The sequence below is a fragment of the Pinus tabuliformis genome, chromosome 6 (genome assembly GCF_031772625.1).
Source record: "Pinus tabuliformis cultivar Carrire ecotype Pingquan chromosome 6, CPIR1, whole genome shotgun sequence".
Taxonomy (NCBI): domain Eukaryota; kingdom Viridiplantae; phylum Streptophyta; class Pinopsida; order Pinales; family Pinaceae; genus Pinus; species Pinus tabuliformis.
In genome coordinates, this window is record NC_142292.1 from 751,163,544 (window position 1) to 751,307,722 (window position 144,179).

Genomic DNA, 144,179 nt, shown 5'->3' on the forward strand with positions numbered 1-144,179 from the left:
TAGACTCTAAAGAGAACATAAAAATGAATTGACCATGACTAACATAAAAGCTTTGGAACCATACCAGTTTTCCAAAATTTTAGAACTTTTTACAGTGATAACATAATCCATAATGAATTAATTAATTATTATTCAAACAACTGGTGAGACTAAATTCAAATTTTAATTCACAATTCTAATTCATGGACAAATCAAAATTGGAATATTTTGAATGCTATTTTTATCATTTCTTGTTGCTATTTTCAACACTCCCTCTCAGCAAGAAAGGAATTGAACTCGATCTCGATCCCGAACCTTTGGAATTCTCTGCATGAAACACTTCTCTCTAGTGTTGTTGCTCCAGCAACTCCAGAAACAAAAAAAAATATCCAAGCTAAATCAGAATGATGCCTTTGTCATCAAAGTCTCTGATTGCATCAATCCCACAGATTCCTCCTCTCATAATGTTGCATCGTGTTGCCCAGTATTGCACTACAACTTAGCTACTTAGAAGTAAGTAACTGATCTCCCAATTGACCTCCCTGTTGGCCTAGAAACACCCTCTAATGTTGAAGCTCCCTCTATCACTGACAAGTGCTCCCTCTTTGACCTCTACCTACTGCAACACTCCATGCATCTCGCACAGTTTCACACCTCTCTGTGCCATCCTGCACTGGTGCAACACTCCTGTGCCTCTCACATTGTTGAAACCTGCTAGCTTTGTGTTGTTTAGGGATTCCTGCACTGTAGCTCTCTCTGCCACTCCATCCGCATCTGTCTCTACCCACTCATCTAGTCTTGCTACTCCTCGTCGGGGCTCTCATAGCAAGGTCTAATCCAAGAGGCTGGGTACCTCAAGGATCCTACCCCTATTTCAGCCTTCTTGGGACTGTCACTTCACATCGCCCCACCTCACACCTGGAGGTATGGATGCATGTGATCCCTCTGCCCACTTGGCTCAAAATTTCCCCTACTGGAGGTCTCTAGATGAATGGGTACCTCCACTCAGTATCCTCTCAGAATCTCCAATTGTGGCTCCTCCACAGTTGTTTGACACTTCTTCTAGGATGCATGTTGAGTGGTAATTTACTCTCCCACTCAACCACCAAGTCTCTAATAGTTTCCTTGCTCCTCAACGCTTTGTATGCATCTTGAACCTCAAGAGCATACAAGTTCTTGACTTGTGAACCGATCTGCTTCACCTATCTCATGGTGATGTGTCTAAGGAAAACTTTTCCCTTACTGAAGACAACATCATAGCATTCGTCCTCCAACATCGTGATCGATACCAAGTTCTTCTTCATTCCTGGCACATACTTCACATCTATCAAGGTGATGCGAGCTCCATGCTCCCTCTGAAAAGCAACCGTGCCCACTCCTAAAACACTATACTTTTCATCATTACCCATCTCTATGCGCATCTGGAGGTCTTTCTCCTCCAAGGTACTAAACAAACTCTTATCGCTGGTCATGTGGAATGAGGCTCCACTGTCAAGAAACCAACCACAACCCATCATCGCTGAACCATGCAGGCAATGAGGGTAAAATCCAATTCGAAATGAGAGGCCAATGCCTCACTTTCATATCCTTTCGAGGATCCCTTCTTGGATTTCTTCAATGGGAAATTAGTTGCATAATGACCCACCTCATGACAATTAAAGCATCTCACTTTAGATTTGTCAAACTTCTTCCCACCATGAGAAGAACTCGATTTGGAATGAGAATCCTTGTCCTTCCCTTTCCTTGCCTTACTGGCTAAGGATAGATTTTATTCATTATCAGGATTAGATGAAGAACCATCTCTGGTGCTCCTCCTGATCTCCTCCTGTAGCAGATCTGACCACAGTCATTCCCAATCTGGCAGTTTCTCTCTTCCATTCACTGAGTCCTGGTAGCTATTCTAGATCTTTGGAAGACCGAGGAGAGCAAGGCTCACCGTATCGTCATCGGTTGTCATGATTCCTACACTACCAATCTCATCCCTGCAGGTGGTGAGCTTGTTCAGATATGTAGAAATGCTTTCGCCCTTTTCCATTTTGATTTTTCGAAGCTTGTCCTTTAGTGACAGCTTCCTCTGGTCACTACTATTCTGATATAGGTCTTTCAATGTCTTCCACATTGAATACAGAGTCTCCTTCCCATGTAGACTCGAGACAATATGGTCTCAAACTCCCTCCAGAAGAATCCTCCTTGCTCTCACCACAAATATCTTCCATTCCGCCAATTCTTGGGCATTAGCTGCTAGTGTCTTGGGTACTTCTTGATCAATGAAGTCCTTCAAACCATTTTCCTCTATTACCACTTCCATGTGATCCTTCCAAGCTATGTAATTCGAGTTGCCATCCAGGGCATACTCGAGTCTCAAGCAATTGAACGCCATTGGTGAATTTTGAGATATGATAAGAAATCAATTTTGTACCTGTAATCAAGAACTTCAAGTTTCTCCCTTCTCAATATGTTGTTCACAGCTTTGATCACCTTTGCTCTGATACCATGTAGAAATTCTCACAGTAGATTAAGCTGATTATGCAATGTACTAAAGAAAAATACTTAATCTACTTCTACAATCAAACTTGCGGAAGCTTAATCGATTTGAGCAAGATCAAATAGAACACATATAACAGAGAAGAAGATTCAATCATACATGAACATAGAAGAATACTCTGGGGAAAGCCTCAGCTAAAAACCCCGCTATATGTATTATCATTGTTGGGCCGCCAAATTAACATCAATTTTCACTCCATTTTCACCTTTATCCTCATTTTGTCACCTCATTTCATCATATTATCATTACATAACCCTATATTTCCATTACCATATGAGTTTATATTTTCATTTTCCAAAGTTATTAATTTCATGTATTTAGAGTGAATTTATGATTAAAAGTTAGAGAAATAACATGTATTTGCTTATACCTAAAAGTGGCTTGAGTTTTATGACATGTGTAGATCATTTGGAAGTTTCCAAGGCACCCTTATGTGGCCTCCCAAGATCAAATTCGAATTTCAACTCAAGAGGTGGACCATATTCCAAGGAGAAAGATCATGGAGATTTTGATGTGTCATGGGATTTGTATCTAGTATTTAGGGATAAGTTGAGACAAGTATGGGTTTAGTAGATATTTAAGGGATCTACATTTATTGAGTATATATCCCTAATTCATGTATAAATAAGAAGAGCATCCTTCAAAGGAAAGGAAGGAGGGAGAGAAAAAAATTATCAGTTATTCATTAGCATTAGATTTATGTTCATTCAACATGAATAATACCACTTTCTCCAAATCATGAGTTATGAGTGTTGTTTGATTCTTAAGGTGTGATAGTTGTTCATGTGTGCTCATTGAGGAATGGAAGGATCCCCATACTGAGATAAGTACACTTTGTTGTAAAGTAATGTTGTGAATATACTAATTTTAATTATGATGTTCATATTATTTCTTTGTTGTAAATACTTGTAGATAATTTCAGTACGAATTCATGTTGTGGCCATGTTTTGTTGTGTGAAGGTTGTTCTCCTTTCAGTAGCTAGTTTTGATGTGAGAAGGACAACCAGGAACTCCTAAGTTAGGAGTCTCTTCTCCATGAGCTAGATTAAATTGAAATAAGATTTACTTTCTCATATGATTTCTTAGATTACATTTATGTGAATATTGATTCCCTTTCATTATATAGTTTTTATGTGAGAAGGGCAATCAAGTCCTCCCAAGTTAGGAGACTCTTCTCCATGAGCTAAGAATTGAACTGAAAACAATATTTACTTGCTTTCATTTATATGCTTTCTTTCTTGCTTTCTTAGGTGTTTGGTAATGTTATTATAGGAAGATTGTAGAAGGACAATCAAGACTCTTGAACAAGAGACTCTTCTCTATCTTCTAAAGTAAAATAATTCCATTGATCAAACCTTTTTTATGCTTTCATAAAATATATCTGATAGTTTAGATTTGTAATATGCATTTCCATTCTAAACAAACTTCCTACACCTGTTTCATCTGAGGTCCCATATATTTTGGTTTGCTTCTAAGTTTACGATACCCCGGATTGATAAATTAAATGATAGGGATTTAGCAGACAACTAAATCGCCCAACATTTTGGCGCTGTTGCCGGGGAAGCAAACTTAGATGTAAGCTAGTTAAGAAGATTGTTTAGGAAGAATTTGTATTTAGGATCATTTAGGGTTAGTTGCATTTAGGAATTTTCATTTAAGTTTATTCTCATATAGAAAACATAGAAATAGAACGCAAATAAAAAAACCCCCATTCACTAAAAAAAAAACAAAAAAAAAACACAATAAAAACAATGAGTATAAGTTTGGAACAACTCGCTCAGATCCTAGCAAGTGTCAGGATCTCCTCTTCTTGCGAAGAAGAGATCTTGACAACAGCCAAAAGCTTAACTACTCCTCTAGAAGAAAACAATGAATTAACATTTGAAGAATCATCCTGTATATCTAATGATGAACAATTATTTGAACAGGAGAATGAGGAGGACGAAGAGAAGTTGCAGCATGATCTGAATCAGAGTGGAAATCACGCCTATGAAAGCCTTATCGACAAGTGGTTTCGATGGTTTCAAACAAGTACGAGGTTAGATCGATTTTGTTTTTATTTCATTAAATCACATTCACAAAAACTAGATTCGATCATCCTTGTATATTTTCATTTTAAATTAGCAAAATTGAAAATGAATATATTTTTACTACTATTGCGTGAATGGTTACACTGGAAATTTAATTACACGTAATAGTTTGTAATTTTCAATTAGCATAGAGTAGGTAGGATCATATTTTATGTTTTGAATAAGTATGCTCTCCTCCTGCGTTTTCACACGATCTCGAGGATCAGAAAGTAGAATGTTTATAAATGTTTTCAGGGTAGCAATATACTTGTCTCCATTTGCTAAAAAATCATCCTAGATCAATAAAAAATCTTAGGTCTTTTTAGGATTAGAATAAAATTTAAATTCTTTTTCAAAAATATTTTGATTTAAAAAAAGAATCAGAATAATTTTTTTTTTTATTAGAATAAAATTCAAGTTAAAAAAATAAAAAAAATTTTAGGAATGAAATTCAATTCAATTTATTTTGTTACAACATAAAAAAAATTAAAAATAGAATTTATTTATTTTTTTAATTTTAGTTTAAAAAAAACATAAATAAAACAAAACAATAAAACAACGAATAAAACAAAACACATTAAAAAAATTTAAAACAAACGTAAACCAAACAAACACAATATATATATATATATATATATATATATATTTAAAAACTAAAAAAACATAAAATAACAAAACAATAAAAAATCACATAAAAACAAAACATATAAAAAATTTAAAATAAAACAAACATACGTTAACGCTTGGAAAATAAATAAAACATTGTAAATAAAAAAATAAAACGAACATACGTTAACGCTTAGAAAATAAATAAAACATTGTAAATAAAAAAACTTTGACCATTTACAAAAACTCCATTGACCTGTTGCATATCTCCCGAAGCAAGTTGACCATTCTCTTTTGTGAAGATCCAGGAGATATCATAATGCTCACAGTGGGATCAACACACGGGAAGCTTTGTATACTGGCGAGAGAATAATAATCTAAGGCTGCAAGGTGCAATCACGTAGGGATCAGAGTGCCAAAAAGCCGAAATCCAACAACGTCAGAGTCATACAATGGCCCGAAAACGATCACAAACCAATCCATTAATTGTTAGAAGTCACTATGAAGCTGATGAGTCGTATATATTGCCGCAATGGGAACATTAGAGGTCGTGGTTCAATCAGAGTTGAAGGGCTGATAGGCCATATTTTGTGCGTAGCGCCAGACAGTTGTGGCTCACCAGAATTCCAAGGACAACCAATCAAGGGAAGAATATTTGTCAACCGGTCATTCCCTGTGCGCACCACCTGGAGCCCAAGGAGTGAGATCATTCAGCTGTTCGTTTTGACAACAAGGACAAGGAACGAAGAATGCTTTTGATGAAGGAAACGAGGCAGAGATTGTCACTTCGTGAGGGAGAAAGTCAGCTGCTGCGTTTGAAAAAGATAAGAGTTGGGGCGTTGGAGAAAGATAAGAGATGCTGCCTTGGAGAAAAGTGGCAAGATGACAACGAATCCCAAAAATAATGGACGTCGAAAATCCATGAGGAAAATTAGGTTTCAGTTCATAAAATATGGAAGAGATCGCGCCAATTCCTCATGTAAATTGTAGAAGATATCCTTTGAGCTAAACTTTTGAAATCCGAAGATTAGTTGAGCACTTCACTGGCTGAGATCCTAAAATTAGGTGAGCGCTTCATTGTTGAGTGCTTTGCTAGAAGAGGAAGTTGTGGTTGTGGAAATCCACTCAATCTGTTGTTATATGATCAAAGAGGTGCAGAGTTATAGAGACGCATTCCAAAGTCATTTAATTTGCATATATGCGGGCTGTCTGGAATTTGCCAGATGGTTTTCCAAAGTCAATGATATCACTGTATGACCATACACAAACACAGGTGCATTGAAGAATGGAAATATAATAAATATCTTAACTTAGCATTGCAACGATGCTTAGAATGCATTGCATCAGCCAAAGGAGGACGCTGATGTAGAGCCCTTACATCGGATCGTGGAGCTAATCTTTACGGTAAAAGGTTTTGTAGGGTTTCTGTTTATTCCTCATCGTTCCATAAGGGTTTTGAACATTGGATGCACATGGAACACTTGTCTGTGGTCTACCTGTGGCCCAAATGAGGGCGCTATAATGAAGAAAAGGGTTTTGGCCTCGAGTACATCTACGACAATTATTTCGAGCTCCTTGAGGCAAATGAAAATGTTGAATTTTGAATTCGAACTGAACATAATCACTAAAGACTTGGAAACAACACATCATTTGAGAATCCTTTCCACTCTTCGTTCATGTTCATGTTCATGTGCGGCTATTGTGCATGAATGATGGCGTTCTATTTGTCCGCATTCACCCACGTGGATGTGTATGCTTGGTGTACATTTGTGGTTTTGTTGTGATACCATGCGCAAAGGAGAGAAGGTCATGGTAAATTCTTATGATCTAAGCCAAGGACTTGTTCGTCAACTCTCAACTACTTTTCTTGGAAAAGCCATTGAAGGAATTTGCTAAGCAAGAGATGTATGATTAATGGATTCCAAATATGCCGAAAAGGATGTCGAGAATTCAGTTTTGCAGGAGTTGATGGAGAAGGCCGACGAGCTCACTCCATCAAAGCAATCGAGGAGTTGTAGATCGAGGTATCACAAGTTTGTTCGCCAGACATACGACAGAGATCAAGACACCTTTCGACATCATTTTCTGGCACTTCTGATAAATCCCAAGTTCTCCAATTGTTTGACGTAGCCGAGCAACGTTTGGGCCTCTCCACATCGTGGTGAACAACGCAAGAATTTTGAACCTTTTCCACCATCGCACAGATCTCCGACGAAAACTGGGAGCACACGTGTAAATAATGACGAGGATTCTAGCGCAGGAGTTGAGGGGCACCCACATCACTGCAAATTGTGTGTCCCCGGGAGCTGTTGCCAATGATATGTTCTTTTCTGGAAGGAGCGAGGCAGCGACCAATTGGAGTACGTTTAAGCGATTGAGGAAGGTGGATGATGTGGCTTCCATGGTTGCATTCTTTGCCAGCGACGAAGGAGCATGGGTTGATTCTGTTGATTGTGTCAATAGAGGTGTGGTTGATGGATAGTGTTGATTGCACTTGGTTTTCAGAAAAGTTAATCAATTTGATTTAATTATGTTTTATTTATTTCTAGTTTTTTTAATAACCATACAAAATAAATATTACTTTTAAAGTTTTTAATTCAAAAAACCAAAACAATAAAAAAATTAAAACAATTCAAAATAAAAATAAAATAAAAAAATCAAAACAATGCAAAACATTTTTTTTTAAGATTTGATTTAATTATGTTTTATTTATTTCTAGTTTTTTAATAACCATACAAAATAATATTAGTTTTAAAGTTTTTATTTAAAAAAAAAACCAAAACAATAAAAAAATTAAAACAATTAAAAAAAGAAAATCAAAACAATGCAAAACATTTTTTTATTTTTATTTATTTTTAATAACAATCCAAAACAAATTTTAATTTAAAAAAAAAAAAATCAAAACAATTCAAAAACAAATATAAAAAATCAAAACAATTCAAAAAAAATATCAAAACAATTCAAAAAAAATGAAAAATAAAAAACCAATTAAAAAAAAAATAAAACAAATTGCAAATGGACATTTCATAACAGCTGAAAATATTTTATGCTAACTTGTCTTGTTGGAGTTAGGAACTAGCGCGCAAAGGCAATAAGTAAAAAATTCATTTCATTTTATTTTGGTTGCTAAGCATTCATACTCATTCTTGCATTTTATATCTTTCAAAGAGCTCTTAAATTTTTCATGCAGGATTTGTACTAAGCTTTTACAGGCGCGCGAAGATCCACGTTCACGCAGATGTGATCTCGAGAAATCACATTCATCATTGAGAGCTTGAAGGAGTTAATTAAATATGTCATGACATTTGTCGCTACACATAAATCTTTTGCATCATGATATGTTTACCCACACTTCTCCTTCAAATCATCATCAGTCATTCATGTTAAAGTCCATTGATTCATTGGCTTATCCATCATGACTTCATACATGTCTACTTTTCTAAGTCGCATAAATTTTTGACTACCTTTCAGTTCATCTTTTTGTCTCATGAATAAACCATCCATCTCTCTACATTGCCTTGCTTTCCTTGCCATAAAAACTGTTTGGCCATAACATCTTGTATCTATAGTCCTACCAATCATTTTGTATGAACTCGCGTTCACTGATGTGGGATTCCTTAAGGCCCACCTTTCAACAAGTCTTGACCCATCGACCTCAACACCTTATCTGGGATAAAGACTAGAGTCATTATTAGTACCTTGAGGCTTGCATGCCTTAATGGCAAGTCTTCTCGCCAACGAACAATGGGAATACATTAATGTCCCTTGTTTGTTGTATCTTGCAAGTGGCTCGACATCAGCTCATTTATTCGCTTCGCAAGATGTACTTGGGTACCTTGGCACTCATTGACATTAATGGTGAGTTTGCCTCGCATTGGTTAACGACATTCATCAATGGTCGATAATCCAATGACTTCTTTCCATGTTCGACATCGACACATTCATTCACATGGAAAGAATTGTGCCACGATATGGGACGAGATGAAGACTATATGATTCAGGAGTAGATTCAACAGATTCAGTAGTAGTAATAAAGGATCCACATTCGCGACTTCATCCATCATATATGCAACCAAGACACAGATCACATTCTTGTATTCTTCATTCCATGATTCAACAACAGAAGCTACACTTTTCTACATATACACAGTTTGTCCACTCAGGTAAGTAAAGGTATGTTCTTTTCTAACTTTTTATCATACAATTCCTTTAATACTAAAATTATAATTTTTGGAAAATGTTTCACCATGTTCATATTCACATTCATACTCCATTATCACCTTCCATATGTCATATATGTCCTTTCTACACATATCATCCTAACCAACATACTTTTTCCAAACAACTACTATTGCATTATGATTCAAATGTTACATGTTTTGCAAATAATGATCAAAGAAAGAATGGTTGATTAAATGTTTTCAAAGTCTTTTGATGCAACACAAAAACAATGAAAGTATTGTTACACAAGAACCAATACTAAACAAATTTTGGTTGTCACACAAGAACCAACCAAAATAATATGTTGCAATCAAATGTTTTTAAGAGAGAAGACTTTGCAAAAAGGAACAAAGTTGTCAAAAAGAAAATTATGTGAAGTTAAAAAATCGATATCAGCCAAAGTTCATGTAAAAGAAAGACAATTCAAAAGATCAAATCATGATCAATGTAATAGATTGCATGAGGACATGCAATAACTTAAGTTGGGGGTATGTTGGGCCGCCAAATTAACATCAATTTTCACTCCATTTTCACCTTTATCCTCATTTTGTCACCTCATTTCATCATATTATCATTACATAACCCTATATTTCCATTACCATATGAGTTTATATTTTCATTTTCCAAAGTTATTAATTTCATGTATTTAGAGTGAATTTATGATTAAAAGTTAGAGAAATAACATGTATTTGCTTATACCTAAAAGTGGCTTGAGTTTGATGACATGTGTAGATCATTTGGAAGTTTCCAAGGCACCCTTATGTGGCCTCCCAAGATCAAATTCGAATTTCAACTCAAGAGGTGGACCATATTCCAAGGAGAAAGATCATGGAGATTTTGATGTGTCATGGGATTTGTATCTAGTATTTAGGGATAAGTTGAGACAAGTATGGGTCTAGTAGATATTTAAGGGATCTACATTTATTGAGTAGATATCCCTAATTCATGTATAAATAAGAAGAGCATCCTTCAAAGGAAAGGAAGGAGAGAGAGAAAACAATTATAAGTTATTCATTAGCATTAGATTTATGTTCATTCAACATGAATAATACCACTTTCTCCAAATCATGAGTTATGATTGTTGTTTGATTCTTAAGGTGTAATAGTTGTTCATGTGTGCTCATTGAGGAATGGAAGGATCCCCATACTGAGATAAGTACACTTTGTTGTAAAGTAATGTTGTGAATATACTAATTTTAATTATGATGTTCATCTTATTTCTTTGTTGTAAATACTTGTAGATAATTTCAGTATGAATTCATGTTGTGGCCATGTTTTGTTGTGTGAAGGTTGATCTCCTTTCAGTAGCTAGTTTTGATGTGAGAAGGACAACCAGGAACTCCTAAGTTAGGAGTCTCTTCTCCATGAGCTAGATTAAATTGAAATAAGATTTACTTTCTCATATGCTTTCTTAGATTACATTTATGTGAATATTGATTCCCTTTCATTATATAATTTTTATGTGAGAAGGGCAATCAAGTCCTCCTAAGTTAGGAGACTCTTCTCCATGAGCTAAGAATTGAACTGAAAACAATATTTACTTGCTTTCATTTATATGCTTTCTTTCTTGCTTTCTTAGGTGTTTGGTAATGTTATTATAGGAAGATTGTAGAAGGACAATCAGGACTCTTGAACAAGAGACTCTTCTCTATCTTTTAAAGTAAAATAATTCCATTGATCAAACATTTTTTATGCTTTCATAAAATAGATCCGATAGTTTAGATTTGTAATATGCATTTCCATTTTAAACAAACTTCCTACACCTGTTTCATCTGAGGTCCCATATATTTTGGTTTGGTTCTAAGTTTACGATACCCCAGATTGATAAATTAAATGACAGGGATTTAGCAGACAACTAAATCGCCCAACAATCATACAATGGAAATATCTCATAGATTACACACATCTTTAGCTCTCACACAATTATCCAACTCTCAGTACAATCCCTCACTGCTCATAGACAGACCAGACAAACCATATGCCTTTCCCTCTGTCCTCCAAGCCTCCTATTTCCTTGCGAAGTTTTCCCTCGGTGCTCCTGCTGTAACCTTGTGTGACACTGCTCTCACACACTGCTCCAACACACTGTTAGAACTACGCAGTCCTGAAGGAATGAATTCATTCTGTATGGATGAGTTTCCTTTATAGGAAAATTCCTCCAACTAATAGTACACTGTCCTTGCCTTTAATCTCAACTGGGTCTTTGTCTGAATTGACATGCATGAGTTATTCATGAGAGAATATTCAGTTATCTGGAGAACACTAGTTACATGCATGCATGCATTAATTGACTGAAATCACAATTAGTTCCTCAAACTGTTTGTAACTAATGTAACTGGACTTAACTTAGTTAGCAGAGCTAACTAATAACAAATCAAATACAACTCATCCTTATCTCCTTAATTAAGGGATAACTTCCTTAATTTAAGGGATAACTATTGCATGTCTTCACAAAGACTTCTAGCTTGAATTTCTCCAACTAATTAATCCATAATGAATTAATTAATTATTATTCAAATAGCTGGTGAGACTAAATTCAAATTTTAATTTACAATTCTAATTCAAGGACAAAACAAAATTGAAATATTCTGAATGTTATTTTTAGCATTTCTTGTTGCTATTTTCAACAGTGTAATCATTGCTAACTCAAGATCATGTGTCGGGTAGTTCTGCTTGTGCTCGTTTAGTTTCCAGGACTCATAACATACCACCTATCCATCCCGCATAAGGACTCCACCAAGCCCTCTCTTGCAAGCATGTATGCATACCTTAAACTCTTTGTCCGAATCTGCATTCATTAGTACTAGTGCATGCGTCAACAACTTCTTAAGTTTCTCAAAGCTAGCTTCACACTCTTTTGTCCATTTGAACTTCTCACCTTTCTTTTGCAATGATGTAATGGGATAAGAAATCTGTGAGAAGTTCCTGATGAACCTCCTATAATATCCTGCTAGACCCATGAAATATCTCACCTCATCCACATTCTTAGGAACTACCCACTCCATGATCACCCTTATCTTCTCTGGATCTACTGCAATTCCCTCCTTGGAGACCACATGCCCCAAGTAGTGTAGCTTTGTCTAAAAGAAACTACACTTGTTGAGATTAGCATACAATTGATGCTCTCTCAACAACCTCAATAATGTTGTTAAGTGCTCAACATGTTCTTCCTCATTTTTAGAATATACCAGTATTGTAACATCCTCAGGGGTAAATTTTCTTATAAAAAACATAATAGGAACAGAAATACAATAAACATATCAGCCATAAAAATCCATATATAATCAGTACACTTTCACATGAAAATCAAGGGAATGAATTTTTCATTAACAAATGCAATGAACCAACTGGTGATGGGACTACCACATTCCACTCGACCATAGATTGGCTAAGCCAAGTTTCTCTTCAGCCAATCACCACCGTGCCATATTCCAAGCATGAATGTGGGACCACTCATAGAACACATCAAAAACACCAATAAATGTGGATGCCACCGAAGTTCTCCGCCTACACCGTGAGTAATTTGAGTGCCTCTTAGTCTCTCAGGCTTTACGGTGCATCCACAGACTGATCCATGGATCACTAGGCCCTACACCAAGACATACTCTCTAGGCTTTACCGTGCATTCCATCCCGGAATCACTAGGCCCAATGGAGAGAAAATCATCCTCTTGGCTTTACTGTATATCCCGCCAATAATCGGTAATAATTCCTAGGCCCACCGATGCACACAATATGGCTTTATCGCAACCCACATTCTAGTTCAGGGGTTACTAGGCCAATGGCTTCGTGCATCCTCAGTCTGGTTCAAGGACCATTACCACCATGCGTTTGTCAATTCAGATATCCAACCCACTTAGCTTCGAATCCAATTCAACCATCCCCCACAAAATGCATAAGATAACCCATCTCATCAAAGCTATCAGGATATGGAAAGGCTAGGCTGAAAATACTATCACACCTGGAAAAACCCATGCCATGGTAGAAAAGAAACACATGCAATCCCATGCATGCCAAATCTAGCAAGGAAAATACACATGCAATCCCATGCATGCCAAATCTAGCAAGGAAAAGACACATGCAAGTTGATACCTGCAATGATGCCTATTGTATCTTCTTGATCCTGCCTTTCCCTTCTTGATCTTTGCTTCCTCTTGCCTTCTTTTTCTTTCTTCTCCAATGCCAAAGTGCTCCAAGAAAACTATAAGTGTCCAAGAGTATGAGAGAGAGAGAATAATGAGAGAGCTCCAAAGCTAAGCTGACCAAGTCTTGCCCATTGATCCTCAAAAGCCTTTTTATTAATGAGGCCTCTATTTTCTTCATTTTCCATTATTTTCCTTTAATTTCCTCCTCACATCCAACATGTGACCTTTCACCTTCCTTTTCTCCTAATTTCCATTCTTTTCATAAATAAATGTGCCAAAATGCATTTTTGCCTCTTTAATGCCTTAGCCATTGCCATTGCCAATTTCCTTAGCCATAAAAAACCAAATGAACACCCCCTAGGATGTCTTTCCCACCATTCAGCTTGGAATACATGTCCCATTATTCGTGGTATTTATATATTTTTACATGGAATTTTCACCTGGGTTGTTACAAAACCCTCCCCCTCGGGGGAACACCATCCTCGGTGTTCAATGACACCTATAACCAAAAGACTTTTGAAAACAAAACATACTTCCCATGGAGCTTTATAACAAAACTCGTTGCATTATTTGCAATGAAATATCTTCTCAAAATCAAAACATCATGACAACATGAAAACATACCACATAATGGAGCTTTATATCACAACTCAATATGGTATTTACAATAACCACATATACACATATTCACATATGCACATTTTCTCAACCAGAAAATAAAATAATACAATGCTTGCATCCGCAACAAGGGAATCTAGAGGCTCACACCTCCACCCTCAAAGTAATACCAGGATCCACCTCCTTCCTAGGAAGTCTAGAATCCATTGCAAATTCCAATTTGCATCTAATGTCCAGTGTTATAATCCTGCACCACTTGTCCTCTTGACGAACTGTTACCGAATCATTTTTTTAGGGTGCACTCCCAATCTGCATCTGATTCCATTTGGCAATGCTAATGACCAAAACAAATCCATCTGTGACCTTCCCTTCTCTGCTACACAATCCCTCGGGAATCCGGTCACCTCTTCCTGTAGTCACTCCCCTTCCAAGTTCCGCTGGCACCCCCATCCCGGGCAGTCCATTCCTTGGCAAGGCTTCCTCGCATCAAAAGATTCAAAGACCAAGGCATATATGTACCTCAAAACTACCATACCATCAATGGACAATATTGGGTACTAGTGTCCCATAATGGCCCTGCTCCTGAAGTGCTTTACCAGCATACTACTGCATGTTCCAATTTATTTCGTTGTTGCCACTAATTCTTGTAGTCGATTTCAACCACCCAACTGGGCATGTTCATTATTCCTGTACCAAGAACATAACTTCCATTAGATTTAAAATAAATTGAAATAAATTCACATCATACCTCATTGATAGCTCGTCAATAAGGTACATTTGCAATCTTGTCCACTTCCTGTCACAACAAGTCAAACTAGCATATTTGACCAAATCAACATATATAAAGATATCACACTAGGTTATCTCAAACACAACTATCATAGATCAAAATCATAAATCAACCAAAATCATAGATCCTATATAATCATCATATACCATAGTCATAAATCACATGCATAATAAAATTGAAATAAAATGTTGATACTTATCCTTTCATCAATCCTTAGCTTCTGCCTTCGCCTATATCCCGTACACACTCTGGCTCAGTTTCTACACTTGAAAAACACCCAGTGCCTTCTCCTCAACCATGTGCATAGACAAATAGTGTGCATCACACACATACAACCACACGACATACCACACCATGCAATACATGCATCTACACCTACAACACATACACCTACAACTAGTGTACAACATAATGCATCCATCTATACCCGATGTGCAATATCACCCAATACATATACCTACATAGAATACAACACAACGAGTACGCACGCTGCAATACCATGACTACATGATGCACATAGATAATACCACATGCCCATAACACAACATCGATGAGTACCATATATACAACATGTACATAGTACCACCTATACACTGCACCACCTGCACAACATGTTCACAACATCACATGTACACGACGCCACCCGCACAACGTGTACACAACGCCACATGTACACTACACCACTATACAACATGTACACAATACCACATGTACACAGTACTACACGCATGATGTGTACACGACACCATATGTACATAGAATCACATGCACGACATGTACACAACACTGCATGCTCATAGCACCCTATGTACAACATGTACACGACACCACTTTCTCATAGCACGACTTGTACAATCATGCACACAACACCATATGTACAACATGCACACAACACTAGATATACATAGCACTGCATATCCAACATGTACATAGAATCATTCGTACATAGCACTGCATATCCAACATGCACAGAGCACCATATGCACACGCCACATATACATCATGAAGACAATACAATATGTATACAACACCCGATATGCAATATTCACACAACCGTATTTGTACCATCCTGTACATAACATTGCATAAATAACATGTACACATGCTATGTATACACAACACCACAAGTGCACATATCATACATGCAACATGTACAACATATACAACATATGCATAAAAGTAGTACCACTCATCCAGAACCACATTGACTCTACCAAGAAACCCTACTTCCGGTATCTCATCCATGCTTATCCTAGCATGCCGCAGACCACACTACTTTCACTTTGCTGATGTATCCTTCAACATTACCTGTCATAACATAAACATAGGCATAATACAACTATACAATATCAATTCATATCCACATGATACTGACCTCGTATATTTGTCGTGACTACTCTTCCCAATTGATTCCTCGTAAGAACATGAACCTCTTCATGTCATTCTCCTGCATAAGAAATCATTCCTGCACAAGAATTATCCCTGACAACCCTATCAGATAGTAACATAGATACATGGATACATACATACACATATAAACATTAGCATAAAACAATCATGATCCTTTCAAACAATGACATACTTACATAGATCATAAAATAATTACCAGATATCAAGGTCAAGGTTAAGAGAACTTCCTTTATTCATGCATGACATGCCCAATATTGAGAACAACAGTTCCCAACATATCCAAGGCATCTGACACCTCAGGTCCATTTACTCTACCTTTTTTAGTTACCTTTCTCATGTCTTTACTACCATGGTACATTTATCACAATGAACCCAACCAGTCCAAATGATTCTCATAGCCTTACCTTCCATTGCGCTTACTCATGCACCGAGCTTCATCTAAAGATTACATTACCTTTTGGGTACCACACAGGTCTCCTTGAGCTCTATCAACTTTCCTCTTTCCCAACCAATTCCCCATATTCAAAACGTAAAACGAAAGAACGAAAACAACAATAACAACAAGAAAACCATGAAAACCAATAACAACACGACTCCGAAAACAAAGTGGCATAGCTATGCACCAGACACAATCAAACTTGCAAATCAAGTGCAACAATCGAAAAAGACAAAAATCAAAAGACTAGCAACAAACACCATGACTCGATCCCCATGGTTCCCAGGGAAACTCAACTAGAGCCTTCTTCAAGATTTCATGGAAACCTCTCTTGCTAACTCCATGCATCATGCTCACACATGTCAACCACATGTTCCAAATATCAAGACAATCATATTTATCAATTTGAAATCAACTTTTACAAACAATCATGTCATAATCCATAGTCATTAGACATAATGCTACAACTATCAACTACATTCAAGTACATATCAACTGTCTGAACACATACATGTTAGTACAATCATCTTAAAACAAAATCATTTGAACACATACTCGTATTAATAAATTCATCAATCATTCAACCACTTGCAAACAAACCATGTTAGATAATTCAACTAGGCGACATAATAGACACCAAACACTCAAACACCAAACAGACGACATAATCAACTATGAAACACCAAGTATAATACATAAGAAAACTCATACCTTAGTGTATCTCAGGGGAGGTGACCTTGTCTACACAATCAATCTAGTTAGCATGATAGAACTTTACAACACATCAACTCAAGCACTCATAATATCATGATATCCATAACAATATCTAACTAACATGTTCACATCGTAAAAACATACACATATGCAAAGTCAATCTAGATTAGTATGATGCCATCTCACAAATATGTCGGTTTATACCTGAATATCGCAACCATAACCATCGACATAGGTCAAACCAGGTTAACATAATACATATAACATCAAGATCTTCAAGGCAATGAACATAACCATCACACATATGACCAATCCAAATTATAACATCAATATCTCAATGAAATTACCCTAATCATCAAGTTAATAGAATATAACAACAATAAGCTATATATCATGCTCATCAACATGATACAACATAATCATCAGGTTATCTAATATAAAACAACAATAACAATGCATACAACTAAAAGTTACTATCATTATTGACTATCTGACACATGTGCATATAACCACACTAATCATCTAACATCTATCATGAATGTAACCATAACATCGAATACATGTTCATAAACATAATGTATATAACCCTAATGCATATAATAATCCTTAACTTACACACCTGCATGTCAAACATACACTACCTATATGACGATCTACTCTTATCACAAGGTCTAATGTTGTAACCTCATTATGATGATCTGCATCTCCTGCTCTATCTCAACCAACATATTAGCATCATAACATCCAATAGCACTATGATGACCTAAATTGCATACAATGACTTCACAAGGCATATTTGACCTACTATACATGCATAATCATAACCAAGACCATACAAGCATAACAAAAGCATATACACACATAAAAAATGAGTACCAAACCATATACACACCATTCTAGCTAGAGTCTAGTCATCAATGCACGACCATATAAAATACACAAATCATGACCTCATGCATGACAACAACCATTACTCCATTGTACACATTGCCACATGCAACCAACAGTATGCATAAGCAATTCCAAATCAACTACACCTATAGATAAACACATGTAGTCGAACATAAGCTATCAATTCTTGTAATCAACCCACAAGACTGATACATGTAACCAAAATATTAAAAATGTAACTTAACATACAAGGATGTAAGTAGGTATCATGAAATCAACATGTAAGCAATATATAATTCATATACAGTCAGTCACATGTTCCAAAAATGAAGACATCGTGTCTATTAATTTGAAGTCAACATTCACCAATACTAACAAGCTATAAGCATACCCCCTTACTATCCATGGTCCACACTAAGCTAGAAGGAAGAAGCTACTAATGGCCCGATCTCCAATGTCCAATTATGGAAATGGGATCTCCAAAGATCCACTAAATTTAACCACACTTGAAAAGAAATTGAATTTATTTCTCATACATTTTGTATGAGACTAAGTCAAAAACATTGCACTTATTCCACTTGTAACATAATAACTAAAAACATGCCAATTTTCCATTTCCTTACATGCAACTTTTCAAATTCCTTGCATGCGACCTTTCAAATTCCCTACATGCAACTTTTCAAATTATTTTCATGAAAATAGGCATAGATCCGCTACATGTATATTATCATACTACAATACTATCTCATCTAAAAAATAACATTTTCTTGAAACAATTACCATACTTCTACATTTTCTTCAAACTACTATACTATTACATTTGCATGCAATCATTTCTTCAAACACTTTACATGCAAACTAATATAGCAAACTATTTTCATACAAGTAAGCATATATCAACTACAGCGATACTATTACACATCAATACTATCCCCAACCACAAATAACATACTCACTGAGGCATTTTATCAAATAGTTTGTATGAAATTAATCATTGAACCATTTAAGCATTTCATCAAACACTTTGCACGCAAACTAATATAGTGAATGATTCAATGCATATATCCTAAACTGTAGTAGTACAAGTAATGGAAACTGAACCATATGATCAGTGGTATTTTCCCTCACTATGGTTCAGGTTTCAACTTATGAGATTTCATAGATGAAAATTTATGACAAAAATACCAATACAATCATATTTGGTGCCCAATTTTAGGAGTATCCAGAAAGCTCGACTTCCACTGATCATATCTCCTAAATGTTGAAAAATGGCAACAAGAAATTTTAAAAATAGAAGTGCTAAAAATAACACTGCTAAAAATAGTAGTTTGAGTACCAGTGCTGGATTGGGAAACAGGGAATGAAAAATGGAAGTGCTAAAAATAGAAGTTCTATTTTTAGCAGTTCAGGATGGATTCCTATTTTAGTCAGTCCCTGGACTAAAAATAGGAAGTAAAATTCGAATTTGATATTAACAACAGTTTGTAAATTAATTAATTAATTCATCTTGAGTTAATTAGCTAAGGAAAAACAAACTTGAAGTCTATGTGAGGACATGCAACAATTTATCTATTAATTGATGAATTTATCCATCAGTTAAAGAGATACGGATGAGTTCTAATTTGAGTTGTAATTAGTTGGCTATGTTAACTGAGTCAACTCTAGTTAGATTGATTTAAACAGTTTGTTTAAATTAATGTGAGTTTAGTTAGTTAATGCATGCTTGCATGTAACTGCTGCACTTCAGATAACTGAATATTCTCTCATAAATAACTCATGCATGTCAGTTCAGAGAAAGACCCAGTTGAGATCAGAGGAGGGACAATGTACTATTAGTTGGATGGATTTTTCCTATAAAGGAAAATCATCCAAGAAGAAGGATCAAGGTTCCTTGAGGATTGTGCAGTTTTACAGGGTATGAGATCAGTGTGAGAGATCTATGTTACACTTGGTAACAGGAGGATCACCCAGGAAAAACTGCGCAAGGAAATAGGAGGCTTGGAGGGCAGAGGAGAAGGCTTAGGAGAATTCTTGATTGCCTGTGAGCATCTAGGAGGATCGCACTGAGAGTTGGCTAGCTGTGATAGCTAAGTCTTTGTGTAATCCTGATTTATTTCCACCTTCATCTGTGAGGATTGTACTGAGAGCTGGCTAGCTGTGTGAGAGCTAAGGCTTTGTATAAATCCTATGTATGATAATACAGAGAGTGGGGTTTTAGGTTGAGGCTTTCCCCAGGTTATATCTTCTGTGTTATGTGTGATTGATTTCTCCATATCAGTTATATGTGTTCTTATTGATGTTGCTCATGTTCGATTAAGCTTCTGCTAAATTGTTTGTAGAAGTAGATCAAGTGTTTTGCTTTAGTACATTGCATTACTAGGTGATCTACAGGTGGGAAATTTCTACACTAAAATATAACGAATGAATGTATTAACTTTTTATCACAATAACAGTGGGATTTCCCCTCATTGTGGAAAACATTTCAGCTCCCGAGAGTGCCCAGAATAAAAGTTATAACAAAATTGTCAGCGTGACCGATTTGAGGCTTGATTTTAGGAGCATTCAGAAGGCTTGAACCCCTCTGCTCATATCTCATAAAATATTGCAACCCAATATACGAAATTTCTACCACCTAATCATTGGTATGTCTGCTCAATGTGGAAAAAATTTCAGCTTCTGAAAGCCTACAACAGATGAGTTATTGCAGAACTTCCAACATGACCTGTTTACAGGTGCATTCAGGAAAGTCATCTTCCTTAGATCATAATTCCTAAAGTATTGTGAACCTATATCTGAAATTTTTACCACATCATCAGTGGGATTTACCTTCAATATGGACAAATTTTCAACTTCTAATATGCCAAAGAAGAAACGTTATAACAAATATGATAGAAAGGTCTAAAATTTAATCTTTGTTCTTCATTTCACCTATGATAGAGCCCATTCAGTCCAAGTGTTTGAATCTAGATGCTTTGATACCACTCTGTAACACCCTCTAGGGTAAATGTGCATATAAACAACATAATAGGAACAAAAATAAAATAAACATATGGCTCCATGAAAATCCATATGTTATGAAACCAGCTCACAAAAAGATAGAAAAGAGAGATCCACGCCTTTAGAATTCAGCCTCTTCGAGGGGGCAACCTCCTTTACATTACATAAATGAACAATTCTTGGATGATACAAATGAAAATACCTCCTTTCTATATATAGGAGTCTAAGTGGTCCCAATACAATCAAAGCCTACATAACAATAATATTGTAGGGCACAACAATAACAATAGTGGGCTTCTATGTGGCACAATAGTAACAATATGGGCACTACATGGGTACATTAATATAAATAAGGGGTATAACTTCAATAGTAATGGGGTAATCACTAGTATTATAGGGACCCAACATGCCCCTCTCCTTCAAAAAAGTGTTGTCCTCAACGCTTGAGTAGTTCAGGATACTTCTGCATAAAATTCTCGTCCTCCCATGTGGAATCTTCAGCGGATAAGTTCTTCCACTTGATAAGGTACTCTGAAATTGATCGATTTCGTAGCTGTCGAGTTCTTGTTTCTATAATTTCTTCCGGTTCCAATATAATTTTTCCTTCTTCGTCAAGTTCTGGCAATATTGTTTGAACTGGGAGCTTGTCGCCTATAACCTTCTTTAAGCATGAAACATGGAAAACTGGGTGCAATCGAGAAGCTGCAGGAAGCTCCAATTTGTATGCCATAGTACCAATCTTTTGCAACACCTTGTACGGACCATAATACTTTGGTGATAATTTATTATCCTTCTTAGCTTGCTTGAGGGACATTTGCTTATATGGTTGTAGCCGTAGGAATACCCAATCACCTACATCAAAACTTCTTTCACTGCGATGCTGATCTGCCTGTTGTTTCATTCTATTCTGTGCCAACACAAGGTTATCCTTTAAGAGTTGGAGGACTTGTTGTTGATGTTCGATGTGATGTTCCACTGCCTGAACCTTAGAATTTTCTCTTAAATATGATGTGATGGATGGTGGTTGATACCCATAAAGTGCCATAAATGGGGTCATTTTTGTTGCTGTATGAAAGGAAGTGTTATACCACCATTCAGCCAGAGGCAACCATTTGACCCATTGTGTCTGTTTATCAGATACAAAGCAACGAAGGTATCCTTCCAAACATTTGTTTACTATCTCAGTTTGCCCATCAGATTGAGGATGATAAGATGAGCTATGAGCTAACTGAGTACCAAGACAAGAAAATAATTCTGTCCAAAAATTTCCAGTGAAAATGGGATCTTTGTCACTTACAATAATCTTTGGGTTTCCATGTAGCTTTTGAACTGTTTCCATAAATGCAGTAGAAACTGTACTGGCTTTAAATGGATGTGATAATGCACAAAAGTGTGCATACTTCGTAAGTCTGTCAACTACCACCATGATGACACTCTTTCCCTCAGACTTGGGTAAACCTGTGATAAAATCCATTGAAACCTCCTCCCAACGTTGGCTTGGAATGGATAAAGGTTGTAATAGACCCGGTGTCTTAATTGTTTCAACTTTATTTTGTTGGCAAACCAAACATTCTGCCACAAACTTTTGAATATCTGATTTAAGGCCATCCCAAAAAAATTCCTTCTTAACCCTGTGGTAAGTTTTTAAAAATCCTGAGTGCCCTCCTAAGGGAGAAGTGTGCAATTCCATAAGAATCTTTTGTTTTAGCTGGGAATTCTTACAGAGGTATAAGCGATCTTTGTACCATAGCAAATCATTTTTCCAGCTAAATGTATCAGAAGTACTGGAATCTTGTTGTAGCTTTTGAATAAGTGCCCACACTTCTTCGTCGTTCTTCCATTCCTCCCTTGCTTCGTTTATCCAATCTGGTTGGATAATAGAAATGGCACACAACAATGCTTCCACATCCTCATCCTTTCTTGAGAGTGCATCTGCCACCACATTTTGCTTCCCTTTTTTGTAGATGATTTCAAAGTCATAACCCAACATCTTTGTGACCCACTTTTGTTGCTCTTCAGAGGATAATCTTTGTTCTAAAAAGTATTTAAGGCTATCATGATCCGTTTTTACCTTGAAGTGTCTTCCCATTAGGTAGGGTCGCCATTTCTTAAGTGCATGGAGTATTGCCAACATTTCCTTCTCATAAATAGCTTTTCTTAAAAACTTTCCCTTGATTGGACGACTTTCAAAAGCAATGGGTCTTTCATCTTGCATTAGAACAGCACCAATTCCATTTCCTGAAGCATCACATTCCACAATAAAGGTTTTTGTGAAGTCCGGCGTAGCTAAGACCGGTGCTTGGCACATTGCCTCTTTAAGATGTTCAAAGGCCTTTGTTGCTTCCGAATTCCATGAAAATGAATCTTTCTTCAATAATGTTGTTAGAGGTGCTGCTATTCTCCCATAATTCTTAACAAACTTGCGATAATACCCTGTCAACCCAAGAAATCCTCGCAGATGCTTTATGGATGTGGGGATTTTCCATTCCTTAATGGCTTTAATTTTGCTAGGGTCTACCTTAACTCCTTCATGAGATACAATATGACCCAAGTATTCCACCTCCTGGACTCCAAAGAAACATTTGGATCTTTTTGCATATAATTGTTTCTCCTCCAATAGTTGTAACACCCTGTCAACATGTTCAACATGATCCTTCCAAGACTTGCTGTAGATTAGTATATCATCAAAAAATACTAACACAAATTTTCTAAGGAATGGTTTGAAAATTGAATTCATCAAACCTTGAAATGTTGAAGGTGCATTGGTAAGGCCAAAAGGCATGACCAAAAATTCATAATGACCCTCATGAGTTCTAAATGCTGTTTTCGGAATGTCTTCAATCTTCATTCTGATTTGATGATATCCCGAACGAAGATCCAACTTGGTGAAGTAAATTGATCCATGCAATTCATCCAGTAATTCATCAATAACAGGAATGGGGAACTTATCTTTAATAGTGAGCTTGTTGAGCTCCCTATAATCTGGACACATGCGCCATGATCCATCCTTCTTGTGCACCAATACTACTGGAGCTGAGAAAGAACTTTGACTCGGTTGAATTATACCAGCCTCTAGCATTTCTGCAACCATACGTTCAATTTCACTTTTTTGGACATATGGATATCTGTACGGCCTGATGTTTGGAGGAACACTTCCTGGAATCAGATGAATAGCATGATCATGATCACGCATAGGTGGGAGACCTTTGGGAGTCTCAAATACCTTGGAATGATTGTCCAGGACTTTTTGGAGATCTGGAGAAATAGATGATTCCAATGTGGAAACATCTAGTGAACATAATTGTGCAATTACACCTCTTTGCTCCTTTTTTAGAAGCTTTGTCATTCCATTAGAGCTGATTATCTTTCCTGGTTTCCCTGCAATACCCCTTAATTCAACTTCCTTTCCTTCCACAGAAAATTTCATGAAAAGTTCTTGAAAATTAAAAGCTATTGTACCCAAGGATTGTAGCCATTGGACTCCTAGTACAACATCAGCACCTCCCATTGGAATGGAAAGCATTGGGCTAGTCAATACATATTCTCCCATGGATAGCTTGATATTATGGCACTTTCCAGAACAATTTATTGTTCCTCCATTTGCAATCATCACTTGACACTCTGTGCTGGATATAGGAAGCAATTCAATTCTTTTGCTACCCTACAATGAATAAAATTGTGGGTGCTTCCTGAATCAATCAACACTATTACCTTTTTCTTCTTGATTTGTCCTTCTATCTTGATGGTTTGAGGAGTGGTAATTCCCGCCAATGCATTACAAGATATGGTCGGATTTATTTGTTCTTCATCTAGGCTTTGTTCCTGGAATATATCCTCTTCTTTTGACCTTTCTTGCTCCTTTTCTTCTTCCTCTTCACAATCTATGTAGAATAATTTCTTCTCAGCACATTTATGACCTTTTGTGTATTTGCTATCACAATTGTAACAAAGCCCTTTTGCTCTTTTTTCTTCCAATTTTTGTGGTGTCAACCTTGTAGGTTGTGGAAGACTATGGGCAACAACACTTCCTTCTTTATAGTTGTGAATGGTATGCTTCCTAGTTGCCATAATTTTGCTTTCCATTTTTCTTGCTAACCTGAATGCCTTCTCTAATGAATCAGGTTCCCAAAGGTGCACATCATGTTGGATATTATCCTTTAAAGACCCTATGAACACATCAATCCTATGATCTTCTGGAATATCTTTTACCCTTATGTTCAATTTTTGGAACTCCTCAATGTGCTCCATTATTGAACCCTTTTGTTTGAGACTTATCAATTGGCTAAAAAAAGTGTTGCTTTTTGTATCCTCATAATGTGCTATTAATTCTTCCGTAAAAATGGCCCAAGTGATAAATGGTTTACGAGAACAAAGCCATTGATACCATACAAACTGATTTGGTTCCAAATATAAAGTTGCCATACGTACCTTTTGTGTGTTTTGCACATTATTGAGATCGAAGAATTGCTCCATCTGTAATATCCATGTGGCGGGATCCTTGCCATCAAACTTCCTCATATCGATTTTTGGAACATGGTGAGTCTTTGATCCAACATTAGAGTCTATGGAATCATGATTAACATTTCTTTTGTTCTCATCATGAGTTTCCTTTACTACCTTTTCACCATTAGTGACCCTTTCTTGTAGCAACTTCTTCAATTCTTCCATGTTTGTATTCAAATCTATCTTCAAATTTGCCATCGAATCCTCCATCTTAGCTTCCATGCCCTTTATCTTAGATTCCACGCCATTTACCTTAGATTCCATGCCACTTATCTTAGCTTCTGTTAGCTTTTGTGAGCGTGACATTTGTTGCACTTGTTCTTGTAATTTTGATATATCATGTAGCATTTCTTCCTCTTCTTCATGAGTCTTGCTAGAGCTATCAGGTTCCTTACTAGGTGTTTGCATTTTCTTTCCTCGGGGCATCAGTTACCGATAATAATGCTTTACTATGCCCTTTGAATTCCGTTAAACCAAGCTTACACAAAAATTAAAAAAAAACTACACACCTTTTTTCACTTTATAGAAGCCTGATATTGAACCTGATGTATCTCTGTAATTTCGGATCATCCAATTCTGAAATTGCTACCTGTAGTAGCCTTCTGCGTCCTCTTTCCAATGCCACAAGTCTGAGCCAAATTGGATTCTCCAAGGAAGAGTTATGTGAAATCTCCCACGGTGACTTGCTTTTAGACTGGTTCAGTAGAGCGAAGTTTTACGACGTGCCACGAGTCACTGTTTCGACCTTTGGATATGAAAAACACCCACAAGAAACTACAATCCGTCCTCTTTCTGTACCTGCTTACGAAACTTCAATCCGATGCTCAGAAAGAAAGTTATGACGATTTTCCCCAGGTCACCTGTTTTGAGTGTAATTCAGGAGTCATCAAAAAGACCAACTTCCTGAGATCATATCTCCGAAAATATCGCGCGAAAAGCTCTGAAATTCGGACCCAAGGTTCAGCACGATGTCTTCTCAAATGGGTTTTTTTTTGCGACTTCTGAAACGTCACAGAAAAAAAGTTATAGCGAAAATGCCACGATGACCTGTTTGGAGCAGCGAAACCCTAGAATCCAAAGCTCTGATACCAAATGTTATGAAACCAGCTCACAAAAAGATAGAAAAGAGAGATCCACGCCTTAGAATTCAGCCTCTTCGAGGGGGAAACCTCCTTTACATTACATAAATGAACAATTCTTGGATGATACAAATGAAAATACCTCCTTTCTATATATAGGAGTCTAAGTGGTCCCAATACAATCAAAGCCTACATAACAATAATATTGTAGGGCACAACAATAACAATAGTGGGCTTCTATGTGGCACAATAGTAACAATATGGGCACTACATGGGTACATTAATATAAATAAGGGGTATAACTTCAATAGTAATGGGGTAATCACTAGTATTATAGGGACCCAACACCATATATATATATTAGTACATTTTCACATGAAAATCAAGGGAATGAATTTTTCATTAATAAATGCAATGAACCAACCGGTGATGGGACTACCACATTCCACCCGACCATAGATTAGTTGAGCCAAGTTTCTCTTCAGCCAATCACCCCCATTTCATATTCCAAGCATGAATGTGGGACTCATAGAACACATCAAAAACACCAATCAATGTGGATGCCACTGGAGCTCTCCGCCTACACCATGAGGAATTTGAGTGCCTCCTAGACTCTCAGGCTTTACCGTGCATCTGTAGTCTAATCCAAGGATCAATAGTCCCTACACCGAGACATACTCTCTAAGATTTACCGTGCATTCCATCCCGGAATCACTAGGCCCAACGAAGAGAAAATCTACCTCTTGGCTTTACCATATTTCTTGCCATTCACCAGCAAGGATTCCTAGGCCCATCGAGACACACAATCTGGCTTTACTGCAATCCACAGTCCAGTTTAGGGGTTACTAGGCTAGTGGCTTCATGCATCCTCAGTCTGGTTCAGGGACCACTACCACCATGCATTTGTCAATTCGGAGATCCACTCCACTCAGCTTCGAATCCAATCCGTCCATCCCCCACAAAACGCATGAGAGAACCAATCTCATCAAAGCTATCAAGAAATGGCAAGGCTAGGCTGAAAATACATCACACTTGGAAAACCCCATGCCATGGTAGAAAAGAAACACATGCAATCCCATGCATGCCAAATCTAGCAAGGAAAATACACATGCAATCCCATGCATGCCAAATCTAGCAAGGAAAATACACATGCAATCCCATGCATGCAAAATATAGCAAGGAAAATACACATGCAAGTCGATGCCTGCAATGAATCCTGTTGTATCTTTTTGATCCTACCTTTCCCTACTTGATCTTTGCTTCCTCTTGCCTTCTTTTCCTTTCTTGCTCCAATGCCAAAGTGCTCCAAGAAAACTCTAAGTGTCCAAGAGTATGAGAGAGAGAGAGAGTAATGAGAGAGCTCCAAAGCTAAGTTGACCAAGTCTTTCCCATTGATCCTCAAAAGTCTTTTTATTAATGAGGCCTCTATTTTCTTCATTTTCCATTATTTTCCTTCAATTTCCTCCTCACATGCAACATGTGACCTTTCACCTTCCTTTTCTCCTAATTTCCATTCTTTTCATAATAAATGTGACAAAATGCCTTTTTGCCTCTTTAATGCCTTAGCCATCGCCTTTGCCAATTTCCTTAGCCATAAACAACCAAATGAACACCCCTTAGGATGTCTTGCCCACCATTCAGCTTGGAATACATGTCCCATCATCCATGGTATTTATATATTTTTACATGGAATTTTCACCAGGGTTGTTACAATTATATCATCAATGAACACAATAAAAAAATTATCCAAATATGGATGCAACACACTATTCATCAAACACATGAATGTAGCTGGAGCATTATTTAATCCAAATGGAACAACAACAAAATCATAATGCCCATACCTGGTCTTGAACACAGTCTTGTAAATTTCCTCCTCTTTGATGCGTACCTGATGGTATCGAGATCTCAATTCAATCTTCGAGAACACTACTCCTCCCTTCATCTGTTTGAATACGTCATAAATCCTTGGTAAAGGATATTTGTTCTTGATAGTCACTTTGTTCAACTACATGTAATCAATGCATAATCTGAGGGTACCATATTTCTTCCTCGCAAACAAGACTGGTGCACCCCAAGGTGATACACTTGGCCTAATGTATCCCTTGTCCAACATTTCCTTCAGCTGCAATTTTAACTCAAGCAATTCAGGTGTGCTCATCCTATAAGGTGCTTTTGACGCTAGAGCTTCCCTTGACACTAACTCAATAAAAAACTCTACCTCCCTGTGAGGTGGCAACTCTATAATGTCTCAGGGAATACATCCTAAAACAACTGCAACATTGGATATCTATTCAACACATTTTCATCCTCAACCTCCTTGCCCTTATCACTAGAAATGTGTACTGCAAACAACTTTCACACTTTCATGCGGCTATGATTTTCTTGCATAGTTTTCACCATCCTAACTAATGTGGCTTTCTTCTTACCTTGCAAGGCTCTTGGTTCTCCATTGTCATCAACACACTCAATAGCTTTGTCATAGCAGTCAACCTTGGTTCTATGTAGATACAACTAATCCATGCGCAACAACATAATGTATGATCCCAACAGTAACACATTCAAATGTGTTGTTGTAGGCATACCATTTAAATCAAATTTGAAAACTCTTACCCAATGATGACCTCGCTTCTTTGTGCCTGTAGCCAACTACACTAACCAAGAATTTTCATGAAACTCCTTATTAAAACCACACTTATCCACCAAGTCAGGACTAACATAGCTATAATTAGATCTAGGGTCAATCCAAATAAAAATAACTTGACCACAGATCTTACCGTCCATCTCAATGATAGATGCTTTGTGTTCTGCTTTCCCATTTTCCATTGCTGCATAGATACGTGGAATACTCTGGCCAACATCCCCAATAGTATGCGCCTCTTATTTATAGTATATCTTAGGCCTTCTACCATGATGTTGCAGAAAATCTCTCCTAAGGTGTTCCTCACCACATGTCCAACACTCCAACCGACCAGTGCCCTCACCTCTAGGCTACTGTTGTGACCCATGTCCCTGTCTAGCAGCATTAAATTTCTTTTGCAGAGCCACATTTTCTTTCCCATATGCATGTTGACGCCTTATCCTCTTAGGCTTCCATTCACCTCTACCTTTATCTTTCCCTTCCATGCATGCTGAGATTCATTCTTGCACTTTGATTGCTCATAGAAATGCTTTAGTTTCCCAATAAATTCCTCAAGTGACCGAGGCTCATCATACTAAATCCGATCTCTAAATACTAATGGAAACCCACTAATAGATATTTGAACTTTAGCCTTCTCATTAGTATGATATGGTACATACCTCAGTAGTTCTAGAAACTTAGTCATCTACTCTTCGTCTATCATTGATCCCATCTTTAACTCATATAATTATTTAGCCTTAGTCTCATAGTACCTTTCTGATAAGTACTTCTTCCTGAAAATCCTCTTGAATTCCCGCCAACTCAAGTCTTTTGTCCTGATGTCTCTAACCCTATTAACATCTTCCCACCAGATGTCTGCTTTACCTTTCAAGTTGAAGATAGCTATTCTAGCCTTCATGTTATATGTATAATCATGCAACTCAAATAATTTTTTCATCCCAAGTATCCAAGCCTTTGTATCTTCTGGCTTTTTCACATCTCCATCAAAATTAGGTGGTTTTTATTTATTGAATTCATGAGGTAAGTATCTCCTATCATTCCTCCTGCAAGGACGATAGCAATGACAATCATAATGTTTATCAGAACCAGAAATAGAATAATACCTGTACTCATCAGCCCTCCTTTCTAGAGTGTCCAACAACCTACCATCTCTCATTGTCTTAGATCTATTTTACCTGTGTCTACCAAGATATCTACTTCCATATGCTCCATTAGTCCCATCCTCATGCCCATGGCTAATTCGAACTGGACCTTCTTGTTGCAGTTATCACAAACTCTGAAGAAGTATAGCATTGACCTCTAATTTCTTCTCTTGTGCCCGTATGATCCGATCATCTTTTTCCATGCAAATCCTTATCTCTTCCTTCAAGCTTCTCAATGTATCAACCAAATCAGAAGTATGCCCCACACCATGCTTCTCATCTGATGCATAGGGAGATTCTATGTAATCTACCACCTTGCTAGCCATTTGATCTTTCTCTTCCTGCAATGCATAATATGTTAGATAAACCAAATCAAAATAAACCAACATACCTCAGTATATCTTGGAGAGGATACCTTGTCTACAAGATCACCAAATCAGTGTGATACATGTATAACCTAATCATAACAACATATCGACATATGCAAGTAAATGTATCAACTCATAAACACCACTCTAACTAGGATCCAGTCATCAATGCAAGGCCATATCAACAATGTATGCTATTGCCTCACGCATGACAACAACCATTACTCCATTATACACCTTGCTACATGCAACTGACAATATTCATAATCAATGCCTAGCCAACTACAAATACGAATAAATGCATGTAGTCGAACATAATCGATCAGTTCTTGCAATCAAACTACAAGACTGATACATGTAATAAAAATATTCAAAATGTAACCTAGCATACAAGGATGTAAGTATGTGACATAAAATCAACATGTAAGCAAAAAATAACCATATACAGTCAGTCACATACTCATGTCAAATACTCTTCAAGAAATTAACATCAAATTCTCCATCATAACCATACTACAACCCTAATCCAACATCAAGCAATTGCAACAAGCACATGAAATGGAAGTGTAAGAGACACACATGCAACTGACATGCATGCATGACTAACACATTCAACCCATCCAGTATGAGATTTGAACCATGCTCTGATACAACTTTGTAACACCCTCCTCCAACATCCACCCTAGTAACCATGCCAACCGGGGTAAACATGAGATGAGAGGATACTATGATCAGATTTGACCTCCTAGGTAACCTATTGACGATTCTGGATCTACCAACATGTCAGGGGATCTCCCTGGTAAGAAGTACCAATTAGACCTCAGACCGTTTGGTGTAGGAGCCCCAGTAGTGGGTCATATGGTAATTTCTTGACTGCGATTTCGCACAGAAGCAAGTAAGATGTCCCTGTTGGTAGCAAGGGTGTGACAGCTGCAGTAAGTCAAGGAAGGTGCATGAGAGGTTCTAACACACGGAGAGTGAGGTGAGTGGACCCCTTGGAAACCTATAATAGTACACGGCTTGGAAGGGAACAAACGAGCGAAGATGCATCAGAAGCTTGAAAGCAAGTTAGCAAGCAATCCAAAGTGATGGTTAAATCAACAACACATTTTGAAAATATTCATACATACGTATACGAGATAGTCCATACATGCATGCGTAAGCAAACAAATACATATATTATTTATAGTAAACAAGATAGCTAGAATATAATACAACATATCCATGAAACGTGTTGACTCTATTATATTAATAAGTGTAAGTTCCAATCATAAAATACATCCATGTCCAACCACTAGTTCCGATAGCAAAACGTTACAACCACAACCGCCTACTCCTCCAAAGAATATACTAGCTCTACGTAGTTGAGAAGCCAAGGCCCATTACAATATTGTCCAAGCTTTCTATAAGATACTCCTATCGAAGCTTGGCAGACCAAAAGCCTTTACAATGAGTTATGAGGGTCTATTTATAACAAAGGGTGGGGTGGCCCTTGACATTCCCCTTTGTGACAGTTCATCTACCCTCATGACTCTTCATCTACTCTATGACTGTTACATCCAACTATCGACACATGAAATTACACTTGACAAGACGTTACATTACAATGCACATGTACCCATGTGAGACAAAATGAGCAAGCCATGGCATACATCACTATGACTCAGACAACCCTAGGAAGTCCAACTCTTCGACATCCTCGCGATGATCGACAATATCGAATTGATTCCAAGATCAATAGTTCGCGATGGTGTCCGTGTACTCCAAGGTGACATCTTTTTGGAATCTCACTCTTGCCTCCATAGCATTCGGGTACACTTCTCGGGCTCCTCTATCCAACTCATCAGATAACATGCGCATCATTGTCTTCAGTGCGGTCAGACCAGCAACATACTTATGCATGGTATCTACACTGATTAACAAGTCTGGGCTGGTGGCTATGCGCATCAACTCGTCAAAGTATGAGTCAAGCTCTAGTGGGACATGTTCCTTTGTCTTTGCTTGGGTGAGATTCCCAATAGATGGGATTGCATGTGCGCACACCACAACATCCATACTCTTGAATACACATGCATGGGAAGCCTGTAGACTAGTGATGAGCTATGGGATCTCTTTATAGTTCTGAATCTGACTTCGGATGTGTGCCTTCAGCTCGACCGCTCTGGGATTCATCATCTTAGGGAAGTGAAGTGGGGCTCCCTTGTCTCTCATCGTCCATGTTTGCATGTAATCAACAACAACATGCACATTCGAGAAGATACGTGCTCTTCTAGCACATCGCTACTTCCATCCGTTGAGATGGATGACTGCCTTATGCACGATACCAAACTTGGAATACAACGCCTGCATGACTGTGTCAAGGGACAATACTTCATCTAGTATTTCCTTCAATTCTTCTCAGGTGGATGTTGTAACCAATTATCCTCCCTGCTTGGCCATCTGTAGCTCCTTCGCCATTCGCTCGTTCTCAATTATTAGAAAGCGAACACTCGATCTAGTGGCTTCGGCATATGTTCTGGTAGCATCTGCCAATGTTGCTAGATGTTTGCGCACGTCAGACATGATCACTCGTTCCTCAAACTGCGTGGGGGATGTTTGATCATTCAGAGTCGATACTCTGTGAGATTGCACAACTCTATGTTGCGAATATTTGAATGATATGTTGTGCATCTCTCCTTCTGGCTGATCTCCAAGGATCTCAGTGTCTCCTTGGTCGCTTGAGACTTGTTTAGCTTTTATATGCGGTGAAGCTGGTGGATCGAACTCTTGGTGGTGAGGCATGAGGTCGATGTCTTGCTCTGACTCCTATCGCTCCATATCCATATCCATTTGTTCAAGTGCTCGCTCTATCTCTTGAGAGAATTCCTGCTCCTGCGATGGTTCACCCTGTTTTCCTGATGCCAGTTGTTCTGACGACTCCACTACCTATACAAGTGTTGTTTCATCTAACTGCACAAGTTGCGCCCCCTGCTGTACCTATTCTTGCTGTGCTTCCTTCTCCTTTCTACGCATCTCCTGTTCCTTTTGGAGTTGCTCCTTCAACTCATGCAACTCCTTCTCTGTTTCCTCCATTCTCCATTTCTCTCTCTGCCTTTGTGTGTTTAGCTTGTTGCGTTGTTGCCTCTTTCCCTTTATAGCCATAGCTTATTTTTCCACAAGTGGATCTCCTCGGACTTGCAACTTTTCTCTCGCTCCATTCGGTCGATAATCTTCCTCTTGCCCTTGTTGCGTGTTGATATGTTTACCTTTGCTGCTGTTGTTGCTTCCGGTGCTCTCTGCGATGATTCTTGACGCTTCTTTGCTATCCATTCCATAGCGAGGCCAACTGGTTCATTGATTTTGGAGGAGTTGTAAGAATATCTCCTTGGGTCCTCCTCCGCCCAATGACATGCCCCGTGGATCCAGTTGAACTGTACTCTCACGCAGTGATATTTCACAAGAAAATGCGGGTTATATAGATTGTAACTTTGGAGCTCGAATGGATACTTCTTCATCTGCTCTGCTCTGACATCGGCATGTTTGAAACTCTGTATCTTGTATAACCCGATCCGCAATGGAAGAGCGGGGTAAGGTGCCTTCTTCTTCCGGTGCATCCTAGCTATCAATCTTGATGAGATGTGATATGCTACTTCCTGCATGACGAGTATGTCCAAGGAAAACTTCGGTAGAACATGCGGAGGCTTCTCCGCACTGTACATTTGTATGAAGGTGCTAGACGATGAGGCATACCAATCAACTATGTCTATTAGTGCCTCCATTGCTACCTTCGGCATGCAGGGTGGATCCTATTCAAATATCATCTTGTAGACTAGGGTGAAGAAATAATCAGACAGTTGTGTGATAACTCCTCTGAAGCTCCATTCAGACAACATCTTACAATAAGTGTTCACAGTAGTCTTCTCCAGTGTCCATGCCCACTTCAAGCCCAGGAACTCTTGTCGGGCACAAATTGCATCCAAGATGTAGGTAGACATGTAGATCTCTGCTTGCATGCCTTTGGGTGGTTGTCAAGCCCTTGTTACCTATTCATTTAGCTGACGAGCCAACATGTCGGATCAGTTACATGCTTTTTCTTCTCTAGCTAGTTGGTCCAACGTGATTACCCAACTCTGTGGGAAGGTTTCCGTGATTTCTTGGCAATACAATCGACATGCAAATATGACCAAGTATTGATACGCATTCTGTCGTATCTTCGTCTTGTAGATCTGGTTGGGTGTCATCCTAAATTTAGCTGGCTCCTTTACCCAGTTCTTCAAAATGTCTCTGGAGTTGGCATTATTGTTGGGTATGCTGAAGGGAGTCTCCATGATGGTCATGGGCTCCGACATCTGATACATTTCATCATAATCCTATCCCCTGAAGGTAGCAATCTCCGTCCCGATGACACTGCTCAATGTCATCATCTCAGGATCAGTGTACGAGATGATCTAATGTATCATGTCCACACATGGGAGCACAGGATACCTACATGCAATCTAGTACAAGTCGGACTTGTGAATGTTCACATAGACTTGGTGGTCTTCGAGGTCTTCCCCAAATGTTCTTGCAAATTCATCATTGACCTCTTGCCATTTCAACTTGATGTCCTTGTCTACAACCAGTTTGGTATCTTCATAGATCGAGAGACTTACAGACACTCGCTCAACTGCTGCTCCAATTGCACTTCTGTTAGTGTCCTTTGATCTTGCTTTCTTGGAGGTCATTGATCCTGAACTGCTAAGAGGCAGATGAACACCTGCTAGATCTGGAGACAAAGTGACATGCATGGCAAGAAATCTCTTAGCGAAAACCAAAGCAAAATTGAGGAAAGACATGCAACATAATTGGGGATTGACTGGCAAGGATTGCACAATTTCTTCTAGGAGGCAGGCTGATTGGCTGCCAAAAATACGAAAAAGGCAGTCTGGGCTGTATGGGGAGTCTAGTTGGCTACTGTATTTGCGCAATGCGCAATCCAGGCTGGTCTGTTAGCTGCTAGAATTGTGCAATGCACCATTTCATCTGGGAGTGGTTGCAAGCCCAGTGATTGCATTACACAATTTTCTGGGCCAATAGTCACTGTCCCTTAGAATTGTGCAATGCAATACTAGAGGACAAATACTGGGCAAAAATGCAAATTTCCTGAGGGAAGACAAAGCCTTCTCTCTCAAGATTGTGCAATGTTGTCTTAGTGAGGCAGACTTCAGGCCAAGGCTGCCCAGACTCGTTGACGACCAACTGAAAGAAAATGTGATGGTGAATGCATGGCGATATTGAGTGTAAGAAGGAGTAAATGATCGTGCATGCAAACAATGAATGAAAGATCCAGGAAAACGAAACAACATGCATGTGGGTGAAGCGAGTCATTGAATCGGCAACCGTTTGTGCAAAATAGTTTCATGCATGTGACAGCAGTGAGATGCTAATGAAAACTGAAATGTTGCTAGTACAAGCTAGTATGCATGTAAACTACAACAAGAATTCTACAGAAATCAAGCAAACAACACTCACACAAGCGAAAACACAAAAAGTGACAGAAATGCAGCAAAAGACAAGTTAAGACCACTTACCCATGAATCGATGAGTTGGATGTGTCGAAGAGTCCTGGATGTGCTATGGGATGTCAGAGCTCCAAGATTGGTGTGAAGAAATGAGCTCTGATGCATCGAATAAATAAGTTTGATTCTCATGACATGCATGCCACAAATTTAGGATAAAGAAACCCTTGGAGGAAAGATTCTAAAATGATCTTTGCATGTAATCTCCAGCTGCTAAAAATAGCTCCCTAAAATCTAGGGATGCTTTTTTCATGTTTCTTTTTCTATTCCGGGAAAAATCAACCCATGTTTCCTTGGTACTGGGTGGAATCGGTCAACTCAACTACACATGCAATAGTTTGCTTAGCTGGGAGGAAAAAATGCGCATTTCTGGGAGGGAGTTGGGCTGGATACCCAAAAGATTTGCTCAATTTCTGGGAAAAGTAGCTGATTGCTACCCAAGATTGTGCAATTCCTGGGCTGAGTAGCCCTACTAGGGGGAATTGCGCAATTTTCTCAATGAAGCTTGACTAGTAGATTTACGCAATTCTGGAGCCCAACAGGCTTATGGATAGAATTTCACAATTCTGGAGCCTAGCAGGCTTCTAGACAGGATTGCACAATTTCTAGAGGGAAGGCTGGTTGCCATCTAGAATTGTACAATTTCTTGAGGGAGCTTCTCAACCTGCAGCTGGACCAAGTTCAGAGAAACAACCTATGAGGGGGATGCACCAAGCTTTGATGGATAAGCTTTCATTCTGCAAGAAAATCACTGAAGCTTGTGTACTTGACGAAGCAAGTCATGCTGCTGTGAAAGGTTGGTAAGGAGGCTCCAAAACGAAGCTAAGGAAAAATTTTGGAGGGTGGTTGTATCCACTACAACACTTGGTGACACACTGGTACTACTCCAACTCTCTGAATGGACCTTGTTCATGAAAAGCAAGTCTAACACTTCCGGAAGTATTGTTCAGTTCTCAGTTCGTCTTGGTTTCCACACTTGCCTGATTGTAAGATGTAGCATCTGCCAAGATCTTGGTAAGTTGAAACACATTCCAAGCCAAGGAAAAAAAGTTGTTCCAATTGGAGTTGAGGGGTATATTGGTGCACAAGCAGTATAGTCGTGAGAGTCTTAATTTCATCTTTGGTGTTGCTCTGCTGCCAGCAGGCCTGGACAGTACCACAACAAAGTCATGCAGGAACACAAGCATCTCTCTACTCCCAGTGAGCCTAGTCAGTAACCCATCAGAATTACTTGCATCACCTCTCTGCGTAGGAATCCTTTATCTTCTTTCGCCTTATTCATTTTTCATTTTTAAAATTTTTTCACTATTCATTTTTTCATAACTGTGCATAACACTTTTTTATTTCAGAGGTGAAAGAGGGATCCCGACTTATTGAGAGCAGAAGAGGTTTTTCCTTCAGAGAATTAGTTTATTATATACCTCTGATGTGCTTGTTAAGGTTTTCCCCCTCACCTTACTCTACTTGACTGAGCTGACAAGGGTTAACCCAAAACAACCGACTAGAGTAGGTGACACTAGTTAGCGCACAAGCGTTGTGCTTTCACCAAGGTTCACTTTGAACAATACGTATTTTCCATTGATGTATCATGGACTAAAAGTAATCATTTCTTCATACAGAGGCAGGATGACAGATAACCAAGTAGTGATAGTTGCACAAGGCCTCTTGTACTTTATCCGACTTATTTCAAGAGTCAAACAAGGTTTCATGCGAAACTAACCTACAAACAAAACAAGAAAACAAACAACAAAGCAAAGCAGAAGCATAATCAAATGTGAAAGAAAATTGAGTAAGAAAACAAGAAAGCAAAAAAACGAACATGCAAAGAAAGAAAGCAAACAAGCATGCAAGCAAACAAACTGAAAGAAAACACTACTCCTACCCCTAAGCTAATGGTGCATGGGTCTGATCACATGAAGTGATATTTCCAATGCATCCACCGACGCATTGGTTGACCCAGGTTGGTGAATGCTTGGTCCACGAGCAACCCGGTTGAGTGAACCAACAAACAAGAAAGATATAACAATGAAGACAAACACAGTTCGTGTTCAAAAGTGTCCACAGGACAGAAGTGAGTGCAAGTGCATGACATGTGGTCTGTGGACTTGTCACGGTGTTGTGCGACATTGCGTGCAGCTTTGAAGCATAGGCATACTCTTAACTGTGACATGCAAGCAATGAAAGAAACAAAGACAACTTGCGTTGTGCATGTGTGCTTGTAATGTAAGATTCCTCCAAGGCATGAGCGATGGGATCGTGCAGTTTGAGTGGAGGAAGCATGATCTGTGTGTGAGATTGATCTTCAATGCATACAAATGAGTAATGAGGAGCCTTAGGTGATTGAATAGTTTCCTTATTGTAAATGAAACCAACCTCGGGACAATGAGGGCCTGACATAACCATTAGCTTGGGCTGAAGTTCCTCAACAGTCTGGGGGGTTTCGATTTCATCGTTAGATAGACCATCATAAACAGATGGCTTCGAAAAATCAATTGCAATAGAATCATGATCGTGATCGAATATGGGAGTAAATTGATCACGATAGCCATGATCATAAAAATCAATGGTTTCATCGACATCCTCATGATCTGATGAATCAAACAGAGGGGTAGATGAGAAGTAAACAAATTCATCCTCTAAGTTTCTGGAAAAGGCAGATGAAAGGTCAAGTGGATTTTCAATGAATAACTTATCCTCTCCATTGTTGAATGTTGGGTTGACATCCGGTGTGTCCTGTGAGTGATCAACAATGGGTGCATTCATAGATGAGGATACACATGCGAAATCATGGATAGTAGGTTCACCAAAGATGTCAGGAAAGAACGAAGGGGGCTCGAATAGAAGGGAGTCATCCCTCGCCAAGCGTTGATGCTCAAGCTCCCAATCATACTCTTCATGAACGAAAGCACATGTCGGTTGTGCAACACCAACTCCGCCAATTGCTTGATCCTCATTCACAACAAGTGTAGAGTCTATAATGGAAGAACACAAGACAGTATCATCTGGAGGAACAATCAAGTACAAAGACGGAGGTTGTGGTACAAAATTCAGATGACAACTCAATGGATTTTTTGAAAATAGCAACAAGAAATGCTAAAAATAGCATTCAGAATATTCCAATTTTGATTTGTCCTTGAATTAGAATTGAGAATTAAAATTCGAATTTAGTCTCACCAGCTTCTTGAAAAATAATTAATTAATTCATCTTGGATTAATTAGTTGGAGAAATTCAAGCTAGAAGTCTTGGTGAAGACATGCAACAGTTATCCCTTAAATTAAGGAAGTTATCCCCTAGTTAAGGAGATAAGGATGAGTTATAATTGAGTTGTAATTAGTTAGCTCAGTTAACTAAGTTAAGTCCAATAAAACTAGTTCCAAACAGTTTGAGGAACTAATTGTGAGTTCAATGAGTTAATGCATGCATGCATGCAACTAGTGTTCTCCAGATAACTGAATATTCTCTCATAAATAACTCATGCATGTCAGTTCAGACAAAGACTCAGTTGAGATTAAAGACAGGGAAAATGTACTATCAGTTGGAGGAATTTTCCTATAAAGGAAACTCATCCATGCAGAAGGAACAAGGTTCCTTGAGGATTGCGTAGTTCTGACAGCGTGTTGGAGCAGTGTGTGAGATCAATGTTACACTGGGTAACAGCTGGATCACCCAGGGAAAAAACTGTGCAAGGAAACAAGAGGCTTGGAGGGCAGAGGAGAAGGCTTAGGAGAAGTCTTGATTGCCTGTGAGCATCCAGGAGGATTGTACTGAGAGCTGGCTAGCTGTGAGAGCTAAGGCTTTGTGTAATCCTAATGTATTTCCACCTTCATCTAGAGGGATTGTACTGAGAGCTCGATAGTTGTGTGAGAGCTAAAGCTGTGTGTAATCTCTGAGATATTTCCATTGTATGGTAATACAATGTTAACACTCAGATTTTCCTTGAATTTGTTAGAAGAAGGAAAGGGGTCCGAGGTAACCACAAACCAACTTTTAAGTACAGAATCTAGCCAATCTGTACTCAGAGAGGGCTCTTTCTTTATGATATAGTTTTGTTTATGGGATTTTAGGCTAGTTATGAAAGGTTGGGGGGTTTTGATTTTGTTTGGTGGTGGAATTTAGGAGCAGATGGATAGAACAAGGTATTTCAGGCCATTGGGCTATGGAGTCAACTGATAATGGCTTAACTGGATTAGGTTGATTTCACAAAGGAGGGTTTCACAGGGCAAGATAGTTAAACAAAAGACAAATCATAGCTTAAAAGGGTGAAATGGTCTTGAAAGGGAGGAAGGGCAACTAAGAATCCTTCAACAAAGATCAAGATGAGGGAAAGTGGGTGCTCATTAACAAAAAGAAATTAAGAATTCTTTGTTAAATGGTCACAATGATAAACTATGAAGCAGGGAGAAATTAAGAATTCCCTACCTATAATAGCTTGGAAGAAAACATTAAGAAAATAAACGATTTTAAAGACAGAATGCAGTAAAGCTCTTTCTGAAATATAATTTTTCATTTATCATTCAGATATGAAACACATGTGAATATTTAAACCAGAAAACTGTAAAAACATAAGATATAGAGTACTTACTTGTTTCTTGTTTGACATAGGTATCCTGTAAAAGTCCTTTGCTTTATTACTTTGTCCAACCAGCCATACAATAGTTGTTCAACAACACTTCTATTCCAAAATAAGGTGTCTACAGAAATGTCTAAGAATCCACCCTCAGTACTTTGAATGAGTAAGTACTTATACAAAATTTACATCAAAATATTTCCTAACTGAGAGAGATATATTCTAGGAAAACTAAATATCTTTTACATGAATGTAGAGACAAATGGTCTCGAAAGTAGAAACTGAATGTGAACTGCTTATTTACTGTCCCTGTTTTTGTTGAAGGAGCTGGAGGCAAGTCCTATGAATATGCATCTTGCTGTCTTGCTTGTAATTCTGTGATGGTTGATTGATTTTATCTTTTCGCTGATACTCTTTTACTTGTGACTGATACTCTTTACCTATTTTATCATCATTCATCCTTATTCTAGGAAAACTAAATATATTTTACATGAATGTAGAGACAGATGGTCTTGAAAGTAGAAACTGAATGTGAACTACTTATTTGCTATCCCTGTTTTTGTTGAAGGAGCTGGAGGCAGGTCCTATGAATATGCATCTTGTTGTCTTGCTCATAATTCTGTGCTGGCTGATTGATTTTAGCTTTTCACTGATACTCTTTTACTTGTGACTGATACTCTTTACCTGTTTTACCATCATTCATCCTTTTTTACCAAAATTGACTATGGTAAATACTTCAATTTACTTCACTTTTTACCATGGTAAATCATAAGATGTCTATCATGTTGGTCCACCAATCATCTCTCGGTATTCTTGTCCTTGTCAGTTTTCTGAATATTTCATCTACTTCTGTGTATTTTACAAAATTTGGTTGTACTGGAAACAAGTGCCTCACTTCATGCTCAATATAAAAAAGGTTCTCCAAACTATCATAGAGAACTCTCCCTGTGGGCAATGCCTTGGGTGCAGATGAATTGGCAGATGAACTAGCTTGACTGTTAGCTTGCTGATATAATTTGTTGACATAATCATCCTGCCTCATTAGCTTGTCATTGATGACTAAAGGACTTGGAAGTCCTTTACTTTGTAAGATGCCAAATTTCCCCATAAATTCATCTATGTCTTCCTGCATATTTTGACATTTGCGTTCTAGGCCTTGCATTAGACTCCTTTTGGTCAATACTTTCTTTATTTCGAGGATGGTACTAGTTCTATCCTCAATGTTTAGCTATTCCAACTGATACTTGTTTCTGCTGTTTAGAAATTTTATTAATATGATAGCTTCTTCAGGCTTCCCTCCTAGTTCTTATTTAGTTTTTTCAATCTCTTGAAGAGCAACTTTCACTAAGTCAATTTGTTCAAAAATGGTTTGAATTGATGACCGAGTATTATTTATTGATTCAATGATATTGGTCCATAATATCTTTCTAATATCAGTCAAAGGCTTTTCAAATGTAAGATCTTTTTCCAGTGTTTTAACCTGTTGAGTCAAGCCTTTGTTTTTTCTCACCTCTTCGGCAAAATTGAATTTTGACACATCATACTTTTGCTCTAAAGTAATGAATTTCTCTTTTACCTTTTGTAGTTTAGAGACTTGGAGCTTCATTTCCTCCATGGACTTGATCAACTCCTCTATGCTCTGATTTGAGGTTCCTACCTATGATGTACCTGTACCTGTTACTTCTATAGTATCAGTTGTTGCCAAAGAGACATTTGGTGCTAGAGCAGTTGCCAATGTAGAAGGGACTGTTGTAGAAACCACTGGCACTACATTTTGAGGCTGGGTGGTCGACTCACTCTGCCTGCTTTGTAGTGTTTTCTCTAATTCTTGCTCTGTCTCTTTTAGTTGCTCATTTAGCTTGAGGACCAAGTCCATAAGCTCTTCTTCATTCTTCTTCTCAATCACTTCAGCAGTCTGTGGGTGCATGAGTGGTGGCAATTTCAACTGCTTTCTCAGTGCAGCTATATCTTCATTCTTTTTCTTTATTAGGCTCTCTACAGCTTTGATATCCTTTGGGTTATGGCCCAACTCAATAATCAAATCCTCCAATGTTTTAATTCTGTTGTCCTTTGCCTGTGAGGAGGCCTTTTCTAGTTGTAATTGGGCAGTAGTGTTGTTTAGTGAATTCTCCAACCTATGTGCCATCATGGCCTTGCTTGTCAGTGTAGAATAAACCATTTCCCTTGTTTGCTTATGCAGTTCTATCTGATCTATGGGGTGGATATCTTTGGCTAAGACCTCAAAATCAGCCTTGAGGTAGTCTGTGATTGACTTGGGCTGCTGTACTGTAGGCTTTAGAAAACTCATCTGCATTTTACCTTCTTTGATGTCATAAGCTGACATCAATCTGGTTTGATGTATGGGGGCCATCTTCAAGTATTGAGTATAGGCTTGGGCCTTTAGCTGCTAATTCTTGGCCTTTATCTCCTTGAATTTTCCTTTTATGTCTATGAACTTCTCAGATTAAGATCTGAAAGATGAAACTTTGGCACTCTGCTGTCTTTCAAGCTCTTTTATTTGTGAACTGGAAGGTGTCCCACTTGTTGGGAATGTATGTAATCTGTCTCCACCTTCTTTCCTCAAAATCCTTGTTGTTTCCTAAAATAATTCTTCCTCTGAATATGGATTTAGCCTATGCCTCTTAGCACCAGGCTGGTCTGAAGGACCATTGCCAGGGGTAGCTACTTCCCTACCTCCTTTCAAGTTCTTTTCCTCATTCAGAGGAGTATGCAAAACGGGGGGATTTCCCACATTAACCTGAGCTGGATGAGGTTGTGGTGGAGCCTGTTCTTCAGAGATTTTAGGCTGTTGTGACATCTCTGGTTGTTCTGATGCTGGAGTACTTGTTCCCTGATCTTGTTCCTGTGGTGGTTCTGCTGGGGGTGCACTAGTTTCCTGTGTGTGCCTTTGAGAAGTCTCTGCTATAGAGGCACTAGGCTCTGGTGTTGGCTTTTGAGTAGTTTCAACTGGTACTTATTCACAAGAGTCTAGGTCAAGTATCTTTTCTAAGTCTTTCATTACATTCTATACATCAACTTGATCACTATCCATTTCAACTAGAGTTCCTTCCCTCCATTCATCCATATTTGCATACTGCTCTATTTTAGGGATTTTGTGATGGATATATGGTGATAGCTTATGTTTCATTCTCCTATCACAAATGAAACCTTGTGGATCATATCTCCAAGCAAAGCTTTTCTTTAATCTCATTTTTTCTAGGATTTCTTTTGCTCTTTTGCCTGCTTCTCTATTGTTGCAGACAAATGGGCCTACGTGATTTTTAATCCTCAATTGTGCTTTATTCTTTACCTTGGTGAAATGAGTTTGATCAGAGTTTAACATTTGCCTATAATATTCCAAGGCAAACAACCTCATAGGAACATACTTTGGTAGTTTGAACGGAGGAAGTTCACAACCATAAATTCTGATCTCTATGTGATTCTGGTACAAGTACCAGTCACCTATCCTGCATTGCTTAGAGAGCCGACAGATTCTTTTGATTTCATCACTAATCCTAGGAGGAGGACTCCTTGTCAGCATGGTGGTCACTGGGTGGACAAACTGGTCAATGAATTCATTGTATGAATAAGGACAAGTATGTGAATAGTGGAAGATGGAAGTCCAAAAAATGACTGATTTGGGATTACCCTTTGTATCAAGTTTATTTACAGAGAATGGGAACTTGTCAGACTGATAGTAAAGGAAAAGGTGATATCTGACTGTAGAATACTTGAACACCTTTTCATTTTCTAGCCTCATGAACTGGTCGTGGATTTTCTCAGCAATGAAAGTAGCATAATTATATTTGACAGCAGGAGGCTGATCAGGGGTAAAATTGGACATTAAAACTAGGGTCAATTCATCCACATACTCACTAGTATTGAAACCCATGACTGCAGCTATCATATTGACTATATTTTTGCTTATCTGTGTGAAGAAAGATGACAAATAGGGAGGAGGATCTTTGGGTTGATGTTGTTTATCCATAAAAGTCTGGCAAAGGCGACTGAGTTCAGACTTAGACAATTTAGATGATTTCTCTTGTAATTCTCCAAGGGAAATGGGGGTGAGATCTTAACTGGGCTGAAACTGTAGCATTTCATTGATTGAAACTGTAGTAATTGTGAAAAGAACAGTTTGATTGGGGGACATTATTGCTTTGAGGGTGGGATCATAATTGGCATGACATTGATGGATAGTGTCAGGGAAAATGCACAGAGAGGGGAGCATGTACCTTGGGATATTTGATTCCCAAAGTCCTATGGGATCAGAGCCATTCAGGTAATTGTCCCGACATTGACAAAATACTTTCAAGGGGTTTTCTTCAGTTACAAGGTATTTTATTTGAAAATCTTTATCTGCTAAGGGCAGATAATCCAAATCTCTATGGGGGTAGTGATAGGAGCTATATTGAGGGCCATGGGGGTTTCCATTTCTGGTTCTTGTGGATTCATATAGGAAAATGGGGTTTTCAAGTAGAGCTGGTGAAAACAGAGGGTTCTGGGAGTCTTCAATTCTAAATTCTGCAACTGAATTATAATGAATTTTGGGGTTTTCAAAGTAATTACAGAGGAAATCAAGTATCTATAGGGTTTATGGAAGGAAACTGACGGGCAATGGAGAGCAGGTACACTGGGTGCAAATGGTGGACTGGAGCGGCGTCGAACAACAAGTTTCAGGGTGGCTGACGGTTGGCGTTCGAGCTGGTCGACTTGAACATTCAGGTTGCATGCATGCGTTTTCAGAATAAGGACGAAAAATTGTTTAACTTTGTTTTTATGCAAAGTCAAAGCTTTTGGCGGGTTCGGGATATGGACAGGTGGCGTCAGCGGGGAGGTGACTTGACATTTTGTCTGTAGCGGGAGGCGGTAAGCGGGTTTCATCGCACCGCTAGTGGAGGGTAAGTGGTATTTGGGTGAGATCGCACGATTCCATACGATGTTTGACACATAGCAATGGTACTATTCATGAAACCGCTCACCATCGCGTGCTAAAGATCGGCCGCAGAGGTTCGTTCGATATGCACGATGACCGTCGGATCTTGGGGATCCAATTAGATGGTTGTCGTGGAGCTAAAGTGACTGGAAGATATGGAGGGTGGGCTTGATATAATTTAAGGAGATTAATCATATCGGTGGTGATTCGATTGGTTATTGAGTTATTAATTAGTCCAAATGACGTAACTAATCCTCATTAAACGGTGGTAGGGTTGGGTTCCTAATTAACTATGTATTAGTTAATTAATCCCGTTTATTTATTTGTTTTATGGTTATATTTAACCGAGGGGTGAGATATATAAAAATTTTGGGTTTTTTGTATAATATAATAATACGGGCGAGGGTAATGTCGTTTTATAGGGGAATTATATAATAATATGAATTAGTGGTTAATATGACTTTATGGAATGTGAAATGCGCGCTAAGTTTAAAACATTTTCATCATACACATTTAAAACTTAGGTTAAGTGAATATGAAGGTTTATATGGAGAATGTTTTATTTTCCCTAAGTAAAATAGAATTTTACTTAGGAAAAGCTTTATTAGGGAAATGAATAACTTATGAAGGGGGGTGAATATTGATGAAGGGGCTTTAGCACTTAGGCATTATAAATTATTGGGTCGAGGGTTCGGTCCCTCCAAAAGTCAGAGAAATGCTCTGAGCCCCTCTAACTTTGGTAATTACCTTTAGTACTTAGGGAATTAGTGAAGATTTAGGGGAAATGAGTAGGGAAGTTAATTATTTTTGACTTTGCTTGCTTGATGTGCCTTCCATGTGATTTGTGCTTTGTCCAAGTGATGAAAGTAAAGGATTTAAACATTTAAATTTATCATCCACCACATATTTATTCTACAACCATCATCTACTTACCCTACCTACTTTACCCTAGAATTTTCACTTCTTTATTAGGGTGCACTTAGACTAGCAAACCCTTTTCAAACTTTCTTTTCTTTTACATAATGATACCTATCTAAATCTACACTTATTACATCCAAGGGCTCATATTAAACTGTTGAACTCCTTTTATTCACTCTACCTATCTACTTATCTGCCAAGATTAAACTGTTTGGTCAAATATTTATTCTCTATTTCTACAACATGAAATTGAAAATATGAATTAGTCAAGCTTAAACTATTTGACTATTCATGAATTGTGGCATAGGTGACAAGCTACACACAATTTTTATTCTACAAATGTAAAAAAGTAGTGGCATTTAAACTTGCACACTTTCCTAGCCTTTTATTTCTGTCGGGGTTCATTTTCTTTCATTTTTTTGACCTCTTTTTATTCTTTTCACCCTTTGATTTTTCTTTTAGGGTATACCCTCTTTACATTTTTTAATTTTTTGATTCTTTACAAATGTGGAAAACCTTTGCAACAAGCAAAGGCATGAACATATTTCATAGCTAAACCAAGTTAATCATGATATATGACACCTATTGGTATAGGGGCATAACAGTGGCTCCACTTGGGGATGGCTTTTCCTGGTGGAAAGTCAATAACAGTAGATCAGTGGCCTCTAAATGACTTTGACTGTGCTTTGCATTCTTCCTCTTGCCTTTCTGCTTTATGTATATGTATGACAATAATACTTCTGAAGCTTAGGGCCTTCTCTTCGGGCTTCAACTCCAAAATCTTATTTTCCAATAAACACTATGACATTACAAAAGATATAATATGTACTGTGAAGAACATGGTAACATTAGTAAACATGATCAAAGTAATGTTTCAACATCCGACCATTGATTGGTCCTTCTTCTACTTCTTTACCATCTAACTCTTTAAGAAAATAAGCATTGTTTCCTTTGAAAGCATAGATGATGTATGGTCCTTTCCACAAGAAGTCAAACTTCCCATGTTTCCCCTTGTCCTCTCTTCTTGAATCCCATCTTAACAATTTATCTCCAAGGTAGAAATCTTCTGCCTTGGTTCTTCTGTCAAATATCTTCTTAAGTTTCTCCTGCAACACTTGGGATCTTTGGTACACCTCCTCCCTGGTTTGCTGCAAATTGATAGTCTGGTTTAACCTTCTTTGTATATCATTAGATTCCACTTGAGCTTCTTGGAGTATTTTCATGATAGGAACTCCTAATGATGAAGGAAAAATAGCCTCCATGCCATATACTAATTCATAGGGACTGGTTCCAATGGAGTTTTTGGTTGTAAGCCTGTCTGCCCACAAAGCATTAATCATTTTTTTGTTCCAAGTTTTCTTATTTTCTTCCAACAGTTTTTTGATGATATTAATTAGACTCTTGTGGGAAGATTCTACCAGTCCATTCCCTTGAGGGTATTAGGCTGTGGAATGGCCCATTGTAATGTGATACTTGTTACAGAAATTAATTAGTTTTTTTGGCTTGAAGGTTGCAGCATCATCAGTAATGATTTTAGTGGGGCAACCAAATCTAGACAAAATGTTGGTTTCTAGGAAACCTATAATCACAGTGTCAGTGGCTTGTCGGGAGGGAATGGCCTCTATCCATTTAGTAAAATAGTCAGTGGCAGTGAGTATCCATTTGTGTTGGCCAGAAGATGGTGGATGAATTTCTCCAATGAATTCAAGACCCCATTGTTGAAAAGGTTTCTCAGTGGAAATGGGTTTTAAGGGTAAAGGTAACAACTTTCTTTTGCCTTCAAATATTTGACATTTATGGCAAGAATTTACAAATCTCTTCACATCTGTAAACAAGGTTAGCCAATAGAATCTAGCCCTTAGGATCTTATCTGCAGTTGACTTCCAATAGAGATGTCCACCACAGTCTCCTGCATGAAATTCTTGGAGAGCCTTGTCAGCTTCATCTTTTAATAAACAATTTAACAAAATTCCTTCATGATTTTTCCATAAAAGAGTATTATCTGAGATGCAAAACTTTGAAGCTTTCATTTTCAAAAACCTATTCTTGGTTCTGGATAACCCTGGAGGAGCATGCAGTTTTTGTAAAACATAAATTATATCAGCATACCAAGGGTAATCTGAGAAGGCCTGGCTGATTTGTGGAGTCGCCATCTCCTGCTCGTTATCTAGTTCATTTATGTCTAGGGCTTGACAATTAGTTTCTGCCATGAGTTTGGCCAATCCCTAACCTTTTATTAGCTTGGTAGGTTTTATCTCTATATCATACTCTAATATGGTAGCTATCCATTTTCCTCTTTTACCATCAATTCCATCCTGAGTTAGGATGTCTTTGACTACTGCATTAGGAACATAAGCTATCACATGAGAGTATAATATGTAGACTCTGAAATCTTTAATTGCTTTTACTAGTGCAAAAGCTTGTTTCTCCATTATTTTGTATTTTAATGATGCATCTCTGAGTGCTTTACTAAAAAAGGCTATAGGTTTTTCACATCCCTGATCATCCTTTTGTAATAAAACTGCAGCTATGGTGTGTTCTGATGCAAAAGAAAAAATGATGAAGTCTCTATCAAATTGTGGACTTGTGAGGACTGGTGTTCTGGTTAAGGCCATTTTGATTTCTTCAAATGATTGCTTGGCCTCTACTGTCCATTTTATACTTGAATTCTTTTTTAGCATGTTATTTAGAAATCTAATGAGTTCAACGAAGTTAGAAATAAATCGTCTTAGAAAGTTTATCTTCCCTAGGAAAGCCTGAAGTTCTTTAATACTTATTGGATGAGGTATTTGTAGAATAGCTTTGATCTTGGACGGGTCAATTCGAATGCCATCTTTGGAAATAATGTGACCTAGAAGTTTACCCTCCTCCAGACCGAAGAAGGACTTCTTTGGATTCAAAGAAATGCCATATTTTCTACATTTTAGAAAGACTTGCCTAAGATGGTCCAAGTGTTGTTGACCTGATTTAGAAAAAACAGTTAGATCATCTAGATACATAACAAGAAAATCGTGAATTTCTTTGGCAAAGGCAATGTCCATTGCTCTTTGGAAGGTTTCTCCTATGTTTTTTAGTCGAAATGGCATTTTGATGTATATGAAAGTACCCCACGGTGTTGTAAAAGTAGTTTTCTCTTGGTCATCAGGATGAACCAATATTTGGTTATACCCTGAAAATCCATCTTACAGTGAAATTCTAGAAGAACCCACCACCCTTTGCAAAATATGATCCATTTTGGGTAAAGGATAGTTATCTTTAAGAGAGACCTTATTTACATTTCTTAGATCAACACATAACCTTATTTCCCCAGTTTTCTTCCTAGTAGGTACCAAGTTAGACACCCACTCTGAAAATCTAATAGGGGCAATAATCCCTGCTTCATACATGCGTTTGATTTCTTTTTCAATTAGTGGTAATAGCATAGGGTTAATTCTTCTGAGTTTTTGTTTAAAGGGCTTTTGATTTTCTTTGAGAGGTATAGTGTGCTGAATAATAGAGGTGTCATAGGATTTCAAATCTTTGTAACTCTAGGCAAAGACATCCTGGAATTCCCTCATAAGTTCAACATATTTTAGCTTCTGATCAGGAGGTAAACATTTTGACAATTTTATCATTTTTGGTTTGTCCTATGTTCCTAAGTTGTACTCTTCGATATCTGCTTTTAATGGCCCCATTTTAGGGTTATTGGGAATGTCATTGGAGTCAAACAGATCTTCTGGAGGAGCCAATCCTTTGGGTAAATGATTGTCTTTTAGGTTGATAACCTATGTTTCTTCTTCAATTATCTCATCTAGGTCCATTTGTTTCAGGTCTTGAATTTCTTTTTGTGTGAATTTTGTGAGATGAAGTATATTTATTGAATTTTCTTCTGAGATGTTAATTTTTACCTCATTTATTTGATTAGAACTAATGATTGTATCAACATATATGTTAATGTTAGAAAACTCTTCATCTAAAGTTAAAAAATTATTGATCTGCTCATCACTATCAAAAACCTGCCAGTTCTTCAGATTATCAGGGATGGCTGGTATGTGCCTAATCTCAGCAGTATACTGATGATTAGGTTGAAAAGGTAATTTGCAGGTGCTGGCAAACATGGCCAGGCTGTGGGCTTGCATGTTGTGTTTTCTAGGGATAGTTGCAAGCTGGGTTTCCAAAAAAGTGTTGAGAATTTCTATGACTGTTCCTCTATAATATCCTAGTCTAGGATACCTAGTTGAGTAAGTTCCTTTGATCTGTTTGATTATTAACTCTAAATCTCCTATGACAGACACCCTGATTTCTCCTAATCTTTTAACAAGTCTAAGACCCAACAAGAGAGCCTCATATTCTGCCATATTATTGGTGCATCTAAAATTTAATCTATAGGCATGGCCTTCAGCATGATCATTTTCTAAATTGTACACCCAAAATCGGTAGGCATCATGTTAAAGCCAATTCAGATAATGGGACAGAAATTTTTATCTTACCTACTTCTGTTTCCAGATTAAAGGGTTTTTCTATTTGGGCCTTTGGATTTCGAACAACAGTGTTCTCTCTGTTTTCACTGTTTTCTATGTTTTTCTCCTTTTCAGGAGTAGAATCATGATTTGCTGATTCTCCTAGATCAACCTCTGGAGGTTCTTCCACAGTTCCCTTGGAAGGAAGGGAAGTGGAGGGATATTTATTGCTTGGTTGATTATCAGAGACATCTTCAATTATGGGGTTAGAAGGATTAGTATCTAATCTAGAAAGAATATGTACAGGTGTGGTTACTGTCTTACCTCTTTTGGGCTGATTTGGAACCTTTTGCTTGTTCGTTTTAGGGACATCAATTCTCCTACTTCTTGTTGGAAATAATACTGAGAGGGGGGGGGTGAATCAGTATTATCAAATTATTTTCAATATATCTTCCAGATTTATACTTTAATATATTCTTTAGATATTGATCATTAGGTTGTATGTCAGTACCATATAATAATGAGTAAGAACAGGAAAAACAGATAATCACACCAAAGAACACTAGATATAAGGTGGAAACCCAATGTGGGTGAAAACCACCTACTGCAATATGTCTCTATCTTCTTTCAATTAGAAACTTCTTTTACAATGATTTTGTACTGGTGCAGTCCTTTACCAGTACGCAGGCTACAACCTGCAGAGAGATACAACCCTCTCTCGTTTTCCAGTCTCTCCTGGAAGGGAGCTACAACCCCCTACTTCTTTTAAGGACCACGTTTCATTAATTTTCAGACTGGATCCAAGAAGATCAAATAATCATCAAGTACATGTGAATCACCCAATCTCCTTATACAATCAACCAATGAATCACCCAACTTCTCAGAATGCTATAAACAGAAAAGTAATACCAGAAATCTAAACCCAGAACTCTGCAGCAATAGATAAAATGCAGTCAATAATTATTTCAAAAGGAGACCGCAACTTCACCAATATCAGCCTGCGGATATCTGCAGCTCTTCTGTGCCTTGACTGCGTAGATCCGCACCTTATCCTCTTGTGCTCTGCGTACCTCCGCACTTATCCTTCTGCTTCCCTGCGTACTTCTGCTCAGATCCGCAGCTATATTGTCTGCCTGACAGCGTACCTCCGCACTGTTCTTTCTTCTCCCCTGCGTACCTCCGCACTGTGCCTTCTTGTGCACAGTGTACCTCGCACTGCGCCTTCTGCTGAGCTGCGTATCCCCACACTGCGCCTTCTGCTGTGCTGCAGACCCCCGCACCTACACTGTGGATCGCCTGCGGACCTTCGAATAGAGCCAAATTAACAGTCCTCCAATGTGCCACAGACAGTCAGATCCAGAGATCTGATCATGCACCCGAGAGATCATGACCTATCGATAGATTCACCTTTAAATTTCACCTTGATTTAGATCTAGCATTTTAAAAAAACGATCACCCAAAATATCACCCAAAATTTCAGATCTTAAGATATTCAAATTTCACAAGTAACTAGCCAAGTGATCTCCTTTCCTTTTTATAGGCAAGCCCTTATCCACACCATGGGGCAAAACCATCGAAAAAAAATACAAGGGATCCAAACCAGGGTTCAATACTTTTAGATCCTATACCACGAACCAAAACCATAGGATCAAGATCGACGGGCTAAATACCAAGGGCCAAACATAAGAAACCCCATGTGAGTGCGCTTTTCTGCATTGGAGTGAGTTAACCTAGGGTCCGCACCTTCTGAACAGAGCACCTGCGGGTATGTCCGCACTTCTTGGTCGGCGTACCTACGGGTCTGCACCTTTTGAACGCTGCACCTGCGAACCCCTTATTTTCCATCATTTTGAGAGCCTGAACAGAGTTTTGCCACTTGAGTGGGTTTCCATCAAGTACAACACCTGTGCCATAACACCAAACCTGAATCATAATGCCAACACTTCTTAGATTGTATTGCTTGTGCACCTCAAAGATGGTTGTGTCATATCATTCTCTAAAGTCGAATGATTCCCTTGATTGGGTTTGGAACTGTTTAAGTATGTGTGCTTCTTGATCATCTTGGGTTAAGAAAACTTCTCTGTCATCATCAAGCCCCATTAAATTAATTTGAGTATCTCCTTCTGGACCTTCAGAGTGGGAAGCTTCTGCATAGTTCTCCTGGAAAGGGGGTATAATGTTTTGGTTAGGACCATTCTTTCCAGTGTTCAGGTTTTGATTTTTCCTGAAATTAGGATTTCTCCCTGTATTGGTTTGCTGGTTATCCCAAGGAGGTTTCCTTTCAATTGTCTCCACTCCGTCTCCTAGTCTATCCATTCCTAGTCTATCCTCCTTTCACTCCTGGCCTTGGCTCTTTTAGATAGCAGGTTGGCTTCAACACTGACTGATATGCTTTGCATATCTTCCAAAGTAGGGGGGTTTCGTTCTCTCAACTGGAAAGCCATATCAGAATCAAATCCATCTGGGAATTTGATTAAGGCTAAACCAGGTGGGGGTCTAAGATCTAGCGGGATGGCATTATACACACTATTGAATCTAGTGCAATAGTCCTGCACAGTTTCTTGTGATCGTCTTCTTAGGTTTTCGTATTAAGATAGAATCTGCAACCATCATCTACTTACCCTACCTACTTTACCCTAGCACTTTCACTTCTTTATTAGGGTGCACTTAGACTAGCAAACCGTTTTCAAACATTTTTTTATTTTACATAATGATAACTATCTAAATCTACACTTATTACATCCAAGGGCTCAGATTAAACTGTTGAGCTCCTTTTATTCACTCTACTTATCTACTTATCTGCCAAGATTAAACTGTTTGGTCAGATCTTTATTCTCTATTTCTACAACATGAAATTGAAAATATGAATTAGTCAAACTTAAACTATTTGACTATTCATGAATTGTGGCATAGGTGACAAGATTCACACAAATTTTATTATACAAAAGTAAAAAAGTAGTGGCATTTAGACTTTCACACTTTCCTGGCCTTTTATTTCTATTGGGGTTCATTTTCTTTCATTTTTTTTGACCTCTTTTTATTCTTTTCACCCTCTGATTTTTCTTTTAGGGTATATCCTCTTTACATTTTTTAACTTTTTAATTTTTTGATTTTTTACAAATGTGGAAAACCTTTACAACAAGCAAAGGTATGAACATATTTCAGAGCTAAACAAAGTCAATCATGATATATGACACCTATTGGTATAGGGGCATAACATACAAATAATGGTGTTTTTAGTTGAGGCTTTCCGCAGAGTTTTTTTTTTTTTTCATGTGTATTGATTCTGCTTCTCAGTTATATGTGTTCTGTTTGATCTTGCTCAAATCGATTAAGCTTCCACAAGTTTGATTGTAGAAGTAGATTAAGTATTTTTCTTTAGTACATTGCATAATCAGATTAATCTACAATGATAATTTCTACATGGTATCAGAGAAAAGGTGATCAAAGATGTGAATAGTATAGGGAGAAGAGAATTTGAAGAAAAAAAAAATGTCCTCTTAGTTCGAGATGGACTTCACCCTCATCTCATGCATGGTGTCTTCGATAATGGGTTGTGGTTGGTTTCTTGACGGTGGATCCTCATTCTACATGACCAACAATAAAAGTTTATTCAGTACCTTGGAGGAGAAAGACCTCAAGATACTCATAGAGATGGGTGACGATGAAAGGTATAGTGTTTCAGGAGTGGGCACGGTTACTTTTCAGAGGGAGCATGGAGCTTATATCACTTTGACAGATGTGACATATGTGCCTGGACTGAATAAGAACTTGGTATTGATCACGATATTGGAGGACAAAGGCTATGATGTTGTATTCAGTAAGGGAAAGGTTTTCCTTAGACACATCACCATGGGTCAGGTGAAACAGATCAGTTCAAGGGTACAAAACCTATATTCTCTTGAGGTTCAAGATGCATGCAAAGCCTCAAGGAGCAAGGAAACATTTAGTGACTTGGTGGTTGAGAGGGAGAGTAAATTTCCTCTCAACATGCAGTGAAAGAAGAAGTCTCAAATAATTGTGGAGGAGCCACAATTGGAGAAGTAGCTTCAGGAAGTTGTGGAGCAGCTACAACTAAAGAAGCCAAGAGGAGACTGAGTGTAGGCATCCACTCATGTAGAGACCTCTAGTAGGAGGAAATTTCGGGCCAAGCAAGCAGAGGGATCACATGCAAAGATACCTCCAGGTGTGAGGTGGGGCGATGTGAAGTGATAGTCCCAAGAAGGCTGAAATAAGGGCAGGATCCTCGAGGTACACAGACTCTTGGATTAGACCTTGCTACGGGAGCCCCAATGAGGAGTAGTATGACTGGCTGAGTCGGTAGAGACAGATGTAGATGGAGCGACAGAGAGAGCTACAATGCAGGAGTCCCAAGACAGCACAGAGCTAGCAGGCTATAGCAATGTGAGAGGCATAGGAGTGTTGCACCAGTGCAGGATGGAACAGAGAGGTGTGCAACGGTGCGAGATGCAGGGAGTTGTTGCAGTAGCGCAGAGGTCAGAGAGGGAGCACTTGTCAGCGAAAGAGGGAGCTTCAACATCAGAGGGTGTTTCTAGCCCAACAAAGAGGTCAGTTACTTACTTCTTAGTAACTGAGTTGCAGTGCAACAGTGGGAAGCACGATGCAACATGATGATAGGAGGAATCAATGGTATTGATGCAGTGAGAGATCAAAGCGACAAAGGCTAGAGCAGTTATATACTGAAGAGTGCAGAGGCGCAGAGTTTTCAGTCGACAGAGGCAATAATAGTCAGAGACTTTGATGACAGAGGCATCATTCTGATTCAGGTTGGATGCTTTTTTTTTTTTGTTTCTGGAGTTGCTGGAGCAACAACACTAGGGACAAGTGTTGCCTGCAGAACATTCCAAAGGTTTAGGATTGGGATCTAGTTGAATTCCTTTCTTGTTGAGAGGGAGTGTTGAAAATAGCAACAAGAAATGCTAAAAATAGCATTCAGAATATTCCAATTATGATTTTTCCTTGAATTAGAATTGAGAATTAAAATTCGAAATTAGTCTCACCAGTTGCTTGAAAAATAATTAAATAATTCATCTTGGATTAATTAGTTGGAGAAATTCAAGCTAGAAGTCTTGGTGAAGACATGCAACAATTATCCCTTAAATTAAGGAAGTTATCCCTTAGTTAAGGAGATAAGGATGAGTTATAACTGAGTTGTAATTAGTTAGCTCAGTTAACTGAGTTAAGTCTAGTTAAATTAGTTCCAAACAGTTTGAGGAACTAATTGTGAGTTCAGTCAGTTAATGCATGCATGCATGTAACCAGTGTTCTCTAGATAACTGAATATTCTCTCACAAATAACTCATGCATGTCAGTTCAGACAAAGACCCAGTTGAGATTAAAGACAGGGACAGTGTACTATCATTTGGAGGAATTTTCCTATAAAGGAAACTCATCCATGCAGAAGGAACAAGGTTCCTTAAGGATTGCGTAGTTCTGAAAGTGTGTTGGAGCAGTGTGTGAGATCAGTGTTACACTGGGTAACAGCTGGATCACCCAGGGAAAAAACTACATAAGGAAATAGGAGGCTTGGAGGGCAGAGGAGAAGGCTTAGGAGAAGTCTTGATTTCCTGTGAGCATCCAGGAGTATTGTACTGAGAGCTGAATCGCTGTGAGAGCTAAGGCTTTATGTAATCCTGATGTATTTCCATCTTCCTCTGGAGGGATTGTATTGAGAGCTCGATAGCTGTGTGAGAACTAAAGCTGTGTGTAATCTCTGAGATATTTCCATTGTATGATAATACAGATAGTGGGGTTTTTAGCTGAGGCTTTCCCTAGAGCTTTTTTCTGTGTTTCATGTGTATTGATTCTACTTCTCAGTTATATGTGTTCTGTTTGATCTTTCTCAAATCGATTAAGCTTTCACAAATTTGATTGTAGAAGTATATTAAATATTTTGCTTTAGTACGTTGCATAATTAGATTAATCTATAGTGATAATTTCTAGAGGACTCACAACCAAATATGCGCGAAATGTAAGCATAATGATGTTGGGAGGATGTGACAGCTAAATAGATGTGTGAGCATGATCTCCGACATCCCTCTGCAATGGTGGAGCTATTTGATGAGGCGACGGTAGACAGTCACTTGTGACAGTGACCACATCCATCTGTGATCGCACAACTCCATCAGTGAAGAATATTGAGTGAGGCTTGAGTTCAAACTTATTCTTGGGATGGGCATATTTATTAAGGAAATACTTGAATCTATCCCAAAGATAGAAAAATTTCATTTGGCTCTTCGGAGCATGAAACTGCAAATCATGGAAGCGCTGCCAAAAATCCATTGGTAATTCATGCAGAGCCTTCCGTTGTCGTAACAATTTTTGGTCAAGATGTTTTGGATCAAAATGATAGAAAGTGTCTTCAGTGAGATCACATAAGTGCTCAAGTGAGTGCATGTTGTCAGCCGATAGGCTGCACAACCACCAGTGTGGAGATTCGCGAAGTGTGTATGCAAGAAAAAAATAGACATGTTCGTCAAAACATCCATCATCCTCATGAAGAAAGGCAAGGAAGTTATGTAAGAAATCAAGCCACGCCACTTCGCCTTCGCCATCATACGTGTATGTGGACAAGAGATTGAAAAACTCCCTCGTGATGGTAACAAATTTGGCATGCGAAAAACATCGTGGAGGGAGGAGAGTGTAAGACTTCATGATCAATATGAAAATTTCAAAACATGATGAGAGGACACAACTTGTCATCTAGCCCTCCTTCTAGCACCAGAAATGTTGATGGTGCTGGACCCGCCAACATGTCAAGGGATCTCCCCGGTAAGAAGTCCCAATTAGACCTTAGACCATTTGGTGTAGGAGTCCCAACAGTGGGTCATACATTAATGCCTTTGATTCGGATTTAAACAATAACGAAACAAATTATAGATATAACCATACATACAGAGATGCATCATAAATAATACTTCATTTCATTACTATAAAATACTGAAATATTCTTACAAACAGAAATTGAAATAAACTAGCTAGCGATGGTAGCTTATCTCTGAGAAGAGATGTGGCAGCTACATGCCTCTAAGCTGTGTTACAATGATGCTTGAAGGCCTATTTATTGTTGAGAAACAATAGAGAATCTAAACATCCAAAAACCTAACCCTAGGAGATGAAACGCCAAAATGTGGGCCTCTTTTAGTTAAATTGGTACATCAACTTCCCGGGGTCGTAACTTTGGCATACGATCTCTGTTTGACACACATAATACCTCGTTAGAAAGATCTATCCAAGGACTACAATTTTGGGAAGAATAACATCAATCCATCGAACCATGTTTCTTTCAGTTTTCCCAAAAAACATCGTTTAGGGCCTCAAAATGGCTCAAGAAGTTCAGGGCCCGAAAAACTACTAAAAATAGTAAACTTTGCTACAATTAAGGAAACTGAAAAACTGAAAGAAACAATGGTGGGGGTCCAAGTGGAATTGGTAGGTGGCCACCAATATCCACCTAGATCATTCCTCCCCCCTCAGGAAGTAATGGTCCCCATTGCATTGAGTTCCTCCATGAGATGAGGAAACTTTTGCTGAACTTGGTCCCTAGTGAGCCACTTGCCCTAGTGAAGGAGTTGGCCTGCTTTGACAACTCGATAGAGTGGGATCTTCTACTCGTGAGTGTTCTTAATCTGTTTGTCCATGATCCGATTAGTTGCAGCTTGTTCCATGCAATCTGGATTTAACTCTGTGGGTGTGAGATGTTTTGCAATGTCGGATGTGTCTAGCAATCGTGGAAAGTATGGCCGAAGGCGGTCCACATTGAACATTGGGTGCAGGCCAAGGAATGGCAGAATGCTGAGCTCAAATGCATTGTTTCCCAAAGCGTTGGTAATGGTGTAAGGTACATATCAGAGTGGTCTGAGTTTCCGATAGGCTCTGGTAAGGCGTTCCTTTTGCAAATGCAACCATACTTTATTGCCCACCTGAAACTTGTGTGGCACCTGATGTTGATCATGTCGCTGCTTGTACTTGGCATTTGATTTCTCCAGAATGTCATGGACTTGCTGGCGAATATGTTGGATGTGCTCAATGAAGTTGTTTACCTTATCTATTTCAGACTGAACATGAGCCGAATCTGCCTGAGTAGCTGCAAATGGAATGGCCACATCAATGGGACATAGTGGATGGAATCCCAAGCCCACTTGAAAAGGGTTGTGGCCATTCGAGCTGTGGAAAGCCCGGTTATAGCTGTGCTAAACATAGTGGAGGCTCTCATCCCGTGTGTGTGGATGCTTTGAGTTGTACATGCGCAAAATGTGTACGATCATCCTGTTGACAACCTCTGTCTGGCCATCAGTTTAGGGATGGAAGGCTATGAACTTAGTGAGTTTGGTGTCGAGCATCGACCAGAGACTGGACCAGAAAGTACTGAGGAACTTGCTGTCTCAATCCGAGATGATAGACTGTGGGATCCCAAAGTGTATCCACACTCGTTCAAAGAAGAGTTTAGCAGTGGCTTCTGCTATGATATTCTTCTTGCAGTCTGCCATAATGGCCATCTTCGAGAACCTGTCGACGACTACAAAAAGACAATTGTTTCCATGCTTAGTAGAAGGAAGGCCTGATATGTAATCCATGGAGATGGATTCCCAAGGTCGACTAGGGGTAGGTAGCGGGGTATAGAGGGCTTGCTTCTTGATGGTCAATTTGGCAATGGCGCAGGCAGTGCATGATTTGATGTACTTCCCGACATCTTGTCGAAGATTCAGCCAATAGAAATACTTCTACAGTACTGCCACCGTTTTCTCGACCCCGAAATGCCCAGCAGGCCAACTATAGTGTGCTTCCCAAGTCAACTTGGCACGCTTGCTTGAAGGAACACAAAGGTGACCCAGGTGGCATAACAGGGTATCCTAGAGGTGAAAATCTAGAACATGCTGACCCTCTAACAGTGTTTAGTATGTGTGGCCGAATTCTGGGTCGTTTTTTTAGAGAAGTGACCAATTAGAAGTCTCGTGCCCACAAGAGTTGAGCATGGTGGTTAATGCCATGATCGGTGGTCGACTGAGGAAATCTGCAACATTATTGGTGTTGCCCTTCTTATACTTGATATTCAAATGGAATTGTTGTAGGTATGTGGACCACTTATGATGACGATCATTCTGCAATTTCCCTTGGGTCTGTATGAACTGCAGGGGCCGGTGGTATGTTTGGATGACCAGTTCCTTCCCAAAAATGTAATGCTTCCATTATCGGTAGGCCTGCACAATGGAATACATCTCTTTGTCATAAGTGGGATACTTTTGAACTATGTCTGAAAGTGTCTCATTGTGAGATGCCACTGGATGCCCGTGTTGTGTAAGGACTGCCCCAATAGCATAGTCAGAGGCATCTGTCTCGACCTAAAATAGTTGTTGCAAGTCTGGTAATGTGAGCACTAGTGCTAAGCAGATGCGATGTTTCAACTCTGTGAATGCCTTCTGTTGAGATTCAGACCAAAAGAATTTTTCTTTTGCTCCTCCCTTGGTGACTTGACTCAAGGGCCAAGTGATATGAGAAAATCCCAACACGAACCTGCGGTAGAAGTTGGCAAGACGCAGAAAGTGGCGGAGCTCTGTCAGAGTGGTTGGAGATGGCCAATCTTGAATGACTTGGATCTTGGCTGGATCCACATGCACCCCCCGTTCATCAATAATGTATCCTAGACACTAAACTTGGGTCATGCCAAAAGTGCATTTCTCCAAATTGGCACATAACTTGTGTTGCCGTAGTGTTTGGAGAACATGTCGGATGTGGTGGAGGTGCTCTTCCCAACTCAGGTTGAAGATCAGGATGTCATCCAAGTATACCACTATAAATGAGTTCGTGAATGGCCACAAGATGTCATCCATTAGCCTCATGAAGGTTGTAGGAGCATTCGTCAACCCAAAAGGCATAATTAACCATTCGAAAAGGCCCTCCTTGGCTTTGAAGGTAGTCTTCCACACATCGGAGGGTTCGATTGGTACCTGGTGATATCCTGAATTCAAATCGATCTTGCTGAAATATTTTTCCCCCTTCAGTTGGTCCAGGAGGTCATCAATCTGTGGGATCGGGTACCTATTACGGACAGTGATCTTGTTCAGCACCTGATAGTCAATACATAGTCTCCAAGTCCCATCCTTCTTATATACCAACATGATCGTGCTCCCATAGACAAATGAAATCGGATGGATGTGACCTTTCTACAGCAGCTCCTGGATCTGCCTCTTGATTTTATTGTTTTCCAGAATGGAGCACTGATAGATTGGTCCATTAGGCAACGGAGCACCTGGGGTCAGATCGATAGAGTGCTTAACCTGACAGTGTAGAGAAACCCCTGCGGGGGAGGAGAAGATGTCCTCGTACTCCTCCACGACCCTGTCCATTTGTAGTTGTCATGTGGAGGGGCCCTGTTTGGAGGTCATGGCCACCATCTTCTTCTTTCCTTAAGGGTGTATCATCAGGAAAACAAATTTCCCGATTTTGGAAATGAGCTTACTGCATTGTTTTGCAGTAACCAAAGAGATGATGGTAGGCGGTGCTACCTCTGGTATCTTGTACAACTTATTCCCCAAAGTAACAATAACAACACGAGACCTTGATTCATACAAAGTATGGTTGGCCTAATAATACATCACAAACATCAAGCGGAGAAATGTCACACAATACCTCATCCATGAAGGGATTGATGTTGTATGGAAGGCGACACTGCTAGCCCACGCGAAGATCCCCTCCTTGGTGAATCCACCCAATGGTGTATGGTTGCGGATGTGTTGTGGTCAGTAAGCTGAGCCGCTTCACGACCTTTGTGAAAATGAGGTTCTTTTGGCTTCCGCTGTCAACAATGAACTGTAGCAGGGAGCCCTTTACCCACATTTGGGAGTGGAAGAGGCACTCCTCCTCCTCTAGATCTTCGGGTTCCTCCTTCTAGATCTTCGTGGTGGCAATGGTGGCATTGGGCTCCGCATCGATAATTTGCTTCCCTTTGTCATTCTCCTTATCGGGTTTTGACTCAGAGTCGAAACATGCATCTAATTCTGAAACCTGTAGCTTGGCCACCAGTGACTGCTTGGCCTGACACTCACTTATGTTGTGAGTGGAGCTCTTATGGAACTCACACCACTTTCCCATGTCCTTTTTCGACTTCACGACCCTGTTCTTTGCTTGCAGCTTTTGCGGGTTGTCTTGGGCCACCCCGCCTTGGCTTTGTCCTTTGTTCTACGGTTTGGGGGCACCTTCCCTTGCTTCGGATTCGCAGATCCAAAGTCTCGCTTCTTCTGTTTAAACTTTTTCTCGGTCTTGACGGCATATCATTATGTCGTGCAGAGCGAGGAGATGTTCAAGAATTCTATTTCATTTTGGATGTACCTGTGTAGGTAGCCGTGGTATTTGAGTACCAATTTCCACTTCGAATCCTTGATACCCAACTTTGTGCAAAGGGTATGGAAAATATAGGTAAACTATGGCCTGTCTTGGTCCCTTCCTAGACGCAACGTGGTCCATTTTATGTATTGATCCTCATAGATTCCGACAGGGTAGTACTGCTCCTTGATGGTAGCCCGGAATGAATTCCAAGTGGCAGTGGCTGAAAACAATGAGGTCGTACTTTCATCCTTCTACTCGCAATAGGTTTCCCACCAGTCCTTGACGCGGGGGGCGGTTTTGAGAAGAGCAAAAGTAATCTTTTCTCAACCTAAAAAATCATGAACATAAAAATACCCTTCTAGCAGATTTAACCATTTATCTACGATGTCTGCATCTATCTAACTCTCAAATATGGGAATTTCAAAGTTAACTTGTACCTTAAAGGGTGTGGCGCTTCCAGAGTAGCTACTGCAAGTAGATGTGTTTCCCCTAGGTAGCCACTGAAGGATCTAGGCAAAGTTGTCCATCATCGCATTCCTTTGTCGCTCGAGAGCATTTTCGAGCAAGATTTTGATAGGATCTCCTGCCCCCTCATCTTTCTTTTCATTTGCCATGGGAGGCCGTCAGGATTTGCGAGGTTGGTCTTGCAAAGGTTCGACCAGTTCAAGCCCTAACTCCTTATGTCCCGACCTCGTTGGGGACATGCAAAGAAAGACAAAGAAAGAGCAGACCGCTATGATACCACTGATCCAGATTTAAATAGAAACACAAAAAATTACAGATATAACCATAGATACAGAGATGTAGAATAAATAATACTTCATTTCATTACTGTAAGATACTGAAATATGCTTACAAACAGAAATGGAAATAAACTAGCTAGGGCGATGGTATCTTATTTCTGAGAAGAGATGTGGTGGCCACATGCCTCTAAACTGTGTTACAATGAGGCTCGAAGGCCTATTTATTGTTGAGAAATAATAGAAAACCTAAACATCCAAAAACCTAACCCTAGGAGATGAAACACCAAATTGTGGGCTCCGTTTGGGTAAATTGGTACATCAACTTCCCAGGGTTGTAACTTTGGCATACGATCTTCGTTTGATGTGCAAAATACCTTGTTAGAAATATCTATCCAAGGAATACAACTTTGGGAAGAGAAACATCGGTCCATGGACCCATGTTGCTCCCATTTTTCCCAAAAAACGTCGTTTAGGGCCTCAAAACGGCTCCGGAAGTTCAGGACCCGAAAAACTGCTAAAAATAGTAAACTCTGCTACAATTAAGGAAACTGAAAAACTGAAAAATGGTGGGGGTCCAAGTGGAATTGGCGGGTGGCCACCAATATCCACCTGGATCAGCCTTGACCACGATTTCGCACATAGGCAAGTAAGGTGTCCCTATTGGTAGCAAGGGTGTGACAATTGTAGTAAGTCAAGGAAGGTGCATGAGAGGTTCTAACACATGAAGAGTGAGGTGAGTACACCCTTGGAAACATGTAATAGTACGTGGTTTGTAAGGGAACACATGAGTGAAGATGCATCACAAGCATGGTAAATTTTAGGGGTGAATTTTAGCCCAAGGGCAAAATTTAAGGGGTTTTTCATTTTAGAGGGGCAAAATTTTTATAAAACACCCATTTCATATATTTAGCCCAACTTTTATTTAAAAATAATTATTTTTTTCATTTTAGCCCAAAAAAATGTGGCAGATAAACTATGAAAAGACTCATTTGACCCTATTCGCATGGTTTGGGAGGTTATATTCCATTACAATCACCCGATTTTCTGCTTTGCAATGTTAAATTCGTTTGCAATTGCCCATTTTCTGGTTTGGGAGATAGTTTGGGAGGTTGTATTTGGTCTCAATAGCCCTGATTTCTTCTATGAATGGCTATCTATTTTCAAATTTGGTTTTCATGGATGGAAAGGGTGTAAATAAATAAAAATAAAAATAAAGTGTATGGTAAATAAATAAAACCTCTTTTTATACTTACTCCAAAGGTGTGGTAAATAAATAAAAATATAAATAAACTAGAGGTATGGTAAATAAATAAAACCTCTTTTTATATTTAGTCCATAACCCTCTTTCTATTTAATAAGACTCAAAAAAGAGGTTTTATTTAAGTGAATCCTATGGACCAAATCCCATATTTATAAAAGACATATGGTAAATAAATAAAAATATAAATAAACGAGAGGCATGGTAAATAAATAAAACATTTTTTTATATTTACTCCATAAGTCACATACGCAAGGGTGTAAATACATAAAAATATAAATAAAGTGGAGGTATAGTAAATAAATAAAACTTCTTTTTATATTTAGTCCATAACCCTCTTTCTATTTAAGAAGGCTAAAAAAAGGTTTTACTTAAGTGAATCCTATGGACCAAATACCATACTTATAAAAGAGGTATGGTAAATTAATAAAAATATAAATAAACCAGAGGTATGGTAAATAAATAAAACATTTTTTTATATTTACTCCATAAGTCACCTTATATTTACGAACACTCAAAAAATGCGTTATATTTAGGTGAAGCCTATGGGCCAAATACCATGGGCGAAATTATTATTAATACCATGCAAAAAACATTATTAACCCTAATGTTAGTATTAATAAAAATAAAGATGACACATGGTATTGACCCATGGTATTCACGTGGAATGTAGGGTATTTAAAGGGGGGAATTAAACCAACATAGATCCATCTTTACTTTGGATCTACTAAGCCCCCAGAGGGATCAAATATCGTGATATGAAAATTAGTATCCCTCTTGGGGCTTGGTAGATCAAGAGTAAAACTGGATTTTGTAATTTAATGTCATTTTAACATTTTAACTCGGTTAAAATAAAAAAATAAAATAAAAATCAATTATTAATTTTATTATTTTTTATAAATTAAAAATAGTATTTTTTAAGCTCAAGTTTATGATAACCCATGGTAATACCATGGTATTCATGTGAGCATAGACTATTTAAAGTGAAAATTCTATATTTTAAAAAACATCTTAAGGTCAATGGTTAAAGATACATTTAGTCACTTCACAAAATTTAGTAAAAAATACCACTATCTCCATTAATATTGGCTTTTCTGATTTAACAAAAATAAATCAAAACAATGAAATCTTATCACTCTTTCAACATCGCCCTCGCAAAAAAGAGATAGTCGCTGCCCAGATTTCCCACCATAGTTAAAGTATTGATGTTGAATTAGTTGTTTGAAAAATATGCTCGTTTGTACAACCTTTCATCTTCTCTGTTATTCTTAGTTTGTCGTAATGACCTGTAGGGGTTGGGCTATGCTAATAAGCAATTTAGACGTAATTAAATTTTATTATTTAATTGAATATTTCAAATTAAAATAATAATAAATCTACATTTATTCCATTAGATTCCCACCATTTTTCAAACGTTCTCAAGATGATATCTTCATGAAAAAGTTAAGGTACTGATGTTGGATTAGTTGTTTGAAAAATATGTTGGTTTGTACAACCTTTCATGTTCTCTACTATTCTTAGTTTATCATAATGATCTATAGGGGTTGGGCTATGCTAATAAGCAATTTAGACGCAATTAAATTTTATTATTTAATTGAATATTTCCAATTAAAATAATAATAAAACTACATTTATTCCATTAGATTCCCACCATTTTTCAAACGTTCTTAATATGATATCTTCATGAAAAAGTTAAGGCACTGATGTTGGATTAGTTGTTTGAAAAATATGCTGGTTTGTACAACCTTTCATCTTCTCTCTTATGCAATTTAGACGTAATTAAATTTTATTATTTAATTGAAGATTTCCAATTAAAATAATAATAATAAATCTACATTTATTCCATTAGATTCCCACCATTTTTCAAACGTTCTCAATATGATATCTTCATGAAAAAGTTAAGGTACTGATGTTGGATTAGTTGTTTGAAAAATATGCTGGTTTGTACAACCTTTCATCTTCTCTCTTATGCAATTTAGATGTAATTAAATTTTATTATTTAATTGAAGATTTCTAATTAAAATAATAGTACATCTACATTTATTCCATTAGATTCCCACCATCTTCATGAAAAAGTTAAGGTACTGATGTTGGATTAGTTGTTTGAAAAATATGATGGTTTGTACAGCCTTTCATCTTCTCTGTCATTCTTAGTTTGTTGTAATGATCTGTAGGGGTTGGGGTATGCTAATAAGCAATTTAGACGTAATTAAATTTTATTATTTAATTGAATATTTCCAATTAAAATAATAATAAATCTACATTTATTCCATTAGATCCCCTCCCCTTAAGGCCTTTGGGATACCTACTACTTTCTTATATTATATAGTTGGGGCTTGCTACTTGTTGGCATGTTGGGGTAAACAAATTTGATGTGCTTTTTTTATCTCGCAGTTGGAGTCTATGGAATAAGAAAGAAATTTGATTTGCACTTTCTCATCCTAATAGGTAAATGTTTGTAGATGAAGATTCCATCTTAGCAACCTTGTCACAAGGAAATTCTATATATTTTGTTGTTGCTCAGTACAAAATCAAGCAATTTTTTTTTTTTTTTTTTTTTTTTTAACTCAACATTGGTTGCATTTAGGAGCAAAGAGTTGTCTCCATGTCTTCTTCATGCAAGAAAGTTGTATGGTCCAACGATCCTGCCATATGATTGTTGACAGCTAGCTTGCGGTAGAAGGATATCTTTGATGATGAAGCAGTAGTAGTACCTTGGTGGTGGGGAAGATTTGGAAAGTTAAATCTTCAATGAAATCCATGATTTTTATGTGGTTGGCCCTAATGAATAATTTTTTGACATGAGAGGTTCTACAAAATAGGGCAAGGTAGGGTCCTGGAATTTGTACTCTATGAAAATGTGAAGGGAAACAATAGACCACGTGATGGTGTTCATTTATACTTTTTCTTAGGAGGTATGAGGTGTTATTCTCCCCTTATTTGAAAAATAGGGTACCTGGTAGGAGGCTTCCTTGTTGGACTATTTGATGATAGAGCACTCAAATAACACAGATCATTGCCCTTGATTGCCTCTAGAGCCATTTGGACAGGAAAGATGGAATAACAATTTTGTAGACAAGGATATCCCTCCTTTTCAGGTACATCATCAAATAAAATACCTATATGAAGGCATAAAATGACTCCAAAGGTTAAAGTTCCAAGGTGGGTTGCAATCTGGAGGTTAATAAAACTTATCCATGGCCTTTCTTTGTTGGTGCTTGCCAAGGTGATATTCTTGTTATATATATTATCTGCGAATATGTGTGATATTCTTGTTCTATATATTATTTGTGATTTGAACCCAAGTCAGTTGCTCCTACATGTGTGATATTCTTGTTCTATATATTATCCTTGATTCGAACCCAAGTCAGCAACGTGCAGGAGGCAAATTCGAAATGGTGCTGCTTTTGGTGTCTTTCATGTCTACCTCTGCAAGAGAATTATCCATAATATGCCAAGTTTTGGATTCACATGTCTCCCGATATTTAATTATTTTTCACATTTTGAAGTGGGCACAGAGGATAACTCTTGTTTAAGGTGAAAACATATTCATTACAGGTCATAATGGGCAGTGGAGCAGTAGGGATGGGCTTGTTGGGTCAATATAATTTGAACCCAACTGCAAATTTGATGCCCAAAACTTCACAACTAGTTTTGGGGGCTCCCTGGCAACATAAAATCAGAAAATTAGGAGCTTTGAAACTTTGAGGTCGTTCCCATCATATAAACCTTTTTGTATCACAACAAGCTTGACAATGGGAAATCCTGTGGCATTCATGCTGGCGCAACCCTGCAACTTCCCAGGTGTGTATGTTGTTCACAATTCACGCTATGATTTATTCATTTATGTATTTGTTTTTGGTTGAAATTGCTACATGTATAGATAGCTTGTGTGACATCCTTGATAATCTTGCTATTTGAAGACCAAGTGAAGAAATCACAGATCATAGTTGCATATAGTTTAACTTGGAGGTGTTTAGAAAATTCATTTGTGAATTGAGTTGTTGCTAATAAGCTTCTTATCTTCATTTAATGAACTATGTCAAATACCCCAGTTTTATTTATAGTTTTGTTGAGATAATGGTTAGTGAATGGCTTGATAAAGACTTTGTTCTTAATCTGGATTCCCCTCAGATGCCAACAAACATAAATTGTATACCTCAATAATACAATTAATGCTCCTGTCAAACCTGCCTCAGTTACCGAGGGTACTAAATTTATTGTGATTTCTTTATCTAGTTTGTAAATTACCCCATGCAGAGGGAAAGCAGAGCTTTGTAGATCCTCCTCTGAGTGAGATCAATAATTGAGAAAGAAAAGCAGTCACAATTCAATGGCTTGGAACTTATTTCTTTTGAAAATTTTACATCCTGAGCAGTTATGGAAACTTTGGATCATGTCTAACAAACAAGTATTCAGAAGGACTCCCTGGTAAGAGGTAAGTACCTGAAGATATAACTTGGAATGTGAAGAATGGCACCATCATGATTGTGATTGTGTTTGAGCTGCTTGGCAGTTTCTTCTTGCCACTTGGTATTTTTTTCTTGTTAAACTTAGTTTCTCTTAGCTTTTGGACATGTACTTTTTAGTTTGAATGTTTGACATGTGTGTAATGGTTTCTGGGTTCAGCATTATAGTGTAGAGACCTGTAGTTGTTGCATGAGTATCTGTTATCACAATGATGGATAAAATTGTTGGACACTTTTCTATATTTATTCACTATTGTGTTGGGTTGGGATTTATGCCATGCATATAATATGCTGGCAATGAATTCATTGACCAAAGTGAGAGGCTTTGCTAGTAGAGGGCCCTAGAAGCATTCCATATTGACAAAAATACATGGGGTGTTAATTTTCAACCATTATCTCGATCCCTAACTAATTTTTTTGTTTATACAACTCTCCTCCAAACACATCATCGCATTATGGTGTGTATCGTTCTGAACTACGAACCTCCTTTGTTAAGATTATCATTCCTATTTGGGCATGTAACATGTGAAAATTTTCTTTGCAACATTTAGGGTTTGGAATTACCACATGGAGGGCATCTGTCTCATGGATTCATGATAACAAAAAAGTGAGTATCTTCTACATTAATTTACTTTGAATCAATGCCATATTGTCTAGATGAGTCCATAAGTGAGCTTGTGTTTCTAGTCTAATAATAATTAGGAGGGAAACAATTCCATCATTGATAAATATTGAACCAATCTTTTGGGTAAGTGTTCAAATTGTTAATCATCGGGTTTGTTTTTTTTGGTCATAGGATTCATTGACTATGAGATGGTTGAGAAGAATGCCACCCTTTTTAGGATCAAGCTTTTCATTGCAAGTGCTAGTGCATATCCCCGAGATATTGATTACCCTCGCATGAGGTAGGTATTGAAGCTGGGTATTTCTAGATCTTATAATGGAAGTCCTTTCAAAAATTTCTCTTTTTTGTGGAATATTATTCCTACAAGAACTTTGTTACCTACAAGAACTTTGTTGTGGAATATTATCAAAACTAATAGAAGGATATGAAAGAGTGTACAGTAAGAACCTTGACAAACACAGACATTGAAACTTGCAACATTGTTTGTAGGAAGAGAATATTATGTTTCTTTTTTTCCAAACATGTATGTTAGTATATTACAACTTAATGAATGTGTTTTCCTATTATCATATATGGTTTCATACTTTAACAAAACATTCGCCAATACTTCACAATGTTTTATTATTCAGTGAAAGATTTGCCAAGATCTTACAAGATTTTATAATTAAGTGAAAGATTCGCCATGAATTTACAAGATAATATAATCTGGTGAGAGATTCGCCAAAAAAATTATGTATACATATTATATTATTGATAAAATTGCCTCCCATTTTTCCTATGTATCATGGGGATTTGCCCATTTATTATACATACAAATTTAGCATGGTTCTTAAAATTTTCCCTGATCACAAGCTGGAAAGCAAGTTAGCAAGCAATCCAAAGTGATGGTTAAACCAACAACACATTTCAAAAAGATTCATACATACTTATACAGAATAGTCCATACATGCATGCGTAAGAAAACAAATACATATATCATTTAGAGTAAACAAGATAGCTGGAATACAATACAACATATCCATGAAACATGTTGGCTCTGTTATATTAAGAAGTGTAAGTTCCAGTCATACAATACATCCATGTCCAACCACTAGTTCTGATAGTGGAACGTTACAACCATAACTTCCTACTCCTCCAAAGAGATATACTAGCTCTACGCAGTGGAGAAGATAAGGCGCGTTACAATACTGTCCAAGCTTTCTCTAAGATACTCTTATCGAAGCTTGGCTGACCAAAAGCCTTTACAATGAGTTATGAGGGACTATTTATAGCAACGGGTGGGGTGGCCCTTGACATTCCCCTTTATGACAGTTCATCTACCCTCATGACTCTTCATCTACTTTATGATTGTTACATCCAACTATATGTCTAGTCAATTTAGTGTCCTAAATTGCTACATAAATTATCAATCTGGGAGTCGTAAACTGATGAATTGTAGTGCACTATATGTGCTAGATAACCCTTGTCTTACCTCACTATTTTCGGTTTTATGTTGTTTTGGGGTTTTGTTCGGTTAATCTCCTAGAATGCTACAATGCAATTGAAATCCTAATCTATTGCTAAAGTGAGAGTTTAAAAGTTCTTTTTAGATCAAATTTGGATGTGGAGTTTTCAAGAAGATAAAGACAAAGCTTATTCTGTTTCTTATTGTAATGTTTCCCAAAGTATGAGTTTAAAAGACTCTTGAAACTGATGTCTACAAAATCAAAACTTGAATGAGAAAGTGAATGTGCAGCTACACAAATCAAACTAAGAGTGAAGTACTAGAAATGAAACTACTATCTCTGTTGTCTATTCTAACTACAAAATTGAAATCTAATGAACTACTATAGTTGAAACTAAAGGCAAGAGTAAAACTTTGAAACTGCTTTTAAACTAATTATTAGCCAATAATCTCATCCATAATCATAACATTTCGCCAATTTCGCCCATTATCCTGCAAATCAGTTATAAGATAAAGGCTCCCGAAATATCATCATATAGTATGAGAGAATGACATTAAACTATCTAATGTTACACTAATGAAAAGCAAGTGATCTCATTTATAATCATAACATTTCGCCAATGATAAGCTAAAGGCTCTGGAAATATCATCATATAGCATGAGAGAATGACATTAAACTATCTAATTTTACACTAATGAAAAGCAGATAATCTCATTTATAATCATAACATTTCGCCAATTTCGCCAATGATAAGCTAAAGGCTCTGGAAATATCATCATATAACATGAGAGAATGACATTAAACTATATTAAGCATGAAGAGGTACTGAAAAGTAACAAATCCCATTGATAAACTCCATATTTCGCCAATTAGCTCTTAAGGTAAAACCATGAACTAAAGGCTCCGGAAACATGTACTTATGTAATGAGTATTTATCCTATTTAAGAAAAAGCATAAACAACCTTGAATTTGAAAACTGAAGTATAGCAGAAGGAGTGAGTCCCAAAAACATTACTTGATGCAAGTTTAAAACTACAAATAAGCTCGAGCATAAACAAATTTGAAAGACCTACTGCTACTCTGAAATGCATCTATCAAATGAGTAACAAGATGCAAAATATATACAAGGTTAAAACGATTAGGAACATAAGCAAAACACAACCAATATACAGTTGAATGAAAAGAAACATGAATAAAAATATAAAGAAACGAAAAGAAGAACCTCAGCTACGCAGGGGCCCTCTGCACAGCTTCGGATTAACAATGCAATGCTACTTCACACACGCTCAGACAACCATATAAAAACATAGTTTTGTATTATGAAAATAGAGCAGTATGTCTCTTGTCCACAGAACGGAAATTACACCATATCAATAACAAAAAAATGTTTTTTTTGTTTTTATTTGTTTATTTATTTTTGTTTTTGTTTTTTGTTTTTTTTTTGTTTTTTTTTTTTTGTTTTTGTTTTTTTGTTTTTGTTTTTTTTTGCATTACAAACACTTGAATTTATAGGAGAATTTTCTAACTGTTTCTTAGAGGAAATTCTTCTACGCTGGACACATGAACAGGACGTGCATCCGAGGATTCAGCCTCCCGGTTGGCATAAGCAGTAAATCTATGCATAGTAGGTGTTGGATTTAGTTATGCAGGTGGTGTGCAGATGGCAGAACGAATCATCAAGCTCAGGAACAGCTCCAGACTTCTCTTGCGTGCCAAAACAGAGTTCTAATCGTCATAGAACTTCTCCATTGACTCCCCTTTGGACGGGGTCTTTTCCTATGAATCTGATCAAGTGAATAGGACCCTGTCCATGTGTTGACATTTCCTAAGCTTCCCATGTGGTTCATTCCTCTTCTTGACACCTGTAACCTGCAAGAGTATAAAAATGGTTGCGGAATTTCCAGTTAGCTGTGGAAAGTGGCTACATTCCGTAGCTGAAAAACAAAACCTAATCCAAATAACACACATAATTATATAATTTGAAAATCACTAAGATACACTCCTGGAATCAACATGCAATGATTTTTTATGGCTTAAGATGCACTGGCATGGGAAAACAGAGGAAAAAGGGTTAAGAAAATGCTTGGAAAAGAGGTAGTTTTGGGGCTCAACATACCCTCACTGTGAATTTGTTGCATGTCCTCATGCAACCAAAATTGTAACAATCCTCCTTTTACTGCATCTGTTTTGAAACCTCTGCTAGGACATCCAACCTCTTCTTCTTTTTCCTTGCTACTACTGCCATTCTAGGCTTCCTCATAAGGCATCTATATTTAAGGTTGATGAGGGACCTGCTTAGCTTCCTATTTTTCTTCTTCAACTTTCTGGTTTTATTATGCCATGATCCTAAGTGCAGCATGGTATTGTCATGGATGATTTTATCTAGTTTGTTTTGCTCCTTCAAAGTTTCATTTTCCCTCTGGATATGTCTGTTTAAGACTTTTAATTCATAGATTTCTTGCTTTAATGACTGAATCAGAGTTTCTTGTGATGTATCTGGCTGGTTAGATGAAGTCCCCTGTTCTGCTGTTGTGTTCTTCTATTCCAATGATTCAATAAAATCATAGATCTGCTGATGGGCTTGGTCAACCTCTGGAGATGCTTTTCTTGGACTAGTTTCGATGTCAAGTTGAGGAGAAGGAGAATATTGTGGACTTTGCTCTAGTGGGGTATTTTCTGGTGATTGGGTTGGAGTCTCCCCTCCCAAGTCTATCAATTGAGCTCCTTTTGTTTGTGTTTTCCTCAACTTGCCTTTAAGCCTAGAGCTTCTTCTTAGACTTTGTGAGCCCATATTCTCCTTTTCTATGACCTGTTCCTTCCTTCCCTTTTCTTTTGCTTTCCTAGACTGTTCTTTAATATGGACTAATTTTTCAGAAAGCAATTGTTCTCCTTCTAATGAAGGCTCGGGAGTCTGGTAAATTTCTTCAACTTTCCTCTTTCCTTTCTATTTTGTTTGCTTCATAATTTCAGTTAGAGTTTTAGAAGACAATCCTTCCTCGCTGTTTTCTTTTGTGAAACTAGTACGAGTATCTTGAATTGTTAAAGTTGCTCTCTTCCTCCTACTTGTCTTTAATGAACTCCCTTTAGGTAATTCAGGTGGATCTTGGAAGAAGTTCCTGACTAGGAAGTTTTCCCATGTATCCCCTATATCCTTCAAGTGGTTTTCAACTAAGATTTTTATAAGACCATGGTGGTAAATATGGGGCTCTATATCTTCTATCTTCTTTTGAACAGTGGTAGACATATTTCTTAAACTATTCAACATAAAATAAGGGAGATTGATGGTCTCATTTTCCAAAATGTTCAATAATAACCTTATGTGATACATGTACACTGAGCCATATCTACCTTCACACGTGATAAATTTCTGAATGATCAAGAGAAAACTACTCCATTTATCTTTTAATGTTGAGATAGGAATTCCTCTTTTGAAAATTGATATGTCCATACCTGGGTTTCGAAGAATAACTCTCCAGACCTTTTCATCAAATTCCTTCTTTTTGAACCACCTTTGTCCATCCTTTGGTAGTTCTGTTGCAGCTGCAATAGAAGTTTCAGTCACTGAAAACCTTATATCCCCAATTTCCACTTCTACCCCATTGAAAGATCTTGCAAATTTTTTGGTAACCTCCTTGTGATGGCCATTGAACTTTTTGATGAACTTCAGCCAACCAGCCTTCTTCAATGTTCCCTTCAGCTGAGGGTATCCTTCCATGAATTTGACTCCTTCGGGCTCCGTCCTCACAATGAGACCCATTCTTCCTTTTTCACTGTGTAAAAACCTCTGTAAATGACGGTTATATGGAAACAGAATGGTTATATGGACGAAAATGGAAGAAGACTGTGGAGAGAATCGATGGGTATGAAATTGGGAAAACGATAAGTATGAGGTTGAATTAAGAAGGATTTATGAAGTAAGAAGACTCGTATGAATGGAAATAGTATGAAGGCTGTAAAGCTTGGTGTACACACAGACCGTGTGGAGGCAGAGTATCACTCATGAACAAAACTGCGAGACTGAATGGAGATCGAGCAGTTTGAGTTCATATAAAAGGTTGCGGGAGTAGAAAATGAAAACTTTGGTGAGGAAGAGCCGTATTCAACCAGCTTATGTTCACATCATTAGCCATTTCAACAAGTGGAATAAGGATGTATGATTAAGTACGAGTTAAAATCGGAGGCAAATCATGAGACCATTAGGGATTAAATCGGAGGGTATGGTGGAGTTATGGCAGCGATCAAATGAAATCATGACATGTTAAGGAGTAATGATTATTCAAACTATACAATTTATGCTTTATAGTGCTATTTGAAATGGGTTTTATTCTCACCCTTGGAATCATACCTTTTCTGTTTGCTAACCTTTGGCTGCTTGCTTTTTGTAGGTACTTTAGGTGCTGATGTATCTTTAAAGAAATTTCTCCTTCAATAGCTGATGTGTCTTCAAGAGACTCCTCCTAAAATACCTGCATTTGGCTTTATTATTATTGTTATTATTATTTTTAACAGTCCAAGTATTACTACAGATTAACAAGATTAGCTGCAGAATTAGAAAATAGCTACAGAATTGGAAAATAGCTGCGGAATTGGAAGACAGCTGCGGAATGGAACATAGTGAATGGAATATGACATGATGAATGAAAAATGGAAAATGACTGTATGAATGGAAACATGGAAAAGTGGATATGAAGAAATATTGAAAGAAATTTTATTGATGGAATGTGGTGGTGAGATGGAGTGAACTCTATGGAAATGAAATGGAATGGAATGAACAAACCATGAGTGAAATGAGAGACCTTCTCTTTTTTGGAAAATATAGGGTGTCAGAATCTTCTGATTTTCACCCTGTATTTTCTGTATAATAATGCCAATCAGTGATTGGTTTTTAGGCTTATACATTTTTTTTTTCCTTTTTTTTTCAATGATGAAAAGAACAAAGACTAAGCCAGCCTCATTTCAGAATTATCTTGAAATATTTTGATAAACTCCTCCTTTGAGATTGGTTTCTGATAAATCTTCAATCTATGACCATTCACAAGGAGAGGATTTTGGTGCTCATCGATGGTTCTGATTCTTACTGCTCCACTGCTAAAACCTTTTCCAATCTCATATGGCCCAAGCTAATGAGTTTGAAATTTTCCTTGGAAATCCTTGAACTTTGAATCAAATAGCAAGGCCCAATCTCCTTCTTGAGACCTTTTGTCCTTGATGTACTTGTCATGCCACTTAGCTCTTTGCTACTGAACTAGACCAGTTCTTTGAACTGCTTCTTGTCTGATTTCATCAAGTTCATTCAACCGCTCCAGTCTGTGCTTTTGAGCTTCTGATAGATCCATTCCCAACTGAACTGCAATATTGAAAGTTCTAACTTGGAACTCAATAGGGAACAAAACTTCCTTTCCATAAACAAGTTCATAAGGTTTGTGTCCCGTTGTGTTCCTCCATGTAGTTCTGTAGGCCCATAAGGCTTCAGGAAGCCTCTCTGCCCAATCTCTTCTATGTAGATGCACAGTCTTGGTAATGATTCCTTCAATCACTTTGTTTGTGGACTCCACTTGACCATTTTCTTGTGGATGATAAGGAGTGGATTTTCTATGCTTGACCTTATACTTTTCCATAAGCTTCTCCATCATTCTGGATGTGAATTGAGCTCCCTGATCTGTCACAATTTCTCTTGGAACACCAAAGTGAGTAAAAATATCCTCAATAAGAAAATTAACTACTGTATCTTCATTAGCAGATAATAATGCTTTGGATTCTACCCATTTAGTGACATAATCAGTACATACCAATATATACTTTTTTCTGCTTGGATGGAGGATTAATAGGTCCAATAAAGTCTAAAGCCCATTTTTCAAAGGGTTCAATAAGTACCTGAGGTTGTAATGGCATCTCATTTGAGGGAGCAGGTTTCCCTACCCTTTGGCAGTTGTCGCACCTTTTGACATATTCTTTTGTATCTTTGAAGATGGATGGCCAATAATATCCTAAAGAAAGGATTTTATAAGTTTTCCTTCTGTTAACAAAGTATCCACCGCACGGCTCATCATGACATGCTTTAAGAATATCAGGCATTTCATCTTCCTTGACACATCTTCTGATCACAAATTATGGCCCGGTTTTATACAATTCATTAGAAATCCATGAATATCTTGAACTATCTTGAATAATCTTTCTCCTGTCCCTAGGAAATAAATGTGAAGGTAACCTCCCTATAACCAAATAGTTAGCAATGTCTGCAAACCTAGGAGTTTGAGTAGTTACTGCAAATAAGTATTCATCAGGAAACTTATCCTCTGCTGGAGAGTCTTCTTTGATATTCTGAATCCTAGACAAGAAATCAGCAACTATGTTTTGTTTCCCAGGTTTATCTAACATAGTAATATTGAATTCTTGCAAAAGTAAAAGGCACCTTGTAACTCTGGCATTAGTAATAGGTTTGTTCATCAAATATCTAATTGTAGAGTGATCAGTATGAACAAAAGTTGCATAGCTTGTTATATAATGTCTAAACTTGTTAATTCCATGAACAACAGCTAAGAACTCTTTTTCAGTCACAATATAATTCAACTCAGTGGGAGTCAAATTCTTACTTGTATAGTAAATGGCATAAGGAATCAAGTCTTTTTGTCCCAGTACAGCTCCTAGAGGTGTATCTGAAGCATCTGTAGAAATATGGAAAGGAAGTTTCCAGTTTGGCCCTCTTAAGATAGGTGCTTCAGATATTTTTGTTTTCAAGGCTTTAAATGCTAGTTGGAAATCAGGATTCCACTTGAATTCACAATCTTTTGTAAGCAATTTGAAGAGTCGAGATGTTATTTTAGTAAAGTTTTCTATGAATCTTCTGTAATATCCTGTAAATCCTAGAAAACTTCTAACATCTTTTTGACAATTTGGAATAGGTAACTTGGAGATGACTTCAACTTTAGATTTGTATACTTTAATCCCATCCCCTGAAATATGATTTCCTAAAACAATACCTTCCGTAAACATCATAAAGCATTTTTCATGGCTTAATGAAAAGTTTGTTTCTTTACATATTTTAAGGACTTTTTCCAAATTTTCCAAGGCTTCTTCAAATATGTTACCATAGACTATAAAATCATCCATATATACCTCTACAAAATCATGTATTAGATCAAAACAAAATTCCTAGTACTACTCTTTGGAATGTTGTGGGTGCATTACATAATCCAAAAGGAAGCACTCGGTAGGCAAAAGTTCCCCATGGACAAGTAAATGTGGTCTTATCCTGATCTTCAGGTGCTACCTGAATTTGATTATAACCACTAAAACCATCCAAAAATGAAAAGTACTTTTTACCTGCTAATGTATATAATACCTAATCTATAAAGGGCAAAGGAAAGTGATCCTTCAAGGTTGCTTTATTCAATTCTCTATAATCAATGCACACCCTCCATTTACCGTTCATTTTAGGCACTATTACCAAGGGTGAAACCGATTGGCTATCTGAGATTGGGTATATAAAGTTTACATTGAGTAGATTTTGGAGCTCTTCTTTCACAATCTCCCTAAGATTTGGATTCATCCTCCTCTAAAGTTGTTTGATTGGTCTACTATTTTCCTCAATATGGATATGATGGATACAAGTCTTAGGGTCAATACCTTTCATATCAGTATACTCCCATGCAAATGCAGCAGAATATTTTTGTAAGATTTTGGTTAGCTCCTCTTGTTGTAACTTCTCCAAGTTTTTGTTGATATTCATTGCTCTACCTAGAAAGATTTCAATTGCAGGACTGCCAAACTCTTCCATGGAGTAAAGAGACATCTGCCTAGATGACAAGTATTCAATATCAGAATTTAACTGAAATTGTGTATGATCATATTCTGAAGATGTTTCAAAATTTTCTAATGTGTTCAAAATTTGACTATCCTCACTAATTTCTGATATAGTAAAGACAGGTTGTATAACATCTTCATCATCGACCCATTCATTCTCATCTACTTCTGTAATTGCTTTTGCTGGAGGATACAAAGTAAATTTATTTGTTGAAATACCATAAAAAATGTACATGTCACCAGATCTACAACTAATAAAAGCATCAGCTGTGGCTAACCAAGGTCTTCCTAAGATGAGTGGATGTCCTCCTAGATTATTCTTGGGAGTCAAAATCATGAAATCCACAGGATATTCCCAAGAATCTAAGGAGACTGAAATGTCTTCTAACACACCATCTGGTTTGATTACTGATCTATCTGCAAGTTGCTGTAAGGTAGGTGTGTAAAGAAGATTAGGAAGTTTACGCTGTTCCATATCCGTCTACTCATAATTTTTATAGTTTCCCCTAAGTCAATTAATGTATTTGGAATTTCAATCCCATTTGTGTGTGTCTTGACAATTGGGCTTCCTGGATCTACATATTTATGCATGGTAATCTTTCCCATCATGATATCTGCTATTTTTCCTACCAGGTGGATTCTTTTTGTGTCTCTTGGTTTCCTACCTGTTCTTTTGATACTCAACTCCTTTATTATTTTTGCTAGAATAGGAATTTCTCTAATGGCTTGTAACAAGGGAATATTGATACAGGCATTCTTTAATTCATCTAGGAAATCATAATCGGGCAACAAGATCTATTTTTCCACTCCTCTGTCAATTTGTAATCTCTCAAGAAAAGGAGGTGTGGATGTAGATATAGGTTGCTCAACTATAGGAGTTGTGTGGGCTGACTCTTTTTGTTTTTCTTCTTGGATATTTGGGTTTGGAAGGGACGTCTCCTCAAAACTTTTATCGACATTTAGAGAGTCTTCCTTAGAAGCATCTTGCTCTTGAATATCCATAGAAGGTTTTTCCTTTTCTAAAATCCTACCAGATCTAAGTTGAACATCATTAAGATCTAGAGGAACAATCATGTAAGTAGGAAATTATTGTCCTTCTACCATATAAGCATTCTGAGGGCTTTTATTATTGGGGTTCAGTAATGGTTGGGCTGGTAGTTGATTTGGCTTTTGTTGAAATGGAAGTAAGAGTTGAGGATTTTGACTCTGTCGAGGAAGTTGTTGTTGTGGAAATGGCAATGAAAGATGAGGGCTTTGGTTCGGAAGTTGTGGTTGTGGATTTTGTTGTTGGTTTTGTAGGGGAGGATAGCTCTGATAAGATGCAGGATATTGATAATATTGAGCAAATCTCCCATAAGGATTTTGTACCCATAGCTGATTGAGATTGATATTGATTTTGAGGTTGAGGCCAAGGTTGTTGCCAAGAATTCCAGTTTGGTGGGGCTTGAAGATTCATTGGATTGTTAAATCCTTGATTTTGTTGCCCTTACCAAGGTCTCCTTAAAACAAAACAAATAGGTTCTACAGAATTTGGGACTACTTCCTCCTGAAAGACAGCCTTAAGACCTGGGATTGAAGGACAATCCTTGGTCTCATGACTTTCTGAACAAGTCATACAAGTTTATACAACTTTTGCATCTAAGGGGCATTCCTTTAGAGCATGTTTCTTCCTGCATTTTCGAAAAAAGATGGCTAAAGCATTTGTTTTCTGCTTGTTTTGGATTTTGAGGGTGTCTAGCTGCTCACTAAGGCTCCCTAAAATATCAGTTTTGAATTCATCAAGCATATTGCCAATTTCTGCCCTACTTACAGTCCCAGTTGCAGATTTGTTAGCTCTAATAAGAGAAGAATCTCTAGGCCCTTTCCCAGTTTTAGATTTCCCTCTTGAGAGATGGACACATAGTTCTGCTATGTCACTCAATGGTAGTTGAGAGATGTATCCCTTCCCCATCATGTTCAATATATCTATCCATTCATCTCTAATGGCTTTCAACAAAAGGGATTTTAAGGTCTCCTCATCTAAATTGTTCATTTTTGCTCTTTTCAAGTTGTATTGAAACCTATCAAGAAAATCCTCTAAGTTCTCATCTTCCTTTTGCATCATTTTGAATACCTCATCCTTATGATTGGTAGGCATATAGTAGTCCAAGTATCTATCCAAAAATGCCTGCCTCATATCATTCCAAGGCCTAATGGATTGAGTGACTAATCCCATAAACCATTTCAGAGTTGCCCCTTTCAGTGTTGAAGGGAACAATTTGAGTTTTTGAGAGTCTTCTAAATAGTCATAGGTTCGGCATAAGACTTCAAACTCAAACAAAAATGTTTCAGGATCCTCACTTCTCAACCCATAAAAGTTTGGGAGGACGGATGGTGAAATGTTTTTCATTTTTTTATGGGTTTCCTCATCTACTATAGGGAATCCAAATGATTTATCTCCTTCCCTATTTCCTCTACCTCCTCCATTGTTACCTCTACCCCCTCCATTGTTTCCTCTACCTCTACCTCTACCCCCTCCTCCAAATAGTGAAAATTCTCAATCTTGTTCTTCTTCTGCCATGATAGTTTCCTCAGAACCTTCTGGTTCTTCTATCAATGGTTGATGAGAGAGAGTTTTTATTTCCTCTTCTTCTCTAGGTCTTCCTACTTCTTCAACTACAATAGGCTCCCCTATAGAGGTGAAAGGTGTTCTTCTCCTAGATCTGGTTTGGTAGATGAAGTGGGAGAATCTTCTAATTGAGTTGCTTCCCCTTGAATTCCAGGAATCCTAAGGCTGGGAGTATGAGTTTGGGATGGAGGTGTATTCTTTCTAATCCTTGGTGAAGTAATTGGAGTTGTGAAAATCGAACTTTTGCCCCTAGCTATAAATCTTCCCCTAAAATCTCTTTCTCTATGCATGTCATTTTTTGTTGTTTTTGATGTTTTTAATTGAACTGATAATTCTTTTTTCTGATCCTCCAGATCACACTAAGTGCAAGAGGAGAGCATACTCAATAAATTATTAATTCTTCTTTTTTTTATGAATGTAAGAGATAGGCTACCTAGTTACACTTCCCTGGCAATGGCGCCAAAATGTCTAGTCAATTTAGTGTCCTAAATTGCTACATAAATTATCAATCCGGGAGTCGTAAACTAATGAAATGTAGTGCACTATATGTGCTAGATAACCCTTGTCTTACCTCACTATTTTCGGTTTTATGTTGTTTTGGGGTTTTGTTCTGTTAATCTCCTAGAGTGCTACAATGCAATTGAAATCCTAATCTATTGCTAAAGTGAGAGTTTAAAAGTTCTTTTTAGATCAAATTTGGATGTCGAGTTTTCAAGAAGATAAAGACAAAGCTTATTCTGTTTCTTATTGTAATGTTTCCCAAAGTATGAGCTTAAAAGACTCTTGAAACTGCTGCCTACAAAATCAAAACTTGAATGAGAAAGTGAATGTGCAGCTACATAAATCAAACTAAGAGTGAAGTACTAGAAATGAAACTACTACCTCTGCTGTCTATTCTAACTACAAAATTGAAATCTAATGAACTACTGTAATTGAAACTAAAGGCAAGAGTAAAACTTTGAAACTGCTTTTAAACTAATGATTAGCCAATAATCTCATCCATAATCATAACATTTTGCCAATTTCGTCCATTATCCTACAAATCAGTTATAAGCTAAAGGCTTCGGAAATATCATCATATAGTCTGAGAGAATGACATTAAACTATCTAATGTTACACTAATGAAAAGCAAGTGATCTCATTTATAATCATAACATTTCAGCAATTTCGCCAATGATAAGCTAAAGGCTCTGGAAATATCATCATATAGCATGAGAGAACGACATTAAACTATCTAATTTTACACTAATGAAAAGCAAATAATCTCATTTATAATCATAACATTTTGCCAATTTCGCCAATGATAAGCTAAAGGCTCTGGAAATATCATCATATAACATGAGAGAATGACATTAAACTATATTAAGCAAGAAGAGGTACTGAACAACAAACAAATCCCATTCATAAACTCCATATTTCGCCAATTAGCTCTTAAGGTAAAACCATGAACTAAAGGCTCCGGAAACATGTACTTATGTAATGAGTATTTATCCTATTTAAGCAAAAGAATAAACAACCTTGAATTTGAAAACTAAAGTACAGCAGAAGGAGTGAGTCCCAAAAACATTACTTGATGTAAGCTTAAAACTACAAAGAAGCTCGAGCACAAACAAATTTGAAAAACCTGTTGCTACTCTAAAATGCATCTATCAAATGAGTAACAAGCTGCAAAATATATACAAGGTTAAAATGATTAGGAACATAAGCAAAACACAACCAATATATAGTTGAACGAAAAGAAACATGAATAAAAATATACAGAAATGAAAAGAAGAACCTCAGCTACACAGGGTCCCTCTGCACAGCTTCGGATTAACAACGCAATGCTACTTCACACACGCTGAGACAGCCATATAAAAACAGAGTTTTGTATTATGAAAAATGAGTAGTATGTCTCTTGTCCACAAAATGGAATTACACCATATCAATAACAATTTTTATTTTTTTATTTTTTATTTTATTTTTATTCTGCGTTACAAACGCTTGAATTTATAGGAGAATTTGCTAACTATTTCTTAGAGGAAATTCTTCTACGCTAGACACGTGAATAGGACGTGCATCCGAGGATTCAGCCTCTCGGTTGGCATAAGCAGTAAATCTATGCACATCGTCGGATTAACAACGCAATGCTACTTCACACACACTCAGAAAGCCATATAAAAACTGAGTTTTGTATTATGAAAAAGGAGTAGTTTTTCTCTTGTCCACAAAATGGAAATTACACCATATTGCTACTTCACACATGCTCAGACAGCCATATAAAAATCGAGTTTTGTATTATGAAAAAGGAGTAGTATGTCTCTTGTCCACAAAATGGAAATTACACCATATCAATAACAAGAAAACCTTTTTTTTTTATGGATTACAAACGCTTGAATTTATAGGAGAATTTGCTAACTATTACTTAGAGGAAATTCTTCTACGCTGGACACGTGAACAGGACATGCATCCGAGGATTCAGCCTCTCGGTTGGCATAAGCAGTAAATCTATGCATAGCGTCGAATTAACAACACAATGCTACTTCACACACGCTCAGACCAACATATAAAAACCAAGTTTTTTATTATGAAAAAAGAGCAGTATGTCTTTTGTCCACAAAATGGAAATTACACCACATCAATAACAAAAAAACATTTTTTTTTGTGTGTTACAAATTCTTGAATTTATAGGAGAATTTGCTAACTATTTCTTAGAGGAAATTCTTCTACACTGGACACGTGAACAGGACGTGCACTCGAGGATTCAGCCTCCCGGTTGTCATAAGCAGTAAATCTATGCATGGTAGGTGTTGGATTTAGTTATGCAGGTGGCGTGCAGATGGTAGAATGAATCCTCAAGCTCAGGAATGACTTTGGGCTTCTCTTGCATGCCAAAACAGAGTTCTAACTGGCACAGAACTTCTCTGTTGACTCCCCTTTGATCAGGTTCTTTTCCTCTGAATCTGATCAAGTGAATAGGACTCTATCCATGCGTTGACATTTCCTGAGCTGCCCATGTGGCTCATTCCTCTTCTTGACACCTGTAACCTGCAAGAGTATAAAAATGGCTGCGGAATTTCCAGTTAGCTGCGGAAAGTGGCTACATTCCGTAGCGAAAAAACAAAACCTAATCCAAATAACACACATAATGATATAATTTGAAAATCACTAAGATACACTCCTAGAATCAACATGCAATGATTTTTGATGGCTTAGGATGCATTGGCATGGGAAAACAAAGGAAAAAGGGTTAAGAAAATGCTTGGAAAAGAGGTAGTTTTGGGGCTCAACACTATAGACGCATGAACTTACACTTGACAAGACATTACATTACAATGCACATGTACCCATGTGAGATAAAATGGCTTGAGAAAGCCATGCAAGACATCACTATGACTCGGACAACTGTGGGAAGTCCAACTCTTTGACATCCTCGTGATGATCGACAGTAGCAAACTGATGTCAAGATCAGTAGTCTGCGATGGTGTCCGTGTACTCCAAGGTGACATCTTTCTGGAACATGACTCTTTCCTCCATAGCACTCGGGTACACTTCTCGGGCTCCTTTGTCCAACTCGTCTGATAACATGCACATCATTGTCTTCAGCGTAGCCATACTAGCAACATACTTGTGCATGGTCTCTACACTGATTGACAAGTCTAGGTTGGTGGCTATGCGCATCAACTCATCAAAGTACGATTCAAGCTCTAGTTGGACATGTTCCTTTGTCTTCACCTGGGTGAGAGTCCCAATAGATGGGATCACATGTGTGCGCACCACAACATTCATACTCTTGAATACACATGCTGGGAAGCCTATAGACTAGTGATGAGATGCAAGAGCTCTTCATAGTTCCATATCTGTCTCCGGATGCGTGCCTTCAGCTCGACCGCTCTGGGATTCATCATCTTAGGGAAGTTAATAAGGGCTCCTTGTACCTCATCATCCATGTTTGCATGTAATCAACAACAACATGCACATTCGAGAAGATACATGCTCTTCTAGCACATTGTTGCTGTCATCTGTTGAGATGGATGACTGCCTTATGCACGGTACCAAACTTGGAATAAAATGCTCGCATGAATATGTTAAGGGAAAATACTTCATCTAGTATTGCCTTCTTCAATTATGCTCTGGCGGATGCTGTAACCAATTCTCCTCCTTGCTTGGCCATCTGTAGCTCCATCGCCATTCTCTCGTTCTTAGCTATTACTAAGCGAACACTCGAGCTAGTGGCTTTGGCATATTCTCTAGTAGCATCGGCTAATGTTGCTAGATGTTTGCACACGTCAGACACGATCACTTGTTCCTCAAAATGTGCAGGGGATGTCTGATCATCCAGAGTCGACACTCTGCGAGATTGCACAACTCTATGTTGAGACTCGTCGAATGAGATGTTGTTCATCTCTCCTTTAGGCTGATCTCCAAGGATCTCAGTGTCTCCTTGGTCGCTTGGGACTTTCTTATCTTTTACATGCGGTGAAGCTGGTGGGTGAAACTCTTGGTGGTGAGGCATGAGGTCGATGTCTTTCTCTAACTCCTATCACTCCATATCCGTATCCATTTGTTCAAGTGCTCACTCTATCTCCTGAGCGAAGTCCTGCTCCTGTGATGGTTCACCCCGTTTGCCTCATGCCAACTGTTCTGATGAGTCCACTACCTGTACAGGAATTGTTTCATCCATCTACACAAGTTGTACCCCCTGCTGTATTTGTTCTTGTTGCGCTTCCTTCTTCTTTCTACACAACTCTTGTTCCTTCCGGAGTTTCTCCTTCAACTCATGCAACTCCTTCTTTGTTTCCTCCATTCGCTATTTCTCTCTCTACATTTGCGTTTTTTTCTTGTCGCGATGTTGCCTCTTTACCTATATAGCCATAACTTCTTTTTCCACAAGTGGATCTGCTCGAAACTTGCAGCTTTTCTCTTCCTCCATGCAGTCGACAATCTTCCTCTTGCCCTTGTTGTGCGCTAGTATGTTTACCTCTGCTACTGCTGCTGCTTCTAGTGCTCTCTAAGATGTTGCTTCATGCTACTTTGATATCCATTCCACAACGAGGCTGACCGGTTCATTGAGTCTAGAGGAGTTGTAACAATATCTCCATGGGTCCTCCTCCGCCCAATGACATGCCCCATGGATCCAGTTGAACTCTACTCTCGCACAGTGATCTTTTACAAGACAATGCGGGTCATACAGATTGTAGCTTTGGAGATCGAATGGATACTTCTTCATCTGCTCTGCTTCGACATCCACATGCTTGAAACTTCATATCTTGTATTACCCAATCCGGAATGGAAGAGCAGGCCAAGGTGCCTTCTTCTTCCAATGCATCCTAACTATCAATCCTGTCGAGATGCGATATGCTACTTCCTACATGATGAGTATGTCCAAGGTAAAATTCGATAGAACATACAGAGGCTTCTTTGCATTATACATCCATATGAAGGTGCCAGACGATGAGGCATACCAATCAACTATGTCTATCAGTGCCTCCATTTTTTCCTTTGACATGCAGGGTAGATCCTCTTCAAATATCATATTGTAAACTAGGGTGACAAAATAATCAGACAGCGGTGTGATAACTCCTCTAAAGTTGCATTCAGAAAACATCTCACAATAAGTGTTCATAGCAGTCTCCACTGGCATCCATGCCCACTTCAAGCTTAGGAACTCCTTTCGGGCACAAATTGCATCCAAGATGTAGACGGACATGTAGATCTCTACTTGCATACCTTTGGATGGATGTCAAGCCCTTGTTACCTGTTCCTTTAGCTAATGAACAACCATTCCGGACCAGTTACATTCTTTGGCTTCTCTGACCAGTTGGTCCAACGCGATCACACAATTCTGTGGGAAGGTTTCCATTCTTTCTTGGCCATATAGTCGACATGCAAAGATGACCAATTATTGATACGCCTTCACAGTATCTTTGTCTTGTAGATCTAGTTGGGTGTCATCCTTAATTTAGCCAGCTCCTTTTCCCAGTTCTTCAAAATGTCTTTGTAGTTGGCATTACTGTTGGGTATGCTGAAGGGAGTCTCCATGATGGTCACAGGCTCCGAAATCTAATACATCTCAACATAATCTTGTGCCCTGAAGGTAGCAGTCTTCGTCTCACTGACACTGCTCAATGCCATCATCTTGGGATTAGTGTGCGAGACGATCCAATGTATCATGTCAACACATGTTAGCACGGGAAACCTACATGAAATCCGTTACAAGCCAGACTTGTGAATGTTCACATAGACTTGGCATCTTTGAGGTCTTCCCAAAATGTGCCTACAAATACATCATTGACCTCTTGCCATTCCAGCTTGATGTCATTGTCTACAATCAGTTTAGTATCTTCATAGATCAGCAGACTTGTAGACACTCGCTCAACTGCTTCTCCAGTTGCACTTCTGTCAGTGTCCTTTGATCTTGCTCTCTTGGAGGCCATTGATCCTGAAATGATAAGAGGCGGACACACACCTTCTAGATATGGAGACAAAGTGACATGCATGGCAAGAAATCTGTTAGCAGAAAAAAAGAAAACTTGAGGAAAGACATGCAACATACTTGGGAATTGACTGGCAAGGATTGCACAATTTATTCTGGGAGGCTGGTTGACTGGCTGCCAGAACTACGCAAAAGGTAGTTTGGGCTATCTGGGGAGGCTAGATGGATACTGGATTTGCACAATGCACAATCCAAGCTCGCTTGCTGGCTGCTAGAATTGCGCAATGTGCAATTTCAGCTATAAGTGGTTGCAGGCCCAATGGCTGCATTGTGCAATTTTCTGGGCCAACAGCCACTGTCCCTCAGAATTGTGCAATGCAAGACTAGAGGATAGCTACTAGGCACAAATGTGAATTTCCTAAGGGGAAGACAAAGCCTTCCCTCTCAAGATTGTGCAATGTTGTCTTGGTGAGGCAAAGTCTAGGCCAAGGCTACCCAAATTCGTCGATGGGCAACTGAAATCAAATGTGATGGTGAATGCATGGCGATACTAATTGTAGCAGGAGTAAATAATCATGCATGCAAACAATGAATGAAAGATCCAGAAAACGGAACATCATGCATGTGGGTGAAGCGAATCACCGAATTGGCGAACGTTCGTGCAAAACAGTTTCATGCATGCGACAATGGTGAAATGCGAACGAAAACTAAAACAGTGCTAGTACAAGCTAGTATGCATGTAAATGATAGCAAGCATTCACAAAGAAAGCAAAAAACACTCACACAAGACAAAACAAAAAAAGCGATATAAATGTTGCAAAAGACAAGTTAAGACCACTTACCCATGAATAGTTGAGCTGGATGTGTCAAAGAGTCCAGGATGTGCTATGGGATGTCCGAGCTCCAATATTGATGTGAAGAAATGATCTTTGATGCGTTGAATAAATAATTTTGAAGCTCATGATGCGCATGCCACAAATCTAGGAAATAATGACACTTGGAGGAAATATTCTAAAACGATCTTTGCATGTAACCTCCAACTGCTAAAAATAGCTCCCTGAAATCTAGGGATGCTTTTTTCATGTTACTTTTTCTATTCCTCGAAAAAGAAGCCCATGCATGCAAGTCAAGTTTCCTTGGTCTAGGGTCGAACCGATCAACTCAACTACACATGCAATAGTCTGATCAGCTGGGAGAAAAAAAATTCGCATTTCTGGGAGGGAGCTAGGCTGGCTGCCCAAAAGATTTGCGCAATTTATGGGTAGAGCAGCTGACTGCTGCCTAGGATTGTGCAATTCCTGGGTTGAGAAACCCTGCTAGGGGGAATTGCACAATTTTCTCAGTGAAGCTTGACTGGCATATTTGCGCAATTCTTGAGCGCAACATGCTGCCAGATAGAATTGCACAATTTCTAGAGGGCTGGTTTCCCTCCAAAATTGTGCAATTTCTTGAGGGATCTGCTTAGCCTACAGCTGGACCAAGTCTGGATAAACAACCTTTGAGGGGGATGCAACAATATTTTATGGATAGGTTGTCATTCTGCAAGAAAATCACTAAATCTTGTGTACTTGACGAAGCAAGACATGCTACTGTGAAAGGTTGGTAGGGAGGCTCCAAAATGAAGCTAAGGCAAAATTTTGGAGGGTGGATGTAGCCTCTACAACATAACCTTAAGGAAGTGGAATCAACGAAACATCACACACAGTCATCCAACATCATCAACAAAATCCTCAAGAGACAAGTCAATCACTCAGACAGCCTGTCCCTGGGTCCCACTACTGTTCTGGACCTTTGAGGCCATAGTGGCTCTCATGCTATGGGCAAGGGAGTGACTAGAGACCTAAAGTCGCTCTCATAGTTCTGCATACCAATGACTGTGGACCAAACTTGCCAAAACTGTGCCAGCGACCTAGAGATTTAAGCCACTTTTTCGGGCCCAGAGCCCAGGCCACTGCCCAAAATGGAATGAAAGATTGAAATAAAGAAAGGTATAGGGAAACAATGAAGCAAAAGAAATAAACTCAATAAGACCTTAACCAGACCCCTACTAGCCATGATAGGCATTTCATCAAACATATTGTCAACATGTAACCTACAGGTGTAAATAATAGAATTAAATGTAGGAATCCCATACTTATCTAAGAATCACTATGAACCATTGTTCCCTCACATCATTTGTTGCATATTCATCTATTAGGTCATAGACACATTATCCATTCATATACAAGTAAAAACATGTTGGGATCCATACATATCTATTGTCATAAAATGTGCATATAACCAGCATAATAGGAACAGAAATATAATAAACATATCAACCATCAAAATCCATATATACATCAGTACATTCAAACATGAAAATCAAGGAAATGAATTTATCATTAATGAAAATAATGAACCAACTGGTGATGGGACTACCACGTTCCACCTGACCATAGATTGGATGAGCCAAGTCTCTCTTTAGCCAATCACCCTAGTGCCATATTCCAAGCATGAATGTGGGACTCATAGAACACATCAAAAACACCCATCAATGTGGATGCCACTGGAGTTCTTTGCCTACATGGTGAGGAATTTGAGTGCCTCCTAGTCTCTCAGGATTTACCATGTATCCACAGTCTGATCCAAGGATCACTAGGCCCTACACCGAGACATACTCTCTAGGATTTATTGTTTGTTCCATCCCGGAATCACTAGGCCCAACAGAGAGAAAATAAACCTCTTGGTTTTATCATTTATCCTGCCATTCACCGGCAAGGATTCCTAGGCCCGCCGAGGCACACAATCTGGCTTTACCACAACCCATAGTCTAGTTCAGGGGTTGCTAGTCTAGTGGCTTCATGCATCCTCAGTCTGGTTCAGGGACCACTACACCATGTGTTTTTCAATTCGGAGATCCACCCCACTTAGCTTCGAATCCAATCCGACCATCCCACATAAACTGAATGAGAGAACCCATCTCATCAAAGCTATCAAGAAATGGAAAGGCTAGGTTGAAAATATTGTCATGTCTCACAAAATCCATGCCATGGTAGAAAAGAAACACATGCAATCCCATGCATGCCAAACCTAGTAAGGAAAATACACATGCAAGTGGATACCTGCAATGAAGCCTATTGTAGCTACTTGATCCTGCCTTTCCTTGCTTGATCTTTGTTTCCTCTTGCCTTCTTTGCCTTTCTTGCTCCAATGCTAAAGGGCTCCAAGAAAACTCCAAGTGTCCAAGAGTATGAGAGAAAGAGAGAGAATAATGAAAGAGCTCCAAAGCTAAACTAATAAAAAGTTACCAAATTATCCTCAGAAGCCTTTTTGTGAATGAGGCCTCTATTTTCTTCATTTTCCTCCTCACATGCAACCTATGACCTTTCACCTCCTCTTTCTCCTAATTTCCATTATTTTCATAAATAATTGTGCCAAAAATTCCATTTTGCCTTTCCAAAGCCTTAGCCATTGCCTTTGCCAATTTCCTTAGGCATAAACAACCAAATGAACACCCCCGAGGACGTCTTGCCCAACATTCAACATGGAATAAGTGTCCCATTCATTCGTGGTTATTGTTTTTAACTTTTATTACATGAGATTTTCACCAGGGCTGTTACAAAGTGAACTGCTTGAAGTTCCTACAAAGCACAACAATTCTTTGCATTATGGGCAGGGTAGCCTCCATTGAAACATTTGTAGTGTTCTCCATCTACAAGGTTGTTGCTAGCTTCATCTACCTGATAAAGCTTCTTTTGAACTACTCCTGAAGCACCTAAAAAGCACTCTGTTCTCTGTGCTATGGTATTCAATCGACATAAATCAGAGAACATGGTCATACAGAATCAGTCAACCCACAAGATGTGGAGAACTTGTGGCAAGAGGGAAAATGGTAGCAGTTGCATGTAGGGTAGTGAGAACATGTGTGTACATGTGGCATCATAGGAAATGGATATGGCAACCATATAATTCAATACTTGGGAGATGGAAATGGAAACTATATAATTCAATACTTTGGATATCTCAAAATATGTGAATATCATGCATTCAGGGAACTTTGGATATCGTGAAAATCGCAATGAAATGAAATTATATTTTAACATCCATGAGACTAAAAAAATAGTCTATGGGACCATCAGTTCCCTGCTTTTCGCCTTTTGAAATTCAATCCTTTTCTTATTAAAATTGATGATGAGTTGGCCCAACCTTCCAACAATCCCCTTGCTGAAAATACAATGCCAAGAAACCGAAGCTAACATATTCCCATAATTTCTCTGATGTCTTTGAACGTATCACATTCTAAAATGAAATGGCTTTCCGATTCCACTGCCCCAGACGTGCAAAATGTACACACTCATTCTTCCCAAGATTCTTTAGGCCTCTTCCACTGTCCTATTTCACACCAAAGTTGATGCGAGTTGGTTCTTAATTGATAAATAAGAACCTTTTCCCTCCACGGAATGCTAGCTCCAATCAGGGTTGGAATTTCATGGACATTTTTCCCGTCAGAGGTCATTTTGAACGTATTTTACGTTTAAAAATTTTAAATGAACACTTTTTATGATGGGTTTTAAAATGTACAGAATGTTTTTTGACAGGTTAATTTTTTGGGAAAACGTTATTACTACTTTATTTTAAACAACGAAAAGGCAATAACACTTTTCATATGGGTGAATCATAATTAATCAAGGTTCGTGCACCAACTTGTTTCTTATGGGTGACTCACAATTTCTCATGTTTCGTTTGTCAGTTCGTTTGTCTTTTATTACAGGTAAGGGTGTCACACTCTCCCACAAATTTTATTACACAGTTTTCTATTTTATATATTTTAAATATGTAATACATTAAATTGGAAAGGATGACCTCTCTTGTTGCAAAGGAGCATTGAGTGGCAGGTAGCCACTTAAGCATTGCAAAGAGAGTAATGGCAGCTGTTCTCAGTGGCATCGCCTTTCTACTACTTCGTGGCTTGTCTACTTTATCATATATGTATATCTTTGACCTTGTTTTCTCATTGAAAAAGGATTGGTATATGATTATCTTATTATGTATTTATCTATATAACTTATCTACATGTTTATTTATACAACTTATCTACATGTTTGGATAGTTTTCATAGTTTAATAATATACATTTTTATGTTGTTGTTTTGTTTATCATGTTTTTGTCAGTTTTCATAGTTTAATAATATACATTTGTATTTTGTTGTTTTGTTTATTTGAGATTCTAGTGAGATTTTTATATTAGTTTAATAGGTTCTCAGAAGTTTCTAGGGCATAGATTGCAATGAAATATAATAGGGTGGAGTGTGTTTTTACCTTGATAATGTATAGGTCCATGTCTTCTATGCCTTCAACAATTATTACATTAACAATGGTATGTTGCTAGGCACTTATGACTTTCGTTAGAGTGCAGTGTTTGGTACCTTTAATCCATGTAAGCTTTTAACACATTTAAGTATTTTACTGTTTAAAAAATAGGTTTATTATTGTAAATGTTTTAAATATATTTAAATGTCTTATTTTTAATAATATGTTTATCACTGTAAACATGTGTTTGTTATTTGTTATTAGTAATTTAGTATTGCAAGGATCTATTTTAAATAGTGAGTTTTGGAAAACCATTTTCCTCTTATCCAAACCATTTTATAAGTTCGTTTTGAGTTTTGTTTTTCTCAAGAAACCTTTTCCCTACAAATTTCTCATGAGTATTAACCAAGATAACTCAAAGGACAATTTTTTTTAATTAACATTTATAATCATTTATAATTTGAGAAATAATAGGAGCATTGATCTAGATAAAATTCATCTGATTTCACTATTAATAAGTTTTAAGTTTAGAGAGTTATTAAGTTTCAATTTAGAGGGTTATTAAACCTAAAGTTTTGTGAGGAAATTCTAAAATCAATGCAAAGGAGAAAGAGAGTTGTCATTAGTTTAACATTCTAAGTTGAAGGGTAACAATTTTTCAAGCGCAATATTAACAATTGTTAAATTTTAATTTATTTTTTCAATTCTACAAAATCAACATTATATTTACATTTTTCACAGAATATGGACTATAGCATGTGGCTTTTGCAATTATGAATTTTGCACCAGGAACTTCTATTCCGCTATCTTAATGCATGGATACAAGAGTACACCTCAGTACTTTTCACTTGGAAACAAAGCCAAAATTCCTACAATTGAAAATGCCTGCAAAATTCCTAAGAACTTACCACCATCAATGAAGTAAACATTACCACCATCAATGAAGTAAACATATCTAAGACATGACGTCTATCAAGAATATTTTAAAATTTTGAGGATGGTTGATGTCTGTCAAGAATATTTTAAAATTTTGAGGATGGCTTTGAACCCAATCACATAAAAACATGCTTAAAAATGGTATTTGATTATTTATCACTGACCACCTATAAGGTCCCAAAAAATAAAAATTGTCATGTGAAAGATATACACAAGCCATATATTGTCTTGTTGTTTCTCACTAATAATAAGTAAAATAAATAGGGTGGATTATAGTTGAGCTGGTTATGCATGTCTGATGGAGTAATTGTTTTTAATGTGTTGAGGATAGGTTACAGCCAACACTCATCTACGAAAACTTTATGAAATATTAAAACACTTTTAATACAATATGTTGGTTTTACTACAAACCCATACCCCACTTGATTTCATGTGATTATGATGGGGGAGAGGACGGGGAGCCTAGAAGATAGCCTCACATAAAATCTACATAGCCTCACGTAAAATCTACAGTCCTTGAGATGGAAATTTCTTCTCGGAAACTTTTATATTCTCTTTGGTGGAAAAAATCCATTTGTTTTCATTGAAATTGCAACATTTAAACGGTCTAATCAAAACCCAAATGGAAAATTGAAAATACTGAAATATGAGCACATTGATTATAATAATGGCAGGTCTGATGTGAGTGGAATAGATTTCCATATTTGCACATAATTGTAATATCTTGTGTTTTGGAGAAGAACTTATATCCTATCAAAAACTGAGTAAAACAAACTTTAGGGTTTAACAAGTCATTAGTTTGTTTTGGTAGTGTTTTTTTCTTATGATAAATTTGTGAAAAAAAATTAATATAACTACATTATTGAAGGGTAATTTTTTAATTAAACTTTTATTGGTGAGAAGTTAATCTATTATCAAAACATTGCAATTGAACGACCAAATTTTAAACATAGCATTCCTTGAAGGGAAACATAAAGACCCAAAACGTAAAAAAAAATTATTTGACAGGTAAAGAAGAATCCAAATTCCAACCCTGGCTCCAATGAACTTTTTTTGTTGTAGATCACACATAGGGTTGAATTCCTCAATGTAGTACTTATTCTTTTTACCCAACTCTTTTCCCCATACCCGTTTACAAAACTTCTCCATAACAAAATTCTTTTGCTCCTTGCTATTTGTGGGATAGGCATTGAGGTATATATTCCATTTTTTCATCCATGTGTAGTTTTGTCTCATCCATGTTTTCTTTCTTTCACTCATGCCTTCATTGAAGATAACATTAGGCCATCTACTTACTCCCATTTGCTCAAATTCCTTTTAGATATCTGATGGGCGCACCATAGCAATTGCTTCGATGGGAGCTTCTCCTATTTCACTCAACATTATCTCATAATGTACCAAACTTTATATTTTGAACTTGCTCATGATCAAAAGTTTTTGGATTTTCTCAATTTGTTTCCATTTTGAGACAGGGGTGTTGCTAACCCACAATTCACACCCATATAGCATCACTGGACAAACTAGGAGTCCAAAAAGCACTTTAATGGTTTTCCAATCCTATAACTCAACCTCTCTACATATGTTTTGAAGAGAATATAATGCTTTCTACCCTCCTAAAATTCTCTTCTTTCTATAGTCCTCCCAGTTAAGTTTTTTGTTAAAATCAATCATAAGGTACTTGTACTCATTTACTTCTTCAAGAATGTTGCCTTCAAAGAAGAACATATGTTGGCTTTGCTTCCTTTAATTAGAGAAAATCATTATTTTGGTCTTGCTGGTATTGACTTGCACCCCCACTGCTCTACACAAATACTCAAGGGCATATATGTGCGTCTGCAATCCATGGGCCGATTTAGAAATCAGTACAAGATAACTTTGGATATATCTTATGCAGGTTGATTATAAGATTCATGAATCGTGTCTAAGCTTGGATTTCCAAGGATTTTAACTTTTATTAGGAATGGTATTTATTGTCAAAGTGATAGATATAAGGTTTTAGTGTTCCTCCTTATTAAGCCCTTTTATATCTAACATATCAAAGTGTTTTTTATGTTATTTTCCTAGTATGTTGTGAAATGTCCCAGAATAGAAATTGAAGATTAAGTTGTTGGAGTTAAAGTTAGATATAAAGGGAATTCATTTCCATTCATATTGATTATTGTAATAGAAATAAGTATAAAATGTTATTTTGACTTTACATCCCTTCTCATACTAAGCTTGACCCAATTCCAGGACCAAACAATCAAGAGAAAATATGATTGAAACAATAAAATTGAATTCTAATAAATGAAGTTGCACATAATATTAAGACTAACCCTAAGGATTAATTACAGTTTCATATATACACTCTTTTGTTTTCAATAAAATGTCAATTGAGAAAAATATATGATCAATTTCATTTTATTAAATTTGAAAACAAATTAATTAAAATAAATATGTTAGATCTAAGACTTTTGTGATCCATAATGTAGAAATCAGTCTTTTTGAATTAATGATTTCTAAAATAAATATGTTATTAACAATTCATTAATTATTCTAATGTAAAATAGAATTTTTTTTCTGTGAAATAACTTAAAACTAATATATTTCAAAATTTATATATTTTAATTTATTCAGTTAAAAAAGCATGTATGCATGGCTTAGTTGCTTATTTTTATTAGGTTAGTTACTTATTTTTATTATTTTAGTTTACTTATGGTTAGATTTTATTTATTAAAATTATTTTAGTAAATTAGATATTTAATTTATATGCAAATATATAAATAAATATTTATAATTATTATATATATATAATAATAATAATAATAATAATTTTAGCAACATATTTTGGAAAAAATCACATAAGAGATATTTTCGTCCACGCGTTTCAAACCAGCCAGTGTGGTTCATCTTCAGGACAAGATGAGGAACCAGATCCAGGCATTGTAATAAATAGATGTAGAGAGCTGCTAACTAGTCGTTAGCGAGTAACAACTAGTTTGACTAAGGGCAGAAATTGGTAAAGGTTTTGACCAAAAAAGGGTAAGGGAATCTAATTATATATATATATATATATATATATATATATATATATATATATATATATATATATATATATATATATATATCTATATCTATATATAAAATAATATTATAAAACAAGAAGTTATGATATGTTGATTTAATAAAATAATTATTTTTTATTAAAACTTTTTATAACCCCTTATAACCCTATTAATGAATATTATTATATATAATATTAAAAATATTAATATTAAAGGTTTAATCCTATTCATATCCCCAATATTAACTAATATAAAAATAATTTTAAAGAGCCATAAAATAAATAATAGGTGGATAATAATTTTATAAAAATAAAAATAATATTAAAAAGTAGAAATCAAATTGTTTAGGGGAATAACAATATTAAAATGATTAGTAATAAAATTATAAATTGCAATATATATATATATATATATATATATATATATATATATATATATATATATAACACTTTAAAAAAAAATTATTTAGGAAGAAAGCACAAGAATCCATACTACAACCATCATCCCTATTTAAATTAATATGTCTCTTTTCAATTTCTAAGACCTCCCTAAATTTACGTTGATGAAAATGGTCGATCTTCGCAATGCCTTTAATATTAATATTTTTAATATGATATATAAAATATTCATTAATAGAGTTATAAGGGGTTATAAAAAGTTTTAATGAAAATTAATTATTTTAGTAAATCAACATATCATAACTTCTTGTTTTATAATATTATTTTATCAAAAAAAATTACATTATTTAATTATATTCCCTTACCCTTTCTTTAAAACCTTTACCAATTTCTACCCTTAGTCAAACTAGTTGTTACTCACTAACGACTAGTTAGCATCTCTCTACATCTATATATTACAATGCCATGCCTGGATCTGGTTCCTCATCTTGTCCTGAAGATGAACCACACTAGCTGGTTCGAACACGTAGACCAGAATATCTCTTATGTGATTTTTCCTAAATATGCTATTATATATATATATATATATATATATATATATATATATATATATATATATATATATATATATATATATTAATATTTATAATATGTATTTATTTTATTTTGTTAATAATCTATTATAATTTCTTATTTGTATGCATCTTTAATATTATTATTAGTATCATATTTATATTTATCAATATAGTTTATTGTTTATTATTATTAATATATTGTTTTTTTTTGGAAAGGTTTGGATGCAGCCCTAGGTTACAAATTTTTTATTTTTTTTTTTATTTTGGGAGATTCAATGGCAGTGATAAGGCAAATTTTGTTGGTACTAGTTGGTGATTGTACAAGACTTCCACCAATTGTGTCTCAGATAGCTCTCTTATGCTCAGAATTTGAAGATATATCTTATTTTCATATTCTTCATCAATTAAACTCTGAGGCATACAAAATTGCTAATGTGGGCTCCTAGTTGGAGCACGGTATAATTGAATTTGAAGATGGAGGGAGGAGACAAGCCCCAATCTTGTGATCATAAGAATAGTAAATGACAATATCCACAAGTCTTATCCATTTGAATCGAAGGATGCTAATGCCAAGGGAATTTAATGATAATAGCCAAGTGGAATTCCATCTAGTGTGGTCGAGGGACGAAATAATACACTTGCCCCGGGTGTACAATAGATGTTTGGCATCACATGCAGGAGATGGTATACACATGGAGGCCTCATCTTGAAAGGTGACATGTTTTAAATTTGAAGCAAACCCTTCACAGAGGGTCGAGGGACTTGTTAAAAAATATTTTTGTCTCAGTGCACTCAATTCCTCATGTGATCTCACTACACAAGGTCTAACATTATGGTAGGAGGGCTTATTTCGAGGCAGTTTTTGAGTCCAGAGTTAACGCTCATTTTTAAGGAGAGATTTCACCAGTGGGATATGTCCCTACTATATAAGCTTGGAGGTAACAACTTTGGGTTTGCCATAGCTTCATTGAGCTTGAGTGATCAACATAAAGTTTGGAAATTTCCCTGCATGGGTGGCCTAAACTTGGTTAACGACCTGGCTCGTTAGAAGAAGTTGATAGAGAGACTCTTCAAAATCTTGATGGGAATGTATGAGCTAGTAAATCAATGATTGGAATTCATGGAGAAGGAATGTCACAACAAGGTGAAGATTGTGGACCACAAGTTAGAGTGGGTCACACCTACTTGGAGAGAATACTAATCAATGTGGAAACTTAATTACTGCTACTGAAGATGAGGGTCTACAACTTTGAGGAAGGCTTCAAGGAAGAAGAGGCCCAGGGCCTTTTGATTCCAATTCTGAGCCTGCAAGAAGCTGCAGATGGGAAAACACTACAGGAGGATGGACCACGTCGTGCCAAGCAGGTGATACATGGTGGTAATATGGAAACAAGCCCCTCTAGGGAAAGTTAATTAATTTATGTTATATATGCTGCAAGTATGATCTGTTTTTGGGAAAATTTTGTAGAATATACGAGCACTTTCAATGTAATGTAATAGTTGAAAAGACCCGAGGTAGTAAGAAAACAATGTTGTGGTTGTATTAGAACTCTGAGGAAGTTGATTTTACATTGGAGTGTAAATGGTATTGACCATGACAACCAACTAGTATAAATAAAATGACTACCCATTCCGTTGAAAAAAATAAAAATAAAACTTATTGTTTTTATTATTTTTTCTAATGTTTAATTTCTTTGATTTTTTAAGTAGACCTATCCTTTAGCTATATGATTTATTCTCCATTTTTATACCTTTGTTGGATTAGATTCTCTTCATTTATTTGTCCTGATGATGAACCACAATGGATGGTTCGAAACAAGTCGACAATTAATATTTTTTTGTGATGGATCTGGAAGACATATGTCTAAATAATTCTACTCACAGAAGCTTACATTCATAAACTCTATATTTATTATAACTTGGAGTAGGGTTCTCTTCCCATGAGAAGACTTCATAATTTGTAATAAGGTTGTCTTTTCATGAAAATCTTAAGACTAGTATTTTGTCAAAAATTCATATATGTTAGCTCAGTTAGTAGAAAAAGAACATTAGAATCAATTCTATGGTTATGTCATAAAATATTTAAAATAGTGTATTTTCAAAATTCATATATTTTATCCATAAATATGAACTTTAGAGACAACTCTATGGTTACAATAATTTGAAATAGGGTTCTATTTCATTAAAAAGACAAACTTAAGACTAATATTTGTTAAGAAAAACTTTATGTCCAATTTTATAGTTTTTGTGTGTATATTTCCAGTGTATGTGATCATGATTAATGTTAATTTTAATTTTTTTTATGTGTAAGTTTAAAGTTGTTTGACATTTCGAGTGCTCTCACAACCCATCATCAAGGACGCAAGCAGATATAGTGGTCTCACTATGTTTTTCTCAAGTCCTCTATGATGGGTGGTAAGAACACTCGACACATTGGACAACTCTAAACTGGCACACAACTAAATCTTAGAAATTGACATTAAAATTCATAATTTTCATAACTGGCAATAGATTTCACTTCCCTTGAAAAGACTTAAGACTAAAACTAGTATATGTCAAGAAAATAGGGTTCTCTTTTCATTAAAAAAAATTAAAATAAATCAAAATTTTTATATTTTAATTTATTTTCTTAAGAAAGAACTCTATGACCAACTTTATAGCATAACTTGAAAGAGGGTTCTCTTCCCATGGAAAGACAAACTCAAATATGAGTATATGTTAAGAAAAACTTTAAAGCCAACTTTATAGTTGTCATAACTTGAAATAGGGTTCAATTCCCATGAAAAGACTTAATATTATAGATGATCTTGTTTCATTTCATTATTTATTTTTTCCCTTTTTCTTTCTTTTTCATTTTTTTATTTTGACTGTATACAGTTTTTTCAAAGTTAATTTTGCATTAAAATTTTTGAATAATTATAGTGGATTTGTGTTACTCGTTGTTTCTTGCTTGCTACTTGGGAAACTAGACTAGAGGCAAAAGAATAGAGAGTCTAAGACAACATAGTTAAACAACATATTTCAACTTGAGACTTGAAATTTTACTAAGAATCTACTACTCCACCATGGGGGAAACCAACAACAAAAAATAAAATGAGTGGCATTGGAATTCTATGATGTTTGAGATAACAAGCTAAAAAAAATAAAAATTAACTCAGAGATAGGATTCAGTTGTGGTAAAATACAACACCCCATTTTTCACTTAAATCTCATTATGGGGATGCTTTTAATCAATTGATTGGTATTATTACTATTTGATTTTTGATCATATGGATTTCTTTAATGAGTTTGATATGTTATTATCTGCCTATCATAACTCGTTTGATCTCATTTGGACATTTGGTTTGCAAATAACACCTAATTATCGATTGGATGTTTTCAGCTACTTTGGCCTTATAGATTGTACATTATCCTCTTATTTTATTAGTTTTATTTCTTTATTTTTTATAAATTATTCTTTTTGTAAATATCACTTTTATTTTGTAAATATTTCATTTTTCCCATAGCCCCCGAGACCAAGAACCATATCTATGCCCTAGACCTAAATCATATTACAAAGTGGCATATTATTATCATATTAGAAGTATTTCAAAATGGAGTTTTATGTAATTCATATAACCAAAGTCCGATCATATAAAGTGGCTGTAGTTTATTGGAGTTTCGCATAATCCTTTAAAACACATATCAAAACCTTATATCGGAGCTTAGGGCCATTCGCAAACAAGTGGATGTAGTTTATTGATCGAAGAATTCTCCAATACCAAAACTCCGCTACATACTGACCCTTCATAATATTTAACAAATGTCCAAAGTCAAAACATTAAAAAGTGGTTGTAATTTATTAGACGGGAGTCTCAACGTAACCCCGCTCCCTTTTATAGGATAAATCGCAATCATCATTTTTCCTATGTGTTACCACATAAAGCCCTGATCTCTGACTTTCGACATAGCTCTTCCTCCATCCCACCGATTTGCTCCAACCTCTGACATGTGATATCGAAAAATCTTGAATTTGTGATACACCTCCCACTCTGAGCTCTGATTGCAACATCATTCCAACCTCTGATCTCCGATCATGATATCGCAAAATCTCTAATATGTCATCCTGTCAATATTGCGATATGCTACCATATCAAATCGTTGATCGCTGATTCACTTCTAGACCTGATATAATTAAAATATTGGATTTAATCTTAAATCACATCCGTTATTGCAACTTTCATTATGTGCCACCATTTGAAATTATTGATCAAATGGATGTGATATTGTTATTAAAAAAGGTTCAATTGTAATTTCACGTCCGCCATATTGACGCTTCCCATATTGCAAGTTTTTCATGTTGACTCATTTTGAATGTTGCGATAGCAAACCTTCGATGCCACTCCTCATCTGCCACTTGTCCATGCCAGGGGGCCATTGTGTATATAATTGTTAATACGATTAATTTTTTCATTAGTTTTTTTTTAATAAAATTATGTTGGTTGTTATAGTTTCCTCCATTTATAAATGGAAAATCTCTGATTGGTTTCGTCTATTGTAACGGAGAGCTCCAGATCAAGGCCAACGTTTAAACTAATTTAGTCTACCACCAATACGATTCATCCTGCAGGGGTCCAATTTGTTTGATAACTATTTTGGTTTCAAACAAACTCGATCTAGCGGGATTATTCTCATCAGCAGACTGATTTGGGCAATTCGTTGAACCTGATTCCATCGCCATTTTTCCATGGGTCCAATCACATATTTCCCGCTGTCACATTCATACTGTAATCATCCTATTTGTTGAGGGATTTTAGGGAAATTGTTTCTAGCCCGTGTATGTATAAATATGTATCGATGGGGGCTGAGTAGAAGGATTTCGAATCCAGGGAAGGAGGCTAGAGTTATGTTGTAATTTTTTATCTATTTGTAAAGGATTTTTTGTTTCATTATGCACTACTACTGTGAGGTGGAGGGATTCTTTGTATGCAAGGATCGAATTGCAAATAATAGGGGGTTTACACTATTGTAGTTTTCTAAGGTTATGTAATTCGATTTATTTCAATAATAGATATTTATTTCAGTAATTCATGTATGTCAGTATTGTTTACATAAATCATTGAAATGCATTATATTTTTAGTTTTCTTGAATTGGATTGATGATGTATGAGTATTTAAGTTAGCCTTTATGCACTATTGTTAAATGCTATTTTATGGATCATTTAGAACTCTGATTAAGCTATCTTACAAACTTAATCATTGATGCATTTTGAAAAATGTAACCTGTGTAAGAAAAAATGTGTATTACTTTAGGCTCGCTAGCTATCTAATGGTTTAGAGTAATAAATGTTTTGCTTTCATACATGACATTTTATTTGAACTACTTCAGTATTATGTCATGAATATTTCTAGTTCTTATGCATAATAGATTAGGAGTTGGATATAGTTGCATTTAAGTGTCTAGTAACTATTTATTAGATACTTAGTTGTTTGTATTTGTTTTAATAAGGATTAGATCTCGTGAACTATTTCCTTGATCTAATTTCTTCATCCTAATTCCAATTCCTACATGCTTCTTTTCCCATTTAATTAGCTTTCTCTCGATTGGGAGAAAGACTATTCTTCCCTTCAATTGAGATAGGTTTAGGATAATTGCATCTTAGGTTAAATATTGCAAATTTTATTCATGCATCTTAGAATTCCTATTCTCAAAGAGGCAAGTCTTGGAGTGGTTTTGTTGAGCCACAAAATTAGCTTAAGGGTCATTCTCTTACCTGATCAGCAAGTAGAATCGATTTGATATCTTTACCCTATTGGTAACTAAAGGACATATATTAAGCCGATAGGAATAGAGAAAAAGGTAAATGGACCTAGTCTAACCAATCGAAACCACCATTTCAAAGGAAATTGAATTTCTTTAAGTTCCTGACTAGGTGGTCTCTCTTATATTGTTGAAAGGGTCATTTTTCCCGATCAACAGATTCCAACAACCTTGGTAGACAACACATAGAGTTACAAGAATTAAAAAACATGATAGATAAGAAAATTTAACCTCATGAGGATAGAGTGGTGTCAATATTAACGGGTTTTTCCTTGACCTTGCATAAATAAGGAATTGGAGAGTTGGGAGGTGACCCAATATCTAGCCTAACTAACATTCCTTCCACATTTAATATGAGGTCCCTGAGCTCATCTCACCTAGGCATGTCTTCTATCCACAAGGCTCTTTCTCAACATCATATTAAGATGCCAATATAGATCAATTGTGTGAATGTATCAATTTTTTCTTCCGTGTGAGTTAATTATATCAAGAACCCAAGGAGTGATACTTTCCATGACATCAAAGTACAAAACCTTCTTCCTTGCTAACTTTCCTCCTCAACCAATCACATTGCCTCCTTAAGACGGGTGTGCTCTTGAGAGAATCGGCTCAAAACTAAGCTTTGGAGCCACACATAACTCCTATTTCCCCTCCTCCTCTATGGAAACATATGCACTAGAGGTAGTAAGATGCAACATAGACCTAGCTGGAGCTGAGTTGGGAGCTATAGGAGTTGGTGATGAAAACATTTAACAAATAAATCATGAAAGGAGGGTTAAACCATCAAAGGATTAGGGGAATGTCCCTCAACTTTGGAAAAAGAAACCAGAAGTGGAAGGAAATCCATAGGGGTCGGTAAGAACCCCCACACTCGAGTTATTATGCAGTGATCAAAGGTCATGGTTGACACAAGGAGAAAGGATAGAAATTATTGGAGAAATAGAAGGATGGTTAGAACATTTCCAAAAAGGAGAAACATGTTCGAGCCTTCAATCCATGCAAAGGATCCTAACATAATGATGTACTAAGATACTCTGCTACTCTCCTTGAGAGGCAACAAATCATTAATACGTTGAGATATGTTTGTGTGTGAGGGGGTGAGGAAGTGAGGGGGTGGGGGGGGGGGGGAATCATATTAGTCCCTACCCCCATCAAGGCTACAATAACAACCACATTGAGCCATCGATATCTCAAGAAACAATCTCCTAGAATTCTTACTTTAAAATGGAGGGGAGAGAGGACCAAGAGGAGTTTTTTTATCAACAAATGATTATTGCATTATTTATTATTCAACCTACAGGCTATTTGTTTCTGTATCTTTGAATATGTGAGGTAATGGTGGTTGAAATTTGAGGGATAATTTTCTCAATGCACACAATATAACCTTCCAATCTCCAGCTTTTGGCAATCTGTAATGAAGACAATCCATGGAGTAGCTTGGTGATCAAGGATATGACAAGATGAGAGTTTCCTTAAATAATAATCTTGGAGAAGCTAAGAGAGTGAGATATCTTGAGACCCATTTTAGACGAAAATAATTTTACTACATTATTGCTATTGTGTCCAAGATATTTTAGTATACATAAAGGATAACTCATTGGTCTAAGTGGAAAACACCTCCAAATCTTTTCAGACTGAGGATGCCTTTAGATTCCCTGTTAAAATTAAGACTTATGAAATATGAAGGATGGCATGACCAATGAGCTAGAAAAGAGGATATAGGAATGAGTAGTGAAAGTGAACGTATGCCATAAGTAGATGGTATTTGAAGGTATTTAAACGTTTGAGCCTCTGAATCCTTCACTTCCTAGTTATTTTCAATCCAATTGAAGATGAGGAAATTTATTTAAGGTTGAGTAGGATTCTGTTCTAGAGAGATAAGCATGGTTCCTAAGAATTGAGAAAGATATGACAATTGTACTCTTTCTAGAGAATATAGAGAACAAATCCTGGAACAGAGTTCCAAGCTTCTTTTAGAATGGGGCTATGGAAAGTGGAAGGATTCCATTTAGAGATTGGATCAATTGCATTGGATCTTATTTTCATAGGTTCTCTAAATATATTATAAGACATGTACCATAATTATATGCCCATCAAAAATGAATTAAAGAGATGCTCCATGGCTTCTTCACTTTTTTGGTATAGGAAGCAAAGAAAAGGGCACACATATCCCCTAGATAGTAGTTTATTCTATGTCATTGTTTTCTTGTGGGAAAGTAGCCATATTAAGTGTGCAATATTAGGTCATAATTTCTTATGCTCGATCTTGGAACATGTGGGCTGATCCTATTTGTGATTATGCATGGCCTCTATGTGGTAATCTTATTTTATGGTGAAGAATCCATATGCATTAAAGTCTATTAGGCTCTTCAAATAAGGATATTTGGTGGTGGAGGAATATTTCCTCTAATTTGCATTGATCTAGTGCAAGGATAGAGAAGTTCCAAACTGATGGAAATTTCCACTTGCATTGATTTGTTTATGTCGAGATACCCTCCCAATACTATGAAAATTTTGTTTTTCCTTCATTACATTAGGTAATAAATGTCTTGCATATCATCCTATCATGATAGATTTGGAAATTGGAGCCATGAGTCATCCTAGAATCTTGTTTTTCTGCCATCTTTGGCCTCCCAAAAACAATTATTTTGTACCAAGTGTTTCCCCTTATAGGCTAGGTTCCAAATAGATGAGCCAACTTGAAAGTGCTGCTATGGGGTAAAATGTGCGGTGTATGGAGAATGAAAATACCCTCAAAGATCTTCCTGGGACCTTTGACAGATTGTAAGATTATCTGCAGATGTTACCAAGTTATACAAATGTTCATAGACAATTATCAACTAATAAAGTATGGAAAAGGGATTACCTCAGACCTTTGTATGGATTTGTTTGGTGATCACAATGTAGCCAAGCAGAACTCCCTCAAAGCTGGATCCAAATCAATTTTTTCACAAAGAAGAGGCAAACACAATCACCACATACAACCTTGAAAACTAATATATGAATACATGAAGAACATATAATTGCATACAACTAAGATACTCATACAAACAAGTATCGAATAAAAAACTTAATGAACGATAGTGTCGACACCATAGAGTAGGCAACACAACTGTAGTTCTGTATTAACAATGGAAGAATGATTACAACCATCTGTTGCATCGGTCTTCCTTTGCCCCTTCAGCTTCTCTATCTCTCTCCCTTCTTGCCAACTTCTTCAGATATGAGACGGTTCTCAACAGCTAAGTAGCATATCCTTTCAAATGCTCTAACCCCTTTCATAATGACCCTCACTTTGCTTATGTAGCAATCGAGTTAGGGTTGCCGAGCTCCTCCTAGAGTTCACTAGGGCAAAAGCAATGAACTTGCCCTGCTTTTCAACTCTTTCCCATTTGCCTCCTCTGTTTAGATTAGAATTTCTCAAAATAGGTAGATTTTAGATATTTTCTTGCTTTTCTTGAGTGTTTTTAGGAACAAATATCTAGATATTTGTGAGTGAATTCGTTCCTTTGACCCTTGGAACTACATCTAGTTTCACTAACGATGTCCCTTGCCTAGCAACATGAGTTAGCAGGGTCATTAATGCACCCTTAGGCTTGGTAACAAGATTTATAACGCAGGTTGTTAGTGTACAACTAGCGTTAGTGTGGAATGAAGGCCTGTAATTGTGGTCTTTGCTTCAGTCATCATGTCTTTCCCCTCTGAGTTGATGAGGAGGTAAATTTGTTGTATAATAGATTCCCCCTAAAGTATGAGATCAGAGGCTGCGACGATGGCCGAAATACTTTACTTAAACTGTAATTTTTCCTTTCAAAAGGAGAGAGAGGATCGAAGCTTCAGGCGGTAATGGAAACCTGATACAACACATATATATAAAATTGCTAAAGTCATGTCCTGAGTCGGGCATTCCCATGCTCAGTAGCTATGTCAGAGTGATGTTCTCCAAAGAGATATGACGATACTAGCTGCCGGTAAGCACAATGCAGATCCGATGTCATAATAGAATCATCTTGAAACAACTGTCTCCAAAAAAACAATATCTGCAGCTTGGGAGAGGAAACAAGGTTGAATGATGCAAGCCTCTACCCAAGGTCTTGATTTCCGCTTCACCAAACAGCATAGATCGGTACATGTGAATATATGCGTTGACGTCGAACATGCATGAAATCATCTGATTACTAGTCAATAATGGAGACCGTTAACAGACATGAGGAAGGCCACTGATAATTGTGATGGTCTCCAAGAGGCACAGTACAAACTAACGAGTGTGAAAGATGTCTTTGTCGTCGAACACCCATAGAATCGTTTAACCAGGAGCCAATAATGAGAACCCCTGTTAAAACACAAGGCAACCTTCCACTAATGTATGCAAGTACCAAGGCACTAAATTTTTTTCTAGGTTATCTTCCTAGATAGAGTGTTGAAGTCGATAGGAAGAAACCTGTCGAAAGGTAGGCAATAATGTGTCCTACATCAATCGATACGAAATGAGACAAGAATGATTTTTTTTTTTAGGAATCTTTTGAGCATTTGGGTCTAAACAACAGAGGGCGTGATGAAAGGATATGTTTGATGCGTTGATGGAGGAAACAAATGGTTAACCCTTGAACAATAGAAGGCACGACAACGGTTTTAGCCAGACAACACTAGACTCATGAACACCAAAGAGTGTTAGGATACAAAGATGCAATCCTCAGGGTATATAGGCTAAACTCATAGGATGGTATGGTTCATATTGAGAGGTTGTCAAAAGGAAGGTTTATCTGAGGGAGTGCCATGTTCAAGGGAACGACTGCTGCGAAACCATGCTTTCTAATATCGAATACAGTTGTATTGTCCACTTTCCCCTTATGATTAATTTAATGAGTCCAGATGGGTAAACTCATCGATATTTTCATATTTAAAGAGTTTGAAAAGGACCGCAAAAAGAACGACTCTCTACCCTATCTGATTAGTTTAATGAGTCCAGACATGCAAACTCGGTGGTCTTTTCATATTTAGAGAGTCTGAAAAGATCGTACAGAGAAACTCCATGGTGGTCCCTTTGTCATAATTGTTAACTGGGTGCAAGAAAAGGTTAATAGTATACCCAGATTAGTCACTTTTCCGTTAGTTAATCTATTGAACCTAGATAAAGAGAAACCTATTGTGGCAGTCACGTGACTCGATAAATTAACTAATGGAAAAGTAACTGATTATTGTGGTGGTCAAAGTGTTGGGTCCCTATAATACTAGTGATTACCCCATTACTATTGTAGTTGTACCCCTTATTAATATTGTTGTGCCCCTATTTTCCCCATATTGTTATTACTGTGCCCCATAGAATCCCTCTATTATTATTTTTGTGGCTTTACATTATTATTGTTAGGTCGGTTGGGTTATATTGTGACTCCTATATATAGAAAGGAGGTTTTGTCATTTGAATTATCCAAGAATTGCTCATTTATGTAATGTAAAGGAGGTTGCCCCCTCGAAGAGGCTGAATTCTAAGGCGTGGATCTCTCTTTTCTATCTTTTTGTGAGCTATTTTCATAACATTTGGTATCAGAGCTTTGGATTCTAGGGTTTTGCTACTCCAAACAGGTCATCGTGGAATTTTCACTATAAATTTTTTTTGCAATGTTTCAGAAGCTAAAAAAAAATCCATTTGAGAAAGAATCGCGCTGAACCTTGGGTCCAAATTTCAGAGCTTTTTGCACTATATTTGCGGTGATATGATCTGAGGAAGTTGGTCTTTTTGCAGACTCCTAAATTACATTCCAAACAGGTGACCTGGGGAAAATCGTCATAACTTTCTCTTTGAGCATCGGATTAAAATTTTGTAAGAAGGTATAGAAAGAGGACGGACTGTAGTTTCTTGTATATATTTTTCATAGCCAAAGGTCAAAACAGTGACTAGTGGAACATCGTACAAGTTCGCTCTACTGAATTAGTCTATTATCAGGTCACTGTGGGAGATTTGGCATAACTCTTCATTGGAGAATCCAATTGGGGTCAGATTGGTGGTATTGGAAAGAGGACACAGAGGGCTACTGCAGGTCGCAATTTCATAACTGGATGATCCGAAATTACAGAGATACATCAGAGGCAATATCGAGCTCCTACAAAGTGAAAAAAGGTGTGTAGATTTTTTAAATTTTTGCTTAAGCTTGGTTTGAAAAATTATTTTGAAGGAATTCAAAGGGAATAGTAGAGCATTAGTATCAGTAACTGATGCCCCAAGGAAAGAAAATGAAAACACCTAGTAAGCAATCTGAAAGCTCTAGCATGACTCATGAAGAAGAGGAAGAAATGCTACATGATATATCAAAATTACAAGACCAAGTGCAACAAATTTCACTCTCACAAAAGCTAACAGAAGCTAAGATAAATGGCGTGGAATCTAGGATAAAGGGTGTGGAAGCCAAGATTGACGATTTGAAGATAGATTTGAAGGTAGATTTGTCAAATTTTCTACAAGAAATACTTACTAATGGTGAAAGGGGAGTAAAGGAAACTCATGATGCAAACAAAGGAAATGTTAATCATCATTTCATAGACTCTAATGTTGGATCGAAGATGCACCATATTCCAAAAATCGATATGAGGAAGTTTGATGGCAAGGATCCCGCAACATGGATATTACAGATGGAGCAATTTTTCGATCTCAATAATGTGAAAAACACACAAAAGGTACGTATTACAACTTTATATTTGGAACCAAATCAGTTTGTATGGTATCAATGGCTTTGCTCTCGTAAACAATTTATCACTTGGGAAATTTTTACGGAAGAATTGATAGCACATTATGAGGATACAAAAAGCAACACTTTTTTTAGCCAATTGATAAGTCTCAAACAAAAGGGTTCAATAATGGAGCACATTGAGGAGTTCCAAAAATTGAACATAAGGGTAAAAAATATTCCAGAGGAGCATAGGATTGATGTGTTCATAGGGTCTTTAAAGGATAATATCCAACATGATGTTTGCCTTTGGGAACCTAATTCATTAGAGAAGGCATTCAGGTTAGCAAGAAAAATGGAAAGCAAAATTATGGCAACCACGAAGCATACCACTCACAACTATAAAGACGGAAGTGTTGTGGCCGCTAGTCTTCCACAACCTATAAGGTTGACACCACAACAATTGGAAGAAAAAAGAACAAAAGGGCTTTGTTACAGTTGTGATAGCAAATACACTAAAGGTCATAAGTGTGCTGAGAAGAAATTATTCTACATAGATTGTGAAGAGGAAGAAGAAAAGGAGCAAGAAAGGTCAAAAGAAGAGGATATACTCCAGGAAAAAAGCCTAGATGAAGGAAAAATGAATCCGACCATATCTTGTAATGCATTGGCGGGAATTACCACTCCTCAAACCATCAAGATAGAAGGACAAATCAAGAAGAAAAAGGTAATAGTGTTGATTGATTCAGGAAGTACCCACAATTTTATTCATTGTAAGGTAGCAAAAGAATTTAATTGCTTCTTATATCTAGCACCAGAGTGTCAAGTGATGGTTGCAAATGGAGGAACAATAAATTTCTCTAGAAAGTGCCATAATATCAAGCTATCCATGGGAGAATATGTATTGACTAGCCCAATGCTTTCCATTCCAATGGGAGGTGTTGATGTTGTATTAGGAGTCCAATGGCTACAATCCTTGGGTACAATAGCTTTTAATTTTCAAGAACTTTTCATGAAATTTTCTGTGGAAGGAAAGGAAGTTGAATTAAGGGGTATTGCAGGGAAACTAGGAAAGATAATCAGCTCTAACAGCATGACAAAGCTTCTAAAAAAGGAACAAAAAGGTGTAATTGCACAATTATGTTCGCTAGATGTTTCCACATTGGAATCATCTATTTCTCCAGATTTCCAAAAAGTCTTGGACAATCATTCCAAGGTATTTGAGACTCCCAAAGGTCTCCCACCTATTCGTGAACATGATCATGCTATTCATCTGATTCTAGGAAGTGTTCCTCCAAACATCAGGCCGTACAGATATCCCTATGCCCAAAAGAGTGAAATTGAACATATGGTTACAGAAATGTTAGAGGCTGGTATAATTCAACCGAGTCAAAGTTATTTCTCTACTCCAGTAGTATTGGTGCACAAGAAGGATGGATCATGGCGCATGTGTCCGGATGATAGGGAGCTCAACAAGCTCACTATCAAAGATAAGTTTCCCATTCCTATCAATGATGAATTACTGGATGAATTGCATGGATCAATTTACTTCACCAAGTTGGATCTTCATTCAGGATATCATCAAATCAGAATGAAGACTGAAGACATTCCGAAAACAACATTTAGAACTCATGAGGGTCATTATGAATTTTTGGTCATGCCTTTTGGCCTTACCAATGCACCTTCAACATTTCAAGGTTTGATGAATTCAATTTTCAAGCCATTCCTTAGAAAATTTGTGTTAGTATTTTTTGATGATATACTAATCTACAGCAAGTCTTGGAAGGATCATGTTGAACATGTTGATAGGGTGCTACAACTATTGGAGGAGAAACAATTATATGCAAAAATATCCAAATGTTTCTTTGGAGTACAAGAGGTGGAATATCTGGGTCATATTGTATCTCATGAAGGAGTTAAGGTAGACCCTAGCAAAGTTAAAGCCATTAAGGAATGGAAAATCCCCACATCCATAAAACATATGCGAGGATTTCTCGGGTTGATAGGGTATTATCGCAAGTTTGTTAAGAATTATGGGAGAATAGCAGCACCTCTAACAACACTATTGAAGAAAGATGCATTTTCATGGACTCCAGAAGCAACAAAGGCCTTTGAACATCTTAAAGAGGCAATGTGCCAATCACCTGTCTTAGCTACACCTGATTTCACAAAAGCCTTTATTGTGGAATGTGATGCTTGAGGAAATGGAATTGGTGCTATTTTAATGCAAGATGAAATACCCATTGCTTTTGAAAGTCGTCTAATCAAGGGAAAGTTTTTACACAAAGCTATTTATGAGAAGGAAATGTTGGCAATACTCCATGCACTTAAGAAATGGTGACCCTACCTAATGGGAAGACACTTCAAGGTAAAAATGGATCATGATAGCCTTAAATACTTTTTAGAACAAAGATTATCCTCTGAAGAGCAACAAAAGTGGGTCACAAAGATGTTGGGTTATGACTTTGAAATCATCTACAAAAAAGGGAAGCAAAATGTGGTGGCAGATGCACTCTCAAGAAAGGATGAGGATGTGGAAGCATTGTTATGCGCCATTTCTATTATCCAACCATATTGGATAAACGAAGCAAGGGAGGAATGGAAGAATGACGAAGAAGTGTGGGCACTTATTCAAAAGTTACAACAAGATTCCAGTACGTCGGATACATTTAGTTGGCAAAATGATTCATTATGGTACAAAGATCGCTTATACCTCTGTAAGAATTCCCAGCTAAAACAAAAGATTCTTATGGAATTGCACACTTCTCCCTTAGGAAGGCACTCGGATTTTTAAAAACTTACCACAGGGTTAAGAAGGAATTTTTTTGGGATGGCCTTAAATCAGATATTCAAAAGTTTGTGGTGGAATGTTTGGCTTTCCAACAAAATAAAGTTGAAACAATTAAGACACCGGGTCTATTAAAACCTTTATCCATTCCAAGCCAACGTTGGGAGGAGGTTTCAATGGATTTTATCACAGGTTTACCCAAGTCTGAGGGAAAGAGTTTCATCATGGTGGTAGTTGATAGACTTACCAAGTATGCACACTTTTGTGCATTATCACATCCATTTAAAGCCAGTACAGTTTCTATTGCATTTATGGAAACAATTCAAAAGCTACATGGAAACCAAAAGATTATTGTAAGTGACAGAGATCCCATTTTCACTGGAAATTTTTGGATAGAATTATTTTCTTGTCTTGGTACTCAGTTAGCTCATAGCTCATCTTATCATCCTCAATTTGATGGGCAAACTGAGATAGTAAACAAATGTTTGGAAGGATATCTTCGTTGCTTTGTATCTGATAAACAGACACAATGGGTCAAATGGTTGCCTTTGGCTGAATGGTGGTATAACACTTCCTTCCATACAACAACAAAAATGACCCCATTTATGGCACTTTATGGGTATCAGCCACCATCCATCACATCAAATTTAAGAGAAAATTCTAAGGTTCAAGCAGTGGAACATCACATCGAACATCAACAACAAGTCCTCCAACTCTTAAAGGATAACCTCGTGTTGGCACAGAATATAATGAAACAACAGGCATATCAACATCGCAGCGAAAGAAGTTTTGATGTAGGTGATTGGGTATTCCTACGGCTACAACCATATAAGCAAATGTCCCTCAAGCAAGCTAAGAAGGATAATAAATTATCACCAAAGTATTATGGTCCGTACAAGGTGTTGCAAAATATTGGTACTATGGCATACAAATTGGAGCTTCCTGCAGCTTCTCGATTGCACCCAGTTTTCCATGTTTCATGTTTAAATAAGGTTATAGGCGATAATCTCCTAGTTCAAACAATATTGCTAGAACTTGATGAGGAAGGAAAAATTATATTGGAACCAGAAGCAGTCACAGAAACAAGAACTTGACAGCTACAAAATCGATCAATTTCAGAGTATCTTATCAAGTGGAAGAACTTATCTGATGAAGAGTCCACATGGGAGGATGAGAATTTTATACAGAAGCATCCAGAACTACTCAAGCATTGAGTACAACACTTTTTTGAAGGAGAGGGGCATGTTGGGTCCCTATAATACTAGTGATTACCCCATTACTATTGTAGTTGTACCCCTTATTAATATTGTTGTGCCACTATTTTCCCCATATTGTTATTACTGTGCCCCATAGAATCCCTCTATTGTTAGGTTGGTTGGGTTATATTGTGACTCCTTAGACTACTATATATAGAAAGGAGGTTTTGTCATTTGAATTATCCAAGAATTGCTCATTTATGTAATGTAAAGGAGGTTGCCCCCTCGAAGAGGCTGAATTCTAAGGCGTGGATCTCTCTTTTCTATCTTTTTGTGAGCTGGTTTCATAACACAAAGCATTGTTCTCTGCATGATTTAATGAGTCACGCGGCGACAAACTCAATACTTTCATCAAATTTTAATGAGTTGGATGAAGAAAACTCAGGGTATCTTTTTCAGTTTAGTGAGTGAGAAAAAAAGGTAAACGAACTGCTCATTCCTTTTTCGTAGTTTTAATGAGCCCGAAGGAGGGAAAAACTCGGGGATTTTTTGATTTAAGAGCGAGAAATGGTCCCAAAAAAGAAAGTGCTCCTGTTGCTGCCGTATATTTTTAAGGAGCCCAGTGACAAAAACTCAATATTTTTCAATTTAGCGAGCGAGAAAAGTACCTAAAAGAATGCTCGGGTGATCTTTATAAAGTTTAACGAGCCTAAAGACAAAACTCGGGATTTTTTCAGTTTAAAGAGTGAGAAAAAGGTGCCTAAAAAGAATGATAATTTGGTCTTTTTCAGTTTAATGAGCTAGAAAAGGATCAACAAAAATTTGCTTAGACAATCGTCATATAGATTTAACGAGCTCAACGATGAAAACTCGAAGATGTTTCTATTTTTTAAAGAGCAATAAAATATCCCAAAAAGTGCTCTATTGAGAATTGCATAAAATTACACAGCACATGCCTAGTGCAATACTAGGCATAATACTTTTTCAGGTAGAGCCCATTTCTGGGCTCCTTGAGTGGGACTCCTTCCCAGTCTTGCAGTTCATATGCCCCTTTTGAGAGGACTTTCTTGACGATATAGGGACCTAGCCATAATGGTTGGAGCGTTCCTGCCCCCAAGAGATCATGTTTCTGATCATAGAGCAAAACAAGGTCACCCTCTTGGTAAGAACGAAGCTTAACCTTTTTGTCGTATTGGGATTTTACCCAGCGCTTGTGAGCTTCGAGTGCCAGTTCGGCATCTCGATGGGTTTCGTCCAGCTGATCAAGGTATAGTAAGCGTTCTTCTTTGGCAGTAGTGCCGGGAAGGAGTTCAACGGCTAGTTTCAGGGAAGGGATCTGACACTCAATGGGTAGAACTGCTTCTAGGCCATACACCAGTTGAAAAGGTGTAAAGCCTGTGGCAGTCTTTACTGAAGTTCGGTACACCCATAGCGCCGAATATAACATTTGGTGCCAATTGGTTTTATGGTTTCCTACCAACCTATGGATCATGGTTTTTAAGATGCCATTTATGGCCTCCACTTGACCATTAGCTTGGGGGTAGTAGGAGGATGATTGATCCTAATGAAAACCAAGCAGCGACGTTAAATCAGACATCATATGGTTCTGGAAGTGAGATCCATGGTCTGTAACGATTGTACGGGGGACACTGAAATGACAGATAACCTGATTAAATAGGAATAGCGCCGCAATCTCTCCATCGGTGTTGTAGGTAGGAAGGGCTTCGACCCATTTTGTAAAATAGTCCACAGCTACTATGATATAGTTGTGTCCAGCAAAGGAAACGGGATTACAGGTGACAAAGTCTATCCCCCATTTGGAAAAAGGGCCAACAGAGATCACCGGGTGCAGTAGGGCTGGAGGGGCGCACATTTTCTTTGTGAATACTTGACAAGGATGACATTGCTAGACGACCTTGACACAATCTTTGAACAAGGTCAGCCAGTAATAGCCTATGCGTAAGATTTTCTGTGCAGTAGATATGCTAGAAAGATGACCGCCACATGCCTTAGCATGGCAGTAATTTAAAATGTGCTCTGCCTCTTCTAGTGAGGCAACGCCGAAGAATTGTATATGCACCGCAACGATATAATGTATTGTTAATCACTAGATAGTGTCGCACTTGGTGATGGATGCGATGACGGTCGCCTGTCGTGAGTTCAGGGCAGAACCGTTGTGCTTGGAGGTAGACAAGAATGTCCCCATACCAAGGATCAGTGGTGTCGATAAGATAGATAGCCTCATCCGGGAGAGGATCATGGGCTATCTCATTTGGATCGACGATGGGAAGATTCGACAAAAGTTCAGTGAAGACTAAGGAGTTCTTTGCCTTGGCAGCTGTGAAAACCAGATCAAATTGTTGGAGGATTACGATCCATTTTGAATATTTTCCTCCAATTACTTGACAAGACAAAATATGTCTCATGGGATTCTCCAAGGCGATGACAGTAGTCTATCGCAGCATTATGTAGTGTTGGAAATGGTTGACAGCAAAGACGACTGCCAATGATAGCTTTTCCACATGCGAATATCTGAGCTTAGGCCAGCTAGGCCTTTGGAAAAATAATAGATCACATGTTCACTCTGGTCATCATGCATTTGAACCAGGACCATTCCAAGATAGGATGGTGAGGCTGCCAGGTAAAGCAGAAAGTCGCGGCTATAGTTGGGAGCACTGAGGAGTGGGGTTGATATAAGCGCCTTTTTCAAGGCATCAAATGATCGTTGAGATTGGTCATCCCACAGACATGACACTCCTTTCTTAAGTAAGTGCATGAAGCCTTTCATTAATTCGACATAATTTACAATGAATCGACATAAAAAGTTTTCTTTCCCCTACAAACGTTGGAACTGAAGAACGGATTGTGGTTCTAGCAATTGAACAATTGCTTTTACCTTATCGGGATCAACCCTAATCTCGTACTTCGAGACAATGAATCCAAGTAAGTGTCCAGAGTCGACAAAGAAAATGCATTTATGCGGATTCAGGTGGATGTTTTAAAACTAACACCTTAGAAATATTGCTCTTCAATGGTTTAGGTGTTGCATTCGTTGCTTGGAATGGGTTGGGAGGTCATCCAAGTAAGCTTGAACGATATGCCAGATATCGTGGAATGCATAGTCCATGGCTCTTTGAAAAGTTGCTCCAGCATTCTTTAATCTGAATGGGAGTTTTCAATAGGCAAAGACACCCCACAGGTAGATGAAGGCAGTTTTATGCTGGTCGTTGGGTTTTATGGCAATCTTGTTGTAACCTGAGAATCCATCCATGAATGAAAATCATTCACAACTGGCGCAGTTGTCGATGATTTGGTCGGTGAATGGTGTTGGATAATTATCCTTAGGACACACAGCATTCAAGTCTCGATAGTCAACACATACGCGGATGGTTCCTTTTTTTTATCCACAGGAACCAGATTGGAAACCCATTCCGTTAAAGGAACAGGATAGACAAAACCAGCGTGTAACAATTTTTCCACTTCGGTTTTTATGGCTGCCATTTTGTGGGGATGGACTGGTCGAACTCTTTGATGGATAGGTTTTGCATTGTTGTAAAGCTTGATCTCATGCTCGACAATAGAAGGATCTATGCTGGGCATTTCCTCATAAGACCAGGTGAATACATTGCGGAATTCCTTAAATAGGTAGGTGAAGCTTGCAATTTCCTTAGGATTGCAATCAGCTTCAATATTGATGTTTTCAACGATGCCTGTCTTGACAGAAATATCGATGAGCAATGTTTTTGAAATATTGCCCATGTTTCCTTCTACCTCCAAAGTCTGGATGGTCGTATAGGGTGAGGAAACGATTTCTGGTATGTCAGGGGACAAGATTTGAAGAGGCATCGTGTCTTAATTAGATATCGAAACACGATGATGCTAATCCTCCCAAGGTTGCTCTTCTAAACTCATGATTTCTTGAATAGCTTCGTCCGTAGGTAGGACTTGATTGAGTAGATCGAAAGAAGGCATGGTTATGGAAGGGGTGATGGTACCGTAGGTAGTATCCAATGTGACTAGAGATGTGGATGCGGATTGAATGGCTTGGTAGGCCAATTCAGCTGGTGACAACAGCTTCTGTTCTCTGAATGTGTCAAGGTATGAAGGAGCCGATAGGATCCACGGATCAGTCAGTTCATGAGGAATAAAGGAAATCATGTTGACCATCTGTGAAACCTTGGGTGGCTGAAGAGGAAAACAACCCATGAGGGGAGAAGCCTTCAGTAGACCGGTACCTAAACTGACATAGAAGTCAGTTCCACCTCCTACTAGGGGTACGGAGCCACTTGGTAATGGTAATAATCAGGGGTGTAGAAAGAAAACTGATCTACTGTAACTACCTTTCCATCCATTGGAAATAGGATGATGTGAAAGACAGTAGATAGGATGGCCATCATGGCATATGTCCAACTGCGACCCAGCAAGAGATTATAGTCGAGTTTTTTGTCTATAACTTCTAGGTCCACTGTTATGGTTTTCCCATACAAAGTGATGGGGAAACTGGCTAGGTATCCTTTTGGGATAAAGGTGCGGCTGTCAAAAGATTTAAGGGAGTTCGATGGCAGGGATAGGGTTGGAGAACCTAGGGCGAGCCAACATGAAGCTGACATGACGCAGGTAGAAGCATCTTCGTCGATGACAGTTCTGTGTATACCTTTACCTTTCGAAGTTATATGCACCTAGAATGCAAGTTGGTGAGAAAGGGGAGGTTTACACTTGGCCATGTCGAAAATAGCAAGCATGGAATCCTTTGGGTCGATACCACCAATAGCCAAAAGCAAAGCTTTCCGTTGTGTTGTGCATGTTTGTAATACTTCGAGCGCCGACATAGCCGATAGTGCTTGTGCCAAATCTTCTTTAATGTTGTAGTTTTTGGCGGCACGTGCAGATGTATTGTACGTTGTGTGTCGAAGTTCCCTTTTGGGGGTCAAATTACAAGGTTCGCAACCGACCTTTCAATATGAAAATTGTTGGGTGGCAGTGGGTTTTGACCTAAGGAAGGTTCTACTACAGGAGCGACAGGAGCTCCATAAGATTTGGCTCTTGTGGTGAGTTCTACCATTTCAAATGTGTATACGGTAGAAGATCCTTCACCATCTGAAGGATGTTGTGAACCATCGTTGTCCCCTTGCGGGGGGTACGACTGGTTTGCAATAAGATTTTGTTGCTGCTAAGTGGGAAAAGGATTTCTAAGGATAGTGGGGGTCTTACTAGTATCCCATTTGGCAAGGTATTCTGTGCATTCCTAAAGACGCGGACAATGACAGGTCATGTGGTCTTCAGTACAGAGTTTGCATGGATATCTGGCGGGTTTATCCTTTTCCTCGTCAGTAGGCACAACGGCCTTTTGTTTTGGGTTTGGCTGCTTTGTTGACTATTCCTCAGAAGGAGTGGTATTTTTCTTATTCTTCTTGTTCTTGCCACCGAGTTTTTGCATAGACTGCACAGAGTTTATCGCAATGGCTGGAAGAGCAGTTGATTTGGTAGAGGGGTCCACCGACATCTCGGCGATGTGACCGCTGAGTTGTTTTATAGCAGCCCCATAGGTTGCACCGACAATCCCGTCGGTGTGCACTCCGGGGTGCTGAGTAGTGGAAACATTGGGGTTGCCAGGGGCATGGGGGATTATGTCATAAAGAGTCCTAGAATGTGAATATATCAGATCTAAGTGCTAGGCATGATATATGGATTAGTCTTCCATGACCGCACCACCTAGAGCGACATCTCTAACAATTTGCGGGAGTAAGGACTTGCAGAACCAGTCCATTAAGAGAAAGTCTAGGAGGGGAGCTTTGACTAACCTCCGCCTACGTCTCTATTCATGTATATGATCAGAGATGTGGGTGGCGATATCCTGATGAAATGAAGTGAGGAGCTCTGTCCCAGTCTCATAGCAGATGGGTAGTTGGAAGTGCTTTAGGAATTCCATCATTAAAGCGTCGAAGGTGTTTATTGACGCACATGGTAACTCAATATACCATTTCGCTATGTTTCCAGTGAGGGTGCGGGGAAAAATATGTAACCGGACACTATCACCCACCACAGAGTTTGAAACACACCAAAGATGGTAGGTGGTGATATGGGTGCCCGGATCCTCCCCTTACTTTCCATCGAACTTTGGGATGTCCATTGGTATCTTATGCGGGATCAGTGGCCATTGTAAGTTGTGCTAGATGGGGTCATTCATCAGTTTGTATAAGTTGGGTATATCCAACGTTGCTAAGAAAGGCAGAGAGTTGGGTGCCCCCAACTCAGACCATGGTGATGACAGATGACTTGAGGAGCTTTGCACTCCTCCCATCGTTTGGTTCCCAATATTATACATGGGTTGCGTGGTGTAGTAGTTGCTTTGAGGTATGGTGTTGTAGAGTGGATTTCCATGAGGATTTTGATACTGGGGTATAGAATTTCCCCCAGGATAAGCGGTGCCCCCTTGACTCATTTGAATATGTGAGTAGGGTGCCCCCATGGATTGGTTGGGAACCCCTTGAGGATTCTCGCCTGACACAGAACTAACCATTTGTCCTTGATTGATAGAGGGAATGCTCATGTCAATTAGAGACTGACCATGCATGCCTGAGAATGGAGGGGGAATTGTTACGTTCCCTACCAGCATGTGCATAGTGGGAACCCCCCCAGGTATATGGATTTGGGGGTTTGAACTGTACAATGGCGGCCAACCATATTTTTGGTAGACAGGAACCGCGCCCATAGTGCCACATTGAGTGTTATAGGGAGCGTTGTATGTAGCACTTGTCAAAGGTATGCAATTTGGCACCATAAGGGTGGAACCCGACATCGGCTGGGTTCCACTCGTAGAGGGTGTCATGTGAGTGGTTGTACCTAGGACAAATGGGATAACGGGATTCGCCATCACCAGTGTTGTGGTGACTGTCGACTGGGGAAGTGGTGGAGGAACAAAAGTGTTCCTAAAGTCCCACAACCCGTTAGTCATCGACGGAATAGATGGAAAGGTTCCAATTACAGAAGCAGGAAGTACAGGTACCACGGGAGCCAAGACAGGTTCCAACGGATTCATGAGTGGAGGGTTAAAGGGAGGAAGAAATCCTTCGGTAAAGAAATCCTCTGGAAAACTTGAATCGTCGGTTGTCCAAACAAATCTTGTGTAAGATCTAGGAGACTGATCCCCCGAAGATGGGGAATCCGGTTTAGTGGAACTTAGTGGATCTTCCACAATGAGTGGAGGAAGTCTTAACAATAGTCTGGAGTGACGACGAGGGCTGGACGTAGCCATGGTGACCATTAATTTTTATCAATAAATGCTATCATGATATTCGTTAAAGTCTCAAATGATAGCACTCACGTACCTAAAAAATATAAAAAATACACTAAATGGATCAATCAACAAACAGAGGGAAATTGCCTTGTCTAATAAGCACCGATCACCGGAGATGAAACCTAGTATCTCAATGAATAACAGAGAAGGATGGCCAGATGTATGGTTATGGTTACTCTAGAGCTTCGCCCGAACCTTAGATTGAGGGGCCAAGTACTCTCGTGAAGATGAGAACCCTCCCAAAAACTGAAGATAGAGTAGATCCGTCCATGTTAGGTACCAGGACAACCCGTCCTAGTCAGCTTGTGTAAGTCCCTAAAATTTATTCCACTAAAGATACCTCAGATCACAGACACCACCGGGGGGGACATAGTCGTAGACAGCACGTTGTGTGGGTAGGATACCTGAGTCCCTGACTCAGTTCTGAAATCCCCGAAGGAATCCCCAATACATAGGATACCCAAAGGAGTTGTAAGAGAAGGCAGGCTACCTTCACTTACTGTCCGATGTTGTCTCGTATTTTGCTCTGCTTTTACTGGAGAGGTCACGGTAGTATGAGTGCAGAAGGAATTTTTCTCTCTTTTAATGACACTAGTTTGGTTTTTGACCTTGGGAAGTTTACTCACACTGCTTAGCCCAAGATCCTAGCCTAACTAATGTTTGTTTTCTTAATAAAGAGTTATTGATTGATTTTAGGTAAATTTTATGTGTACTTTATTATTGTCTTCGGTAGGGGAGTTGATGTATGAAATGTGATGAGACTTTGACTCGATAAATCATGCAGAAAACAATGCTTTGAAAAAAACAAAAAAATCGATGAAAACAAGTTGTATTCTACATATTCATATTTTTCACATATTCATAGTTTTCCCATGCATCTTTAGTTATTTTAACACCTGCATAACCAAAATACTTTTTCCAATGTTTCTTTAGCAACTACTTGAAACCAAAATAAAGCAACTTATAACTAGTTAAACAGAAGGATGAATAAAAAATTGTGAGTCTTTCTTTTAGAAAAAATTCCTTTAAGGAAGAAAAACAAAACTTTTTTCCTAAAAATAAATTTCTAGGACACCTATTTTGCTGAAAAATGTAGTTACAGATCTTATTTCAGTCCATGACAAAGCTTCCTATCCCTTTTGGCTCACAGACAGTTGAAAATCAAGGTATTGGGAGACTAAGGCTCTGTAACAGTGGCTACAGAGAGGTAGTAGGCCCACTAACGCTCCCTGTGAACAAGCACAGTGCTTTATAAAGCTCTGTGTAGCCTGCTAACCTGCATTAGTGTGGGAAATCAGTCAAAAAGATGGCTTTCAAGATCAGATTCAGAGATGAATGTATGTAAGCAAGATGCAACAAGATTCTTGGTGGGTCAGAAAGGGATTGCAGAAGTGTAGGGAGCTCTTAGAAGGAGGAGAGTACCAAAAAGAGTCTGGGTAAACCGGGAACTAAATGTATAGTCCCCAGCGGAGTCGCCAACTCTGCTATGGGGTAAAATGCATGGTGTATGGAGAATGAAAATACCCTCAAAGGTCTTCCCGGGACCTTCAATAGAATGTAAGATTATCTGTAGATGTTACAAAGTTATACACATGTTCATAGACAATTATCAACTAACAAAGTATGGAAAGGGGATTACCTCGGACCTTTGTATGGATTTGTTTGGAGATCACAATGCAACCAAGTGGAACTCCCTCAAAGTCGGCTCCAAATCAATTCCTGCACAAAGAAGAGGCAAACACAATCACCGCATACAACCTTGAAAACTAATATATGAATACATGAAGAACATATAATTGCATACAACTAAGCTACTCATACAAACAGGTATCGAATAAACAACTTAATGAATGATAGTATCGACACCATAGAGTAGGCAACACAACTACAGTTCTGTATTAATAATGGAAGCATGATTACAACCATATGTTGCATCAGTCTTCTTTTGCCCCTTCAACTTCTCTCTCTCTCTCTCCCTTCTTACCAACTTCTTCAGATATGAGATGGTTCTCAACAGCTAAGTAGGCTATCCTTTCAAATGCTTTGACCCCTTTCACAATGACCCTCACTTTTCTTATGTAGCAATTGAGTTAGGGTTGTCGAGCTCCTCCTAGAGTTCACTAGGGCAAAAGCAATGAACTTGCCCTGCTTTTCAGCTCTTTCCCATTTGCCTCCTTTGCTCAGATTAGAATTTCTCAAAATAGGTCGATTTTAGATATTTTCTTTCTTTTCTTGAGTGTTTTTAGGAACAAATATCTAGATATTTTTGAGTGAATTCATTCCTTTGACCCTTGGAACTACATCTAGTTTCACTAACAATGTCCCCTGCCTAGCAACATGAGTTAGCAGGGTCACTAACACACCCTTAGGCTTGGTAACAAGCTTTATAAAGTAGGTTGTTAGTGTACAACCAGCGTTAGTGTGGAATCAAGGCCTGTAATTGTGGTCTTTGCTTCAGTCATCATGTCTTTCCCCTCTGAGTTGATGAGGAGGTCAATTTGTTGTATAACAAGTGCTTAGCTCGAATGTGACATTGGCCATATGGAATGTGATTATTATATTTTCTAAATCATATTCTCTTCCATAAATCATATCCTACTTGTAGCCCTCTCCACCATAGTTTGGCTCCTAGTATTGTATTTAAAGTTTCTGGATCATGAAACCCCAACCCTCCACTACTTTTAGGTAAGCATATTTTCTCCCATGAAACCAATGCCCATTTTTTTCTATTTTTCACTCCTTCCCATAGGAAGAATATTTGGATAACTATTATTTGATGGAGAACACTCTTAGGAGTTGTTAAAGCTAAAGTTACATATATTAGCAGAGTTTACAAAATAGATTTGAGAAAAACCATTCTACCCATTATATTTGGTGATTTGAAAGTCTTACTTCCCAGTTTATTGGAAAGTTTCTCAATCAATTTCGAATATATTTTTTCTCTCAAAGAGTTATGTGCTAGAGGGGGTCCTAGATATGTAGAAGGTAAGTTACATTTCTTAAAGCCTAGAAGTTGAGTGAGGTGCCCTTAGATGTGTTTAAAAAATAATTTTTTGATTTATGAGAATTGAGATCCATACATAAAGTTTCCATAAAGTCCTTAAATACCTTATGAAAATCAAAATCCTCTCAAATAATGGGAACCACCATGAGCATTGTGTTATCTAGAAACTAATGGTGTGAGGTTTTATTTGTTGAATTGGAGAGGCATATACCCCTTATAACTCACTTTGCTACTGCTTGTTTTAGTTCTCATCCAAGTCCTTCAATGAATAAGATGAAAATGAAGGGTGATAGAGGGTCACCCTATCGAATCCCTTTGAAATGATTGAAGGCTTAGGAAGGGGTCCATTAACAAGGACCAAGAAGAAGGATATGGAGATTATAGAGAGGACCCAATAGATACAATCTTCTAAAAAACGAATGGCTTGAAGAATGCGAGATATATAGGACCATCTTAGTTTGTGGAAGGCTTTGGAGAGATCTAAATTGATAAGAATGTGTACTTTTTTTGAGTGATGGAGTGAGTCAACTAATTCATGGAATGCTACTATTCCATATAGAATATTCCTACCTTCTCTATTTGTTCTTCAGAGATGAGAGAAGGGAGAATGGGCTTTCGCCTATTTGCAATAAATTTCTATATAATTTTGTATATGGTGTTACATAGGGCAATAGGGAAAAATCCACTAGGATCCCTACATTTGTCTTTTCTCGACTCCATCATTATGACCTCAGTGTTATTAAGTTGTGTCATCATTTGTTTTTATATGGGAATGGAATAACTTGTAGGAAAAACTCGGTCCTATTTATGTCTTTTGATTTTAGCAGTGATTAGATTTGGTTGGATATTCACATGGGTTGATGAAGGATCTTCAGAAGATGTTTGTACTATGGTTTCAAATCTATTTTAGGTATGGATCACCAAATACATTTGTTTGGAAGCTTGAAATTTTGTATGCTTCCACTTTGATGACCAAGGTGAAGCCCTCAAGATATTCAAGGGGATTCAAGATTTGATGGGTCACTAGATTGGATAATGGGAAATATTTGAATAGATGACCATATTAATGCAGTGCTTATAATGGAAGGGAATGGGTTAATAGTCCAAAAACTATTTCCAAAGCTCATCCTTGTAGTATGGATTGATGGAAGCTGGAAGGGGCTATGAGATGTTCATGTACATATAAATATTGGCATAGGAGATATATCTCCCTTATTTTGTGACCTTCAAATCTTTTATGTAATGGCCTAGGGTATTTCAAATACCTTCTAGAGTTTCTTCTTTCTAGAATTATTGTTATAAGGAGTATATACATATTCAAGCCGAAGTAGTTGTGAAACTTGTTGAAAAATGGCAACAAGAAATGCTAAAAATAGAAGTGCTAAAAATAGCAGTTTGAGTACCAGTGCTGGATTGGGCAACAAGGAATGAAAAATGGAAGTGCTAAAAATAGAAGTTCTATTTTTAGTAGTTCAGTGTGGATTCCTATTTTAGTCAGTCCCTAGACTAGAAATAGGAAGTAAAATTTGAATTTGATATTAACAACAGTTTGTAAATTAATTAATTAATTCAGTTTGAGTTAATTAGTTAAGGAATTATGAACTTGAAGTCTATGTGAGGACATGCAACAGTCTCTCCTTTGATTGATGGATTTAACCATTAGTTAAAGGATGAGGATGAGTTGTAATTATGAGTTGTAATTAGTTGGCTCAGTTAACTAAGTTAAGTCCAGTTAGATTAATTTAACAAGTTGTTAAATTAATGAGATTCAATTTGTTAATGCTTGCATGCATGTAACAACTGGTATTTTTAGATAATTGAAGATTCACTCATGGATAACTCATGCATGTCAGTTCAGACAGAGACCCAGTTGAGATTATATGGAGGGACAATGTACTATCAGTTGCTAGGATATTCCTTATGAATATTCCTTGCATGTAGAAGGAATATTATTCCTTATGGATTGCATAGTTGGACCTGAGGTTACAGTAGGCATGATGTGGCCAATTCACGCATGTTATGACATTGGACCCCAATCAAAACTGCACAAGGAAATAGGAGCTTGGAGGACTTGTGTAGCCTATATATTCAGGCCTAAGTAGTCCATGAGCTTTATCATCAAAGTACAGAGAGAGCATGATAGCTTTTGAGCTGATTCTTTTTGTATGTTGTTGAGGATTTCCACTTGATTGATAATAAAGAGATTGGGTTTTAGGCTGGTGCTTTCCCCAGGTTATATCTTCTATGTTATGGTTGATTACTTCTCATTCTCAGTTATATCTGTTCATGCTTGATGTTGCTCATGTTCAATTAAGCTTCTGCAAAGTTTATGGTAGATGTAGATCTAGTATTATGCTTTAGTACATTGCATATATCAGTTTGATATGCAGGTGAAATTTCTACATGATATCAGTGAGCTAGCTGATTTGTAGAGAAAATTCTACATGGTATCGGAGCAAAGGTCATCAAGGAAGAACAATATACAAGAAGGGAGAAGTTGAAGTTTGTGGTTTCTGAATATTGAATTGAGTTCTTATCACATCTATTTCACCGATTGCGTTCTATGGTTTGAGACTCGAATATGCCCTTGATGGCAGTTCGAATTATATAGCCTGCAAGGATTGCATGGAGGCAATATTAGAAGATAATGGCCTTAAGGACTTCATTGATCAAGAAGTCCCGAAGCCGACTGATGCTGCTCAACTAGCGGAATGGAAGAAGTGTGTTGCTAAAGCTAGGAGAATCCTCCTGGAGGGAGTTCGAGATCACATTGTCTCGAGCCTCCATGGGAAGGAGACTCTGTTTTCGATGTGGAAGACATTGAAAAATCTTTATTAGAATAACAATGATCAGAGGAAGTTGGCACTAAAGGACAAACTTCGAAAGATCAAGTGTGAAATGGATGACATGATCTCTATGTATCTGAACAATCTCACCTCATGTAGGGATGAGCTTGGAAGTGTAGGGATCGTGATAGTTGATGATGACATGGTGAGTCTTGCACTCCTTAGTCTTCCTAAGAGCTGGCATAGCTACCAGGACTTGGTTAATGGAAGAGAGAAACTGCCAGATTAGGAACGACTTTGGTCGGATTTGATGTAGGAGGAGATAAGAAGAAGCACCAGAGATGGTTCTTCATCCATGGACAATGAAGAAAATTGTGCCTTAATGAGTAAAGCGAAGAAGGGGAAGGAGAAGGTTTCTCTTTCCGAGTCTAGTTCTTCCCATGGTGGGAAGAAGTTTTACAAATCAAAAGTGTGTTGCTTTCGTTGTCATGAGGTGGGCCATTTTGTTACAAATTGTCCACTGAGGAAATCTAATAAGGGATCCGGGGAAGGATCTGAAGGTAAGGCACTTGCTTCATAGTCGGAGTTGGATTTCACACTCTTTGCATGCATGGTTTCATCCATGGTGGGAAGTGGTTGGTTTCTTGATAGTGGTGATTCTTTCCACATGACCAGCGACAAGAGTTTGTTTAGTACTTTGGAGGAGAAAGATCTCCAGATGCTCACAACGATGGGTAATGATGAAAAGTATAATGTCTCAGGTGTAGGCACGGTTATTTTTCAGAGGGAGCATGGAGCTCGCCTTACCTTGACCGATGTCAAGTATGTACCAGGACTGAAGAGAAACTTGGTGTCGATCGCGATGCTGGAAGACAAAGGCTATGATGTAGTCTTTAGTAAGGGAAAGGTTTTCCATAGACACATCATCACTAGACAAGTGAAGCAAATTGGTTCATGGGTCAAGAATATGTATGCTCTTGAGGTTCAATATGCATGAAAAGCCTTGAGCAGCAAGGAAAATGATGGAGACTTGGTAGTTGAGAGGGAGGGTATATTACCTCTCAACATATAGTTCCAGAAGAAGTCTCAGACAATTGTGGAGGAGCCACAATTGGTGCAGCAGCTTCAGGAGGTTGTAGAGCAAACACAATAGGGGAAGTTGAGAGGAGATCAAGTAGAGACATCTACTCATGCAGAGACCTCCAGTAGGGGAAACTTCGAGCTAAGTGGGCTGAGGGATCACATGTATCCATACCTCCAGGTAGGAGGTGGGGTGATGTGGACAGATAGTCCCAAGAAGGAGGGACAGGATCCTTGAGGTACCCAACCTCTTTGATTCTACTTTGCTACAGGAGCCCCGATGAGGAGTAGCAGAACTGACTGATTGGGTAGAGACAGATGTGGATGGAGTGGCAGAGAGAGCTACAGTGCAGGGAATCCCAGGACAACGCAGAGATAGCAGGCTGTAGCAATGCGAGAGGCACAAGTGAGTTGCACCAGTGCAAGGTAGCACAGAGAGGTGTGCAACGGTGCGAGATGCATGGAGATGTTGCAGTAGCGTAAAGGTTAGAGAGGGAGAAATTGTCTACAGCAAGTAGAGCTTCAGCATCAGAGTATGTTTCTAGCCCAACAAAGAGGTCAGTTGGGAGTTGTTTTTGTTCCGAGAGTTGCTGGAGAAACCACACTTGGTAGAAGTGTTGCATGCAGAACATTCTGAAGGTACAGGATCGGTTTTGAGAGGAAGCATTTCTTGCTGAGAGGGAGTGTTGAAAAATGGCAACAAGAAATGCTAAAAATAGAAGTGATAAAAATAGCACTGCTAAAAGTAGCAGTTTGAGTACGAGTGCTGGATTAGGCAATAGGGAATGAAAAATAATGGGAAGTAAAATTCGAATTTGATACTACACAGTAGTTTGTAAATTAATTAATCAATTCAGTTCAATTTAATTAGTTAAGGAATTATGAACTTGAAGTCTATGTGAGGACATGCAACAGTTTCTCCTTTGATTGAGGGATTTAACCATCAGTTAAAGGATGAGGATGAGTTGTAATTAGTTGGCTCAGTTAACTGAGTCAAGTCCAGTTAGATTAATTTAACAAGTTGTTAAATTAATGAGATTCAGTTTGTTAATGCTTGCATGCATGTAACAATTGGTATTTTCAGATAACTGAAGATTCACTCATGGATAACTCATGCATGTCAGTTCAGACAGAGACCCAGTTGAGATCAGATGGAGGGACAATGTACTATCAGTTGCTAAGATATTCCTTGTGAATATTCCTTGCATGCAGAAGGAATATTATTTCTTATGGATTGCGTAATTGGACCTAGGTTACAAGAGGTATGATGTGGCTAATTCACACATGTTATGACATTGGACCCCAATCAAAACTGCTCAAGGAAATAGGAGCTTGGAGGACTTGTGTAGCCTATATATCTAGGCCTAGGTAGTCCATGAGCTTTATCATCAGAGTATAGAGAGAGCAGGATAGCTTTTGAGCTGATTCTTTTTGTATGTTGTTGAGGATTTCCACTTGATTGATAATACAGAGATGGGGTTTTAGGTTGGTGCTTTCCCCAGGTTATATCTTCTGTGTTATGGTTGATTACTTCTCATTCTCAGTTATATCTGTTCATTCTTGATGTTGCTCATGTTCAATTAATCTTCCGCAAAGTTTATGGTAGATGTAGATCTAGTATTATGCTTTAGTACATTGCATATATCAGTTTGATCTGCAGGTGAAATTTCTACATGATATCAGTGAGCTAGTTGATTTGTAGAGAAAATTATACATGGTATCGGAGCACAAGTGATCAAGGAAGAACAATATACAAGAAGGGAGAAGTTGAAGTTTGTGGTTTCTGAATATTGAATTGAGTTCTTATCACATCTATTTCACCGATGGCGTTCTATGGTTTGAGACTCGAATATGCCCTTGATGGCAGTTAGAATTATATAGCCTGGAAGGATCGCATGGAGTCAGTATTAGAAGATAATGGCCTTAAGGACTTAATTGATGAAGAAGTCCCGAAGCTGACTGATGCTACTCAACTGGCAGAATGGAAGAAGTGTGTGGCTAGAGCTAGGAGAATCCTCCTGGAGGGAGTTCGAGATCACATTGTCTCGAGCCTCCATGGGAAGGAGACTCCATTTTTGATGTGGAGTACATTGAAAGATTTTTGTCAGAATAGTAGTGATCAGAGGAAGCTAGCACTAAAGGACAAACTTCGAAAGATCAAGTGTGAAAAGGATGACACGATCTCTATGTATCTGAACAAGCTCACCTCATGCAGGGATGAGCTTGGAAGTGTAGGGATCATGATAGCTGATGATGACATGGTGAGTCTTGCACTCCTCAATATTCCTAAGAGTTGGCATAGCTACAAGGACTCGGTTAATGGAAGAGAGAAATTGCCAGATTGGGAACGACTTTGGTTGGATTTGATGTAGGAGGAGATAAGAAGAAGCACCAGAGATGGTTCTTCATCCATGGACAATGAAGAAAACTGTGCCTTACCGAGTAAGGCGAAGAAGGGGAAGGAGAAGGTTTCTCTTTCCGAGTCCATTTCTTCCCATGGTGGGAAGAAGTTTTACTAATCGAAAGTGCGATGCTTTCGTTGTCATGATGTGCGCCATTTTCTTACAAATTGTCCACTGAGGAAATCTAAGAAGGGATCCGGGGAAGGATCTGAAGGTAAGGCACTTGCTTCACAATCGGAGTTGGATTTCACACTCTTCGCATGCATGGTTTCATCCATGGTGGGAAGTGGTTGGTTTTTTGACAGTCGAGTTTCTTTCCACATGACCGGCGACAAGAGTTTGTTCAGTACTTTGGAGGAGAAAGATCTCCAGATACTCATAGCAATGGGTAATGATGAAAAGTATAATGTCTCAGGTGTAGGCACGGTTGTTTTTCAGAGTGAGCATGGAGCTCGCCTTACCTTAACCGATGTCAATTATGTACCAGGACTGAAGAGAAACTTGGTGTCGATCGTGATGCTGGAAGACAAAGGCTATGATGTAGTCTTCAGTAAGGGAAAGGTTTTCCTTAGACACATCATCACTAGAAAAGTGAAGCAAATTGGTTCACGGGTCAAGAACCTGTATGCTTTTGAGGTTCAAGATGCATGCAAAGCCTTGAGCAGCAAAGGCAACCGATGGAGACTTGGTGGTTGAGAGGGAGGGCATATTACCTCTCAACATTCAGTGCTAGAAGAAGTCTCAGACGATTGTGGGGGAGCCACGATTGGTGCAACAGCTTTAGAAGGTTGTGGAGTAGCCACAATAGAGGAAGCTGAGAGGAGATCGAGTAGAGACATCTACTCATGCAAAGACCTCCAGTAGGGGAAACTTCGAGCCAGGTGGGTTGAGGGATCACATGCAGCCATACCTCGAGGTAGGAGGTGGGATGATGTGGAGTGATCGTCCCAAGAAGGAGGGGTAGGATCCTTGAGGTACCCAACCTCTTTGATTCGACTTTGCTACGAGAGCCCCGATGAGGAGTAGCAGAACTGACTGATTGGGTAGAGATAGATGTGATGGAGGGAAGAGAGAGCTACAGTGTGAATCCCAAGACAGTGTAGAGCTAGTAGGCTGCAACAATGCGAGAGGCACAAGTGAGTTGCACCAGTCTAGGGTAGCATAGAGAGGTGTGCAAAGGTGCGAGATGCATGGAGATGTTGCAGTAGCGCAAAGGTCAGAGAGGGAGAACTTGTCCGCAGCAGGTAGAGCTTCAGCATCAAAGTATGTTTCTAGCCCAACAAAGAGGTCAGTTGGGAGTTGTTTTTGTTTTGAAAGTTTCTGAAGCAACCACACTTGGTAGAAGTGTTGCATGCAGAACATTTCGAAGGTACAGGATCGGTTTCGAGAAGAAGCCTTTCTTGTTGAGAGGGAGTGTTGAAAAATGGCAACAAGAAATGCTAAAAATAGAAGTGCTAAAAATAGCAGTTTGAGTACCAGTGCTGGATTGGGCAACAGGGAATGAAAAATGGAAGTGCTAGAAATAGAAGTTCTATTTTTAGTAGTTCAGTGTGGATTCCTATTTTAGTCAGTCCCTGGACTAGAAATAGTAAGTAAAATTCGAATTTGATATTAACAACAGTTTGTAAATTAATTAATTAATTCAGTATGAGTTAATTAGTTAAGGAATTATGAACTTGAAGTCTATGTGAGGACATGCAATAGTTTCTCCTTTGATTAAGGGATTTAACCATCAGTTAAAGGATGAGGATGAGTTGTAATTAGTTGGCTCAGTTAACTGAGTCAAGTCCAATTAGATTAATTTAACAAGTTGTTAAATTAATGAGATTCAATTTGTTAATGCTTGCATGCATGTAACAACTGGTATTTTTAGATAACTGAAGATTCACTCATGGATAACTCATGCATGTCAGTTTAGACAGAGACCCAGTTGAGATCAGATGGAGGGACAATGTACTATCAGTTGCTAGGATATTCCTTGTAAATATTCCTTGCATGCAAAAGGAATAGTATTCCTTATGGATTGCGTAGTTGGACCTGAGGTTACAGCAGGTATGATGTGGCCAATTCACACATGTTATGACATTGGACCCCAATCAAAACTGTGCAACGAAATAGGATCTTGGAGGACTTGTGTAGCCTATATATTCAGGCCTAGGTAGTCCATGAGCTTTATCATCAGAGTACAGAGAGAGCAGGATAGCTTTTGAGCTGATTCTTTTTGTATGTTGTTGAGGATTTCCACTTGATTGATAATACAGAGATGGGGTTTTAGGCTGGTGCTTTCCCCAGGTTATATCTTCTGTGTTATGGTTGATTACTTCTCATTCTCAGTTATATCTATTCATTCTTGATGTTTCTCATGTTCAATTAAACTTCCGCAAAGTTTATGGTAGATGTAGATCTAGTATTATGCTTTAGTACATTGCATATATCAGTTTGATCTGTAGGTGAAATTTCTACATGATATCAGTGAGCTAGCTGATTTGTAGAGAAAATTATACAAAAATTTCCTTTTCGAGGCAAAATTGTTTGATCTAGAATCTAAGATATGACCTAGCCTAATTGAAGAAATATTATCCTCCATCAAATGCTTGAGCATGATCCTCTAGGTTGGTGAAAATCACCATAAAAGGTACCTTGGAACCTAGCTCCAAGTCTATCTAGCCCTTTGGTTTCCATTTATTCTAAATCCAAGTGATGATATATATATCAGTGTCATGCTAATCTAGGGCATAGATTAAGACATGATATTTAAATCAATCTAGATTCTCATAAACTTAGAAGAATAATACAATGTGTAGGGAATTATGCTAGATTTGTTGTCACATCTAAGACTAAGTACTAAAGTTAGCTAATGGAGGTCAAGATCTAGAGTTATAATTTAGAAAAGTTAAAGGACTAAGTTAAGAAAGCATGAAACAAAACTTAATCTAATCACACTTCTTGGAAAATAAAGCGCACATACTTGAAATCCATTGGATGATTGGGCATACACTGAGGTCCCAAATCATAGGTCAACTCATATTATTCTACACAATCATGTGTAGTATATTTGTAAGTTTTCACACTCAAATCAAATGCTAGTAAATGATAGGAATTGGAAATAATGCTCAAGAGGTTCAATTTGATGGTTTGGTAATGAAATAGGGACTTTTCTATTGGTGAGAGAAAACAAACATGCTTTATTCTCTTATTTAATCCAATGAAATCAACTTAACACTAGATGAGAAGTCAAAAATGCGCTAGGGCCTTTTCCAATTGTGAGAGAAAGTAAGCGATCACTCCTAGTCTTATACTCAACTTATCAGTTAGTGTATGCTTAAGTTATTGAAAATCTAGGAAAGTGGGAATCTAATATACGAAAGCATGGAAGTATACAGTTGATTTCCCATTTCATCACCTTTTTCACCTTTCCAAACCTCTATTTTTGACCATTTCACCTCATTTTGTCAATTGTTCATTACCTTTTTTTTGTGTTTCTCCATGAATATGATACAATGGATCCAAGAATTATTAAGTAGTTTATTGTCATCACTTTAATTTACTTTTAACAGATTATAGAGGATTATGTTTGATTTTATTGATGATGGTTCTACCTAGTTCCTTTAGCTCCTATGCAAGTATGTTAACCAACCTTCAAGGTTGACAAATATACGTAACCCCAAGGAAAATTCTTGAACACAAGTTTTGTTTCTATCATGGATGACATAGTTCTATGTTGTTCACATTACACCCAAGTCGATTCTAGAAACCTCCAGGTCATGACCAACAATTTAGACAACTTGTGACCGAAATAATTGAGTCATCAGTTTCGGGTGTGATTTTTGGGAAAGGGAGCATAATTTGGAGAATATAAAACATGCTTTTTTATTCAGGACATCCCCCATTAGACTAATAATGAAAATTGCCTCCAAAAAAGTGCACGAATTGGGAGATATCCATGGTTTTGTTAAAGGATAATTTATGGTTGTGACCATTGACTAGCTATGCCCCAAACTGAGAAACCAATTAGCCAAATGCACTAGATCAAGGTTTTCTCAAATTGTTCCATGTAAAATAAACCCTATGGAATCATATCTTCAATCAATGATATATAAAAGATAATATTTTGTAAACTAATCACGATTTGGCAAACCATATTTTGGGAAATTAGTTTCAATTCGCCCATGATATTTCTTGTATAAATATATGAGTAAAAAGCAGGTTTGGGAGGTTGTTGAAGGAAAGGTTTTGTCACCATTTCATGGCTATGGGATGATCCCATGTTGTGACCATAGGGGACCAAGCTCTTCTATGATTTATTGATGTAAACTATGGAGTTTTTAATAGCAAATGTTGATGTTCAAGTTTCCTTCTTTTTTGTATTAAATTTTGTTGTGATTTAGATTTTTCTAGGAAGGAAAAGTTGTTGCTTTGCCTGAACCCACCAACTAAATGTGTTTCCCCTATACATTTTTTATTTAATGATTGTGTGTAGTTTGGATTTAGTAGAATAACACTTAGTTTCAATAGAATATTTTTATAAGTCATAGATCACGAGGTTAAATAGTTCATATATGCATTACTTCTACATGGATACTCTATTATTATTCAAGATCACTAGAATAACATTGAATATATACTTGCAGTGTGGATTCAAAGTAACTTTAAACTCTTGTCTTAGATCTAACTTTGTAGACTTGTATGATAATTTTTCCCTTGTTTTACAATGAATGAATATATAGTTTGGTGAATTAAGAGAACATGATTTTTTTGGAAGGATGTCAATCACAACTTGAGATCTTTTGTTGTAATGTATTGTGGTTAGCACTGCATGGTTACTCTATTTGATTCCTATCAGAATAATACATACAACCTTGTAACATTTATGATTATTTGTGCCTCCATACCTTAATGCAAAAGAGTTATTGTTTTCTATTTTCTATGTGGTTCATGAACCTTCGAGATAAATGACCGCTATGTCCACAAAATATTTGTACCAGGTAGATCCACACAAAGGGATCACTTCTTGCTGGCTCAATGGTAGAGTTTTACCTAGAGGGTCTCGAGAGAATTGAATATGTGACCTCTCAATATCATAGGTTCTTTAATGACGGGGACACGACCAATTGAGCTAAACCTTGAGGATTGTAGAAGAGTTATTGTTATGAAAATATCATGAATAATTTGTGCACACTAGACCATCATATACACTTGTTGTAGATGTACATTTAATTAACATAGATTGTGTGATATTTACAAGATCTAAGTTTGGTCAGGTTTAAGACCCGAACTTAAAATGACATTAATGCTCTGTTTCCTTACTTTATTAAGGAGTGATTTATGTACAGTGATTTTTGACTAATAATTTTCCAGACTAATAAGTGTTTTCATGTTTGATTTTTCTATTAAAGGCTTCACACTTGATTTTAATTATCCTAAAGAAAATCACAAAATGAGTGCTTAGTAATTGTCTAGGTTTAATCATGTTTTCCTTTTACCTGTGTGATTGTAACACTACCTAGCTATTAATAGTTGTTTGTTATGCATAGGTTTCCTTTAATGTAGTGTGATTTGGAACCTACAATAAGTTCTTGAGTCCTTTATCCACCTAAATACTTAAGGGTACGAAAGGTCAATCAGCCTAGGAGCATTTGACCCTAGGTGAGCACTAGGAACTCAATGGCCCCTTAGATAGGATTTCCTGATTGATTTGAGTGAACCTTCCACTAAAGGTATTTTGATCATTGTAGTTTAGGAGTTGACTCTCTGACAAAAACCTAGGGTGACACAAGTTCGTGATGTTTTTCATAATTAATCCTTATAGTAGGAGATTGCTATTGTCTCCATCTTTGCACATATAGTGTAATTTCTCTAATTATATCATTGTAGATTAATAAGTAAATGTTGAGTAATTCTCCAAATGCACACATCAAAAGGAGTATTCAAGCCATGGGCTCTAAGGATGGTTTACTTATGAAAAAATAACCCTCCCATACTAAACCAGGTCAAAACGAAGGGATATATACTAAGGCTCGTTAGAAATCATGCTCAATGGTTGTGATGAAGGTCATTCCAATATACATCTTCTCTGATATATATTTAAGCATGCTATATGGAAAAACCAAGTGTTGTAGACGTTCATTCAAAGGTGTTAAATCCATTTAGAAGGGAAAGAAAAGGACACAACGAATGTTTTGGGCTGACACAATGCTATATTCGTGATTATATGTGATAATGTATTGAAAGGGCATGGCTTATATATGTGTTGTAGCGGCTACAACCACCCTCCAAAATTTTGGCCTACATCCAATTTTGGAGCCTCCTTTAAGAGCTTTACTTGATGACTGCATGCACTCAGGTTCATTCCGTGAGCTTGTGTAAGTCCCCGCACCAACCTTTCTTGATCATTCCACCCAAGATTTTGCATGTTGATATCACTGTCATGCTTGCGAACGAGTTCTGGTCATACTCAAGGTCTTCGCTTTGTGTGTACATGTTGTGTTCGTTTTGTAAACATTAGTTGCACTCACACATAGAGTCACATACATTGTTGTGCAAGCATTGTAACGGTCAACCAACGATCAATCACAAGTGTCGCGCTTGTCACTCACACCGTTGGTCAGTCAGGTTGAGCATGTGTGTCTGGATGGTTTGATTCGTCTCGTCATCTAGTCATGTAAGTGTAAGTTTGCAAGATCACGTATGCATCTTTCACTCATTCACACACTTAGTCACCTTGTTGAAGTTCTGACAACCGGATTCCCCTCTGATAGCTGAACCATCACCTCGCCATCGACTTGATCAACTGTCACCTAGAACAACACATAAGCACCAAGTAAGCCATTTCAAGCTATGCTGCCTACAAGAAGATCAATCAACCTTCATGTTGGTCAACTAGGAGAGTTTGACCCGGCAGCCACCCCAGGACTGACTCCCCTCAAAAATTGTACAGAGGCTACAGACCTTGCCTGCTCCACTCATTGAGAAAACTCCGCAGACAGGCTGGATAGACACCAAGTGCCTGTCCCTTTCTCCCTTAGAAATTGCACATTATTTCAAGTCAGTCGACCGGTTTGTCACCCGAAAAACATCGTAGTTTTCATGTTCAAGCCCTCTGCTGCCCAGTATTCCGCTCAGCTCAGAAACTACGTAGAGGTGATCAGCAAGCTAGCCTACCAGCGTAAGTGTATATTTTCCTGCCAGCATCTCCCAGTAGTCGACTGCCAGTTCCCTCCAGGAATTTCGTAGTTTTTGCTGCCAAGCTCTAGAAGCTGACTGCTAGTTCCCTCCAAGAACAACGCAATTTTTGCTACCAAGCTCCCGGTAACTGACTGCCAATTCCCCTTAGGAATTGAATAGTTTTTTTTGCCAGTTCCCTCCAAGAATTGCACAGTTTTGGTTGCCAAGCTCCCACCACCTGCTACTTCCAAAAATTGCGTAGATTTTGTCTGCCCAGCCTTCCCACAGCCTAGACTGTTCCTCACAAAAACTGTGTAGTTTTTTCCTCCATCTGAGCCAAACCCCGCGGATAGTCACTCTCAACCCAGATTTCCCATATACATCAACCAGTGACTATTGTGGAGTTTTCATCAGTAGTGCCCGAAGCCTCCATCCCACCTCACAACCTTGTCTCCTCTCCCAGTCACCTGCATTTGAAATGATCATGCATCATGGTAGAATAGGAGGTTTATGGATTTGATGTCGTCTTGTCATGAGTAATTACAAATACAGGTACACAAACAACATGGCGTGGTGATGAATGGGATGAACAAAGGGAGAACATGCACAAGGACATGTTCGCCAACGGACGAACAAACGATGCATGCAAAGAGATGTGCTCACAAACAGATGATCATGCAAAGATGTGTTCGCAGACAGACGGATAAGAAAGCATGAAAGATGTGTTCATGGACGGACAAATGGACGAACATGCACCTTTCGTGAAAGGACGAACCTGTCAAGCTTACCAACATACAATCAAGGAGCAATGTGTGAATGCAACATCAAGCAAACCAACAACCATCGAAGACTCCTTGCACTTTAACATTCAGAGGTGAAACTGTGACACACCATGAGGACATCTATCACCCAGCAACATTGTAGCTTGGCATGCACACCAACAGCAACACAAATGTACCAGCACTGTCATGTCGAGTCTTGTCATGAGTCATGTTGTCCACATCTCTATTGTGAGCCATACTTTCAATCAATGTAATGTAATGTGGAAGTCTAAGAGACCCACTTATTGTTTTAACATTCATGTAAAGTCAAAAAGTCATGGAATTCAAATAGTCATGAGGGTAGTCGAATAACCACGGGGGTCAGTTTCACCCTTGGCTATAAATACCCCCTCATTTGTACATGAAAAAGGGCTTTTCACCTCAACTCTTCCCACATAGCCTTGAGAGTCTGTAATATTTTCTTTGAGTAGTAAGTAGTGGCTCCAACACCCTACCCATGGGGTTAGTGATGTATGGTGTAACAATGTGTCTTGGAACTTTCACTTAATTCAGAATCTTGCTAACAGGCCATCACATTTTTACACATGTATTGTAACTATTGTAAGACTAATCTTGAACACTTGTAATGCATGTTTCTTTAACCTGTGTTTAACACTTAAACTCATTCACTTGGTGTAATACATATCTATTAATGAAAATGTGTTGTATATGTTGTAAACACTTTCTTGCCTGTGTTGGTTACCTCCCCGGACATTAGACATGCCTTTCACATAAAAATTGCTATAACAATCTTTGCACTCATGTAGACTCATCCGCCGAGTGTTGTACATGTTATCTTCCCTTGTGTGTTGTGACTGCCACATTCGTGTGGATTGTTCTTCCGGAAGTTGTTCACGTCCTGTTGTGTTGTGTGTTCCTAACAAAGTTGGGGCTTCCTCCCAATCGACTTGGGACTCACTCCCACCCTCTCCCTCTACAGTGAAATAACCATTGACACAAGTGACACTAGCAATCACCAGGCACACGAACCTCACTTCTTGAAGACAAAGAAGACCACTCTCCTGTGCAGACAAGCAAGAGTTTAGGAAAATATTTAAGATAATGGCAACTGGGCCATCATACCGGATGGGACTCCCACACCAAACGATGTGAGCTCTAGTTGGGAATTCATACTAGGGTGATCCCTTGAATGTTGGAGGGTCCAACACCATCAACATTTCTAGCGCTAGAAGGAGGACAACCAGTTGTATATGGATGAATGTCCTCTCACACTCACTCATCAACCATCTGTTCAAGGTAGTGACTTGCACTCCCTCTCACCCATGCACGAATCTGTAGTTGGTTACTTCTCACCTCCTAGGAATGAACACGAAAATCCATATCATCAAATTCACTCCATCTATCCCATCACTCACCAGTTCGTGAAAGTAGTTGGATTGATCCTAGGCATACAACATCTTCCATATGCATCAAGGAAGCCAAAATCCACTCCCACAGGGGTTGTTGTATCATCAGTGGAAGAAGCAGTTATTTCCACCCTTGAAGGTCTAGTAGAATCTATTGAAGACGAAGAGGAACCTTCGGTATTTCGACAAGGGGAACGAGACACTCTTGTGATATTGGGATCAGACTCTGGTACAGGAGGTGGAGGGGAAGGTAATGGAGGAGGCGGAGATAGAAACGAACCAACAGACTCAGAGCCGGAACTGTCAGATTTTGAAAGAGAGGAGGAGGATGAAGAAGAGGAAGAGTTGGTTGACCAAAATCTGGAATGGATGAATTAGGGACCATTGGCTCTCTTGGTTGTTTTGCATAATATGTCGAAGAGAGTGAAGAGAATGAACATTAAGTTCAACCCTGACAGCACGGTGAAGGTAGAAGACCATTTGGATAACTTCTACATGCAACTGCAAACCCTTGAGGTACAACATGACGATGTAGCATGTAGATTGTTTCCATGTACCTTGGACAGTCGCGCAGGTACATGGTATCAAAACCTTCAACCGAACTCCATACAGAACTGGGGTGCATTCAAATGCATGTTCCTTGAAAAGCTTGCTGATGATAAGACCCTAGCTATGTTACTGAAGGAATTGGGAAGCCTGAAGATGGAGGGGAAAGAAAAGGTAAAATATTTCAATCAGGGGTTTACACGCATAATGAATAAATTTGCAGCGGACACCAAACCTCATGGCTCCATCACTGTTGATTCCTACATGTTTGAACTACCGACTAGCATCGCACAGTTTTTCAAGCGAGTTTTGAAACTAACACTCTTGGAAAAATGAAAATAGGCTATTGATGTTGAGAAAGACCTGCACGCAAATGGAGTCATCAAGAATGATGAACCAACAAAGGACTCCAAAGACGTGAGCAGGAAGTCCCAAGTGATGGCGAGAAAGGGTAGAGATAAGGAAGAAAATGATATTGAAACCCTCACTTGCCTCATAAAGAACTTGAGAACAGAAGTGTCTGAGCTTAAACAACGGAAAATGGACACATCTGGAAGCAACCATCTACCTAGATAGAGACAAGGAAACATCTCCTCAAGCAACAATTGGTTCGCTCCAAAAACTATGTAGAGCTCTATGTTCCACCTCGAACAATGCACAAATCTCGAGTTATGTTCATTCCTCGAAGAACATCACCCTGAGAACTTTTGTTTGGACTAGAACCGAGTCGCAAAATCGGTATGCAGTCATATATTCAACGCAGAAAACAATATGCAAGAGCAGCGAAAAGACACTGATAATGACCAAGGTATTGCACTTGATGAAGCATCAAGTTATGGGCATGTGGTGAATGCATATCAGTGCTCGCAAGCAATGCCGGAGACAAACACTGAGAAGCAGCCCCCAAAGAAAAATGATCGTTACAATATTAGGAGTAAAGGGGATCCCCCTACACTTGGGGAAGTACAAGAAAAGATGAGATTGTTGTTGAGGAAGGTTTATCCACTAGCCACCTCAAAGCAAAAAACATAAAACAAATCCCAGAAGACAACAACAAACAAGCGCACATCCATGAGAAACAAAATGTATAACACTTCGCCGGACAACATGAACATCAATTCTACCCGAGACACCTTGGTGAGTCTACCACCTCTGGACTACAAAATTGTAGATGACATGAAGAAAACTCGAGAAAACATCAATTTGTTCAAGTTAGCTAATATCCAGAGTCAGTGATACATCATGTTGCGTGCATTGGGACAGACAACAATGGACAGCGCAGCCTCTACCAGTAAGGGAGCAAGCACACCTCCCAGATCACTTTCTGCTATGCTCAACACACTCCAAATGGAAGAAACAAAAGAAGTTTTCCCTCCATTCCTACTTTCATTTGAATTTTTACACTGTAATGTTCACAACTACTTGGTTGATTCTAGTGCAGCAGCTAATGTCATGCGGCTCTCCATTGCTAAAAAGGTCAATGCACAATGGAGCGAGACATCCGTGTGAAACGTCCAAATTGATTGGACATCAGTACCAGCCATTAGTGAACTTTGAGACATGATCATCCGACTATCTCATGAGGGTCGATTCCACCAATGCATCAACATTGTTGTTGTGGACATACCAGAATCATACGGTCTACTACTCAACAAAGGCTGGTCCAATAGGCTGAACAGATATTTTGCTACAAACTGGTTGCACATGTGGCTTTCGTACAAGGGAAAATGCAACCAAATCCAAGTGTTATCTGAGAGGTACATGAAGCACAATGTCACTCCCCTTAATGGTGAGAAAGAACCGTTGGCCTTCGTAGAACTCATGTTTGGCAACTGCCCCCTGGAAATAGCGCTGGGGTGTTATCCTACACGGCCAGCTCCAACCCCACGAGACACACAATTGGGACTCCTTCCTTGCCCAAATGATGGTAATGAAACATGTACAGTGCATTGTACATATAGTAGCAGTAGCAGTCGCATTAGAAACAATAGTAGCAGTAGTAATAGCACGTCAAACGGTCCGTGTACAGACAATTTGTGGACCATGTACTTTGACGGATCAAAGGCACAGGACGACTCAAGAGCCTGTTTTGTCTTCATCGACCCATACAACAGAAAGCATATGGTTTCAAGTCTCTTGGAGTTCGAGTGCATGAACAATGTTGTTGAGTATGAAGCACTTGTGTTGGGCTTGCAGAAAGCCATCAGCCTCAACGTGGTTGCACTCAAAGTGGTAGGTGATTCATAGATAGTGGTATGGCAGGTACGTAATACCATTCACTATTTTTCACCTCATCTCAAAAGTTACCAGCAAGAGGTATGGCGACTAATATCAAACTTCCAAGCATCTAACATAATTGTTGTACCACGTATGCGTAATGCAGCTGCCAATGCTCTAGCAAACGTAGCTTCACGAATTTCACTGATTAGGGATAGATTTACTATTGAAATTTTGTACAAACCATCTATCTTGGATAACATAACTAATTTACATGTGTTTAATGATGATCAATAGATACTGCATTTCATGGCCAACGCTGACGTCTTCAAAGATGTAGTGATAGATGATGATGAGCACGAGCGCTCTCTGCAAGTAGAAGCTGGTAACAGGAAAGGCCACCTTATCACAAAAGGTGTGGCAACATTGGAAAATATTTATGACTTGCAAGAATGTTTTCAGGGGCCGAGGAACAACAAGAACCATAGTTCCACCATGATGCACAAACTGATCAACCTGAGAATAGAACAAGATCCGAAGTTCGT